General features: G+C 31.0%; 6 protein-coding genes across 9 annotated transcripts; 4 read left to right on the forward strand and 2 right to left on the reverse strand.

The window, feature by feature from the left end:
- The first annotated feature begins 3,206 nt into the window (after positions 1-3,206).
- Positions 3,207-24,245, forward strand: LOC125075940 (leucine-rich repeat-containing G-protein coupled receptor 4). Its single transcript, XM_047687809.1, has 8 exons — positions 3,207-3,586; positions 20,715-20,883; positions 21,003-21,209; positions 21,280-21,468; positions 21,736-21,966; positions 22,092-22,313; positions 22,457-22,655; positions 23,075-24,245. Exons 1-8 carry the CDS (start codon positions 3,261-3,263, stop codon positions 23,494-23,496), a joined length of 1,965 nt encoding a protein of 654 aa, XP_047543765.1. The 5' UTR covers positions 3,207-3,260; the 3' UTR covers positions 23,497-24,245.
- Positions 24,246-28,468: 4,223 nt separating this feature from the next.
- On the forward strand, positions 28,469-45,703 carry LOC125075896 (protein zer-1 homolog). The gene is made up of 8 exons (XM_047687743.1): positions 28,469-29,699; positions 30,732-30,940; positions 31,020-31,191; positions 33,127-33,288; positions 38,941-39,102; positions 41,899-42,048; positions 42,239-42,491; positions 44,733-45,703. Exons 1-8 carry the CDS (start codon positions 28,695-28,697, stop codon positions 44,909-44,911), a joined length of 2,292 nt encoding a protein of 763 aa, XP_047543699.1. The 5' UTR covers positions 28,469-28,694; the 3' UTR covers positions 44,912-45,703.
- A 4,023-nt stretch (positions 45,704-49,726) lies between these two features.
- Positions 49,727-76,062, reverse strand: LOC125075781 (glutamine synthetase 2 cytoplasmic-like). 2 transcript variants are annotated; one of them, XM_047687535.1, is made up of 8 exons: positions 75,930-76,062; positions 56,385-56,438; positions 55,679-55,876; positions 52,663-52,824; positions 52,269-52,482; positions 51,689-51,946; positions 51,439-51,578; positions 49,727-51,147 (listed from the first exon to the last, which is right to left on the reverse strand). In XM_047687535.1, exons 2-8 carry the CDS (start codon positions 56,413-56,415, stop codon positions 50,999-51,001), a joined length of 1,152 nt encoding a protein of 383 aa, XP_047543491.1. In that variant the 5' UTR covers positions 56,416-56,438; positions 75,930-76,062; the 3' UTR covers positions 49,727-50,998. The 2 variants fall into 2 exon arrangements, with proteins under 2 accessions (XP_047543491.1, XP_047543492.1); XM_047687536.1 differs by lacking the exon at positions 75,930-76,062 and adding an exon at positions 57,924-57,934.
- A 42,742-nt stretch (positions 76,063-118,804) lies between these two features.
- LOC125075935 (microprocessor complex subunit DGCR8-like) lies at positions 118,805-127,233 on the forward strand. 2 transcript variants are annotated; one of them, XM_047687801.1, is made up of 10 exons: positions 118,805-118,869; positions 122,581-122,859; positions 123,259-123,386; positions 123,471-123,973; positions 124,095-124,201; positions 124,390-124,515; positions 124,952-125,142; positions 125,578-125,712; positions 125,881-126,000; positions 126,220-127,233. In XM_047687801.1, exons 2-10 carry the CDS (start codon positions 122,595-122,597, stop codon positions 126,469-126,471), a joined length of 1,827 nt encoding a protein of 608 aa, XP_047543757.1. In that variant the 5' UTR covers positions 118,805-118,869; positions 122,581-122,594; the 3' UTR covers positions 126,472-127,233. The 2 variants fall into 2 exon arrangements, with proteins under 2 accessions (XP_047543757.1, XP_047543758.1); XM_047687802.1 differs by lacking the exon at positions 118,805-118,869 and adding an exon at positions 122,108-122,191.
- A 4,357-nt stretch (positions 127,234-131,590) lies between these two features.
- On the forward strand, positions 131,591-136,062 carry LOC125075933 (proton-transporting V-type ATPase complex assembly regulator TMEM9-like). Of its 2 annotated transcripts, none has more exons than XM_047687796.1 (5): positions 131,591-131,690; positions 132,231-132,346; positions 132,515-132,629; positions 132,843-132,971; positions 134,953-136,062. In XM_047687796.1, exons 1-5 carry the CDS (start codon positions 131,658-131,660, stop codon positions 134,992-134,994), a joined length of 435 nt encoding a protein of 144 aa, XP_047543752.1. In that variant the 5' UTR covers positions 131,591-131,657; the 3' UTR covers positions 134,995-136,062. The 2 variants fall into 2 exon arrangements, with proteins under 2 accessions (XP_047543752.1, XP_047543751.1); XM_047687795.1 differs by lacking the exon at positions 131,591-131,690 and adding an exon at positions 131,894-132,152.
- LOC125075932 (uncharacterized protein CG1161-like) lies at positions 135,627-141,180 on the reverse strand. The gene is made up of 5 exons (XM_047687794.1): positions 140,973-141,180; positions 140,141-140,256; positions 139,784-139,898; positions 139,057-139,182; positions 135,627-136,346 (listed from the first exon to the last, which is right to left on the reverse strand). Exons 1-5 carry the CDS (start codon positions 141,027-141,029, stop codon positions 136,200-136,202), a joined length of 561 nt encoding a protein of 186 aa, XP_047543750.1. The 5' UTR covers positions 141,030-141,180; the 3' UTR covers positions 135,627-136,199.
- Positions 141,181-144,179: the final 2,999 nt, after the last annotated feature.

The following is a 144,179-nucleotide window of genomic DNA, read 5'->3' on the forward strand; positions in this document are numbered from 1 at the left end:
AGTTTTCAGTAATTAAGATATTTTTTTGTTTCGTGAGGGTTAAAACGGTCGAAAGCAGATGTGGGTTATAATGTTGTCATATGTGTATACGATATAGGCAATTGTTCGCGTATTTTTTTTTTATGTTAGAAGTGGCAAACGAGCAGGAGGCTCACCTGATGGTAAGTGACTACCACCGTCCATGGACATCTGCAACACCAGGGGGTTTGCAGGTGCGTTGCCGGCCTTTCAGGAAGGAGTACGCTCTTTTCTTGAAGGTTCCCAAGTCGTATCGGTCCGGAAAAACCGCCGGCGAAAGCTGGTTCTATAGAGTGGTTGTGGTTGTGTGTGAGGCAGAAAAAAATTTGTAAAATGTAATATAAAAATAATAAACCAATTGAATTATTTTCAGCCCTCCGGTGATATTTCCAGCTTTTCAAAAATATATTTTGTAAGCATGGGATTGCATAATATTTTACCATATAATATCGAGGTATCCCAATCGAAGATCGAAGCAATAAGCGATCTTAGCAATCAAAAGTGACTTTTCATATGCCTTAATTGTGTTACATAGGGAGACTATTTATCAGATGCAATTTTGTCATTGGATCACTAGAAGAAAGACCTTTGCCCAGCATTGGGAAATTCAATGGGCTGTAACATACACATAATTTTTTTTTTAATTTAATCCGCTACATGTTGTCCTGCAACTAATCATCTTCCACTATATTACTACATCAAAATGCTAAAACAATACGAACTCAAACTCGGGGAATCCCCGTTCGTCACATATATGAATACCATATTAGGAATTATATAAATTTTTGGATTTATTTGTTTCATTGTGCGAAAAAAGCTTTAAATTGACGGCGGCAGATGTAGGTGTAAAGAGAAGAACACAGACATGGAATTGGACAGGACAAATGTGGAGAACTAAAGCTGAAAAATGGACGAAAAAAGTGTAGCTTTCTCTTTACACCTACATCTGCCACCTTCAAGTTAATGCTTTTTACGTCTCTCTAGACGTAAAGGAAGTCAGATCAAAAGATGGAAGGATGCAAGGGATGGAGAAGATCAGCATTTGACAGAAACAAGTGGAGGGAATTAAAGGAGCCCTATGTCATGAGATAACTTGACCTGGATGCTGATAATACTGACATATTTCGAGTTATACAAGTAACACACGATTAGGTTTGAGAACATCAAAGTGTTTTAAATTGGTAAAAACAATTATTTGAAAAATAGTCAAATGGACTCTTTAAAGACGTACTTCAACGGGTCATCGGATCGGATTTTTTTGCCCCGTAAAGAGTCATCCGAATTCAAATATTGAAATCAGTTGCAGTAAGGTCTGATGAGTATGGTATGCTACTCACCGTTTTCGGACCCAATTTGACATAAATGAAACAGTTTACTTGATCATTTACGTTGAAGGTTGCATTTTGTTCCTACGTGGTTTGAGCTTGAATGAGCTTCTATTATGATTTCCAATACGTCGTTATTGACTTGCGTCTCGTCTCGCCATTCTTGAGATCAAATTATCCATAAAGAAAGCGAACAAACCAAATATAGACTTGTGCATTTATTTGCTGTACCTGGTCTATATATCTCGTTGATTGCTGCGTTGGTGCCACGATAGATCTCGTGTTGGTGAATTAATGACGTATAATAGGTCAACTCGAAATAACTTGAATTTCGAATTCTCAGTAGAATGAAAGTTATCGATCTTTACGATCTCACCTAATATTTTGTTGTGTTATAAATTTCGTAAAAAAGACAAAAAGAGTTTATTGAATACCCGGAAATTTTAATAACATAATGACATAACTGAAACTTGGTTTTTACCAAGTTACAGTAATTATTAAACGTACATTTACATTTTAACTGTGTATTTTTGGTTTAGATAATTTATATTTTGTGATAACTCATTAATATATTACATTATATTTAAAATGATTCATGACAGTTTTTGCATCTTCTTTTTATATGTGAGAGATATAAATTGTCAAGTTTTATACTAGATTTTATATGAGAGACTTTGGGCTTCCCCAGGCCTGCAAATAAAACATCTTTTAATAATAGTTCAATTCCTCCCAATCACATTGGTCTACTGAAATCATGAACAATTTATTTAATTGTTGTTAAATACAGACAGTGTGATGTCACTAGTGCAAATAACACTCACTATTTAAAGATTGCCTATAGTGATCAGGACGTAACCTTTAACCACAGAAATTCCATATGCTTAATTTGCGTTAATATTTCAACTTGTGTTAAGTGGTTAAGGAAAACGTTTTGAGGAAAGGAGGAGACGTGAGGAAGCCATGTTCAACAGTCAGAGATTTACTGGCTGTTGCTTTACTTTTCTATGTAGTAAAGCAAAGATTTGTTATTTAGTCTCCAGCCGAAGAAATAATGCAATTCTGTAATATCCGTGATCGATTTCACGATGTAACTTTGAACTGGCGAAGAGTTTACGATAAAATTTATAATATTTTTATGTACCCTACTAACTACTCCATAATACATATTATAATTTAGCATTGAATTTATATATGTATATATCTATGTTTATTTTTGTTGTATCGCTAGTCATGTTGAACTGACATGTGAGGACTGCATTCGCTTAGTCGGATTTTAGCGAAAGCATAACTGGTACATAAGCTGTACTTACCCGACGAAATAAACAGAATCTTAGATTTTTTACTTCTAAATATTTATACGTTAAAAAGCATCGTAAACTTTTTTTAAATTTATTTTACTATCGGCTATGAGCCTCTAATAAGAATATATTTTATAAATTAGTATGTATTCTTACGTTCAGTACGCAAATGTTATCATTTACTATTTATTGGTTATTTTCTTGGAATTGTTATGTACCCACTCACTTTTATTGATGTAATTATTCGTTATCTGTATCCTATGTCAGTGCTTGCTTGCTTTGCTTTAAAAAACTGATATTAATATTAAAAAATATATATCATCTTTATTTGTTACTAATATGAATTATAAAAATGTAAGAATGTTGACACATTTTTTCCATTACCGATAAAAAAGATAGTGTTTTTTTTTTAAAGGAATATACATAGTGTAAATTATAGTTTTGAAAAAAAAAAATGCAGATTGCGTATAGGCAGTATTGGTGCGTGACGAAGGCGGTGCGTAGCGTGATGAGCATCGCAGCGACGGTGGCGGCGCGCGGTGGCCAGAGTGCGCGGGTGCGGCAGCGTGCGCGCAGCGGCACTCGGCAGTAGCGCGACCAGCCCCGACCGGCTCACACGATGATCGCGCTCGCGCTTGCTGCCGCCTTCCTGAGCGCGCTGGCCGGCCAGCTCGGCGCCGGTGCTAGCCTGCATTGTGCCATGAGGCGCGAGATTTCCCCTTGTACTTGCCGACGCGAAGACGTTGGCACCGGTGCTATCCTCGTTATATGTCAACGCATCAACACCTACGAAGACATCGCACGCGCCCTTACCAACAAGTTCAGCCCCGAAACAAAAATCGGTCTCGACATCTCCTACTCTCAGCTCCCAGATTTCGCCGATCACAGCTTCCGCGAGCTGGGTCTCTCCATTACGAGGCTCAAACTCAACTTCGACAACTTAAGGCAAGTCGATTTAAACTCAGATAGGATCCTGTGCTAGTCCGTAAACAAAAATGTGTAAGCTCTTTGTTGTGTAAAACGGTCGGACGAATAACCTATTGAAACGTGATAATGAAACATCAAAACAGTGCGTGAGTTGAAAGAGAAACAACAGGTCTGTGATAAGAGACACGCCAGCGATGGGAATCGGTTTGTTATCAGGAGTGTGGGCGGCGCCCTCTCCAGGGTTGATTGCAAATCCACAATTCTGAGGCCGCAGGAAGAAGCTAGTGAACGTACATGCGATCGCTTCTCAGTAAATTTCCTTTCGAAATAGCGTTATTATTGAAAGCGAAGCTTATCAGCACAATAACGTCGATTATCAATATAAAAGCAAACACGAAGAATATAAACTAATCATCGACGGTCGGTATTTAGACGTATCGTTTTCGACATCTATAAACGTCATTTAAGACGCCTGTGACCCGTCAACTCGAAACTTATTGACCGCAATTGATCTTAAAATTTTATAGTCACAATCGAGCTATATAAAAATGTACACGAAATATAATAATTTCTCTGTACCTCAATCGCTCCTAATTTCTGTGGAATAATGAGTCAACAGAAAGTAGGTACTGAGTGCACTTGTTCACGAGGCGACATTATTTCAAATTATAATCTTCTGTTTATTTCGTAGGTGTTATTTACAATGCGATAGACAACAGTTTAGTCGCGAAGTGATAATGGAAGAGAGTAGAAAATGAACAATACGATTTATAACACAGTCAGAGGGTAGGAAATACGTAATACTGTTTTTAATTATTAAAACTATCTACATGAATTCCAATTACGTATGGGGATCACATCTAGGAGACTCAGTGCGATAGTTCGCCGGGTTATCGCAGGTCGCCTCTAAAGCAGTAAAATTGAATGATATCATATTGGTCGTGTCATATTCACTATATTTACTAATGGTGTACTAACAAATTACTGTAGACGGTTGTTTGTAAATTGTTATTGTTTGACAAATCCAGTTAAACAAATAGCAAGTAAACAACTTGCTTTGAAAATCTCCTGTATCCGGTATGATTTCAATATCTATTGCAAAGTTATTAATAAAATAAAAGTCATTTGTAATATGAATACAAATATATTATGTATATAATACAGTTATTAATGATTACATAATGTCACGTTTGATAATAATATACTGAAATGGCCGGGGACTTTTGGTAATATCGTGGATATATATTTTATTTCATTAAGAATGGTATAATGGATAGGTATATCGTATCATGTCATGCCTAGACTTGCTTAGAATTAAAAACGCCTAAACGAGGATTTTTTGTAAGCACACTAAATGTTCAAGCAAGCTAAATAGCGATCTATGTTAATAAGGCATGTCAATGAAAACGATTAAGATTTTTAACTTTACTATTGTTTATTTCCAGTCATTGATTCCTTTTCAATAATTCTTCGTACAGTATATAATACGAGAAAGTGCTCTCCAACAGTAGATGTATAAGTTTTAGTTGAAACATTTGTGTAAATACATTGATATAAATCATAATTTTAATTATAGTTAAAATAAACTGGGCAAAGGCCCTCGTAAAGGATCAATATTTGGAGAATATTCGAATTGCATTGGCATATAAAATGTACGCTGTAAATATATATATATATTTTTATAAAACACAAATATTCTCGCGATAGTGCAGTGTACGAAATGAATTAAGTAATATATTGAGCACATGTTGAATAAGTGTTGCTAGCCCTTTTTATTGAGTGTGGAAAAACCCGAGCAAATTGTTGTTTTACAATTACCATCGTTTTGTCTAGATTTGTATTGATCAATCGACAATTTGATGCATTTGAAATTTTTTTTTCTGATATTTATATGCTATTATAATGTCGCTAAATTAATCAATGTATTTATGAATGAGCTAATTATTTGCTAAATTATTTCAGTACAAGTTAACTTTCTACAATATATATATATATATATATATATATATATATATATATATATATATATATATATAAATGTAACTGTATTTAATAATATAATGCCCTTCGACTGATTTACTGACAGAGTGCCCAATCTCAGAGATACTACATTGCCATAGCATGGGTACCAACACCTACTGACAGAGTATCCAATCTCAGAGATTTACCATCCGCGGAGGATAAACTCACCGCCATAGTATGGATACCAACACCTCACTTCACTTTGTATTCCCTCGCTCATATATCCTGTTAGTATGGCAGCCTGAGACGACCGATTCCAAGTCATAGTTTTGTAAATACTACGACAAGAAATATCAATTGGAAGCTTAACTAATCGCTAAGTACACGCAAAAAAAAATAAAAAAAAAAAATTGAAAATTTTGCATATATTTTCTTTTTCGTTAAATATACAGATTGCAATAAAGGAAAAGAAATAAAATTGCTGAAGAATTTTTCAAATCCAACCGATCATAATTTTAGAACAAAAAAACAAATATTTCAGCTGTACTATATTAACTATATCATTAGATTTAGTATAGATCATTCCTGTGTTCAAAATGATAAAAGAATTATGTATTATTTAACACAATTTTTAATTCATACTAATATCGTAAAGAAGTATACACTTACATTTAATTTGATTTAAAAAAATAATCTAATTTAGTTTTGTTCTTATTTCACGAAAAAACACATAATCCATTGAACTTTGTACGTAGATAACAAATCTCTAAAATTACTATAGAAAAATGAGCAACGACATAAACGTAATTTTTTTTCTGTAAGGAAAAATATAACAACAGCCGAAGTTTTGTTCAATGATCGTAATCATTATATATTAATTTTAGAAGGTTTAAATTTCTTAAGAACGAGGTATGCGCAAAAATATCTTTTCTATGCATTTCGAAAAGATCGGTTGGAGAATCAATTTTCAATCAAAATATCGGGCAAATTCGAGAAGCTAGTGTACATAATTTTATTTTCGACTGATCTAAAAACTATCATTTCGCTTTATACATATTTAGTCTTACAATTTCATATTAAATTAATTTTAGCTGAAAATGACACGTTATTTAAAACAAAGTTTGCTCCATTGCTTTGTAAAATTAATTCGCCATATTGAGGTAGATTGAAAAGGTTCATTTCGCGAATCAAGGGGGTTCGTGGTTGATCTGATTAAAGGTCTCTATCATGGTTTCATGCACAAACAAATAAATTATTTCTGCATTGCTAAAGTGCTTAGCACAATAATAGTTTTAATAAAGATGAAGCGTTGTTGCGTTTATTTGCGTAACGATATTATTTAAGAAACACTGTGTTTTTTAGACGAACAAATACAATAACGTGCTGATAATAAATTTAAAATAAATTACTAAATATGTGGTAATTGGCATCTCGTGCATATAATTATTTCAAGTTTATCAGCATATTCTAAAACATAAGCTATTTTTCTGTATAGCTTGAAATTTCTTAAAATGTTTTTATACATTACTCATCTGAGCATCTTATTTTAACTAGTCGATCTTAATAGAAATAGATCTCTTGGGGCACTAATAAATGTAGGGTCCCACAGGGATCAATTATTAATCCATTTGTCTACTTCATCTATATAAATTCTTAGCCACACTTGTAGCTAACAAATATCTTATATTTTGAGCAACTATTTTACTCTCTAAAAGATTTTTTAATGATTATAATTACAGTCTGTATCCATCCACTGCTGGGCGGATAAACCATTTCTCCGTCAGTCCATCTGTATCCAGCGTCGTCTTAACATTGTCGTCTAAACATAAGGATTTTGGTTTGTCTCCAAATGTCGTCCTATTCTAAAACAACATTCTGTGATCAATTTAAAGACTATCCAACATCGTACTTTACATACATCATTTACATCATTTCCACTTGAACGTTGAAGTAGAGGGTACAGACACTATTAAAAAAGATATAAAATATGTCGCATAATAGTGGATGTGTGTTATGGTTTTTAATGAGTCTTGGAAGATTTATTTTAAAGGTTGATATTAATTTTAGAATTTAGATATGGTATTTATTTTATACAACTTTTTATTTTGACTGTATAACAGTCAAGAGGACGTTAGTCTTTTTTAAGCTCAGTTAGATTTATTTATTAAGTCGATAAGTTTGAAATGTGCAGAATATTCATGCTGATAGGTTTCAACGCATGCTCTTACAATAGATATATGCATACATTACATATACATACATTCGAATATTTTATGTTATTTTAAAAGAAATAATTAAAATAAAAACAATGTTGAAAAAAGATTAAAGTAAAAGCATCTAACTAAGCTTTCTTTCGCCTTGGGACATTCAACGTACCGAATGTCAATTATCCAAACATAATTAAATAAGTTTTGCAATGAATTGAAAAAAATATATAAAAATTAGTAAGTACCTATAATAAACACAAATATCGACTCAGAGATTGGAATTCCAAATTATTTGTTTTGTTTGTAGACAGGAAATATTTAGAAGTGCAGTTCTATTAGAACTCACTTTGTATGTTGGTTAACATACAGAATTACGTTGATTCGCTATATTGAAGCGCGTATGCTTTAAATGTTTTAATTATAATATTCAACGTCCCGTATCACTTTTTGGAATTTAACGGCAGTATTCTGCAGTCAGTTTTGAATTTATTCGTATAGAAAAGCTCTTCAGATGCTCTAGGTTTATTTGTTTATAGTTATTATTAATAACAGAGGTGGAACTAATTGTGATGGCTTCTGGCTAATCAGGATTAGGTTATTACAGTCAGATTTTTCTATATATTACCATAACTGTAGATGACTGACGAGATGGTGGAGTGAGTAAGTTTATTTCACAATTAAATATATAAATAAATACTTTAAAAATTTATAGCAGTAAAATTAATAATAACACAAAAATGCTCAATGGGAAAAAGTGTCACGTATCACGTGTACGGATTGAAATAATTATTTCTTAAGGTTTTGTCTAAGTTTAGTTGTCAGAATTTAACGATTGCAAATTTCCGAATAAAATTTCTGCGAAATTGGTTTTAGACTTCTAAGCAATTTGTTGTCATTTCATAATGTAATATAATATTACATTTAATGGATCTGAGCTGGCACCGTAAGGACTAACTTTGCATCGGAGGTTTGCAAATATTATAGTAAACATATAATCGCTTTATACCACGTATTTATTCCTTGTTGTATAGTTAATTTTGTAATTAAGTTTTAATTTCTTTATAATTTCATAATATGATAAGTATTGCTACTGTTGCCTTGGGCGGTTGTAAGTCTGAATTTCGAACAGGAAAAGGACTATTTGTACGGAAACAAAATCATTTGTTTAATATTCGATTATTTTTAGCAGTTACCACAAACAAACTTTATTTTACTAGGCTTTATTTTCTTTTGCTCACAAGATCTGTGTTTGAATCAAAATAAATAAATCAATAAATTAAACGCTCTAGTAAGGGTATTTAAATAATTACGACGATATCGACGATATCGACGATATTCGACGATATCACAATTATAAAATTCACGACTACCCTGCCAATTCCGTTCTAAAATTAATTAAAAAAATATAGTCAGTTTCACATGGGATGGTGTAAGTATTCTAACGATACCATTCAACACATCCAAATCTGTTCAGACATTTAAGAGTAATTTTGAAATAAAGAAAATGGAAATATTACACTGCTTTTATGGGTAGTTGTGTAAAAATTGTTAAACAAAAATTATTATAATGTTTCTTTGTGAACAAGTTATTACAACATCTTTAGAGTCCTCTGCAAAATATACATCTTTCAAGTTCACTAAGTATTAAGTCCCCGTGCACAAGCTTTGCGAATGTTTCTTGTATATATAAATCAGCTTACTTGCATCTGTTTGCCAATATGAATTTATTATTAGGTACGTGTTTTTTTTTAGGAAACAAACTGTTTTTATTTTCGTTATCAAAATATAAATAAATAAAGTAAATAATATCATATTATTTTTGCTCTTAATAAAAACTGTACATTAACCAAAAAAAAAAATAGTAGAACTAGATAAATACATTTGATATAGTTTCGTAGTGGTATCCGAACCAATAAGATAGGTAGACTCTTAGTAAACTACTCCGGACCAAATTATAATTGTTTTACAAACAATATTGCAAATTTAAATACATAAAACTCATTTGAAATTTACGAAGGAGCTAACGAAACTGGTTAAACTTAAAATGGATTGTAACTACGATTTAACATCAGCTTTTTTAATTCCGAAGTATTTCTTTAATTCGATTTTTTTAAAAGCAATCTAGTAGTACAATCCATTGTGAATAGAATGAAAATATTAAAATGTAAATTATGTTAGAGGTTTTCTATGAAAAGTTCTTTTGTTCGCGGTAAAAGTAACAGGATTATTTCAGCGCAATAAGAACGTTAATGTAAAAATTCAATTTATAAACGTACAAAATTGTATAAATAAAATTTCCGTTAGGTACCGTACGTCCGTTTTCCCGGCTTTATAATTTTTATCTTATTGTGCGGGTATGTTAAGAATTAATGAAAACGTAAAAAAATTTATAGTATCAGATTTACAAACTGCCGAGATGATTATAACCCGAGAACCAGATGATTAAATATTACAGCTGCGACTGGCGTCATGTGATCAATTTGAGCGCATAATTCATCTCATCAGTAAAAAAATGCTGGAATTTGTTGGATGAAAATCTGCCACATTTGTGTTTTAACCCGCATTGGAGCAGCATGGTGAAATAACCTCCAAGCGTCCTCCTCGAGAGGGAAAAATACGTTAGCGCAGTTGAGAAGCATTTACAGGCTATTTTAGTCTACTAATTTTACCAATAACGTGATATTGAAGTTAGTAATAGGATTAATTAAAATAGACGAGTGTGAATTATAAACATTTCGTTATTGTCGCATAAACTACGAATATAGATTCTAAACCTATCGTGTAAAGGTCATAGCGTCGATTCTAAGTGCTGGATAAATGTACAATAACATAAACATATCAATAAATTATAATATCTCTTCTAATATAAGTACTTATATGTAGGAAGCAATTAAGTATATTTATAGACTTTGCATAACTTTTAATTTCGGAGTTATAAAGTAGCAGGAACTCATACAATGTTTACCACTCGATTCATATATGGAGATATATATTTTTAGTCTTAGATTAGACTTTAGGGTCATATTCATTTTTTCTACTCTTAGATATTCAAGATTCTAAGAGTTATTGGAAAAACTATCGTAAGTTGTATAACAGTAATGGATTAAAAAAAAAACAAGACTTTCACGATAACATTTTAATTGACAGTTCTTTAGAATTGTTTTTTTAATTGCGATCTATATTTCAATGTTTATAAACAGAAACATTATTATGTATAGTCTAATCCAATTGCAGAAGGAGGAAGATAAACGTGCCTTAGATTCAAATATTCCATGCGATATTATTAATAGCTCAACGATATTACTACTTATCCACTTAACAACTTATGTCTACTTTAATTTTACTCACAAAGTTCCGTTACCAATATTGCCGAAAATCGAAACGCCATATTTTCACGAAAATATAATTAATACCATAGTTTATTTCAGATATCGACCAATGATGTCATGTCAATTTAATGTCGCTGCTGGAATAACTGACATCTTTTATTTCTATGGGTCAAAGGTCACATTGGATTGCAACGTTTATACGTGTAACGTTTTTGCAGGGCAGATGAAAAATATTTCACTTATAGTTACTGAGCTCCTTCCTTAGTAAAAATTCATTCAATAACGATACGAAGGTAGAAGCTACGTCTTATCAGAGCCAATTAGCGCTAATAGACTAAATATAGTTACATAAAATAACTGTCTACAAAATGTAAAACAGAATTGATAGTATGGCGTGTTTACTCTTGATTTGAAATCTATAATTCTGACTAATAACATTATTAGAAGCAACATTGTTGTAATCATAATTGTCAGTTTCAATAACTTATAGCTAGAAATGTAAATTTCCTTCCAATATTTAAATCTATATTATTAAATGAGAAATTATTTTTTATAAAAAAAAAAACTAACAATATAATATGAAACTTCTAACAACAGATGCAGTGGGCTTTAGAGAAAGTTTAAGTATAATGATACCGGGCCGTAAACGTCGTCCGAAGGTTTTGCTTGTCTTATATAAATGGAAACACCATTTTTGTTTGTTGTCCTTGATAAATTAACAACAATAATTGATATAAATTTCTTGCAACAATAATTGATAAAAGATTATAATTTCCATTCATCTTCAGTCCGTTGTTATGTGTGTGTTAAGTGGTAGACATTATGAATAAATAGAATCGATTGTTCTCATTACATCTTCTATCTTTCATAAAAGATAAAGGATTAAGTAGTTCCAATATATAAATCATTCCATGAACAATTCTCAAGCACACGTAAACGTGATTAGATCACACTTAACATTACCGATATTATTATTTCCTTTTGAAACTGAATTGACAGAAAACTATCGATATAATAAATATAATCATTAACAATAAAAAGTACGACATTTCGTTAGATAAAGACAAGACAATGATTGGGATGCTTTTAGGAATAGATCTTTCTTGAATTCTCATTTAAAACTTTAACGCCGTCGAATAAATCATAACATACTCACTTAACTTTTTCATGTTTTCAAGTATACCTTTTAATCCGAGGGACGTGAAAAGTTACGTTGGATTAGACCCGACTAAAATCGTAAGTACTGTTCGTCGTTTATTACATAAGCTAGGTCTAAATGTACATATGTCGCTTTCTTCCGCGGCCGTAGCTGTGTCAGTCATTTGTTAAGCTTACTCATTTTCATAATATTAATCCAACCTAGCCAGAGATTTTCATCATTGTCTTTTCTTCCATATTCCATGTAAATCCGTCCACAACGGTTTTTTTTAGTGAGAGAACTTCCAATAAACCATTTCTTAGTGGATGATTTCGCTAACCATATACCCATCAGTGGGCACCACATATCAGCGGGTGCTCTATAGATCAATGAATTTCCAAATTATGATGTATTCAACTTTATTAGAAATAGCGGGTTTGTTAAGATGCTAATACTAAACGAGTAACGCATTTACAAAAGAAACATAAAGAGGCCTTATCTCTGTAAAAAGTCACTTACCAAATACTTTAAGAACAATTAATAAAATTTTTAAAGCAAGCTAAAAGAATATCGCACGTAGAAGGTTCGGTGTTACGTTAATGTATTTCAAAATAAGCGCTTTCATATATTTAAACGTGACTAGAACTTGTGTCCACGTGAAAATGTATTACGATTTTTATACTTCTGAACGAATCTCAGTAAAAACAAAGAACTTAACAAGAGAGTCTTGAAAATAGAAATCACAATACGAAACGGACTCGGCTAAAACAATATTAATTCGTTATCCGGAAAGCGCGTAGGTGTTGTCACGTTAACGTATTTCGTTTTCTTGTGCTTTCATGTACTTAAACACGTGGCTGTATTTCTGTTACGAGTGTATTATCGTCATAATTCTGAACTGACCTCACTGTACAAAAATAAATTACTAAGAAGATTTTAAAACAATAAAGCAATATCAATTTAAAAAACTATTTGATCTACTTTTATTCGAAATATGACTTAAACTCTGTTGTAAAACTTGGGATATATTTATTTTTGTTAATGCGAGAAAATTTATCGTGATTATTCTGAACCTTTATATGGAGGATATCGTCGTACTCTAATGTCTAAACTTCATGATGGTCATCGATTGTGGTGACTGACGCAGTGATCTCTATTAGAAATCCATTACAGCGCCTGTTGGCGCGATTTAGCGATAGTGTTCTGTGTCTTTAGTTGTTATAATGTTGTGTATTCTCACTAAGACCATGATCAGCCCCAAGTTTTTACCATTTTATTTAAAATTAAGAAATTTTAAAGAACGTTTTTGATTTTGATTTTAGACACAGAAAATATTTATAGTATATAACTGTACTTTTAATATATTTTATTTTTCAAAACACCGTTTTATGTTTAAAATAATGCAGTCGCTGTTTAATAAATTATTTATTAAGAACATGGTCAATATAAGTTCATTTACTTCTTGAAGCTTCACCCACGTTGATTTAGATCAAGTCAACTAGTTTAGACATAATAAAACTGAAAATTTTGCGCACAGTGAAGGATAAATGGTAGTTTTGTTTGTACTTTACTATACTTTTTGACTTTGTCATTTCTTTCCATTGCAATAACCACATGATACCACTATTTATATATCAGTGTTTGGTGTCACACTTGACACTAAGTGATTTACCTATTTGGATTATGTCAATGTTGTAAACACTATTAAATTCGCGTTTGTATATATAGTAGACAAACTTATTTGTTTAATGTTTTTATTTTTAGTGTATCTATTTATATATGCCCCTATTTTTTATCATTATTTTATCAATAGATACTTATTTATATATAAAATCTTAAATAAAATAAAACCGACTTGGACAAATTCCTACATAAATATTATTTTTAAGGTTTTAGTTAACACTACACTCACTTCAGTTGTTCACTTAAATTAAAAAAAAAATACTTATTATAAACTTTACTGAGTTTTTTTTATGTAATCCGTAGGTGGACGGGCAAATGTCACCACCGACCATAAACATTGACGCTGTAAGAAATAATAACCATTCGCTACATTATGTCCCAAGTGTAACAGCTGTGTTACACTGGCTCACTTACCCTTTAAATAGGAACATAACAGTACCAAGTATTGCTGTTAGGCGGTAAAATATTTGATGAGTGGGTGGTACTTACCCAGACGGGCTTGCATAAAGCCCTGTCATAAGGAAGGAGTTTAAAAAAACATCATATAAAATTATTTTTTGTTGAAATTATCAATATTTTATTGGGTGTTATACATCTTTTTTCTTTCGATGTCTTCTTCTCTTTCGTTCTCATCGAGTCGTTTTACTTTTTTTATTAGTTTACATCATCATCCTCCTGCCCTTACATGTTCTTAATTTTGTATAATATCTTCAGAGGCTGTACGAAGAATGATACACATCACATCACAATGCCAAGTTAATGCCGCTCAAAAGGATTTCACTTTACGCGTGCAAAAACGGAATTTATCACAACATGTACGATAATCCTTTTTTCGCGTCCGTCCGTCGGTTGACTGAACGAATTAAACTAAAAACCTACCAAAGAGATTTTCATACATTTTTCAGCAGTGCACATTTTCTATATTTGCTTTAACACGTAAAAAATAGTGCTGACTGGGACTGCTCAACGTAAACCAATAAACATTTTCAATATAAAACATTTTCTCTGCCAATCCGACTAGTAACCGGAATATATGATATTTTTATATTAATTACGTTTGAATTTATTCAACGTCAACATTAAGCAAACATAATGATAAAAGTATATTTCTTATATGGAACACTACGAAATTCCAGTCTGATAATATTTAACTTTTCGCGACTCTTTATAAACATTGTCTAGCCTCGAATTAAATAAATAATAATTCGGTTCTTCTTCCTGACACAAATAGATTGTTGATTAAACATTGACCAAATAGTTTTAGAAGCTTATGTAACTAAATCCTAATCATCGAAAATTGTATCACAAACTTGTATAGCTTTGTCTGTAAGTATTCCGAGATATTTTTCTGAAATTAAACATACAGTTTTTAGGGAGTCCTCCTTCTCGTTTCATTTGCATTTCTCGGTCTGATTTTTTTTTGTAATGATTTGACTATGACGGTTTAACGGCCTCAATATTACTGTTTGTGTTAAACTTAACAATTTGCTATCACTACTTAGTATCCTATATAATATTAAAATAAGTTTCTAACTTGTTAATAAATGTTCAAATATAAGTATAGGAATATTAATATACCGTTATATTATATTTTTATAAATTAATATTCGTAAATTTATAAAACATCTAATTATTTCAGCGTTTCACTTGCAGGTCGGCAATCTATAAATTATAATGATTAAAAAATTTACCTCTTCCAGTTCCTCATTTCACATATCTTTGTTAAATCCAGATAAAATAAATAAAAGTAAAACAGCCTCCCTGCCCTATGATATATTTGATTCAAGAATCGTTTTGTCTCTTTTGTTATTTACTGATAACTCAAAAGTTATAGTATTTTTGTTATTTGTAATATCAAAAAACAGCATTAAAAATGACTAAATGATCAATCTTTTAGATATCACACTATACCTAATCTATATAATTATGCTGGTACGTGGTAGTACTAGTGTGATGGGATTTCACATCGATTGAACAATATTCAACTCACTGAAACCCACCAATGATTTCTAAGTATTAGAGGATTTTGGTGTACGCGGGTTATATTGGCCATACCATCATTTTACCTCGATCAAAATTCACAGCAAACTATCTACGTAACCTGCTTCCAAAAATATTGCCTGCAACTGCAACCTCAAATTGATTCCATATTCCATAGACAAGTACTAATTAATTTACGTAAACTGCCTCAATACTTACATCAAATTTTTATCGATAAATGACAAACATACATACTAACGTTCATATCTTAATTAACGTGAGTAATTGAAGTATTTCTTTTTATTATATATGTATTTTAATGTTAACATAACTACAACACTATTTTTCATATTTCAAACATTGAAGAAATGTGAACTTCTATACAAACTTTCATAAACTTCGTATGAATTTTACCCGTACGAAGTGTCTCGACTGAGCAACAAGTTATGTACACACAAACTTATGCATTTAATATACGATAAGAGCTAATACGTGAAAATTATAAGAAATCAAGTAATTATAAAGTTATAACATAATATGTGTCGCGTGTATAGGTCATACGTGTACCTGACAGTCGTGTTTTCTTAACATCTTTGTAAACTATCACACACAATACATATTATACAACATTAAATCATTTAACAATGTCATATATATGTTTACGGTTAAAAAATATATTATTCTACACTACTTTATTCCCTTGGCTTGTTATAGTACAATCTCAGGTTTATACAATCAAAAATTTTGTGTTTTTATATATTTTTGAATTTATTATTTGGCAGTAACTATAGTTCATTTCCATTGAGGTTGAATGGCTCGCAAGGTTAGTTTTTCTGACAACCTTGCCTCGGTTAATACATCAATGTAGGTCCCAGTACAATCACGTCCAGGCTGAGCCTAGCGCTTCGTTTAATTGGTCTCGTTTTGTAATTTAATTACCCTTTGGCCTAAGCCAGAATGACAATTATGAATCGTTCGGACCGGCCACTGCTACTCTTAATACCGGACAGTATTTTGTTCTCTCATTTTAGGCGTACGTTTTTATTAATACTTAATTCAATATTCACAAATATAATACATTAATGGTTGTATAAGTGTATTTTATTAGCTATATTTAAAATAATGAGTAAGCCATTTTTAAATAATAATAATGAATTCAAATTTTTTAGCTCTTAGAAGTTTTTATATTGCATATTTGTTATATAACGACTTATCTTTGAAGATGTCGTATGGAGAAATAGTAGAAAGAAAATACGAAACAAGAGCTATAATTTTAATACACACTGTTACTCGTAACATATTCAACATTTAAATATGTAATATATAATGAAAAAATGTGAGATTGTTTGTTTTTAAGCCAAACAAAAGTTAAAATAAAGAAGCAATTATATATATTATATCGATAAAGACTTACACGCGCCCTCTAATAACTATAATTTGCTTAATTCTTGAACTGTATGTATACATCATTGTAATTAGTAGCTGAGATGATAAACCCGGCTCATATTGAACTGTTGATCGTTCGAAGCGAGAATTATGTGTAAAATTATTATTTTAATACGGTACGCTTCTTACAAGGAACATATTTTAGGGTTTTTGTAGATATGTCTAAATTGTACTATAATATAAACTTTCTGCTTATGAAGTGTAAAGAGGGAAAAACATACAAATGGAATTCCCAACGTTATCTGACAGTTCAAATGAAACAAAATTACGCTATAAAAAGTATTTCTAATATTTAATATAAGTGGGGAAAGCATGGTTGTCGACTTTGATGTTAATTTAATATTTCTTTGTTCTGAATATTTTTAGTGCGCATTTTTGTAATACTCCAAATACGAGGAACCTTAAAGTATCAATATATATACAATGTTATTCATTTAATATCTCGTTCACTATACACATGTTGCTAATAATGTTTACATTACTAATTGCGATGATATAGCGTTTATTAAGACTATTTTTATTATTCCAATGAATTATGTAGTTCTAGTATTGTAGGATAACCATTCTAATGGTTTATAGCTGCCCTTATAGTTTAACAATGCCCATTTTATTCCACTTCTGGATAAGGCATCTTCTGTGAAGAAGAATATTTCAAATTATATATAAAACCGGTTTATGTATGTTAAAATAAAGTACAAGCTCAGGTATGATTTATAGATGACGGCTGATGAATTTAACGACGAATTCATTTCCGCAAAATTTCGCTAATTCCATGAACCAGCGGCGTGGTACAGAGCTATGCGACCGTTTGGCGCCGCCCCTGCATTGATAACCCCGGGCACGTTGACCCTTGCACATTCGTGTTTACTAAGGCATCATGCACGCTTGATGCAACGTCAATTCAGTGCACATCACCTGCTATGATGTCTTCCGCGATCGTTCACAGACGTTGCTTAACAATACTTGTCTAATACCTTAATTATAAGTAGAAGAGGTAACTATAATGATCATAATTAATAAGGGTAATTGTTTCATGGTATTCAGGTCGCCTAGTGATGTATCATATCCACTCCTTAAAAATGCTTTACGCTTGTGTTAAGAAAGATGTAGGAATATATGTGAATAACGTCATTTCAATTTTACGTATACCGTTTTTTTACCACAAGAAGTTGAATTAAAGCACCCGTGTAAATTAAAAAATGGTTAGAGATTCCTAGGTTAAAAAAGACTTGAACCGATCATATTTGTTTCTTATACCTTTTAATTTTCAATTTATCTTTTTATTATATAATAATGATACAGGTATAACAATTCAAATTTCTGTGACGTTGATATAACAGATTCATCTAGGAAGGTCCTTTTTGTTATCAAATTATCTAGTGCTATGAGCTCTCGCTCTTTTAAAAAGACGGTCGTTTTATCAAATTTATTCTGAAATTATTAAAGAATTTACGATATGAATACATATTTTTTACTTTAATGAAGAATATAATTCAATATAATTAGAACAAAGCTATAGAGTAAGTATAGGTTTGTGTATGTGCATCTGCTTATGTGTTTCTATGTGTGGGTATAATTGATTATTATATAATATATAATAAAAATATAATTGATTATTACTTGAGGAATAGGATAATTACCTATATGAGAAATATTGTAGGGACTTGGATAATGTAACTAAGTTAATAGTGCTTATTTAATTTTCGAAAGCTTTTCTTCTTTCTAATAAAAGTAGCTATCATGAAAAGGTACGTTTTAATGAAGTACCGTATATAGTTTCTTCTTTTGTAAAATATATAACGGCGTTATATTTAATAGATATTATCTAGTAATGTATAATTAATGCAATATTAATATTAACAATTAAGGGCCAGGAATTTATTATTAATTTTATGTTTATAACTCTTTCAGACTTCCGCACCTTTACCTTTAATAGTGACATTATAGGTTTTAATGTTACAGTCATAATAAAAGTTGTACGTCAAATAAATAAATACGTTCTATCTATTATTTAAAATCAAATTGAAAAGTTATTGCTTATTTGAATGTGAATGTTCACATGAAAGGAATGTTATTAATGAATACATTTTATTACATGAAGTTTCGACACAAATTATATATCATTATGTACTCAGATATTAAATATGTCCAACGTTGTGCCATACAATTGTTTTATTTTATGCATGATTAAAAAGATCTACAAAAGATAAAACAAATTCTAACAATTATATGACTATAGATTTAGTTGAGTTAAATAATTCAAAGTTTCTTAAATTTGAATTATTCTTAATATGCAACGCAGTGAAGTCGTTATACCATTCAATAATATAAATATAATATTATCAATCAATAAAATTCCGAGTAAAGAGTGACGATGTTTTCAAACTATTATTTACTATGGAAAATGCTATAAACACATTTTAAAATAATAATTTGATAGTATGTCGGCCGTTAAATAGTAAGCGATAAAAGATATATTTAAACAAGAATTTTATTTTTAACCTTTTATCAACTTCACTACGAATGCTTTTTATTTAATTCGAACTTGTATTTTTTGTTTAGAGTACAATACGCGGTCAATCGTTTTGTTTTCTACGAATTGAAATGCTATGAGCACAGTTTTTAGTATTGAGATTATTGTGTTTTATAATAAAAGTGTTAACAAGGGATATTAATATTAAATATTAGATTAAACAGTCTATTTTTCTAGGAAGCATGTAAATTTCTGTTAAAATTTGTGTTAATTCATACTTAAGTTCTGGTTCTATGTACCAAAATGATGGGTTTTATTTACACACTTCCAAAGTAAATTTTGTGAACATTTAAATAAAAGTTTAGTTTTTTTATTATTAATATTTTTTTTTAGTTTTCGCTCAACTAAGAAGCATCTTAGACTGTTAATTTCAATTAATGCATCATTGTTGTACGTAGGTCCTACAATATAGTTCTTCAATAAGGAGTCCTTCATGTGACTTGACCGTACTTAAATGAACATAGGCTTTCTCAGCATCGATGAGCTTTGAGCCGAAATAGACAACAGTATTGTCGGCAGTGTTACCATGCATTTTGCGTACCGCGCAAGCCTACTATAACATTATTTTTAAATTCTATTTATAGTATAGTACATAAACCGTGAACACCATCCTGGTTCACGGCTTTCGATCGGGCTATAATTATTGAATCCGTTTACAAAATTTCTTGTTTGGGCTGTTGAGCAGTTCTCTTGTTGGGTGGCAACCCTGAGCACACTATGTCTATTTACATTTTAATTTTCTTCGTTGAATTCTTGTTTTTGTTTAGTATATTTTTTTAGATAAATGTGTAGTATAAGTCCTATTATTATTTGAATCAAATTACGTAACAGAAATAAAAATTTAACAATTACGTTATTGTAATTTCAGTGAACTGAAGGAGAGCGTCTTCACGAAGCTGGACTTGGTAGACTACTTCAGCTTGTCGGACAACTCTCTGATGGAAATGCCGCGACACGTGCTTCGACATCTCCCACACGTCAAGACGCTCGACCTCTGCAGAAATAAAATCACCAAATTGACTGAAGAAGATTTCAAAGTAAGTACACCCATACCATCATATAAATATTTATTATATTTAAAAAAATAATGAAACTGTTATTTCAGAATGTATATTTCTTATAGAATATGAAATACTATGTATTTTAATTTTATTAGGATATCCAAGAAGTAGAGCATCTACTCGTGGCAGACAATCAAATATCTAAAATTGAAAGACACGCAGTACCGAAGGCTCTCAAACATGTTCACTTAGGAATTAATAAATTAAACACCTTGAATGGAGCACTACGAGATCTCGATGATTTAGAATGGATTTTCATAAACGCCAATCATTTAAAAACAATTGACAATGAGCTACCAGTGGTAAGGAATATTTGAAAGCTAAATATTTTTCTGAGTAATGGTACATATAATTAGTACATTTTATTTTTAGAAAGCTAAGAAGATTGCCCTTATCCACGCTGCACATAATGAATTACAAAGTCTACCGAAAGACTTAAGACAAATGCCTTCTCTAGAATCATTATACTTCTATGACAATAATATTAAAACACTGGATGGCGCGTTGCAGAAGTCTAGAAAGCTAGTGAGAATAGGTCTATCTTTTAATAAAATAGAAACGGTGAGTCAATTGTACAGATTAACTTTATTTAAAAAAAATAATGTATATACCTATGACAAATTATACTTGAAATCATGCTTGTCTGTAGCTCTGTACAATTAACGATCATTTGGTTGTTCATCAAATAAACCTCACACCCAACGTAAATGGTTTATTTGTGTAAGTCAAATTAATACCCATATCTCACATCAATAACGAAGAAAATAGTTGCTCGAATAAAATATATCCGAAAAACAAATAATACTATCAATGCAATTTGTTTCACAGTTGGCCGAAGATGAGTTTTCGGAAACAGAAATTTTAGCTGATTTAGATATTGCTTATAATCAATTAAGATCTCTGAACGGTTCTTTAAGAAGTCTTAAATCACTGCGCTACTTAAACTTAACTCATAACAGCTTAACTGAATTCTCTTTACAAGAAATCAAAGGTCTGAAAAGATTATCTGTGATAGATCTTTCACACAATAAAATAAGTCGAATTACAGGCAACATGGAGGTAAAACTTTTACATTATTTCTTTGAATTGCTCACATTTTGAATTTTGATTTTACATTTTACAACATTTTTTTTAATAAAATATTTATAACAATGTTTTTCACACAAAGAAATGCATGATTACAGAATCTTGTTGATGTTGAAACACGAGTGCTAGAGTTACGATTAGACCACAACTATATCCTTAATTTGGGTGGGGCGTTAATGGGTCTACATGGTCTTCTGCGTCTTAATTTAAGCCACAACCAGATACAACAAATATCACCGGATGATTTGATCGGCTTAGAGGACTTGAGGTTACTTGACGTATCTCACAATCATATAACATCATTGGAAGAAACTTCAAAGGTTTGTTAAGTACTGGGTAATCGCTAAAACTATCAAATCTAGCTATGCGAGCCTTTGCGAATTACACGTTTCCTCTGCAAATTAAAATATGGTAATGCGATAAAAAATAAATTTTACCTCATGTCAAATTTACTTGTTTTCAGACATTTTTACCTTCTCTGGAGGAACTTATTGCTCATCATAATAATATAACTATTCTGGATAAAGATTTTCATGGACTGCCGTCACTTTGTATCGCTGACCTGTCCTATAATAAGATTCAATCTGTGAATTACGAAGTTGTTTCGAAGTCAAGATGTACTATCAATGGAGTACCCAGTATTTTGAAGATTTATCTTCAAGGTTGGTTCATCTTGCATTAATTTCATATTTTTTTTCAGGATTTCAACTTGATTATATATAAAATGTTACATGTACCTGAATATTTTTATTGATGTAGCTTGACTATTTTATTGATGTAGCCCTAAGATTAATCTCATAAGCGCGGTAATTTGCTGCTGTGGCGATATTGCGAATGTTATAACCGTTTTGGAACATGCATGTGCGATTTTTTAGAAAATTCTATGTCATTATGTCTATGAAATGTTATATTTAAAATATTTTTCGATTATTTATTTACAATAAGACTTAACTAAACATAAATCACAATTAAATATACTTGCTGTACAAAACATTATATTAAAAATATATCTGGTCTTTATTAACTTCGATTGAAAACTTAATTACAATTAATATCTGCTTATTTTCATATTCTTTTACAGATAACCCCGTGTTATGCGAAGAGCGCTTATATGAGCTCGTAGCGATACTGGAGAGCTTGAACACGCGCGTCAGTGGCGTGTCCACGTGTGTGGCCACTCAAACGTCGGCGCCTGTTCTTATGAGGGCGCTCAATGACATCGTACCCGACACACCTGTCATAGTTGTTACGCATACGGGTGTGGGAATGCTAGAAGGACGTGAAATTCAACCATCTCAGTTGGCATATCAACGCGTCGGTGCCTTGATTGGGCACGTTTTACCAGAACGTGAGGGTGGTCTGCCAGTACTGGTGGAGCCGCCAGTTACGTTGCCTCCGGCCAGCACCAACGTAGTAGTGAAGTGGCCGGACGAACGAAGAGAGAAATCTCATCCCCTTGCAGATCATCTCCGCCTACGTGATCTTAACTCCTCACCGCAGTGAATGTGTTACAGCACCGGCGCCGCCGCTAAACGACGCCATCGAACTGAGTGCTTCGCCTTAGAAAATATGCTGCCTTTGACTTACGATAGGTCAGAGTGTGTTCTGATTTGGTTGGATGCTTGGAATATTCTCATTGTAAACCTTCGTGATGTATATAGGAGTTATAGTTACCGATGCATCCATATTTCTTTATATTATTCGATATCTTCTAACACGCCAAGCGATGCACGTGCCATACGAAACTACATTTATAAGCATAGAGTAGAAACTGTTGTATGTGTTTTGATTACCGTCATAGTATGACGGTTTGAGTGATTGTGTATTCGGCGTAGACGCTGCGTATTAGGACAATTGTTTTTAATGAAACATTGGCATATCGAAGTTCAATTAACACGTAGAAGTGTCGCACTCTTGGACTATACTAATAACACAAGTGTATAAACCCTGAATTTGTACCTAAAATAATTTATGTAACGTAATATTATTAATTATAAATATTATAGGTGTTAGTGTAATTTATATTGGCGATTAACCTAACATAGGAGCAATATGTTTACACCAGGGAGTAACAAATAAAATCTTTGTTAACCACGAAACATATTCAATAAATGTGCTTTAAAAACCTTCCCTTATTATTGTATACAAATATTTCGATTAGGTCTTTTCATAACGATCGCTCAGTTAGCTCAGAGAGGTCGATGTACTTGTAGTTTTATTCGCCATTATACGGAAATAAAATAATGATTGTAGTTGTTGTTTGGAATAAATAATACACTATGAAATATTTTATTATCCTTATAAAATTTCCCAACAAAACAAACAATAATTACTTTAGACATCTTAATTCTTATTATATTTAGTTTCTATACTATATGAAATAATATTCTGAGTTTAATTTAAAATAAAAAAATAAAAAATCAAAATAAGAAGAATTTAGTCAAAAATAAAACTTGAAATATCAATAGATTTTCAGCACCGTATTATTCCTTACATTTTTAATTAAGTGATTGCGTAACTTTTAATTTAATTTAACTTACAACCTTTTTATACCTAAATGTTGAAAATTCACCCAGTCCTTTGTCTTGGAACTCTTTTTTTTCTAAGTTCGTTTATCGATGGCCAGTTTTATTTGGTTTATGATTTTTTTTCAACTTTAGACAATACCGTTAAAATTTATTCCGAATATAAAAAAAGAACGTCTCTGATTTTCATTCATACATAATTACTACTAAAAATTAGTCTTAACTTATATCAATACTTTGTAAAGGAAATTTATTAGTAAGTGTAAAGTAACCGTATTTGTTTTAAAAATTAAATATTATAAAATATACTTCTATTTATTAATACAGTCAGATACTAGCATGAGTAATAGGTTGGTTGAAGTGTAGACGGATTATTGAGCGCATTTTCATTTATACATTTACCGTCATTATTTGTTTCGTATGCAATTATGTACCACTCATGCGTTTAACTCGAAACTTTGTACAGCTGTTGTTGACACTAGCATCAAAGTTTCAGGCATACCTTTGAACAAGCGTCGAACATTAATAGCACCATCGATGTAGCGCGCCTGTCATGGGTCGAAGCAATAATTAAAATTTCATGTTAGCCTTGTCTGTGTTTTGTGTCTGGATGTGTGTGAGATTGCGTGCTGTGTTATGGATAGTCATTAGTGAGGGTATGATATATAAATGAATATCAAACAACGCCTCGATATCGACATAATTAAAGTTCTCAAGCCATCCTTTTATTTTGAGCTTGATTGTAATGAATTTAGATAGGTTTTTAATTTTGTATTAAACATTATATTTATGGTAAAATGGTAAAATTGTAATGGCGTTGTGCAAAATTATTATCAACTTTAGGATTGAGATAGTCATATTTTCTCTTATAGGTAATTCAGCTTTTTCATAATTGTGTAGGATATCTAATCGGTAAGTACAAAGCAAGTTCAAAATAGCTATATACGTTCTCTCCGACTCTGAGGTAAAATTTAAGAACAGATCCTCTTGCACAGATAAAGTAGGTAACAGTACATTCAGCCAAGTCCTTATACGTTTGAATATGAGGCTTAGTCTAAGTCCTTATAAGTTTGTCAATTATTATGTAGATATGGGTAATCAGCGGAATTAATGATCAAATTTTAAATATGTTTTTACTACATAGTAGAAAGTTACATTATTCTTAAATGTTATTTATGTTTGAGTATTAATTATATTTTTATGCTATTAGTTTCTTAATTACCTAATTCCAACCGTGCGAAGCCAGGCAAGGCAGTCAAGTCATTTATATGATAATTCGTTAAGTAATTTATAAATAAAATGGATTGAGTGCTCTTTTAATAAAGATAAGACTAATAAACAAATACTTAATCCAATTATTGTAACTACTATCTATTGGTAGAAGTAGATATGTTTTGTACTCATCGTTTAGATATTCCTATATCGAGTCAAACCCAGTGTCTCGAAGAAAACTTTCAATGTTTTGATGAACAGTTTCGGGAATGTAACATCTCCCTTCATCCCTCTGCTCAGTTGGATCGCCGATCTTAATCGAAAGTAGAGGCGTTAGGCAAACATCTTAACACCTTGCTATATCTGGAGTCCGTCGAGGTTTCAGGTTTCGATAGTATCGAAGGCTTTAACGTAATCTAAAAAAGCCATACACAGCGGTTGCTTCTGCACAATCTGTCTTCTGCAAAACAGTGTAGGTGTGTTCCATGGTACCTACAGTAGATTGATTGAATGTCAGCTTGCTCTTAGTACTTGAGCTCTGGACAAATAAATCTTGGTGACAATACTTGATAATACTTTATATATGTGACTCAGGTCATTTGCAACATATAATATACTAAAATTTAAAATTAGTGTTTTAAAGTAAGAACGACTTACAACCCACTACAATGCTTGATAGTGCGTGTGAATAATTTTTTTTTTAAATCAGAGGTTCCGTTCCTGAAACCGGTGGTGATTAAGATTTACTTAATCTTATTAGTATTCAACTCTACATATAAATCACCAAGCTTATACTCTACAGCAGCAGTACAATAAAATTTTGTGTACAAATATTAATTTACGAAAATGTTTTATAATAATTACAGTACATAATCGATTATTCCAATGATTGACACGCACTAAACTAGTAGAGCTTTTTAATTATAAAAACAGTATTCAGCAGCATATAGGTCGTTCTGAAAATGTGGCAGACTATTTAACTGTTCGATTTTGTTAAACTTGTCTATATTTTTTTTTGATAGACGATTTTTTGAAATTTTTTAATAGGGTGCGAGTTTTAAAGAGCCACTTAAATTCAGTTAAACGCTTCATTTCAGCTGGAAAATATGTTTAAATTTACGGAACCCGAAAATGGAACTAGTACACTAATTTTATAATTTCCAAATTTTACTTTTCGTAGGTCTGAGATAGGCAAACCTCTAAATCCTTCCTAAAAGTTCAAGTTTGCTTTACTCAAATCCGTTTCAGTGGTTTAGCCGTAAAAGCGTATCAGACAGACAGTCAGACGGAGTTATTTTCGTATTTATAATATAAGTATATATATATTTATAGAGTCAATACAATAACATAACACATATTTATTATTACTACAAACAAACCAAAACGTTTTCAGATTTTATGAATATGTATATTTTTGAAATTGAAGGATTTCTGAGGTAACTATTAAGGTGGCTACAAAAAATTTTGATTTATAAATTAATATAAATATTATTTACGCGTTATTTTAACTTACCTATCCTACTAATTAAAGTTTAACAAAGTTAATAATTATTTTTGTAATAATTATTGAATCGCATAAGTATGTACTCGTCTTCCGAAAAATGTAACGATACAACAGCGTAATCGCACTTAATTTAATGAAAGCCTAATTAAAAGATAAAAGCATCTTATAACTTAGGGACGCAAAGAAACATTTACACAATTGCTATTCGTTTTCAAAGGTCAATTCAAAATTCGTTTTCAAAAAGCGACATAAAAGTCAGGAAAAAACTCTTATAATATAATAATCATTATTTTACTTATTTACACGTGCCGGTGTATTATAATTCCATTAATGCAAGCATTAAGTCACTTTTTCAAAAGGGAAGCTTTGTCAATGTAGATATCTTTATCGTTATATATTACAACTACGAGCATTCGAGCGAGACCACATGATGAAAAAGGGCGTGAAAGCGCTAGAAGGCGTGGTATGCTGCTGGACAATTATTCTAAAATTAGTGCATCAAAGGGTGGTTATGGAGGTAAAGGTGGACATGGAGGAAAAGGGGAAAGGGTTGATGTTGCACTGGAAGGAAAGTATTAATGTGAAAACATAAATATTGTCTATGGTTGGCATGGAAGGCTAGTTTCAAAGGAGAGAACATTTGACAAGAATCACAAATGATTTTTTTTATACAAAATATTCTAATGTACATGTACTAACGAGTAATTAATGAATGCAAGTATGCGTTTTACACTTTTAATCAAATAATCAAACTTTTGATTCAATAGAATTTTGAACTAGACTTAAATGTAATGCAACTTGCTTCAGAAGTAACCACTTCCCAATCCGTTGATTGTTCATCTCTAAGTACAGTAAAATTTTTGTAACAATAATTGTGTAACAACGTGTAACGGTGTTTGCGTTTCATTTTTTGAACAACTATCTTTTATTTAATTTGGATTGTATTTATTAATTATGATATACATTTTATTAACCACGTACAAATGTTTCATTTTGAATATAATATTATGTTAGTCAAAAAACGACTAAACATTGATATGATGGGCAATACAATAAAATATAAAATGATTTAATTTTATTTAAAATACATATTTAATTTTTGCACTTGATGAATCTTTAAAATTATAATTTCTAAAAAAGTAAACAAATATAATATGTGAAATTAAATTAGTTTCATTTTTGGCCAAAATGTAAGAATCCAGTTTGACATTTAAAAGTGAAAAATGTCTGCCTTTGTCGTTGCGTTGTGCGAAATATTATTTCTCCCGTGTCTGGAGCAGAATTTATCATTTTAATATCAGTCCTGGTAGCGGAAGGACATCATAATAAACAGTATACAATGGAGTCTACTTCAGTGATAAATACTTAAGATAATTACATCCAATAACGATTAATTGTGTCATTGCGAATGTTACGTTTTATATTATGTCTTAAAAAATAAAATCAGTGCTGTATTCAGAATGTCGTCGGAAGTATTTTCGTTGTACGACAGTACCCCGGATTCTCTTTTAAATATTTGTATGGACTACATCGTAGCCAATTTGAATATTATCACGAAGTTGGATCCTACAAGCCGCTGGCGTAAGCTGAAAGATGATATCATATTACCAGCTGAACTCTGTGAGAAATTTCTTCAAACCTATCAAAAAAAGAATCGTGTCAATGATAACATAGCCAACTTGTTTCGCGATCGTTCCCGAACTCGACTGGATCGCGTAAAACTACGCAACTCACGAATTACTGACGAAGGTCTTCGTTGCTTTGTGGAACACAAGCCATATCAGGTGGAACTCGTTCAATGCGAGTATCTCTCGCAAGCCTCGCTGGACCTGATTAATAGCAACAGTGATAATCTAGTCTGTCTTAAATTTGGGCCACTTACTTATGTGGTTTCTCAGGATGAGGCTATGTTTCGTCAAAGACGTTATATCATTGATGCGCCAAAATTACGGCGGCTAACTATTCAATGCAGAGGAATGTCTATATTCCCTCTACTACTCCTGAAACCGTTACACCATCTTACACATTTAGATCTCTCTGAATATACATCTGCGGGTTCCAGCTGGGCTCTACATGAGTTGAAGAATTTGAGGTCACTTGTGCTCCACAGTGTTTTATGGTCCAAAGAAATAATAGAGTGGATTGCTAGTATGCGCACACTACGGCACTTGGATATTTCTCAATCTAATGAGAGACATGGCAAATATTTTAGCCCAAATGATGTTTTGTCGAAGCTGGTGACAAGTTTACCCAATTTGGAATCACTGGATATATCTGGAACCAATCTGGCTGGTACTGGATGTGCAGTACCAGCACTTGCAGAAGGCACCTCTGAGGGATCTGAGAATCATGTCCGTTGCGATATACCTGGGCTTGTAAGCCGTGTTAACCGGCCACTAGAGTTTCTAGGCTTGTATGGAACTCATCATGGAGCCTGCAAGCGACATGACATCCCGGCTAAAGTGGTAAGATAATTTAATACTGATTATATTTTTTATAATTTTATGTTTTTATTTGTACTATTCCTTATATTTGTGTGTTTTAATGTATTATGATGTATCCTGTTATACTAAGCTAAAAAGATTGAATGATTTTAAAAAAAGTGTATTGTATTAGATAGCTTTTCATTAAATTTATATGAGTATATATCATCACACTATGAGCCCCTGTGGTTCAATTGAAGCAACATAACTCAATATCAACCATGAATGAAGTTGTCTGTTTAAGGTACTAGTAATATTTAAATTTTTAAAAGTTGAAAATTCATAGACATAATATTAATAATAATAAATATATAATAGAATCATAATACTTATACAATTTAAATAGCTTGCGAGACTGATACTAAAAACATCAGGCTATGGAATGATTAAACAAAAGATATTTTACCCTATCTCTTTATTCTTTAACATACATTTTTAATTTAAGATATTAACAAAATATCAACAATTAATTATTATAGAAAGTCCAGGTCAAATATAGCCAATGGCCACCATACAACCGTAAAATAAAATAATATGAAAGTTCTACTTCAATCAGATTAGTGGTTTTTTAGTGAATTAGAAAAAAAACTGACAAATGTTATCTCATTATAACATTAGTATGATTTCATACCAATCACTGTTAAATATTATATTGTTTTCAATAAATAGCTAGTCAACATTTAAAAAATTATACTTATTTTAGTGAACAGAAATAGAAAAAAAACATGAACAAGCATTTTGTTAATAAAAATCTTGACCATTACACATGCAAGATAGCTTTAATTAAAATGCATAAATGAACTTTTTTATGTCAGTTGTTAATAGAATATATTGTTACTTCCAATTAAAAGCTAGCTAGCAACATTTAACACTAAATAAGAACAAAAATATGACATTCATATAGATATATTGATATTTCCCCTTCTATTTGTAAGTCTTACTTAGTGTAAGTAGTCCATCATATGCTTATTCAGAAAAAACTTAAATTATAATTTGCTTTTTCTACTTGTTTAGATTACAGGTGATGCCAATGAGGAACAAATTCTTACAGCAGGCGTTGCTTATATGGAGCGGCCAGCAATGCTGACCCGTGTTTTGAATGATTTGTACTATATGTTCCGTAGTACTGAGAGATACAATGCATATGTTGGACGAGCGCTATGTGTTGTGCTTGAGGCTATGGAACAACATGTGTCAGAAAAACACATCCAGATTTCTGGCAGGTTGGGATGCTCTGTTGATATGATCCAACCAAATCTTAATTTGAAAGTATTGTTTTATTATTAATTTGTTTTTTTTTAGTGCCACCTTGTTCTACATTGTCAAGGGGAAGGAAAAACCTCGCATTGGTATAAAGCTAAAACGTCGTATTATCACCGCGCTGCTGGACGGCATGGACGCACATCTTGGTGATGACACCATGATGCGCAATGGCTGCCTCACACTCTGCCAGTTTAAGATTCCGACTGATGTGGTAAGTGGAGATTGTTAATTATATAAAAAAAATGAACTTTACCTAATTACAATTTTAATAAAGAAACTTATAATTGCGCTTAGCAAGCAAAAAGTAAAATGTAGTTGGTATATTTACTATATAACGTGTATTTACTTGTCTATATCTCTTAAATAAGAATATGTAATTGGTTTAAGTCGTAAATTTGTTGTTAAACAGACCAAAGACTTTTCTGTAGTTTATTTGCTATGATTTTCTAGTAATTTATTTTGATGTATATCCTAAGGTTTATCCAACTTAATCCATGCCATGCGTATGAAAACAGTTTTTTGGACAAATCATCGTCACAGATCATCCATTTGTACAAGTTATTTACAATTTATATAAAATACAAACGTTCCTCGTTTATCGTTCTTTGCATTAGTGAAAGCCGCATTAAACTCATTGGAGGGGTATAGAAGTAGTTAGCGAAGATTTAAATACAGGCAAAAATCGACTATGTTTTTAATTTTTTTTAAGTTTTATGTATAGGTAGTTACAATGGTTTTATTTTCTGTATGGCAATTAAACGAAAAGTTAAATTGCAGAATTGAAGAATGCGATAAACGTAGTATCAAATTTCTGTTAAAGCTGATTTGTAAAATTATTTTTTCCATAAAGACATCGTTTTATAACGACATTGATTTTAATTCAGATTGTTGTAAAATGTCAAATATTGGTCAAAAAGAAGTTCGTAGTTACGAACGAACAATAATTATTTGAATCGGTACTGCGTTGGACTGCCACAGCGTAATAGTTGACAGTGGCGTAGTTAGGTGGACAAGAACCCCGGTGCATAGAATAAGAATCGGGACCTAACCCACTCTTTCCATCCCCCCTTTTACTTGTACCTTGTACTTATCATTATTAGGCTAAATCCATACGTCTTCTCTATTCAAAGTTATTTTCAAAGCTAAGGTTAGAGGGCCCCCTGAGCTTCGATGCCCTGGTGCACTGCACCACCTGGCCCTATAGCTACGCCACTGTATGTGGATTTGTATTACTTATAAGTATTAGGAAGGTAGAAAAGTAAATGACTCCACATGTTGGCATTTTACATACTCTTTACATCATCTGTGCGGCGCCATAGGATCGAATGAATACCCTTACTAGTTTTCGCCCCGCGTTTTATTTGCTTCGTTGGTTCTAGGTTTATAAAATGTAAAAGCCTATGTCCTTCTTTGGGCCTCAAGCTTGCTTCATATCAAATGTCATCAAACTCTGTTCAGTGGTTTTGCTGTGGAAGTGTGACAGACAGACACATTTATTTTCCCATTAATAATATTAGTAGTAGTGAGTATATCGGTAATAACACTGGCTAATCATTTAGCTATAGGGTCAGCCCTATAAACCGGAACTCGGCTTTCATGTATTAGAGTAATTAAACAATTAGGTCTCGATCGATTTTAAAATTATAATATATTCGTTGCAATAAATACTTAATTCTTACTAATATAAATCTATATAGTTTGTGTGATTGGACATTTTTTATTTAAAAAGTATGAAAGTGATAAGCAAAATTGAGTTTAATAATTAAATTAATTATAAATATATAATTAAGATATAATTGAAAAAAGAAAAACTTATAGACGAGCGCGGTCCGAATTACTCCGTCCGAAATACAAATCATGTCTGCGTGGAATGATGGCAAGGATACCAGCAGCATTACTATAAAAGTACTTGAAAAGTCACGTTAGCAAAATTGTACGAAAAAAATATCTTAGTTAATTAATTTGCGTGAATGCATTTATTTGTCCTTGGACAAATGTTGAGCTAGACTGACTAACTGCTTTGAAGGAGTGTGCCTAGCTGAACATAATCAATATCTTTCGATTAATTTTTTATACGATACTTACCGTATGGTATGTTATATGCCCTTTTATTAAAAGTAACTTAAGTTGACATTATTTGTTGCAGTTGTTTGAATACGAACGGGTCGTGCAGATTCTCTTGACCGGCGTAGCCGATGTCAACCAGGAAGGTTTCGTACAGCGCATCGCGATATATCTTCTGAATTCTCTCGCGTGCCAGGTGGACGGCAAGCAGAAACGCTTCCTCGGAAACCATGGTGCTATAGGGGTAAGTAATCAAATAAGGATTTTGTTAATTAAACTGTATTTTAAATTAAGCGTTCGTTTTCCAGGTTATGTATTTTATCTATAAGTCTATTATAATAATAAATGAGGAGATTTTTGTAATACCTAACTTAAAAAAAACTACTTAACCAATATAACGTACATTAGAACATACAGTGCGTTTTGGAGGTTTTGATATATGTATATTTTTAGTATATGAGTAGCTGCGCTTCAGTTTCACCCCCTTTTTTATTTTTATTTTTTTTATTTAAGATTATTCATCATCATCATACTTGACAAGTTCGATTTTCATGTTCTTTTGTTATATTTAAGTGCGGAATGCGCCGCGAATATACGCTATCTATTGATTAATGTATTGGACGCTCGCGACGGAACGCTGCAAATTTGGACCTATACCTAATAATACCTTTATAATAAAGTTAACGTTCTTTAATTCAATAATGTCGCTTTGTTTGCATCTGTAGGAGATGTTTTTAAGAGACCAATTTCAAACGTATATTTATTTATTTTACTGCTTATTTATTTATTATGCTTTAGCATTATGATAACGATAACAATCAACTGAATACATATGAATATATTAAAGTGACAAAGCAAAATATATTTTTATCAATGAGTTTTAAGACAAGATGTTATAACGGGGAGAGAACACATAAGTTCGCTGATTCAATTCCGGATATGCTCCCGTTCATTTCATTGGTTTTGATGACGCAACGAAACAGTTCCATTTGCATTCGTGGATACGTCTGGGAATTATTTCTAACAAGTAACCTTAATAATGACAGCCATTATGACAGCCATTATAGTTGACTTAATGAATATTTTGTGGACAGTTTTAGGATTAGCCTGTCTTCAGTAAGCATCATAGCATCAATTCTTTTATCAATAATGGTATCTTACATTAGCAGTGTCTTATCCTAATATTAATTAATTACAAACATGATTTATAAGATACCGTTTTATTCTGTACTAGTCACCTTCTCCCGGCTTCTTAAGGGTGCAATAAGGATATGAAATTTTTAGATTGACGAGCAAACATAAAAAGAAAAATTCTAGTTTTATCCGACAAGTAACGTTGAAATTCTCGGCTTTTCTTTACTATAATATTCGTGTATTATACATATAAACCTTCTCCCTGAATAGCTCTGTTTATTAATGGTGGCCGCATAAAAATCCGTTGCGTAGTTTAAAACCTCTAAGCTTGTGGACGGCGAAAAGCGACTTTGTTCTATATTATGTAGAAATTTTACTTGACCTGCTGTCTGCCTGCCTGCTTGACCGTTAAAGGGCTTAGCGAATTGTTTATCTTATAATACTTAAGTGACAATATATTCATTCCATTTTAACTAGAACTTTCAGCTTAGCTATTAATCTTGCGTTTTTTTTAATATGTGTATAAGATATTAAGCGAATAAATAATAAGCAAAGCGAATTTATAATCAATGTGACGTGCAATTGTTCTTGATTTTGTTTCTGAATTGAAAATAAATAACAATTTATTTTGTGCTGGTAAGTTATACACCACAGACCATAGAGAATGACACTGTATGTACATTAACCATTTCAAAATCATGTCAATGCGCCGCAAAGCATGGGAACTAAGATGTTGATGTGAATACACTGGCCGCATTTCAATCTGCAATATATGGTGGTAGAATCAATGACGACTGGTGAATGGGAGGTACCTGTGACTCAGTTTATATAACAAAAGGCGGATAGAGCGCCCGGAACACTAAAGCGAAGCAATAAAAGCAAATACAAAAGCAATCTCCCGGTAGAGCGCGAAAATGACTCGTCTTTTTGTTTATACATAAATAGTCTGTCAGTATTTTAAAAGCGAAAGTAACTCTGTCTGTCTGTCTTGTATGTCTGTATCTTTGTGACGGTACGCAAACCATTGAACCGAATTTGATGAAAATATATATTAAAATGAATTGCTTGAATTCGAAGGACACGGACTACTTTTTACACTTAACACCTGCCAACCAATCATTAAAACGCGACCGAAACTGCGGGCGACAATATATTAAATGAATTTTAATGAAAATGAACTTGTGATATAACTTCTTCTGAATCTATACAACTCGTGTACAAGCCTAATACATATATGATTATGGAAATGTAATGAATATTTATGTTGCGTCCCGCTTTAGTTTCGCACATTTATTATCTGTATTATTTTCCATAAATGGTGGTTGTTTATATCAGAAAGCAATACTCCAGCCCGCCGCTAATTATTTGTTAAACACACTAATCATCACGATCGTTTACAAATGAAAAGCAATCCCAGATGTGATAATGTATTAACATATTGGGCTACGAATTTAATCGATTTTTCGTTTAACTATTTACTTACTTTTGTTCGTATTAGTTCGCGTGAATATATTGATTTTATTGGGTTGGCTTTATAACGGCAGCGGCCATCTTGTTTGCATATAATGCTTACGTACATATTGCGAAAGTTCTTATTACGATTTAATTAATTGTTTTTTTTCGATATCTATTCATTCATTCCTTATTAACAATAATTATTTAGTTTTTAATTAAATTAAATATAAATATTTTCTTTTACAAATATAATATGATTATTTTGAACCATGCTTGCAAATTGATATTATATTAGCATACAATAACAATTATTTATTTAATTTAGATTGTTTGTCTCAGATTAATTATATTGGAATGGATTGAATGAAAATTGGAATTGGATGCTACAATAACCTGGAATGGCTTAGATTTACAGCGTATAATATATTATTTATTTTGTTATTTCATAGCGTGTTATTTTTAAATCAATGGAATTGTATCATTTTTGCATTTTTCCTTGCAAAGCAAAGCTGCTGAAACCTACACTATACGTGGTGTAAAATTGCAAACAACAACTCTTATACAAATAGAGACAAATACCGCTGTGTCGCAAAAAAAATAATCTTTATTTGAAAATTGTATAAATTCAAATTGATTATAATTGTTGTTTTTTTATGTTCTATTTGCAATGCAAGTTTTGAAAATCCTTGAAATATTATTGTAATTCTTATATATTTATTAGCAATGCGATGAAAATAACTAAGCAAGGCTAAATTTACATTTCGTGCAAAAAATAGCAAAAATAAACTATCATATATTTTGTCTCAGAATAATATTATTGTCCACTCCAAAGTCTTCCTGTGCGTGTAAGCGTCAAACTTCCTCATTTATATTATATAGTCCCTGCTTGTCAGGGAGACAGCTTCGAAGCAAACGCGGTTAGAAAAGTTCGCATGCAAGTGTTATCAACAAACTAATGTTGATAATGCTTGATTATTATACTTTGATTACTTTCATATGTTTTATGGCTATTTGCTTTGGGGTAACGCTTCAGATATTGAAATTTTTTGGTCCTGCAAAACCAGCGGTCCGGTCTTTCTTTAATCTTGTCAAGGGAGTCTTGAGTTTTGGGATGTTTTTCACAAAGTTGACATACTTGCACAATATGTTTACAACAATATTATGTACATTCACAATAATATAGATTGAAAGAAACAGTGACAATCATTGTTTAGAGTTAAGAGCAGGAGAGATAAACTAGTAAGTAGTAATAACACCTAGTTTTCGACTTCGCAAAGTTAATACATCCTTCATGGGGCACGGTACTCGATTCTATAATGAGATTTCACAGTCATTATTAACTTAGCCTGTTAAACAATTTAAGGTTTATGTCAAAATAGCGTGGACTTAGTATTTCTTGATGTCTAAGTACGATATAAATGTAATTGCACTTTATTGACATACTCTGTAATTAATATGGTGGAAAAGAGAAACTACTGAGTTTCGTGCCGGTTCTTCTAGGTAGTAACTGTTTTGTAAACCGATGGTAGCTTTATATTTAATTCAACACTGTAACAAGACTATTCAAAAGTGCCTCTAAGAGCCTACTGGTACTACATAGTATAAAAAACTCGCTTCACGCTGTCGTTCTCACTTAGTGAGAAACACTGAGAATTTTAGAGGTTTCTAATATATTGTCGTAAATAAACACATTTTAGCGTTTACAATGCAAACGCTGAATGGATCAAAGTAATTTACTACAAGTATTAATATTATACACCATAGAAAAGTCTACAAAAATCTCCGTCTCTTAGGGATAACCCACAAGAGACATGTTTTATCCTTTACTTTTTACGAGAAATAATGGCTTATTAACGAAGCGATTATAAACAATATAGCATTAATCCTTATCCAATTAAGTACAGACGTAAATACATTATTCATTTAATATAGATCAATATTATGGTCCTTTAAAGCATTAAATTTAAATGAATATTTTCGAATATTTACAGATTTTTAATATGAGCTGTTTGTTTAAGTGTAACTGTTTAAGGACAAAAAAGCTGAGCGTTGTATATAAAGACATTCTATAGTATATTTAGTATCAAAATTGTCTCCGTGTAAAGCCAGGGCGGCCGCTAGTACATAATATATTAATTATGATAATAATTTAATTTGACTTAGTCACTAATGATATTCGCTGATTCGATCTAGCAGAAGCGTATCGTAGTTGAGAAACAAATATACACAAATATGAATGGCTTAGGGCAATGGACATTACAATAGTTTTTGAGCTCATACAAATACATGATTTTATGACGACGTAACTTTGTCCTAGCGCCAAGCTTACATCGCACACAAAGAAATACGTGCAATACAATACAAAACAAGGTCACATGAACTTGTAAGCTCATTTAGGTATGTTGTTAAATAAGAAATGTAAAATCGATGGATTATGAGCTATTATGTGTTCACTGACTCAATAGTCAGTCACATTGCAATCAATGTCAACCTGAATTACCTTCACAAATGTTCCATCATAAATAGGAACTCTTTCGAAGTTTTTCTTTTCGTACTACTTATAATGCACCAAAATAATAACCCTTCATTTAACAATTAACCAACTATATTAATAATACGACGCAAGATAATTATTTAGGACATAATTTAAAACGTTAATTTTTTACTCAAAATGTTATCCTACGTAATATAATATCATTTATCGTCAATATGATCTCGATCTTTGTAAATAAATTAAAAGTACAAAACCTTTTTATTTAAACGCCCTAAAAAGAAAATAAAATATTTTCACTAAAACTTTTACCGCTAACTCATTTCACATTTGACACAATTTATATGATATAAAAACTTGTCGCGAGATTTAAGTACTCGTATTTACTTGAATATTTTAGTATATAAAATTAATCACATCAAATTATTTAATTTGCTTATGTATGTACTCAAGTAAATCATCCAAACTTTGAACTTGTATAATTTCAGCTCAATCGATTAAAGATATCTGATTCTAAACTGTGTTCCAAGATTTCACCCGTATGTACTTACAATGCAAGTTAAATAAAAAAATGTATAAAATACTCCACAACAGACATGGGACCCATTATTTGACGATTGTTATTGTCGTTGAAAATAACATTGTCGTTATTATATAAATATATAATGTATTACGTTATTGTTATTATATAAATATATAATATAAAAGCTGTGCTTATATATTAAACTGCGCTGATATGTATTATTATGTATTACTTTCTCTGTACTTGTTTTTTGGATAAGGTACTATAATAAGTGCCTATCATTGTTGTTACAGAAAATGCTAAACCTGATCGCGGACCGCCTGGAGAGACACGTCTGTGATGACGTGCTAGAGGTAGCTTGGTCAACCATGTGGAACGTGACCGACGAAACACCGCAGAACTGCCAGCGATTCCTTGAAAATCGGGGCATGGAGTTCTTTCTTGCTTGTCTAAAGGTATGTTCAACTAAATTATGCCGTTAATTTTGCCGTTTGAATAACGTACAATAGGGAAATACACGAATTTGATTTACCTGATAGTTCTTATCACCTAACAGTAACAGTCTATAAATTAGGCTAAGGCGTCCTTTTCATTTGAGGAGAAGGTTTAGAGCTTATTCCATAAGGCTGCTCCGATGCGAGTTGGTTGATTTAAATGTGGTTGAATTTCGGTGAAATTACACACACGCAGGTTTCCACGCGATGTTTTCCTTCACCGCCGAGCATGAATACATAAACAAATTAATAACATAAAAACTAAGTGGTGTTAGCCGTAATGATCGGTTAAGATCAATCAAATCAATCAATCTCGATTCACCTACCACCTACCTTTAATTAAGTTAGAATCAACGTAAAAACTACTCGTACACGTGGAGGGGAGACTGTATGGTGTTATCGCACAACCTCCTAGTCATTGTCGTTGGGCTACTTGAAGTTGCTTTGGCGATATACACATACAACATTTGCGAAACTTACACGCCTTTATCAAAAGTCCAGAAGACTCCAGATTTTCTCGTCTCGATACAAAGGCATTGTCCAAAAGCGCACGGTAAATTTTACTTTTTATAATAATTATATAACATTTTAATACCAAGAATGAGTTCTTCGATCCCGTATCCCGTAGTGACAAGCAAATGAAATGCAAAATGCGTTATATTAGCGATTACCAACATTTTATTAACTATTAAAAAGGTCTTGGTATTTTATGTATCATCCAAGGAAATCTGGGCCTTCGTGTAGCCATGGTAACGTTGCTGCCGCAGTTGTAGAGCTCTTGCTATGCAGAATCTTCAGAAACGCCTTGCTCATAAATGCAAAGAATTGTCAAACTCAAACTCAAATTCCTTTATTCAATATAGAAGTATTACACTTTCTTATTGATGGTCAAATTAAACACTACCACCGGTTCGGAAAAAGAAAACACCCTGACCTGAGAAGAACCGGCGAAAGAAACTCAGCGGGACTTTTTTTTACGTCAAATTTATTATATACTTAATTGTATATGAGTAGAAACAGCCAGGAGGCGATCGTTTCATTCCCAAGGTGTGCTATCAAACATAAACTCACTAATTGTATAGTAACCTTTCGCACACAAGCGTTTCTTAACAATTTTTTTAATTTTCGCATTTTGAACGCTTTTTGGGATCCTGTTTTAGAAGCGTATACATTGCCCCACAAAAGAGTTACTGACTCTATGCAGTCGAGTAACAGGAGTAACAAGATTGTGTTTGTTCCTTGTACCAACGTTATGAGAATCACATTTTCTCATAAAAACATTAATATTTTTCCGTACATACAAAACATTACAGAATATATATTGAGAAGCATCAGTCAATATCTTAATTTCTTTAAATTTATACCTCAAAGATTATAAGAAGTTATAGATTGCGCGAATAGCCCTCTTCTGCAGCACAAATATAGTATGGATAGCGGCTGCGTTACCCCAAAGCATAATACCGTAGGACATAATACCGTGAAAGTAACTGAAATAAACTAGGCGAGCCGTATCAACATCGGTAAATAATCTAATTTTTTTGACCGCAAATACCGCAGAACTCAGTCTACCCGCCAATCCGTTTATATGGGGGAGCCACCATCATTTGGCATCAAGAGTAAGGCCAAGAAATTCAGTTGTTTCAACTGGATCCATCGATTACCCATTGATAAGTACATCGGGTTTTACATTTTGCACGTTTGGTGTGCTAAATTTTACAATTTTAGTTTTTTTATTATTCAGCCTAAGATTATTTACGCTAAACCAGTGTACTATATCAGACATAGCATTGTTTACATCTTCATACTGTACCTGTTTCCTATTAATTTTTAGAAACCAAAGAGGTATCATCAGCAAACAATACTATATCATGTTTGTTCCCAACAAGAAAGGGCAAGTCTTTTATATATATGAGGAATAGAAAAGGTCCAAGAATTGATCCTTGTGGGACCCCCATACCATACCCAGGAGACCTTGTCCCTTTAACGTCAACCCTCTGAATTCTATTGTTAAGATAATAAGTCAGAAGGTCGAGTGCACATTTTTTAATTCCATTTGCTTAACTTTTTGCTACTTGCTAACTTGCTTGGGACAGCAATTTCGCAAGTAGCAACCTCATCAAAAAGAACGTCACCACAAAGGTCTCAGCCAGCTCTCACCAAGGGAGCGAAAAAAAATAACTGTCAGTTCTAACGAATGGAGCTGTGACATAAGCCTAAAATAGGTGATGACTGCAGGAATCATTATCTGCGGGTACCGAATGTCATAACGGAGCTGATCATCTCGAAACGCGGATGCGAAAGTCATCAAGGACATCAGTGTGACTATAGCTCGTACAATTATTAATGAGCTGCGAAAGCTCTTGGACCACGACAAGTTACTGTACTGCCACGTCGATCAAAGTTGCCTAAGCAATTTCAATCGGAGTTGTAGTTGGTGTAAGTACTCAGTGTTAGGAAAGGCTTCTTCCAGTCGTCTATTCCCTTCGCAAACTATTTCATTGCAAAAGGCGGCGTCGCACTTGTGGAACAGAATGCGCATAAGATAAGGCAAAAGCGTGTCGCCTTCGGACTTATGTTAGGAGGATTCAGTTGCAAACCATCTCTCCAACCTCGAATAAAGACGAGACCGTAATCCAGCAGTGGGACAATTACAGGCTGTTACTGTACTAGTTGTGAAAATTCCTTTCGAATTTCCACAAAGAAGCATTACAAAATTATATCAACTATAGTGGTGTAATCAACCTGTACTATTTTCAGAGTTTTCCCGACAAAGAAGAACTTCTTCGAAACATGATGGGCTTGTTGGGCAATGTAGCCGAAGTGGCAGAGCTGCGTCCAAAACTCATGGACAAGCTATTCCTATCAGTATTCTACGACCTACTTGATTCATCAAGTGATGGGATTGAGGTAAATATTTGCATAATTACTATAATACTGAAAATTAAGTGTCCTTAACACTTGAGATGAAAATTATTTTCCATGAACCTTATACAATGAATGACAACGTATTTAAAGCCACGCTTCCCGTTTCTATATCTATTTGCTGCTAACGCTTCCTCATTCACTCCCTTCTAACATGTAATATATGTTTTTATAGGTGAGCTACAACGCAGCAGGCGTCCTTGCTCACATGGCCTCTGATGGTCCAGATGTTTGGACTGTAGACGAACCAGCTCGAGATGCTGTACTCCAGCGCATCGCCTCCGCTGTCGAGAGATGGGATCGACGTGCTGAGAGGAATATAAACTATCGCTCGTTTGAGCCGATACTGAGCTTACTGCATGCTCACCACACGCCACAGTGCCAGCACTGGGCTGTTTGGGCCTTGGCCAATCTTACCACGGTATACCGTGAGTACAGTACTTTGAATTCACGACACCACCTCGTCATCGTCATTCGCTGGCCATAAGGCTATGTTTCCAACAGATATATGAAGGAAAGTGCGCGAGGAAAAAGTCAATCAATACTAATACTTCATATTTTTAGCCTCGCTCTTGGCAGCTATTGGCTTAGTGGAGCAAGGGTTTTGAATATACAAAATGTGTGAGAAACGTGTGCGATGCCTAATGCTGCATTCAATCGGTAGACGGTGTTTATTTAAAGGATACGTGTAATGTATTGAAAATATATCTGTAAACCGTTTTACAGTTATGCTACATACATCTCTAGCGGAAACGTAGCCTTTGGTCATCCATATGGGGTCAGCATGTGTGAATTGCATGTGAATAATATTTAACAATTTATGTTTCGCCGCCTGCCTGTCTCATTAGAAATGCTTTTACTGATGAGATTAGTAACACATAACCATCATACCGATAGTATTAGCTACAATTTCTTTAGCCGCCTCGAACAACAAAAAGGCGTGGGTTGAAATGGATTGGTTTTATTGTCAAAACAATAACTCAAAACTAAATGGCGTAACTTTTTTTTCGGTTAATCATCGTCAGCCGTTAAAACTCAAATACTTTAATACTTATCAATAAACGAGGAGACGTTTTGTAATGTCTAACTAAATAAATTACCTAATCCATATCAATAAAGGTAAAAGAATCGATCACATCCGAACTAATTTCGCCTACAAAATCATAAATCTTTATTTTCTTCTTCAAAATGTTAAAATGATCTTTAAGCAAACTTAAATAACTTGTAAAGTCGTATAAGAAAATGGAGTCATCAAATTGACGCGTAAATTTACATGACATTGCAAGCAAAATAAATGAGCATGTAATTAAAGTCTATTATTTGTTTTTATCAGACTTAAAAAAAAGTTAAGTTATTTAGATTCGTTTTGATGGATAGACCATGTCAATATGTTTGATTGGCTTTTACGAAGTTAAATACCAGATATTTTAAAAACAGTTTATTCTTATTCGTTAACAGTTTATAATATCCTCAGTCTCAACATCTCCATCAAAATCGACGCAAGACACATCGCTGTATAATGATGAGTCATTTAAGTTTATGATACATCTATCCTCTCCTCGTGTCGCATTATAGTCTTGTACAAATTTTATCGCGTGATCGACTACTTTTTCTCATTTGGATACGTCAATAGATTCGAGTTTCTCCTTTAATATTCTTTGACTTACGTTAAAATCATTGAGACATTTTGAGAACTAGCGTTAAATTTTACTTGCCCGAATGTTTTCGATGGCGTTAAACTGTCAAAGTTAAACGTCATTCTGTTTTACCGTTACCGAGGAGGTAACGGTAAAACAGAATGACGATGTTCCGCCATTATTTGATTCATTGATTATTTGTATTCTTTGTGGCGACTGACATCATACAATTCTGGTTCTAGTAGATTGCAAGCGAAGAGTATGTTTTCAGATGTGATTGCTTGGTTGCTTTTAGAGAGTTGAAATTCGATGTATTGTCTATTCTTGTACTATGTATTTATCTTTGTGTATACCTACGACCAGGACCGCATTAGGTCGTTAATTCGGAATGAGATGTAGTTTTAACCATTTTTCGTAATTTTCTGTATTCATTTTGTGCTGATAATGCCTAGTACTTTGGGAATATTTATGAACTAAGAGAGCGCTAGTACAAAGCCAGTTGGCTGGCAATAATTAATGTATTGTTTTGAGATTGATTTTTAAAACTTTTCTTAGACCTATCTGTCTAACTACTCTCCTCTGTTATGTTTGACGTGTATATGAGATTTATCAGTATGTACTTATGGTGACCTTCACCTCTAAATTTCTGTAGTTGTCCAAGATACTTAATCCGCTGAAGTATAACTAACAGTAAAGATATATTCTGATAGCAAATTAACCTGGTGGACCGCGTCTTCGTGAGCTAATAGCTCTTATAGTTGCGAAGCTATCAACATGGCAAGCGTAAATTTCATTTGTTTTTTTTTTTTTTTTGACACGCGTATTGCCTTATGGGCCTCGTGATCATAAGTGATAACCGACACTCGGGAACTAAAATGTTACACTGGCACAAGCTTCGAGCCAGAACACGACGGTACTAAATATTGCTGATTGGCGGTAGATTGTGTGATGAGTGGGTGCTCTAAGTGCTCTTGTAATAAATAAAACTTATAATAATCTCGTATTAAGTTTACCTTCTCTTAAATATTTCAGCTGACAAATACTGCGGCTTGGTAGAATCTGAGGGTGGATTAAAACTGCTCCGCTGCCTGCTTCGTCACCCTGGACCCTACGCGATGATTAAGGATCTGGCCTGGGTTGTTATCAACAATTGCGCTAAATACGCTTCCCGCGATCTGAGCACCCCGCCGCCGGGCTCTCCGGACAATTAACTAACGGAGTACTTTGAGGACATCGATCCTCATATACGAGAATAGCAAATACTGCTAATCGAGCTATTCATATTCTGGATAACGATTATGACAACATTCACGTTCGGTACAGTGCTGCTGATAATATTCTCGTAAACAGACTGCTAAGGACAGCTTTTTACCCAGTCGGGCGTAGTGTTAAGATTGGCGGTCGGTTGCAAGTGTCAGGAACAATTGGAATCGTAAATCCTAATGATCGGTATCAATAATCAGTGTTTTTTGTGCAAATTAAAGGAAAAATACAAAAAAAAAATGTTTAGATATGTTTTACCATATATATGTAATGTTACTACTTCACATGTGCTAGTGAAATTAATATTTTCCTATCTGTGGATTAGTATAGCATCTTATATTGTATTTATAGTTTTAAAAAAGAGTTAATATATTTTTATGTCTCATTGAAATTTACTTTATAAACTTTATCTACAAAGTAATTTATTAGTAATAAACAACATATTTGGTCCATAAAAAACGATGTGATTTTAAAGAAATATGACATAATGCTCTCTTATACAATTTAATGTTCAGATTAATCTGACTTCTGAAAGTCTAAAATGTAAAATTTTGTATAGATTTTTTGTTCTTTTTTTTTTTAATAACTAATCTGTTTTCTACTTTGACCGGCCTATGTTATTTCATAAAGTGGAAGTTTGTTTATAGATATTTTTATATAGTCCATAAATCAGTTTTCAAACTTTTAAAAAAGTAGACATTAACTATTTAAATAAAATGTTTCATTGTTTATATTTAAGATAGTATGTATATTCTTACATTATTTACTCTAAATGTTATAAATGGTATAGGATTACAATAAAAAAACAGTTGTAGTATAAATAACTTCAATACAAAAATTTCATATACCTCTTCCTAAGGTTATAAGGTAATTTATCTCTTTCCAACATGAATTTATAAAAACATACATGTTTGATCAGAGATATATATGTTTAATAATTTTGTTTGATTGAATACATTTATGATAAAATTAAATAAAAGATGACTTCTAAAATTATGAGAGGTATGCAATACTTCAAATGTAAATAGGTAGCTATATGTTCTAATGATATATTAACATATTGTTTTTTTTAAATATCATTTGATACTTTGTATCCTTAATAATCAATAATTATTTTTTCAAATTATTTTTCTTTATAACGCACTTTTAATCCATCATTGAACTGCTTAAGGCCACTAATTAGCCTTTTATACGGATATTTGACACACAACGGTATCTATAAAACTTTATTGCCACATTCTAGTAGTTCTAATTTATTTGTATTATGTATTCGTTCAAGATCTCTTTATATAATTGAGGTTGCCTGTAACACGTGGGATCTCTTACAAAAACAATAATATTAAGATCACTACTAATTGTTTAAAAACTTTTTAATTCATAAGGAAATAAAACCCTTGAAGTTGACCATTAAAATGTTTTTCGATAAGTGTTTCTAATTACAAATAAAATATAACGTAGACAAATACTAACTAATATAATATAAGAATATTTAAAATATAGTAAATATATCCCTAATATAAGCACATGTGTTTACATAAAAACTAAATTAAATCTTGGCCAAATATGTAATCACATTGTGCGTGGCTAAATGTCTTATTTAATCTGTGTATTAGATTCAATGTTATTTATGTATTATCTATGTGTGTAATTAAGAATACATTAAACTATTTATTAAATATCAATAAGATGAACCATGTTCATATATGAACAATATATTTCATCCTTTATTTAGTTATGCACAAAATTTTAAACTATTTTTCAAGTATCTCTAGTTGTAACAGGTAATTTGAATTTGATTAATAAGTAATTATAGGATTAATAAATGTCTACATATAAAATATATATTATTTAGAGTAGTGAAAAAAAAAAATGAGGACAGTTATTTAACATTAATTTATTTTAATTGCTTATTATATTGGAACATGACAATTTGGCTAACACCATAACGAAAACAAGATATTTCTCATAATAAGTTCAACTGAACTGATCCACTGATCAAACCTCTAATAATGTCAGATTTACAAGACTTCAGTTGATTATTTGTAATAATAATAATATATCACATCTCTTTATGACTCTGTCCTACTAGTTGAGCTGTAACTCTAACTTAAATATTAACAAGTTTTTTTAAGCTTTCTCTAGTTAAATAATCACACAGTTTACTTTTCTGTATATTTTTTAAAATATGTTTTATTTTTCTACTAACAATGCACATAATCCTAGTTATCTCTATTGGTAGATTATAACTGGTTAATCATTCCATTTGCTACTGATGCACCATCATACATGGAAGTTTAGTTTTATAAGCCTTACGCTTCATCTGATCCAAAATTAAAAACATTCCTGTTTTGAATTACAATGGGTGAGACAACACTGATTTCTACTCAGAAGTCCTGCACTAACTTTAATGACCGAATAAAGTTATAAGCAAAAAGTTCATGGCTTATAATTTATCTTTATTCATCATATATATGACTATTAAATGTATCTGGTATATTGTTAAAACATGAATCTACAATTACTACTTCCTAGTAACGACTCCATTGATCACATACCCTAATTATGTTTCTTGTTACAGTTACAGCTTGCTATAGGTTTATTTTAAATATATTTACTTACCTGAGTACAGTAAGGGAGTATAATTTGAAGTGTTATACATAGTTGTAACTCATAGGTGATTTTTGTTATAAATATATATATATTTTTATTTACAAAGTATGTTAATATTTTAATTTTAGGAAATTTACCTCTTTTAAAGAAATGTTTTAGATTAGCGTTAATTGAATAAATTATACTTATCCTTGAAATTGTTTTATTTTAACCCTACTGCAATTTGAATGTTTCGACGTCAAAGTATAACTAGTTTAGAAACAATAGTAACCATTTAGATAGGCGATCTACCGACTCCTTAGTCCTTTTTATTAAAGGATTTTATGTTAGAAAATATAAAACGAATCATATTCGTAATATAATCGTAATTGATAAAGTAATGAGAATGAAAATGTTCCTATTCATATTTCATCGTAGTGACAGTTGACAGACGTCAGTTGACACTTCTCCACCGATTGTTATGTAAATGTTAATCCTATCTGCCCTGACACTGGCAGAATTGTCAACCTATTGACAGAAGCCATAAACATAATAAATAATAATAATCCTATCTGTCACATGAATCAAAGTGTATATAGACATCATATAATAAATGAATACATAACATGGGGTTCAATTTTTTCCATTTAAAATAAATTAGCTGTATTGTCAAACAATAAAAGGTAGCGATACATTTTTAAATTGTTTTTAACGTCGTAACAAATTTTCGAACTCAAAATAATAAATATACAATAAGTACTATGTATCTGAAAAAACTATTAATATATGAATTGGTTATAATGATTACTTAAAGTAAAAAGTATAAAATGAAGTTATAAAGTACTTCCGATTTCGTAAAATGTCAAAATTGAGATCACAGAGTCCTTTAAATCTATATGTCAATTGTTAACGACTACGTTTGTGTGTGACAGCGTTAGTCAGCGTTCATAAAAATGACATATCGAATTATCGATTGACAGCGTGATTACTGTGCGGCCATTACTGTGTAACAAAAAGACAAATAAAAAAAAGAAAACAACCATTAATCTTACTTTAGTTATAGACAAAATGGACAAAATTTCCAGCAGAAATACATACACATACATAATTACGCCAATTCCGCCAATCAGTTAAATAATATTTATGATAGGTAATAATTGAAGTGGCCAATAGATTAATTGCTATCCTCTTCTATACAAGTCATAAGTCTCTGATATCAAACAATAATAATATTTTGTAATTTAAACAAAAAATTCTCTATGTTCTCACTGAAGAATTATTAACATGAAGTCCTAAAATATATACAAATATGGATTAAAAATAGTTACTTGAACTTAAATGCTAGCTACCTTCCTAGCTAGCATGCTACCTTATCTATTATCAGAATTATGTTCAAATGCGACTCCACCTTTATTTTAATTTGCAGCTATGTGGCACTGTAATAAGGTTGCCAACCGCGGCAGTAAAGTAAAACGGCAATAAAGTAAATTATGCGTTTAGTATATATGTACCTAATTAGCGACCCATATATGTGTACTATATATACAACGTTCACAGTTTTTTTATCATTAGTCAATACAAACCTTTATATCCCTGCATTTTAAATCTGTAATATCTTCGAAAATATTCATTTCAATTGCATGCTGTAAAGGGCCATATGTATTAAATGCACAATGTCAATGTCACAATGTACTTAATTGGATTAAGATTTATTTAAAATCGTTTCGTAAATAAGCAATTATTTCTAGTAAAAAGTAAATGATAAAAATTGCTAATTTTTTATTATCCCTAAGAAATACCATCGCAGACTTTTTGAAGACCTTTTTAAGGTGTACAATGCTGCAGTACATAGATTATCTTGATCTATCTCGTAGGGTTCAGCCAGCGTTTGCAATGCACTGACGTTTTATACTATGTAGTTAAGAGTCGATGTAGAATTTTGTCTATACAAACACATACATACGTTATACATATGTCTTACATACGCGCATAACGCATACTTTAAACAAATTACAAAAAATGTAGATGGTTTTTTTATTACTATAGGTACATACTAAAAATAAATTATTTATTAAATATATATATATTTTAACAATATTGCTGTAGGTGATTATTTATTACGAAATAATCTTTCAAATATCAAACGTTGGGTGTTTATAAAAAAAAAGATAATATAACAACGAAGTATCATTTATTTTGATAACGTTTTGTGATAACATATTCATATACAACTTTAAATAAAATTTGTCAAATCCAGACATCGGATACATGCAATTAAAAAAGATTACCTATAATTCATTACTTCATACGATTCTATTTGTGCTTATATGTACTCTGGTGTTTAGGTTTTCTTCATAAGTTTTATTAAAAGGCATCGTTATTAATTCTAATATATTTATATATTGTTTAGGCATGACATAATTACACCCTATATTCTTAGCTACGATATATTTATTTTCATATAATTGGATTAAACAATAAGTTATCTATGTATTTTAGAATTAAAAAATTAATAATGTTAGTATAAAATGTCGAAATGACAGATTTACTCATCATATATTATCGATTCGCCTATCTAGCTATGCAATAAAATGAACTTGTTAGAAATAATGATATGTGGTTATTTTGTATACAATAAACTATTTAACATGAAAGTAACAATTAATGTTTAAATATCACATAATAGTCGTAAAAATATTCTCTAAATATTTTATAATATCTTGTGGTCCATCGTAACGCACTACTTCTATCACGTGTCGGCCTAAAGCGGGAGTGCTAGCGAATTATTATCGATTAATTACTATTTCGTATTGCGATAATGGTTAAAAATCAATTCCTAAATATTATTCTCAATTCAAGACACGCGTACAAAATGGCAGAAAAACATATCGTTCGAATAGAAGTAGAGTCGCATAGTAAGATTCAAACAGTCCTTAAGTTTTAAATTGTGGTTAATATGATAAAATTTTCCATTTTTGCACAAAATTAGCCTTCGTCCGTGTCACAGCTTAATACAGTGATTTTGCTGTGATTACTAATTTTAATCGTAGCTTATAGCTAAGACAAAAAAAAAAAATGGAACATTAATTTCGTTAAAATTTATCTCTAATCTGCTATTAGAAAAAATTACAAGCGATATTCCTACTCCTATTCATACTACCTAAACGTTATTTCAATTATTCAAGCCCTCACACAAACACGTACCACAAGAAGTAAAATGTAACTTTACACCAATCAATGCGCATTATTAAAACCGTAAAAACATTTAAAAAAACTATTTCATAGATTACAAAATTTGATCAACATTTCTTATAAGGCCTTGTGTATAAAAATGTAAAATGTGCTATAGACAATTTATATACTTTTTTTATTTATTTATCGTCGTGCTGCATTTGTCGGTGCTAGCTGACACGTGTGGAAGCGGCGTGATTCCTTCGACTCCGATGTTATTCGTTCAATATGCAGGTGCGCATGAGAGCGTCCACGACAGCGTAAGGGTCGCAGTTTGAAGCCGGTCTGCGGTCTTCCAAGTATCCTTTCTTCTCCTCGGCGACCGCACGCGGTATTCTGATGCTGCTCGCGCGACTTGCGACTCCTGCAATTATATATACATCTTGAAATCCATTTACACCATTTAAAAGGGTCTTGTATATATTTTACAGTAGATTGTAAGCTTTGTAGTTGGTAATTAATTAAGATAAAACAAGTGGTGTTGTGGAACGTCCGATTGGAACGAAGTTGCTTTCGCTTAATATTACATACTAAATAATAGACACGATGAAATAAATTAAAAACTGTGAAAAAGAAAATCAATTCTGAGTTAAAACAACAAAAATAAGTTCCAATAAAATGGAATGGGAAAGATCCATGTAAAAGTAGTACCAACCTGCGCTAAAGTCGTTAATACTGGCGGTCTCGTGCAGGCCGGTGAGTCGCCGCTCGTTGTCCTTACCGCCGCGCGGGTCGTAAACCTTGATGTGCTTCATGTGCACCTTCGACAACTTGTCAATAGCCTTCTCGATCTCACTGCGAAACATTATCAACACGTTGTAAATTAAGGCCGACAGTGAACTTATTTAAAGTTGATAGAGAGCAAGTTATTTATTTTGTATTTATGAAATTATCAGGTTACTTACATGATACCGTTCTCTTCACGCATCTTCTTAGTCGAGAAGTTGGTGTGCGCGCCTGAGCCATTCCAGTCTTGTACCGGCTTGGGGTCAAAGGATACGATGACACCGTACTCTTCAGCGAGCCTGTGCAAGATATAACGAGCGACCCAGAGGTCGTCCCCAGCTGTTACTCCCACAGAGGGCCCGACTTGGAATTCCCATTGAGATGGCATCACCTCCGCATTGGTACCGGAAATCGGAACACCGGCGTATAAGCAGCACCTAGTAAAAATAATTGGTACAAAATGTTAAAATTTGTCTGCTTGGGCCATTTTATTCGCTTCTGTTAATCATTCGTTAAACACAATTCAGTATTTACTAAAAAAAGCCATACGATTCTTATTAACCGAGTGATTCACGTTAACTGTTACTCAATAAATCATCGACCGACCTTCGTTCCGATTACTTACTAAGTAGTTCAAGCAATAAAGATACTATAAAATTGTGTTAATTTTAAATTAATAAGGTATATTACAATGTTCTGTATCAAAACTTAAAATAAATTGTATATACATTTGTACCTACATTACAATTATATATGTACCTGTAGTGTGCTTCGACGAGATCCCTAGCGAAGACTTTATTCGCACCCACTCCGCAGTAGTAGGGGCCTTGTGGTGGGGGGCAGCCGCCTGGTGGCCATCCGAAGGGCCTCAGATCCGAATCCAAGAGAATGTACTCTTGCTCAATACCGAACCATGGCTCGTCGTCCTTACATATGTCATACGCTTCCTGACATTTCACGCGGTGATTGCTTTCTGTAATCACATAATGCAAATGTTAGTAAATTTTCCGTCGGTCGTATATTTGCGGTCAAATGGCTATCATTTCGAAGGAAACTATTATGACCCTTCAAACTGTTCGTTTTAAAAAAAAATTCAACTTTAGGTTATAGTCACTTTAATTCATATTCGATGGTTGATGAAATGTTATATAACCTGTAGGCTCCATGTTATACTTGAAAGTGTCACACATCACGAGGACGTGGTTGCCACGACGGAAGGGATCCTTGTACATGGCGCGTGGAACGAGGAACGTATCTGAGTTGTGGCCATCAGCCTGTCCTGTTGAACTGCCATCGAAGTTCCATACCGGCAAATCTATATTATGCATAAGAAAATTTATTATATTATTTATCAATAATAAGTATCAGAAGCACAATAGATATTAAGTACCTATTCCCTGTTTAAAGAATCGTAATGCGTTAATTTATATTAAATAAAAATATTTATTTGTAATAACATTTCAGAATCGCTCAGCAATTTAACACATGATTACCATACAAATTATTTACAGAATTCTAATTCTAGCGTAAATCTATATAGGTACCTAAGTAGCTAAGATTCGCTACAGTTGCCAAAGTGAATATCTACATAAATCTGTGTTCATAAATTTTTATGTTTGTTTAGTTCCACCTTTAAGCCGATTAAACATGGAACTAAACGTTTCGATATTTACTATTGTCCATAATAAAAAGTTAAGCTATGTGGTTTCACTACTAGCGTAACCTTCGTTTTCGCCTAACATTACTGCGTCCTCCGAAAACTGACTTAGTACAAAATAGTGCATTGTATAATTTGAAAACACACTGTTAGAATTAAATATATATGTATATTTATATATGTGCCAATTAATAAATAAACAGTTCGTAAATAATGAACTGCTGTACAAAGGCCTTGCGGAGAAGGTTTTTCAACTTATTACACGACGCTGTATCAATGCGGGTTGGTGGATGAACGTGTCGCAAAATGTCATCCGTTACATGCAAAATTTTTCAAATCGTTTTCATATCAAATAAAGAAGCCTAAAATATTAAATCCATCCTAAATTCAGGAAATGTTATTATTAATTTCTGCTATTGTATAGGATAGTTGATTACCAAGAGTCGTTTTTGGTTCGTTTAAGTCAAAAACAATAGCTTTTCAATCACTTTCAAATCTATTCGAGGGCATAATCTCGATTCTACACTAAATTTATTAAAACTACTTAAACTACTTTTTTTCAATGATTACGTAAGAACCGAAGCTAACTACAGACAATATGAATGAATCGTCGGTAAAACAACATTTCTACGTCTGCTGAAGTCTATATTAGTATGAAACCTTTTAAATTCTCATCAAAGCTATCCCGGTTCGAGTGCTCTCTCCGCTTGCATTGAACATCGAACAACTGTTCTAGATCCTTCGGGAAAAAATATGGCGGTAAATAGAATTTTTCATACGTGTTTTCAAAAGTTTTCCATAGGTTACATCTGTATTTCTCATTCATATCTTCGGCTATTCGTATGAGCTTAGCTACAATTATTTATATCAATTGTAAAATCACACACTTGCCCCAATAAAGATCTTTTCACTAAATTATGGATAAACAAATATAATCTGTGTTTTAATTTAGAGTGGAGGGGCGCGTCTTCGGGGCGAATGAATAGGTCTATTATACTAATCAACATTTAATAGCGTTTACTGTTACACTATCCATTGTCCTCGAAATGTCAAATTCCCGATGACAGAAAGATACAAGCCGTGTTACAAACATCGTTATCATATGCAACACTATTCAACATATTAAATATGGCTCTTACATCATTTAGATGTTAATAAACATGACTATATATTTTCAAAATCTTCTAAGAAGAACCATATAATTCAATTATAGAAAAACTACATCATAAAATAGTTTTCAAATTAATTCATACCCTCTATCGACCAGAAAGTCTTACATAATACTATCATAGATATTTACGGCAATTTCCAACGAAACTGTTTTATTTATAATTAGTTGTTTACAAATATTACTGTATAAGTGTTGAAGGCCGAGAAATTACGCGAACTGCGCTAATTACAATAGTTAATGCGGACGTATTAAAACTCGCTTGTTTAACAGGAGTGTTATATTTCATGTAGATAGTGGACTATTATAACGCATGTTAATAGCGATACGTTAATGGCAGAGTTATTAACTGCTGTTTATTTTTGCGCGACAATATATATGTTACACAAATAGTGTATAGAATTAAATCAGGAATTAAAAACATGTTTCTTTTACACATCTTATGAACAATTGATGGCTTATTTACATCGATAAACGATCTATATTTAGCAATATTGTATAGGGGTTAAAATAGCGTAAGGAACCGCTGAGATAATAATATGTATTTATCACTTTTAATTATTAAGAATTATATTATAATTATTTTGATGGACACGTTTCGAATAGCGTGACATAAAAAACAGACGCAATTGAAGAGCCTCATTTTCATAATATATTTTTAACTAATAGAGGAAATTCTCTATTGGATAACTTATCTTAAAACAAATAGCTACCGTATTAAAATATAGTTTATTCATAGTTAATGAGATGTAACCGAGCAATAACAACTGCCATGAATGGTGTTCGTAAATCTAACTGATTCACGAACGACAATAGCTTATCTATATTTTGCAAATAACTTATCTACGCAGTTACATGTCAATAGACAATTGTTTAACACGTCGTAATATTTATGAATGGAAACATTTCTGTGAGTAATAATGATAATTTATTTAAATATCAACCATTCACATCGTTGTAAATGTTCGAATTTTAAAAAGTTACGTATCTATTCTAAAGTCCATTTGAATGGCAGGCGTAAACATAGATACACCACATAGACCTTGAATTAACGTAACATCATAGGTCGAGATCCAAAATAACCTATGGTATTCATAATGGGTGAAAAAATGCGTTTTCAATGCCGGCGTAGTTATTTTCATAACTTTGGAAATTTATTTAAATTGGAGATACGTAGTAAAGTGGAACATTATTGTACTCTAAATAAGGATATATTAATCAAAATTTGTTTGTATTGCATAATACATATACAGCTACAAATAGAGCTATTAGCAAATCGCATGGAATATGCGGCGGTACGAATCTATGGTTTGTTTATCAGTATAATAAATAGGCGATACTCACCCTTTGGCACTTTAGGAATAAAGTTCAAAGTCCGGTCTTTGCATCTCATGTGCTCCCCGGTGCCATCAATCCAAACGTATGTAGCTAAGATCCTATCAGCTGGGATTGTAAGGTCGTTGTAGCGACCCAGTAGTGTCTTGGATAATACTGCGTTCGGAGAGTTGGTCAGGACAGGGCCCGAAAGAATCTTTGGATTATCTGTGGATTAAATTGTATTTAGAGTGTTATTTTAGAAACTAGTGCACATAGCACTAAAGCGACGCGGCATAAATACAAGTCTTATTATTCATTAGGGCCTTTAAATAGATCAATTGTATTTTATTCTCAGCTCATTATTGCTATTTGAAATATTTATTTTTATATTTTTAAAACAAATTATAATACATACACAATATCACATTTTTGTAGTGTATTGTCATTCAAAAACAACTAACCTTTTCTGTGGTCCTCAATGAAATCGGTCATTGTGACAAATCACTATTTTCCTTTGAATTAAATTACAAAAGTTATTTCAACTCGTTAAGAAGATTTAAAACTGATTATTAAAAAAAAATCTGTATCTCTTTCTGCAATGGCATGATTCATTATATCGTTGTTATGTGTGAAACAAAGGATTTTATTTTAAATACGAAATAAATGTTTCATGACTTTTAGATTTGACGTTTATACCTACACACCAAAAGCTTGTATTGTAAATTCGACTCACCTTCTATTTTGACGTGGCCTGAATCAGCCATCTTGTGTGTTTTTTTTAATTAACCTGAAACAAAGGAAAAACAAAATATAGTTTTGTACATATTTTTTTAAATCTTAATATTTACTTAAGATTAAAATTATGAACGAAATCTTGTCATCATTTATATATATTATATTCAGAAAATATAAATATGTAATTTTATAACGTCGACATAAACCTTATTTGATATCTAATTCATATAAATACGTATTAAATATATTTTCCTTGACATTTATGAGTGAATTATAAAATGTCTAAAACAGTCGGGCGCCTTAACAATACGGATATAAAGAGAACATTAATATACTTAAATCTATTGTTTGTTCGTTTGTATTTTTTTTAAATACGTATTCTTGTTCTCACGAGAAGAAAAATCATAGTATACTATCAGTTAAAATAGTGTAAATGGTATTTGAACAGAAATATAAAAAACTTTTAAAAAAATATGGTGTGAATTATCAATATAGGCATGTAGGTAAGTATTAATTTTATTAATTACTGTCTAATACACTTATATTTTATTTATTTTATTAAATATATTTTAATGCGCATCAAAAAACGAAATTATTGGAGGATAAGAATTTACGATCAATAAAACGAAATCATGTTTCAATGTTAATTTGAATAATTTTAAATTTCATATATACATATATATATGTACAAGGTTAAAGACAAATCAATGTAAAAATAAGGAAGAATATATTCATAAAGGTTTATTTATGTTATACAAAGACGAATAGTATTATGCCTATATCAGATTTCGCCTTCATTCATATTGGTTTCATTTAATAATTATGATATTTAATTAGTATCAATAAAGGTTAAATAATATTTGCATTTCTCATGCATAGTAATCAACGAGAATAGGGGAACGGTTCGCTATTGCTTTTTTTAAATTTCTGGAATTTAAATATAACAGTTTTTATAATAGTATCCAAGTATAGCCGTGCTAAGTCAAGGTGGCTCAATAGCTGAAACACTTGATTTTCTTAGCCACGTATTGTGACTTCTAACCCGGCTAAGTACCGTTGAGTTTTCATGTGCACAATTTATGTTTATAATCGTGCTAATCAGTGAAACATATCAGTGTAACATATTATTCAAAAATCAATACAGTACACATAGGTACTCCTTATTGTAGATAAACGGAACATACGTATTCGTAGAATAAAGACAATGCACAAGAGGCGGCCGGGTTACTAAGACGACTAAGCGGGCTGGGAGGGAGAGCTGGGTTAGAGGTGTACAGGACAAATATCAAATACAAGTAATAGCTTGTAAATGTCACTGTTGGGCGAAGGCCTCCTCTCCCTTTGAGAAGAATGTCTAGAGCTTATTCTGCCACACTACTCTACTGCCTATTGGTAGACACACATATGGCAGAATTTCATTGAAATTACACCATCTTGTGATATTAATGATTATTGTAATACTTTTAATGTATAAAAAATAATTATTATTTTCGTTCGTATTCTATTCATCCACATCATTCATCTGATTGAGTCGAACCTGTATAAAGTTCACGTTAGCAGTGTTAACGTTTCCGTCATAGAAGATGTGTTAGATACGATTCTATAACAATCGCAGGATGCGTAAAGACAAATAAACATCTTCGACATTTAATTGACATCTGGAATAATCTATGTTGCTTATTATGAATTTGTGAAAAAGTTTTATAAAATTGGTATCGAAATTTTGGGCGTAAAATTAAATTGGATATAAGTTCGTAAAGGGTTGTGTTATAAATAAAAATATATTAATCATGAACTGTTTGTAATGTATAATATAGCTATAAGAGGATCGTATGAAGTATATAAATCTAAGGTTTGCTAATCTCTACTCTTTGTTTCTTTGGATCTTTAGTAGCGCGAAAGTCGTATAGTATAGGTATACTATTTAGGTTTTAAAAATACATTTCAACGTCGGTTTAACGTATTTACTTAAAAAGTCAATACATTATTTGATATAAGGTCACATCACACAAGTATCGATATCATACAATCAAAGTTTTTTAGTTCAATAACTAAAATCAATTCTGTAACTACATTACTAGCAATCAACCAATATGAAATTGCAATTTGCAATTATTAATGTATATCAAGTCTGTTTAATGTTATACGAATCGTGATTGAAATAAATATTTTTAAAGTGAATGTAAAAATAAATTCATTCAGTGACATTGGACAATAAAGAGGCTCTAATTATAAATTGTGTTTCGTAATTGTGTATGTATGTATGCTATATTTGTAAAAATATGCATTTCATAATATTCAATGCGCTTAAAGAAGTTTAAAAGTCAAACAAAATTAATATTAAATATATATATTTAATATTAAATTGTGTAAAAATCTCCTTTTAAAATCTTTTTTTACTCTCTAATGAATTATAACAATGATGACAGCAACAAAAGTTTGTAATAAATCATTAGAAACAGTAACGCTTAAAATTAAAACTAAAAATGATACATCACTACAGTCTGGAACGCGTCATTATCTAAAAAAATACTATTTCATAGTAACCAGGTAAATGAACGATGTCTAGACGTCTCATAGACAAAGATGTGTGGCAAAAAATGTAAACAATCTCGCGATCATTTTGTACATTCGCCAATGTTTTGATCTTGTGTAAACGTTACTTACTGCTTAAGGCGCCGCTAACTGTACCTGACCATACTTTAAATATTCTAATACCTACACTACGCAACTGTCATTTATGATACAATTATTACCGGTTCTAGCAAGCTGGCTATCTAACCGACACTTTGACGCCAATAAAATGGAATGAAATAATTTCTTAATCTAAAATTAGATTTTTTATTTTAGTTTTTTTTCATGAAGTCTTAAAAAAACATGATATTATAAATATATCACATGCGATTTGTATTAACCAGTATTTTCAATAATAAGATACAGGGAAGTTTGGGGAAGTTTACTTATAATAGATAATAAAAAACTATACTATTAAGAATCAAACATTTATCGTAGCTCTCAATACAATGTCTAGGTGTAAAAATGTCTTAATATGATATACCTACTATTTTTTTGTAAATTCGCAGTAAAATTGTTTGTAAAATTTCCGCTTAGACGCGCATTTGGAAAGGTTTTTGGCTGAAACTTAGTATTGTAATATAGCACTTTAGACGTTTGTAAATAAACTGGACCCTGACACGAGACACTGAATGTGACGGATTGGCACCATGCCCAACGTCGTAGTGACGTCACAGAATGTTAAAATTTACCATTTTTTAAACAAAGAACACAAAGATGATGACTAATACGAAATTCCACTAATAATATCACTACTTGGACTACTATTTATCAACATTTTATTGTTGTCTTTTTATTTTAGAAATATTTGAAATAAGAATAGAAATTACATATTCAAAATCAATTAACTACACACTAAAAAACATATATAAACTTTTGCCAACGATACGAACTAAATATATTATGACATTATCAATTAGATAATCTTTTGTACAATTGCCAAGCGCATCTATAACGTTAAAAATTGGCTAAAGGTGTTTTATACGTAAAATATTATCTAACATAGGAATCTAGGTAATACGCGACGAACGTAATTAGCCTTTATTAATAAAATAACGTCCCTAGATTAAGAAATCGACAAATAAACACGTTATATCATTCACAAATTATATATATAATCTGTAAAAAATCCCACTGAAGGTGGGAAAGGCCTACTCCATTCTTGAGGGGCACGTTGTTACAATTCCCAAATAGATAATTATGTAGAAGAAATTCGGCCAATATCTGGAATCTGGATAGGTACCTGATTATTTCCTCAGGCTGTTTTTTGCACCATCGAACACGAGGCGAATTATAAATATATACGAAGCATTTGACAGCTCAGCGTTCCTTGCTGGGATTTAAAACCGCAAACTTCGTTTAAGATTTACGTATTCTAACCTCGGGACGATTCCAGCTGTTAGAATAAATGCAATTTTAGATTGTGACATGTCTATCTTTTGACCTACTGTATTTTTGGAAATAGCACATCTATAAATGGTATTAAACAAAATCGCTTCCTGCCTCTATCTGTATCTCCGCTTACTGCTTCTAAACTACACATAATCTAAGACTGTGTTTATTGAAAGAAAGAGCAAAAACCAGAAAGGTACATACATATATAATTGATTATTATTTTGTACAAAACGGCAGTGTCATGCATGTGTTTTTTCAAAAAAATTGTCGTAAGCTTAAATCCTTAGGAGGGACAAAATAATGTACTAGGGATCTTGTAGGTCTTAAAAAAAGCCTACAGAAAATTCCACGACAGCATATTTTAAGGCAGACTAATAATAACTATTTTTATCTATTACTGTATTTTTTATTTAAATAAGTAAGCTATATATTTATATATATCGCCAAATAATTATTGTTCTATGTCTTACAATAAAATTATTACTGAAATCATTTTTAATTATTTATTTTTCTCATTGAAGACATAATGATAAACAAATGTAATAAATACATCTTATTAATATTCTCTTGCTAAGCACACTTCTCATTTAGTTTATAAATAAATTGCACCAGAGCATTTCGGTTATATTTAATAATTAATACCCATAGTATCCGCATTCAGAAAATGTATTCATAGATTCAGAAATTTAGTATTACTTTGAGCGAAGCAGCAGAAGCATCCTTTATTATGGATTTATTGATGTTAAAGCACATCATACAATTTGTTTATATGCTTTAACATAAATTGTTTTGTTGTTTTTAACGTGGAAACCTATTGCGACACACGATCACTACGAGTACTCACAACATTAATTATGCCATACGTATTTGATCATATCGATTGAGTTAATAACAATAATGGTTTCCCACTAATGTCTATTTCAATATCAAGAATATATTTGGTTGAATTTACTTCGGTGGCTATTTTTGTGTTGAAGTCCGATTTACAATTTCATAAAAGAATAAGGATTTCATAAATTTCTAGTCTAGCTGTCGTATAATTTGTTTTAATAAATTATTAAATTTCAGCTTTTTAAATCTGTTATAATATTAAGTAAATTGTACAAAAGTTGTTGAATGTATTCGCTTATATACCTAATGATTTCATCAAGATAGCACTCGCCTAACATGTGGTTTTCAACCAGATACTATGGTTTAATTGGTATGGCTTTATGACCACAGATCGTTCAGATTACAGTCATTGCAGTAAATGAGAAACCCACGTTCCTCCGATATCATCTGACTGAACCATATTTAGTTCAATGAACATGAATATTGATAACTGATAATTTATATTATAGTGCATAAACAATGTTGATACTAACATAAATGGACCGATATGCAAATATCAATACTTCAAAACTAATTATATTTTCAAGGATAGAATTAAAACAGTAGAAGAGTGAAATGTAATAAAAAATCTTAATAAAAGTTTAATATAAGTTAATTTATATGAAATAGGTATGCCGGTTAAGCTCGATATCAACAAGGATTCCTTATGAATATTCTGTATAAGCCGAGCGGTCATTAAATATTCAAAGCCATTCCATCACAGCGACTGGGCATGTATCTCGTTTACTTTGTTATTGCTCAATTACACGATGGTCCATTATGGACACAATACAAATGCAACACCATTGCACTGTAATAGCCCATCACGTAGACGGCACATTTGAACGCCGAGGTTGAAGTGATAGTATACCTACGACGAAGACAAAAGATTTAGAAAAAATACTTATCGGTAAACTTTGGGCATATAGTTTACGGTATAGAATTGTTAAGACAAAATCCAAAATATACAAATAGTATACAAATACATATAGATAAATAAAAAATGTAGATGACTTTTAAACTATTACTACTTCTTAATACGATTGTTTTTTGTCGACTGTACGTTAAATATTGTGACAAGCGCAACACACAATTACTGAGCGCGGCATGCAGATTGATAACAGCAATCATCTGCTATTGCGTGCGTCCGTCTAATGAGATCACGAATATAAAATTACATGATTCTCTTCATTTTCATATCTTCCGTTTCATTAACACAATACTATCATAAGTCACTCCTTGTTTTGTATTATTTTATTGTGATCTTCTTAAAACTTCCTTAATAAATTATAATGAGATGCTTTTTTTTCAATAATAATCTTAGTTATGTATTTTGACAGGTATACATATGTAAATATACAAATGTCACTTTTGATAGTTTAAAATTTGCGTTAATAATCGAGTGGAGAAATTAATAGTAATTAATATTATTTTGACTTCTCACAGGAGAAGTAGTGACCGGTAATTGAAATATGAAATAATATTTTCACAAAAGTATTTTACTGAACGTCAAAAATTCGGCAACAATCCGCTTATCACTTAAGCCGCAGTTTCCGCTAGCGAAATGAGTGCTTCCTAACTTCTTAAATCTTCTCGCTCTTTATGCATTTTAAAAATGATACTCGAAAATTTTAAGTCCTAAAATATTCATTCTTAATATATAAATGAATTACTTGAAAAAATTTATACCTAAAATTTATACCATTTTAAGAATGCTAATATCGGTTCTGTGCAAAGGATTATAATAAGTGAGTTCAAAGATTTCTTCTTTGACTTCAGATTATTTCTAATGTTGAAGCATATAAAAATATGTCAGATAAGATCCGCTGAGTTTCTATCAGATATTTGTAGTTCATTTTCCGAACAGGTAATCTTTACGTTGTCTTTCAATAAGCAAGTGCTATAAATTATCAATATAAAATTAAAAAAAAAACACATTAATTGTTATTATTAATACCCAACCGGAGTATTAAAGAGTTTTATTTATAGCAATAAAAATGATTTAATATCAATGTAAACGAAATCCATAGCAGCGGTTAGATAACAAAATATTAATAAACCAAATAGTTGTTCTACAAAAATAAATACTGATATTAAGAAATACTATCATAAATCATATTTGTAATCAATACATAAAGGAACCGCTTATACTATTGTCATCCTTTACTAATCTCAACATTACTTTTTATCTTTTTGGAGTATTTAACTTTGTGATATGTTTAGTATATATCTATATTAGATAACGTGGTTGCTGCGGGACACAGGTGTAAATAATCTACGGTGTATTATTTAATAAGTAATAAATTATTGCATAAATATTATTTTATTTAAAACTTTGTATGTGTTAAATAGTACGTCTTTGATTCTATATATAAGACAAAACTAATATTGTTTTTTTTTTAATTTGTTCGGGAAGCATATGGCTAGCTTTTAGGCAATTTAAAAAAAAGAGTAGAAAAAAAATCGTAACATGCAAAATCATACATTACTTTTCCTCAAATATTAAATACTTATAGTGTTCGAATTTCGGACTGAGGCCGAACACCTGTCTACTTATTAATGTTTAAAATTTAAGAAAAAAAAATAGACAAAGGCACATGTTCAAATTTAAAAGCCTACAGCGACAACATACGTGTCAATTGCATAACATAAAATGTAAACAACCGTTCGAATTACACTATATTAATGGAAGTTGTTAACTTTGACCATACACTGGAAATTATTTAGAACAATATTTCAATATTTAAAGAAATTAAACACCAGAGCGATAAGTTTACAGAAATGTGAATCACGACGACGTGGCGGTTTTATGAGCATATGAGCTAATGGTAAATTTAAATTTATGTTTTAATGACTACCGGTGTTAATAGATAACACAATAGTCAGTCGGTCAAAGTATTGTGAAGGACCTCAGGTCAGTGGTAGGCGTTGCATTGTCAGTGTAATAAGTTGTTTATATTTAGAGTGCCATTGTGTATGGACGAACCTACTATCAGGCTACCTAATAACTATTAACTCATCAGCCTTCCTGAAATAATTAAAACGGTATTCTGCCAGCTAAGCATTGTATCTTGGGAATATAATGTAGGTACTTAGTACTTGACAAAAAGATTTTTATTACAATTTTTATTTGAATGAAGGTTTTTTGTAAAATAAAAATTGTAACAACGTCGACATTAAAAACGTAAAATACTTATTTAACATTTGTATTTATAAAACAAAGCAAACGGCCTTCAACGTCCAGTCCTAGACAGGTCATAAAATCGGAACTAAATTAGGCAAAAATTCAAGTAACCTTCGTTCGACTAAAATTAAATTTACATAAAAATATTTATGAACCGCGCTTACTACAAAAACAACACGAATCAGTATGCGTGACAGCTGATTGATTAGCATTATAGGTGTTCAGCGTGACCGGCTTTAAACCATTCATGCATTCGTATGGAACGAGCACTTTAAAGGATCTTCGTGCATCGCCTTATACATTATGTATCTCATAATTACTTGCAGTAATAAATTGTTATGCGTTAGGTAGCTTTATTAAACCTTATCCTTTTTTAAATACATTCTTTGTTTCATCGTTTTCGATTGTTTGAAATATTCCAGGGAATGCGAATGAACGGCTTGACCTAGTATAGATCTCAGGCAATGGTGATGGCTTGATTAGGGATAGCTTGGTATGAGCGTGAAGACAGACTAACACGAGTATCAAAAACTGTAATCCAATTAGATTTATAAATTAATATTTCTTTGTGTATATTTGTATATTGTCTATCTATATCAACATGATTCACTTGTTTTTGGCTTTAACGCATATAGTAAAACTATTATAATTGTTATTATTACATTTAAGTATTATTGTATAATTTATAATTGAATATTACATAACTAAATATACGGACTTTGTCAAAGCACAGGTGAGACATACAAGCGAATCCTTTGTTTCGGAATGTACGCGGTAAGAAAAAAAAGGTACGGAAATTTGGGTTTAAGGCCCTTTTGTTTATTAACATCATAACTAGGTCATTCTTTAAAGCACACCAGCACAAACAATTCTGGTAATATATGTAAAGATTATGGAACTACAGAAACGAGTTGCGATGAAATACCACATTTTTTAACGTACCACGAGTGTGGGTTGTAATCACACAGTAATCCAATTTTAGAACATGTTTGATAACAAAATAACGAAGACGTAAGTAAACAAAGAAGCAAATCTGCTCGTTATCACTTTAACACGGTAACAACCTTAACCTAACAATGTTCTTTTTAAGAGCAATAAATGTAAAAATGGTTCGCATTTATATAAATATTATGTGATTAAATTCTACTCGAAATTTTCATCATCTCTTGTAGAGATATTATTGTATTGTACTTTAAATACGGTTGTATACGGTGATAGGAAAGAGATATTTCAGGCACTACACATTTTAATCAATTATTTTACTTTGTACTTAAAAAAATAAATAACAATTAGAAATTAGAATAATACATCGGTGTTAGACAAAATTAGTGTATTTTCTTGAATTTTTTTAGCGTTCTAACGTTTGAACAGTAAATATTTTTCGAACAATGAATTATAAATTCTTACTAAATATAATGATAATTAGGTATATATTATAGTAGAGGATTCAATTGAGAACAATTTACAAAGAGTGACTGTATTATTTCTAGCCCTAATTAAATGCGACCTTGGGGTCAAAGCATCCTTTAACACACTCCTAGTTCTGTTATTACAATAACTATATTCACTCGCCTTATCTCTACTAACTATTAATGACCTAATGTGAGAACACATTATTCAAAATGATAATACGAAATAAATACCTATTTTATTATGAGACGCATATATATGCTGAAATAAAATATTTTAGCGGGACAAGCACAACGCCTTAAATTACAAAATAAATACACGAATATAAAATAAAACATCATATAATTCAACTCCTTTATGAAGGGAAATTTCCAAACTCATTTTGTTCTTGTGAGAAAATCGTGAACGAAACGATGATAAACAAGATTATTCTTACGTTTTTTTACAAATACATCAAGATGCGGTCGCGGACAAAGGAAAATCTGTTGGTTTCAAGATCTCCCGTCAATTATATTTATAAATATTCCGTAAAAAGCAAAATTACTCACCGATACGAAGGTTCTATACAATTAGCTATTCATATTTTATGCAAAACCAGTCAAGCGCAAATAGCATTTAAAAGCATTATATAGATATTATCCTCATAATTTATTGATGATATTGTTTATTTATCAAATACTGTAATTCTTTTAGAATACGCTTCTATAGTGACTCTGTTAGAATGAACTCGAAACTCACCGCGGAACAGGATCGTGAAATGTCAGAAAGTTATACGATTGCTAATTTTAGTATAATAATAATTTTAAAATTTATCGCAAAAACAGCGTTTCTCCATAGGTCGCTTTGAACATTTAATGAGGATTTCCTCATAATATCCGTTTATACGAAGAGAGTGATTCATCATTTCATTGTATATTATAGAAATTTATATTTATACTTTAAATTCATAAATTCGTCCGTCGATTCCTTAGAAATAATCATATTGGTTCATACCACAACACGCTTGGTTAAGGCGATTTACTTGTTCGATTGCGAGATGCGCTTACTATAATTCCCTTATTCATATTCTATTCTGCCGGAACACGCCGAATAAACTCCCAAGTCTTCATGAAGTATAAATATCACGTGAATACGTAACAAAGACGGCGTGATACGAAAAAATATACAAAATGAATCTCCCGCACTGTAAGCTATGACGTGAAAGATGCATGAACTCTGACGCATGCCAACGACTCTAATTTGTACATGCATTGTGAACTCAGTCGAAACAGTGTTAAAAAACACATCACTCAAAACATTATCATAATTTTATATTTAAAAACGACAAACGTTAGAAGGTTAAACTCACCTTACAATATACCTTAAATGTATGTGAGTAAAGATTTAGAACTCGGTAGGGTTTTGTGCAAGCCCGTCTGGTAAAAAGTATTCACTTAACTTATATTATACTTAGTGTTGCTGGGTTCTGGTTTGAAGGGTGAGTGACCAGTGTAAATACATACAGACATAAGACATAACAAGTTGGTTACCAAGGTTGGTCTCGCATTGGTGATGTAAGGAATGGTTGAAAATTCTTACATATATATACCATATTTATATACATGTTTAAGAAAATAATAGATATTGCACTTATTTAAGTAACATTCAAGTAAAAGTACAGTAATGTTCGTGAAATATGCTCTTGCGTCACACGATGCTATCTGAGACGAGTCGGTCTTGACCTAATGAGAAGCAACAGTACGTTCACTGAGCTTACTTTGTAAAACAATTTAATTTACTTACACATGTCAAAAAGTAATTAGCAGCCAAAATACAAGTCGAACAGATAATTGCTATCGAAATTAAGGTTACAAATCTGATAAGACTATACAGACATTTTATTTATATCTTATCAATAAAATATAATTAATATAACACATATCTAATAGTGTGTATTGTAAGTAGTAGCTCAAATGAAATAAAATATTAATAATTGATAAAATTCATTGCACGTGCACTACTATCTAACTGCATACTTTATAATCACAGTAATACTGTGTTATTGTTGTAATGAGTAGGAGGAAATACAAGACCATTAAACACGGAATGCAAAAGAAACGGCATGGAAAAAAAGCTTATTATAGATAGTCATGTTAATTTAAGAGTTAACGGATTGGAATAAATTGCGTCACTCGCATTATTGGGTCATGGAACATTTTGACGACCTAACAGATAAGTGAGTTAGTTAAATGACTACTTTATATACAATTATTACGTTTTCAAAACATCGAAGTGATGAAAGTAGCCGTGTTATTTTATTATTTATTATAATTAATTTTTATTATATTTGTATTTTGTTCATATTTTATAAATAATATTCGTGAATCGTGATATATTCATTTGCTTTTTAATTAATTTATTTTTTAATAAAATCGAAAATTAAATATAGTTGCTTTAAAAATGATAAATAAATAATTTATTTCATGTCTGTTCCAAATACCTGTCTCAATCGTATCTAATGCTAATGCGTATGAATTTGTAGGACACGATTTTGTAACGCAGGTCATGGTCACCGTATAATATCAAAATATTAAATGACGCTCTGCGAAATTGACCTAAGAGCGGGCGCTTACTTAGTTCAAAAACTAAGCCTAGCAATTATAATAAGTAATAGCGCCACCTGGGTACAATGCCCCCGGACTCCTTTCGACGCCGTGTACGTTTCATAATTATGGAATTATTTATTTTTAATTTAATTAATAAATAATTCATTCAGTGAATACAGTACAGTGTCCAAAAGATTGGTCCCTGACATTGTAAGGTAGACTCAGTCAAGGGCAAAATAAGCGATCAGATTGTGTTCTTTTGTTCGATATGTCGTCTTTCCTTAATATAATTAACTAACTGTAAAATGTAGAAAAACGATTTATCTAAAAAAACATGTTTGTTGTATTTGTACAGTTGAAACTTTGAACAGTTGCTATTGACGACGAAATATTCTTAACTCTCCTCTTACTTGAGGATTCTGGGATAATAGCATCAACGTAGGTTTTTTGATTACGTGCGTTTTTAATCGATATAACAATAATGCGAAATTAAAACACTAATAATGTCACTTAATTTTTTTAGACATTTGACAGAAAATATTACGAATTATTACAATGCGAATAAACCTTGTTGACAAAATGTAATTGTTTATAAGTGGCACCGGCCATTGATCGATGTTATCATTGTAATTAAAAAAAAATCATTACATTGAAGGACATATGTGATAACCTACTTTTGTATTTCGAAGCGTTTAACGTACAAGGATTATTCTTTGTTTACATATGATAAAAAGTCACGGTCAATTGTAACAATATTCTTCAATAATATGATACAGGATTATTACGGGCCAAGGTTTGATATCAAAATTAATATAGTTTTTAAAAAACAACGTTCAGAAACTTCAGTTGGATATTAATGAAAATAACAACAGTGATTCTATTTATAGTGTATTTTTTATATAAAGAAACAAGACAAGATTTTTTTAAAACGAATTTTACTAGTTTAAACTGTACGAGAATCGTCAATCATTCAACAAGATTTTCACCATCTTAAGGACATCTGATAAACTTGAATATTATCACACCTACAAAGTAATTAACAAAATAAAAATTATAAAAACAGCTTTTATAAGTTGTCTACGGTCCTTCCAGTGTCCGTAAATGTTATTTATTTGAGTGTTTATTATAGTTTTTTTTTTTTACTATTGTAATACTGTTCTTACCGATGAAGAGATTTAGTAATTAATAAAAAAAAAGATTAAATTGGAATAGAGCAAATAATACTCGAAGCGTGCTAATTCATTTATGTTTTCCTAAAGTTATCAATAACGATTATCGACGAATATCGACCGCGGGCGAACTCAAGTTTTCTTAAATATTTATATGAAATTCTTCTCTACAGAGGAAATATTTACATTCTTACAAACTTTGATTTAAAACAACCTTTTAGTATGTGGGACCAATTCTTGCTACTGAATTTAATACCAGTTTCACGTAAACGATTGACCTGAAAATTTGCATATAATTTCGGTGTTGGATTTTATTCGCTTTGCTTCAAGGATAAATAAAGGCACGTTGTTTAATATTTTCATTTATTCGTTGATATTTTATTTTTATGATAAATTTGAAGACAGTGTAGTAGGATTATATTTTACTCATTACAATAATCTAGACTAGAACACGTGTATTTATATCGAGATTTGTGAGGCAAACAACGCTTTCTATTAAATTATGTTTAATTTGTATGTGTGTATTCATCTCAACTCGGCGGTAAAGGATATTATTATTATCGTAAGGAAAAAAGGTCGGAATGTATGACTGATTAATGTAATAAGATCAACCTTTCATCAGAAGAATAGGACCCCTTACCCAAGCGGTGGGATACATACAGGCTGCTAATAAAGATTCTCTTTCATAAACATTGTAATTTAAAAATTATTATGAATACGAATATTACTAAAACTATTTATATATACAGAACGTGTTTACAAAATACAAAAATATTTTTCCGAATGAATGACTAGTTCGATTTTACTGCGTATATACATAAATACCTACATACTTCTTAGTGGTTCTTAGTTATATAACCGATAAAATCTTAAGAGTATTCGAATCAACTAAAAAATGTAGCACGTGACGAAATACTCGACACGTGTAGCCGTTGTAGTTGGTTTTGTGAAACAAAAACGTACGATCTTTAACTATAATTAAAGTGATTAAGAAAACAATATTTCCAACGTTATAGACAGTTTATATAATCACGTGTGTTGATCTAATTAGAAAAGTTTTATTCTATAATTAGTTAACTAACCTAATTAATTATAATAAAGACGAAGCCGAAATTATCTATTTGTAAGAAAACGTGGATTTTGAGTTTTTATGTAATTACTATGAGTTTATTAATTATCCGCTTCATTAAGGCTATGAAAGCAATCATTATGAGAATAAAATTTAGTCTGTTTATCCGTCCTTTAAGCTGCAGTCCAGAGTGCAGAATAAAATCCAAATGTTTATCTAAGAGGGTTTTAGTCCAGCTTTGGGCTATTAAAGGATGCTACTTTGTGTAAATTCCATAAAAGGATTAAGATTTATAAAGTTCCGACAAATGAGTTTCACCTTCGGTTTTAAGCTCATGTGTGAAGGATTTATCACATTTGCGGGACGCGTACGAACTGTTAGGTATATATAAATTTTTTAAATGTCTGATTATTATATTAGTGAGCTCATTATATTTATATGAAATTTGTTATTTTTTCAGTATTAGAGTTTAAACTAAAAACGAAATGTTTTTTTTTTCCTTTTTAGATACATTAGATTTAAGTAAATCATTTATAGTAATAAACCATTGTAATTTTATTGTTAATTTATTTTATTGTATATTAAATACAAATTTCATGTAAATGAACCGAAATGTTCAGTGTTAAACCGTGAGCTAAAATGAATGCGATGGTATGACAGCTTTATTTGCAAGTATAAATAGCATTCGTATGGAAAGTTTGAACCAGATATAAGCCAAGGGTGTGAAGGTGCGTGACCGAACACCGATGATTCACGACTGTTTTTATTTTTACGGTTTCCGATCCCGAGTAATTGAAGTTTACTCGTTCGACCACACGCGTCCGTAACGTGATTGTAAATTATTGTTAAAAGGAAAATGTTATATTTAATTAATTATCTTTTGTGAAATTTTCAAACATACCGATACTTTTTTTACAAGAATTATTTTAAATAATATGCAAATATTGAATCGTAGGTGTATTTATTGAATATAATCATATTAATGTTCAATATATAGTGCGAAATAATAACATTGATAATTTACGTAATATATCCAAGTTAAAATTATATACTCATATGATGAATACTACAAGCATTTCCCAGTTGAATCTCAATTTCGATCACGAGCAAATAATTGTCCAACCCTCCTCTGACCCGTGGAGGCAATACGACGACTATATTACCTATATAGCTATATTACCTATATAGCTATATTACCTATATAGCTATATTACCTATATAGGTTATATAAGAACTGCCCTAATACTGAAATTATTAAGGAGCTCTGGGCCAGACGTATTTGTGTATCGAAACTAAATCATGAATCAGGTCTCTTATCATGCCCTTTCATTGTCTTTATTCAAAACTTTTGTAATTTCAATTGAATTAGAATGAATTACTCATTTACTGGTTGCAAATCGCGATGACTAATATAATTAATTATCGACGTAATTATAAATTTGTCCAATTTTAATAAAGATTTTTTCGCGTGAATATTGAATATACTATGTTTTCTTAATTATTTGATAAATGTATATTTTATTCATAATGTATCATATTGTTGGATAAATGATTTAATTACAACGGTTCGAAGAAATCTTTTTTTTTTTTAAATTACGACACCTATTTTCAACAAAAAATTAAAATAATACCTTTAAAACACTTTCTTGCAAGGTCATTTACAAATAAAGTATTAAATACTTTTTTGAAATATAATTAACAAAAAACACAATATTTCATTCAACTCGCTATGATCTTGAATTTAAAAATAAACATTACATATGACCTTTAAGTACCATGGTGGTCACAGATATACATATTGTATAGAAATATTAGTATGTATGGATGGTGGTCACGCTGTTGAAGCGTGGCGCAAATCTTCAGCTGCGGAGCTCAATGAATTTTCACACGAAATCGTGATAAATTGCCAAATATCTAATACAGTGTTAATAATAACTACAGCATTTTGGTAGCGTTAATTTCATTCATATATTATTATAAATATTACAGTTTTATATATAACGTTATAAACTTTGACAAATTTTGTATGTTTTGTGTAATTTATGTCTATTATTATTAGAGAATTACTAATGGCACGGAAAATTTGTTTGTTTAGATTCAGTACGAATTTAGTCTATAGATTGTTTTTAAAGAGTCTGGATTGAACCTCTGACTTTAAGATCCATATAAAAAAATCAAATAGTTGTAGCATATGAATTTTTATTATTATTGTAGATTTTTGTACGTACATGTACGTCTGTATTATGTATAATTATATAAACACACCTAATTGTAAGGATTAAGTGACTTTACTAACAGCTGATAGAGATCACAAGTAACAGTTATCCGCAGCATCGGCAGTGTTATTGATTTTTCTTATAAAGTTTGGCCCCATTTTTACCTTTTCCAGGTCGAATTACCAAATTCGACTTAATGCTAGCTAACGTTATAGCCCCGTATAGTGTGTATATGCGTTGAGGGTTCAATCAATCAAACCAATGCCACTCACAACTACACTTAAATCGTTTTTTGTACTTAATGACACTGGGAACGATAAATACTACATGGAGCTAAGTGCTATTTAGTATAATACAACGTGGATTAAATGTTTTTATAAAAGTAAGGATTTTAAGATGTCCCATTGTTGGGCTTAGGCCTCAACTTGTTTGAGGAGAGGGCTAGGAGCATATACCAACAGCCCCAATTCATGATAGTGGATGGATTAATATATTCTCTAGAGATCGAAACCAAATTAATTTTATCCAACACAAATCCGCCTAGAATGATATTTTTGTCCTCCAGACAGACTGAGAAGAAAACAGCGCAGGTCCCTTTACATAGTTATGTGTGCATTATATAACACACACACACATACACTTTAAAATATCTTAAAACATACAAAATCGAACTCTATGGAGATCAAAACTAGAAATTATTTTTATAATCCGACTGTTTTCCAGCAAGGAGGATTTAATGTAGATGTTCTGAACAGCTATTCCTTAAATATGGATCCATAAGTATAAGTGGCGACGAATAATAACAATAAATTATTACATAATAACAGCTGATGATAGTGACAGAAATGGTCGAGAAACATTACTTATGTTCGCATGCATAACCACGTATAATATATGTATACTACACACCGACAAAATTTTACCTTATGAAAATATTACGTTTATATAACACAATGTATTTTGTCGTTTTTACTAAAAAATGATTGCAGTTATTCTTTTTGATTAATAATGAACCAAAAAAAAGTTATACCAAAATATCGACTCCGGTAAAAAATATATCGCAAATACTAAATGTAGCCGACATTTATTTTTCCATTTTCACAGCTCGTTATAGATAATTTGTAATAGTAATAGTATTAGTATTATATAAAAAACCACCGATACAGAACCCAAAAACATTGTTCGGAACTTTTTTGACTACAGTTACACAATAATCTATATAATATAAATGTATGTACAGTTTGACGTCGGAGAAAGCGTGACCCTTTTAACTTTATCTTAATGCACTTTAGTAGTTTACGCGTGAACGATACACGTTGAAATTGAAATAATTTAAGCCATTTGTTCTTTTAATACTCAATAAAGATAATCGCGTTTTAAATTATAGAATAAAGCACTTTGAATAGTGACATCGGATAGATTTCTTTAATTATGAAACATATAATAACAATATTAGACTGTGATATTTAAAGAATGATAAATAGATTTTGAAGTAGGTACACGATTAAACATAATTAAATTGACATAGTTTAATATCGTTAGTTGCTTATAAGATAAATTTTACGTACATAGGAGGTTTAATTCAATCAATTGTGAAATTTAAATACGGACTTAATTTGATTTAAATGATCAGTTAAATATATATTGAAATTATAGAAATGACTTCATTTACGTTCTGTGATTCTATCAAATGTTTTATCATGGTATATTAATACTTGTATCTTATCGTTAATATCGAAAAAAATAATAATTTCATAAGCGAATCTGCTCATCTGCTTTGACTGATTTTGTTTTATTTTTTACATTTTTTTTAATAATGGATGATTCCTTATAATTATTATTAAGTTACTTACTTAAATAGGGATAAAGCTACAAGTATGAGCTCGTTATAAAAATAAATAAACGTATCTGCCCTCCTTTGTAGAAGATAATTTTATCAGAATAGCATTCATTAGACTGAACATTGTGGTTAACTACATGTAATAATATCGATGTTGTTAATTTTATTTGTTGCAAACATATTATCTTAACGATTTAAATAATCTATATTTAATTATTGAATTCTTAGAAGAAACTTATGTTTAATGCTTTAGAATCTATCTGACTAAACTAACGAATAGTATTATAAAAATGTATAAAAAAAAGAATATGTCAAAAAAGCCAGAATTAAATCACCAGTTCACAAAAAATAGTTTTCACTTATTTAACGATTGTCTCCATGACAACAAAATTCGGTGCCAGCTGTAGGACCGGAATATTATTGTTGGTTTTGTTTTATTACATCACTGGATGACCTTATGAATATAAAAGAAGAATTATTAATATAACAATGTTCTTATATTCAGAAACTCTGGTTAAGTCGCCGCTTATCTCAAGAGTCAACAAACGACCGAAGTAGGTTAAAGGTACATGATAACTATTTCCATTGATTGAAAACAAAAATCGTGATTACGTAGCGTTTAACAATTTTCCTTTATTACCACTTTGGTAGTGCGTGTTCATGTGACCCGGAATAGTAATCAGTAAATGCTTAAGGGAAAAATGAGGTTGTTTACATAGTTAACATAATGAAAACTATGTACGACTTTGATTTGAATTCAGGTAATTATTAATAAAAGAACAATCATAACATATTTGAATTAATATCGAATGAATTTGTAATGTACGAATGATTTTCCAATTTATCACGAATATTCGTTCAAACTATGCATCTCGTTTCTCGTTTGCATAGTTAATGTCAAAACAATATTTCAAACTTCAAACTAACTTTTTGACCCGATAACTTCAGTTTTACTTTAGTTGATATTGTCTTCGATCAAAATTTAAACGTTCTCCAAATAATACGACACCAAAAATAATGTTTTAGATTTTGAATAAAGTTCGCATAGCAGTTATATCTTGATGGAATCGCGAGCGTTTTAATGGTAACCCCGCGTATTTTGGCGGAGCATGATGCAATTCGCAATGCAACGGACTGTTCTAGCCATGCACCGCTTGCATTTCCTAAGATAATATTCCACGAACTATTCTCACACATACACCTTCCAAAATAAATAGTTTATTAACAGTACCTTTATAAAGTCCCGCGAAGTAGCGCGCGAATCTTGCGTATGTAGTGCGGTGCGTATTTGAAGTAATTTACAACCGTGCGCTTCAAGCGCCGCTCAGAAATTGACTGGTACTTGAACAGCGTGCTGGGGAATATATGCGCGCGCATCTCTTTGCGCTTGCGTGGAGGGAGAACTGTTTACAGTGATCCACTCATTGCTAGTCAACCACTCATTGACAATCACTTACGAATTGCAACATCCTTGTTACCTACCCTACGTCCATCGGCGACATCGGATGTCCCATACCATTAAACTGTTCTGCTAAATTGGAACAGGTAATAGTTGATGGTACCCACTTTAGAACCATTAAAGGTTATTGTTTGTGAACCTGATAGTCTGACGGATCCGAAGCTTCAATTGTTTTTAGGTGTTTAATTCAAATATTGCTACTTTACCGAAGGCGTTTCCGCGGAGAGGTTAAATACGTTTGCGTGGGAAATTTCAAATTTATCTGCATTGCCAGAAGTAACATCCGCAGTGTCACCTGTGAAATACTTTATGTGGTGTAGTTGGTAGCGTCGTTTTCGTTCAAAAATGAATTTAATAAAAAATATTTAAAAAAAAATGCGTTCGAAAACAAAAATGTAATTTCTTACCGCTTTGTGAACTACTTTATTTGCTTTAACTCTCTTAATATCTAGTAAACAGTAAGTTCAATTTAAACAGTCAGGTCTTCAAATATACAGTCGTATAATTATTACAAATTGAATCATGTTGACAAAAAACTAAAGTGAAGATTGTGAAAGATTGTAATCAATATCGATAGATTTTTATCTTCAATATGGAGTTCTTATGATATCTCGTCTAAAAATTACAGATAGTAAAAAAATATACAGATCCCAATGTTGTTGTTGAATTTGAATATTATTTCACTTTCAACAAATAGTTGAATGTTATCGGAAAGATTAATAAAAATAAAAATATCTTAAATGAAAATACGGTTACATAATGTTCTAAATATGTTATCGTACATAATAAATAAATCTAATATAAAAAATAAGAGGTCAGTTGAGGTCATCTAATTGATGGTGAAAACCACATCAAAAATAATTGTGCAGCTTAAAAGAAGTAACAAATAGGTCCCTTACACATACAATAAGCGACTTTTTTACGCTATTTGAACTGACATATAACGTTTTTTTACTAAACCAAACCTACTCACCCTTGCCCTTACATTAATAAATTATTTATCGTGAAAGGCGACGACAAAATATAGAAAGTTTTGGTACGTTTCGAGTGTGGAGTGAGTATATATTGAATAACTAAAATAAACTAGCTAACACAGAAAAACGAGAATATTAATAACTGAGTAATATATTGATACAGGGACTTTGAAAGATAACAAGGTTTGCATCAATTAATTAAAATTATATATTAAGAATGAGGGTAAGGATCATTTAAGTATTTCGGGTGTGGCATAAAGGAGTACTAACGTCTATCAAAGCGTTAAATTATATTAGATTTTCAACCGCCATCCATTGTCAATCAACTGTAAGCGTTATAATTTTTATTATTTAATATTTTCCACGTTCCATATGGTTCAATGGATATACTTTTAAAGAATCATATACATGCATGCTTACACTAAATGATTAGATAAGAAATAACACAACATTTGTATTGTCAACATAATTACGTGAGTAAATAATTCGAAAAAGTTTGTAAAATAATGCGTGTTATTTATCAGCACAATCCTCTTTATAAATATTAATGAAAAGCAAATAGATTGTTGTTTATTGTGCTGCGAATAGCTGCTAGCTAATATATCAAAACATTATGGTCGGCGACTATGCCAGAGGTATTTGTATAAAATATAAATTATTTTACGTTTCAGAGTCGAATTATACATTCAACGTGAAATCGATTAGCTATTCGGAATAATGACTTCATACTTTAAAAATATAGCAGTACATATACCAATGCTGCTCGATCTCTGCCAGTAACTTGTCAGCCAAGTCACATAGAAAATGCATACTATGCACTATGCAAACAAAGATGGCGGTTTGACATCATTGCCCACTATCTACGGCTAAACATAAGGGCATGGTAATGAAATGTACCTTATATTTGTATAGCCTTTGTTCATATTTGTAATAACGTTAAAAATACACCATTACCGTATACGAATTAAATTGTTCTGATATATCTCAATAAATAATATCGGTACAAAGTCATTAGGTTCTAGTACTTTATATATAATTTCATTAATTGCTGAATAAATCAAACAAGAAATTTTTTAAAGGTCGTATCAAAGTGAATGTAGTGTTACGCAAACCATTTCGGAATGTTCATTACACGTGAAATACAAAACAGTTGAAGAAAATTTGTTTGTTTACATATTTTGCATTTCCTATGTGAACAGAGTAGAAGTACTTACTAGCAGCGTATGCATTCTTTGCATTAAAATTTAATTAAAAAAAAAAAACCATAAGAATCGAATTAAAATATCACAAATGTAATTTTCAGTCAGATAAAATTCCTTATGTATAACTAAAGCAGTTTTGGGATAAAAATATCGATTATTATAATAATACCCAGAATTTAGAGTTAACAACGCATTCCGAATAAAATATGAATATATTGACATTCATCTTTTTGTATATATTTATTAAATTATCGTAGAACTATTCTGTAGTAACAAATTCGAAACTCATCGCAGGTAACGATCGTGAATCAGGACGTGATATACAACATTGGCGATAATAACACATATTAAGCTAGAGGCATAAAAATAGAAAATAACCGAAGTCGGTTTTCATAATTTCATCAAAGAAGTGAAGTAAGTTTTTAAAGAATAAATTCAATTCGTATTTTTTATGTATTAATGTTTTATACTCTGTAGTCTGATATTTATATTGCATTGTATTTATAAATGTATGACGATTGTATGAAATTCGCTGTTTTATGTGAATTAAGTAATTTTAATTTATTTAATTAGGTAAGTACTGAGAACGTTAAGAAATTCGCTAAGTTCAATCAAATATGTAAACCTAAAATATACCCATATTACATATTTAGTTTGTATAGCGAATATCATACCTAGTTATTATATAATTACAACGATTTCAGACGGTTAAATTATAATCGACCAATATTAGTTGTTCAGTAAAAAAAAATTGAAACAAATATAAATAGAAATTTAAAACGGAATCTACAATATAAAGATGATTGGCAAATTTTTATTGAATTGGTATTTTGGCGTTATCATGTAACCGAAAGTCTATTCCGACGGTTAATACATATAAAAATCTTATTCAGAAACTAATTAAAGAAAATTTAAAAAAAGGAAACGATCTATATAGCATCGCTTATATTTATTTGTTTATTAAAGGGATCCGTGCAAAAGTGCCTCCTGGCTGTATAGGGTAGGCACTTGCACAACGAGTATAAATCAATTTTGACACCTTCATTACACTGTCAAACTTATGATTTCAGAGATATGCACCTTGTGGTTGTAATGAAACTGATTCAGCACTCACCCTTCAGACTGGGGTGTGGCATTCGTAGCAATATAGAATATTAACGATTAATGGTAGAATAATTGATAGTGATCGGAACTAGACCTGCAGCAGCGCTTCGCAGTTTCACATGTGAAAGAATGTGAAGGGATTCACATTTAGATACGACAAGCGTAAATTTAGAATATTTTTTTACCCATAATGGAAAAGCAATAATAACGTAAATATTTCTTAAATTTAGTAGGTAGATTTTAATTTTGGTAGAATTCTGATTCTTTTGATAGCCCTGTTTAATGATTTCCCTGGGATATTCAAAAATGCTTTCATAAAAGTAGTTGACTATTGTTCGGAGTATATATCAACAAACGACGTTGTTAGAAGAGTGAGTTAGTCAGTCTTAATTTTTACGAGCCCTTATTTTACTTCGCATACTAGAATGTGTGTGTCAATCAACAAGTAGAATAGTGTTGTGTAATAAAAATAAATAACTGTTTGCAGTGCACAATATAAAAAACCTCTTAGCAAATCGCCTGGAGATGTAAATCTTGGGGTCATTTATCGCTATAAGGTTTATTAATTGATATAGTAAATTTAGTTCGAAATAAATAATTGTGTCAACAGTACATGGATAGAATAAAGGCTAGTTATTCTTTTTTAAAACCTTCTTTAACACTTTAATTCGTATTTTAAACAAATGTTAAAAATTCACATTTTAATAAAGCGTATTTTTAGTAAAAATGTGATTTATTAAATTGAAGTATGAGGGGCAAGCCACGCGTTTGGCTTCATTAGGGAAAGTGGTATCGCAAACAAAAGCATGTTGTGAATCGTGCTGGCTTGTTCTTTGTTATATGGCCCTAGCTATGATAACGATTCATCGTGGTTTTTCTCGTTTTGTCCTATATTGTAACCTATCGTATACTTCGCCTTTGTTACAATCAACATCCTTGAAGCTATTTAAATTATAGTACCTCAAACAAGTGTTACTTATTATATGTGAGATAAAAAAATTGTAATATTTTTTTTGGTGGTAATAAAATTACTGTTTTTTTTTTATATCGGCTTCAAAGGTTGTCCAGCTGCTGATTTAGAGGTCAGGGGTGGTCGAATGTCGGTTAGGAACAATAATATTTTATTTATTTGGACCTTTGTAAAAAAATTATCAAAAGCAGACGTCATATTAAGAATTTAGAAGCGTTATTATGTTTTGGAAATCACGCAAATCAGTCGGTTCAATCGACCCTGTTGTTCCTGTGGTTCAATTAATAAATTTATATAAAACCTTATATTGTGTGTATCTGTCGTCACTTATGAACGAGCAATTAATTACCTTTTAAAATTAACTTTTGTTTTGTTTTTTATTTCTAATATTATCTATATTTTTTATTTTTTATAAATGTGTCGATTACCTCATTCAGTTCAATCAAAACCGAGAAAAATAGCGTAATTGCTGATTATTTATTATTAGGTTAAAAAAAATCTAGCTCACGTATTTTTTATCTATATAGGAAATAGTTACATCACTAATAACAGTTTCAAACGTATAAAACAGATCATATTTCACATTTTTAATTATCTTACTTTCAATAACATTTTCACGGAAATATAGATACTCTAGTTCCAATAAAACACCACGGGCTCCTCGATATAATAATTTATTAAGCACATAATTCCACCATAGTTCACCCTACCTGCCTTATGTTTTTTTTTATATGGCTATTATTATAATATTGGGAAAACACATACATCGAATTATTTCTTCCTTTTATTAGGAATTTGACATTTAAATGAAGACAAAGTCTTGTTATGGACACGTTATACAATCTTTACTAGTGAGATGAGTGAGAGAAATTTTGTCGTGTTCTTTCGGATATCACTCCCCTAATGAACGAAGGAAAGATCGATATCTTGTAATCAGATGTAACTAAAAACCGCTCATTAAGCTTATAAAAGTTTTATTTAATAAATAATCACTTTAATTGTTGAACAAAAATATACCTTATATGAAATATAGGTAACTAGTTATCGCACGCGGGTTCGTCAGTTAGACATAAAAAGTAGCTTATTAGTATGGTTGAAACTTGCTTCATGCCAAAATATCAAATTCGATGTAGTGGTTTATTTCGATAGAGCAATATACAGACAGTCAGGCAGAGTTACTTTCGTATTTATGATATTTTACCTATAAAAACTTAATTCTACTTACTACGTCCATACTCGACCGAACTTTATCTAGATTTAATGTCAAATCGAAACTACTGAACTCAAAACGCCCATCAATCTCTATCGTACATAGGATAGATAGATCGGTGTTACTTGGTAGAATAATAAAATGGGTATAATTATTTTAGTAAAATCGGATCGGGGGGATCGGAGGTGATATCCGTTTTCGCCGATCGATATCAACAGAGTCATTATGTACCGTGGAATGTTCTTTACGTAAAGCTAATTTTATAATAATACTAATAACAAATTAATTTCACATAAGGTTTTATACATGTAGTTAGTCTATAAGATATAAGTCATGCAGTAAATAAAGTAAACTAAGGCATTTTAGAGTACAGACAGGTCATGCCAGCTTGATGATAAGGAAAACCTGTGTTAACAGGTGAATATATTTGCTTGATTGGGCGGTATCGGTAAATGTTCTCCGAGCCGATTTTTCACAGGTCTATCTAGACAACGTCTCGTCTTGCACTGATTAGATGACAGAATCTATCGCGATTTAAGTGCAACGATTACGTACATTTAAAAATATCATGAAAAAAATATTGCAAAATAAGCTGAAGGTTCCCTTTGTGTTGTATTATTCAATATACTAATGTAAATAAAAAATCTTTAGACATATGGCGTGGGACCAAAAATACCAATAATTAGATACAAACCTATTCATTTCTATTACCTCTTATTGTTTTTTTTTTTAATTTAATAAGGCGAAGAGGAAATGTTATGAATGTTATAAAGGCATAAGGCCTTAAGGCATTACGTATACGTACGCCTTAAGGATGGCTTCTCTAAATCTTACACTGAAACATTGTCAGGACAATTACCTACGTTTCTAAAAAGACATTACGAATTTAGTATTTTTTTTTAATTTTTTCCTGAATATAAGGCATTGGAACCCTGAAAAATGCTTTTTAATTTTTGTTAATTAGGAGTTTCGTTAATAAAAAAATAAAACTTAAAATAGCCCTTGAATTAAATGAAAAATTACGAAAATTAGTAATGTAGGTCGCCGGTTCCTGCGTATACAATGACATAAATAAACATTACAATATAACTAACCTCAGAAATGTAGTACAATAACACTTATCGTTATAATAAATACTTTATCTGTCACATTGTACACTCAGTAATGAACACTTAAAAATGATTAACTCATTAAGGTTTAATGATTACGTTTTACATTCTGACTTCATTGTACGCTTTATGTATTCTAGAAGTTCATAATGACTGGTGGACAACTTGTGTTTCTTATATCTTATATTACTTTGTATGTTACCTTCGATATGTTTTATTATTGCATTTGTAACTCCAAACGTGAATTAAATCTAACTTATCGAATTTAGAAGCTATAGTGACTTCTCTAGAGAGGAATGTTTGAGTAAGATGGCAGAAGGGAAGTGTTTGACGTCAAGCAACAATGGGTCGATGACATTGTCAAATCATAATATCGAAGCTCGAATATGGACCAGATTGACACAGAAACTAGCCAGACTAGATAGACCTATACTTAAAAATGAAATGAAAAATGGCTGTTTAATGTATTCATTATGAAAGTTTACATTGAAGTACCCTAATGATATTTATTCTATGTAGTTCAATAAGAATTATTCGAATACCCATTATTTGTTCTGAGGATGATAATGTACAGACATTAATTAATCGTTTTTAATTTAAATTCTGTGTAAATTCAACGAGTTGAAATAGAATTATCACCATTTAAGTAAATATAATGTACCCATATTGAATAATTTTACCATCATAGTGCAGATATTTTGCCTTGTAGATAACAATACATCTGCAATAAAGTTTCTTTCCACTGTTTCTATGTTTTGATATTTTAAACTATACAACGGATTTTGATGCGGTTTACATCAGTAACCAGAGATAATCAACTTTTCTTGTCGGAATAAAATAAAAAAAAACTCTTTTTATGTTGATTCTTCTATCTAAAAGTTTTATACTCATGTTAAATATAAAACTTTTAGATATAAGCTATTCGCTCTTGCTACTCTCGAACTCGCTACCCATGTAGCGAGTTTACTGTAACTTGAGTTGCTGGCGTCTAACTTTAAGACATCTTTTCCCATATCTATGAACGGTACATTCTGAATGATAGTTTTATTCAATTGCATGCAAAGGTGAGTTTGCTACGCTTTCACGTCCTAACTATTAGACTGGTCAAAATAACATTTTGTATACACGTTATTATGGTTACAGAACAGGAATTTTGGGTGTCCAACCTAACGAAGAGTTTAGAGGGCTAAATATATAGAAAACGCTGATCTCAAACAAAATAAAACATGAAATATCCTACGTAGCATTGGAAATAAATTGTTATCATGTATGATTACAGTCATTCGGAAATGAAATGTATGCTTTAATAATGCTCCTAGATAAAGTTCGAACAAAATACCGTACTGTCTTTAACTTTCAATCGAGTACGTACCTACTGTTATGACAAAATCAAAAATCGCATTACAAAATATATTTATATTTATTATATCTTATATAATTTGTTATATTACGACGAAAACAAAAATAATAGATATCAAAGGTAAAAAATACATGCTAAAGTTTAGTTTTATTTGATCCATATAGGTACCATTTATTACCTGACTGTACGAATATATACATATATATATATATATTACATTTCCACCTGAATCTTTAGCACTTCTACTTAGTAACATATGTATGTTTTTAATTCAATTAAACAACAATTACATATTTGTTAAAGAACACGCGACAAGGATAAATGTTTGCGCGGAGTTTTATTTCAAATTCAAAGATAAAAAAGTCAGAAATATAAAACATCAAAAATAGTTTTTTAGATAATTAAAATATCAATGTATATTTTTATCATGTTTTATTATTACCTAAATGAATTTATGACATCGATAAATTCATACAACTTTATGTCAGCTCAGGCGTGCGCTTTGATACCCGATAGTTTTAATAACAAAATATTACTTAATCCGATGGTTCGCCATTAAGATAATGAAGATTAAAATCAATATAATACTCTTTGTAGTCGTGGTAAATGACAATTGTCATGTCATGATACATACCTATATTTGTTTTATACGATAATATCGCTTCTATCGAATGAACAGTACTATACTTCGATTTGACTGCCTCGTTTATCTACTTTCTTGTATGTAAGAGTGTAATTCCTGAGGCCCTGGGTCAAATTCTGGTAATAAAATATTGGGTTTTTCTTTCTAGAAATTCTGTGTGTGCCCGTAATCTAGAAGATTGTGTTTATACTGCTGTTCCTTAGGGAGCACTTGAAGCCGTTAGTTCTGTGGTTGTTACCAGAACTCTTGACAGTCATGTAAGATTAAGAAGTCAGTCATGACAGATTATAAGGGTATGGAAATAGGGAGCGCATTAGTGTTTGCGCACAAATTGTCGCACTATAATATGTCCTGCGCAGTTGGCTGTTCTTGGAAGGGGCTGCGTTGACCAAAATCGATTAGGAGGATATCATGCTTCAACTTCCATTATAAAAGCTAAATTAAATACATTTCGTTCGTATTTCGTTGTTGAAATGTTGAAAACCGATTTATGATGGTACGCTATTTTGATACTTAAATTCTTCAAATATTATTAAGGCCAATGTCACATAACTATCTGTCTTTTTATGATAGTGCGGTTAATAACAAATGATATATTTATGTAGATAATGACTCATGTTCACAATGTTAGCTTAGTGAAACAATAGTAAATCATAAAATCTTGACCCGCTAGGCAGCGCTGTGGTTGAGTTACATTTTATTATTCTCATTTCTCACGGGCAAAGCTGCGACGTGGTTTGCTTGTAGTTGTATGAAATCAGTCACAGATCGTTCATTAAAAACCTTAACCGAAAAGATCACGCATCTGAACAATTCCAAAGTATATGTTGCATAATATTAATTACATAAAAGGACGAGTAATTAAAGTTATTTCATTAATAATACTTGTCTCTTTCATTTACTTTCTTTGCACTAATCTTGAGACTAAATTAACAAAAACAATACTATAGTCGATAATATTTTTATATTCATATCCGATTCCAGTTTCTCATTTCTGAGTTCTTTTTACCTAACAATCCTAATTCGTCTAATTTGTTTAACAGCGGGTATAATACAATTTATATGAAACTAAATTTGAATGCTGAAACTATGTTTATCACTATTACGCTAACTGTTTGTTGACATATTTACAATTTATTATGTAACACAAATTAATCGTCCCCATACAATGTAGGTATCGAAAAGCACGAACATCGAGCGTGATCTACAGTAATCTATGCTAATAGGCGGCTAGCAGGCTTTGTGATAAACAATGTTTGCACGCTCATCCGGTTTCAGCCGGTCACGTCGAAGTCTCCAATTAGAGCCCAGGTACGTTCAATGTACCTGAAATTTAGATGTCGATAGGACGCGATAAGTATAAGGAAAAATATAACTAGATTCTTTATTGTGTAAATTATGCTTTTGATTTGATTTCAAGTTAACATTTGCTAATGAAAAATAAAATAAACATCAAATAATGGTATCGGAATCGTGATTTTTTACTCAGCTGAATAGTTAAGGTATATTCACGATGTTTACATTCTCGTATGATACGATAACACAAAACAATGTAATGAGATAAGATTCAGAGTAATGTCAAACACGCAGTTTTAATTATAAGATTATAGGCATTATAAAATAATTAAAACGATTTTCATTGTGATATGAGCAGTCTCGGTGATAGTTTGGTAGGTTTTTGAGTTAGCCCGTCACGTCATTTATCACTCAATCATTTATCATAATATATTCTACCGTCAAACATAAATATTTAATATTGTTGTGGTCTGGTTGGTTTGGATCAGTGAATCTACTTACCCACCCTACAAACCGGAAAACAGGCACAAGAGCAATAATATCTTATATTCATAGTATCTTAATTCCCAAAATTTATGAAATATTAATGATGCGAGGAGAGATTGATATTTCTTACAGTACATTTCTAATAGGTCTTTCAGTGTATACGGGCCTTGGAGAGCACTTATCGTGTGGTGGTCACTTATTTAAAATTAAACAAAAGAACAAAGATTTGCTACCTTTTGTAACGTATGTTATATGTAACGTAAAATATATTAATCAATCAATTGAGCCCAATCAATACCACAGCCGATTATTAAGGGGCGTTGTATAAGGTCATGAGTAAATTTAATTTGATGTTTGCCATGCTTAATACACCTCTTTGAACCATGACTGTATATACACAACATGGTTTTTCTGAGAGCTGTTAAAAATATATTAGTGTGTGTAGAACGACATATAGATATAATCTCAAAAACATATAACCACTAGCTTATGATTTCCATCAATTACCATTTATCTGTCGAAAATGTTGGATTTCCATACAGACTTTCATTGAGGCTCACCTACGTTCCATAAAGAATTCTAATGCAAAATTACATCTTGGTAGATCGACCGGCTTAAGATTCTCATTTTAAAATTTTATGAAGTAGGTTTATATTCAAATCACATTTAATAGTCTTGATATGTTTAAATGACACTTTGAAAAGGGTCGTTAAAGGGAGCTGAGGATTTTTACAGCGGATAAAATTGATCAAATCTCTTCTTAATGCATTTCTATTTTTATTACAAATGATTATTGTTTACGGTATTAAGGATCACAGCATTAATAAGACTGTATCTAACAAGAAATAGCTATCAAATGAATATACTATTTATCTTGTAACTTAAAAAAATATATGATCAGTGTGAATGTGTCCTAATATAACGAAAAAGTATATTAGTTTGAAAAATCACTTACCAAAAAAGGAAAAATACCAAATTTTATTTTGTCAACACTTATTCGTGACAAAAGTTTATATATTGAAATTAAGTATTCAACAAAAAATGACCGCAGTGATGAGTAATTCTCCGTGTCTCTGTATTTCACAGGCAGTTGTTAGCGCAGAATTTTCCAACTACTTCTGCGACCTTATAGACTTAAAATATGGCTTCCTTGCCCTTAGGATTAAGCCATCAGCTAAGAATGACTTTCACGTAGAAATTAAAAACAATCAATTCTAAAAACTTTAGAGTTTATCCTTGATTAAAAATGAGTTTTAAAGATATTTAAAGCTAAGCTGCTTAAAGTAACAATGCCTTTTTAATTATTAAAATAGAACCGAGTGAAAATACTTCAAATGTTGTAGAAATATTTGCTTTACTGCGTATAGTGTATCTAATTAAATATAGTCTTTCGCTATCGACGCTGTTTACGTTATAATACTAATACTGCTTAATTGATCAGGGCGGTCCGAGGTGGGGTGTCATAGGGGTCATGACCCCACCAAAATCGTTAACGTCAAAATGACAAACATTCTAAAAATAGACAATATATGAAAATTTAATACTTATTTCACTTCCTGCTTAAAACTTCTAAGTAATAAAAGACGTATTTACTTATTTATTTCTGAAAAAAATATTTATTACACAATAAATTCTAATATACTAAATATGACACTAACAACAAAGGGCTGGGATGGTGCCTACTACTGATACTTTAACATGAATACCTTAAATTATGACAACCGTCATAATAAGATATATAATTCGACCCATAACCATATATTACCTATGGATATTTACCATTACTTATAGATTCGATTTTAAGATATTTTTCCTTAATAATCATATTCATAATCTTAATTTCGAGTTAGTCTTTTGAGTCTTTAGGTAGCACATACCAACTATCTATAATAACTCTAAAACAGTAAGGGATTTGGAAGTTGACACTGGACAGTTACACTCCCCACACACACTTAAAAGCACATAAAGGCGTTGGCCGGACACTTGTAATCAGCTTGAACCAATGTTTGTTAACGAACTTACCCAATATACGATAGAATTTTTAACCCTTATAAACTTGCATTTACGAATATTTGTCAATATTATTTAGTATTTATAGTTTGAAATCTAAAGGTTGTACAAGTGTTATTTAAAAATACAATTAGCAATAATTATACAATAGCATTGTAATGATATTTTAAACACAAGATTAAATCTATAAATTTGTTTTATCATGATTTTGCAACTATAAATCGTTGAATATATAAAAATAATAAAGAGTTACTTTGCAAAAACTGAGACATTTGCACTCTCTAGTTTATATTAATAATAATAATAAAAGGTTTAAACTAACGTAAATTATACAATAAATTTTTATTAGTAAGTTTTGACACTGAATTTTTTGTAGTTATATTAAACAACTAGCGACCCGCCCCGGCTTCGCACGGGTGCAATGCTGATACTAAATATGTGTACTACAGAATTTCTTACAACATTCGCAGTTTTTCAGACATTAGACAATACAAACTGCTATGTCTCTGCGTTTTAAATCTGTAAATCATTTAAATTACATGCTACAAAGGGCCACATTGATCTATATTAAAAGTACAATGTATTTTAGGCACTTAATTCGATAAGGAATATTGCTTTATTGATTAAAATTGCTTCGAAAATAAGTCATTATTTCTCGTAAAATGTAAAGGATAATTTTTTTTTATTGTAGGTTATCCCTAAGAGATAGACATATATCATCCCTGACTGTTTTCATGACCTTTTTAAAGCGTACAATACTGTAGTACATTATTTTGGTCTATCTCGTAGAATTCAGCCAGTAGTTACGTTTGCAATGTAAGCGCAAAACAATTTGTTTATTTACGACATAACTTTAGAAACCTCTAAAATAATCAGTGTTTCTCTACTATACTGTGCCTGTATTGTACATATAAATCTTCCAAACAAACCGCATCAAAATCCGTTGTGTAATTATAAAGATCTAAGCATACACTGGGACAGACAACGGTAAGCGACTTTGTTTTATACTATGTAGTGATATAATTTATAAATATCCTATGACGATCTTTAAAATAGATTGAACAGTTATAATCTCCTACAAATATCAAAGATATACTTGAATAAATTGTTACAACTTAAGTAATATTTACTTACATATGTATCACTTATACATTACGTAAGTACTTGTATAAGAACAGTGCCGGTATTAGTATGAATATAATTGTAATATATTATTTAAAATTTACAATCTTTATAAAATAATTACTTACAAATTAAATCATATCGAGTAAGTAAAAAATCCGCATGACTTTGGACCGGTAGCCTTAAAGATACCTTGCCAATTTAAATTAACGTAAGGGAATTGACATGAGATAACGATAATTATCGGTGATCAGCACAATTGATACGGATAGATCACTTGATCACTGATTGTAAAATATTTATTTCTATATTATTATTTAATGATATCATTCTATAAAATATTAGCTTATTATAAATGTGTTATTCTTTATAATATAGTCGGGTTTCACGATACAGCTCAGACAACGTGTTTATTATTAGTGTAGGAAGATAGCTTGAATCGATCCAGTATCACCTACATCCTGGCATGGGGCTGACAATTGGGAGCAATGTCAATGTGTCGGCGAGGTCTCGACGTAAACTGCAACTGGTTTTTTATTTTATACAAGGCAATACATATCTGGTGGACTCGTTGTACAGTTATCTGTCACGCATTTTTAACTTGGAATTAATTAACGATGAAATTATTAAATGGAACAAGAAAATTATTCGTGTAATTATACATCATACCTGTTGTGTGGTACAACTACGTGCGTAGGAAACGATACTGTTGCTTAGTAGGCAGTGGGCACACTAGATAATTAATTATGTTGCTTATTATATTAATTGCCTTCAAATTTAATATGAAATATGATATGAAATAGTCGTATTAAAAATTTATGATAGAATATAGTTCCCTAATTTTACGAATTTTTAAGCGGTTTTAGTCAAAAATATTGTGATTCAAGGATTAGGTTTATATGTGTAACACATGCAGAGAGAATTTCAACTTTCCTAAAAGAGGTCATAGATATCAGCGCATTCCGAATGATAGTTATCGTTGCACTCATCCTAACAATGTATGTAAGTATATGTCACCGTATAATTATAAATACCGTTAGATTATAATCTATCTCGTAAAATTATAAGCTTTCGAAAGATTGTGAACCTAAACTTATAACGTTGATATATATTTATATATATACGGTAGAACTTAGGCCTAATTACGTCATGACTGTCACGGAGCGGATTTTTGACACGAGTGTTATCTTTAGGCACAGATATAAATCAGTAAGGTACTGAGTGCGTACAATTGAGTGGGAGCCGTGAGCTCGGGTAGGAACAGAGCGGTACTTCAAAGCTTGTAATAATTTTATTAGTCAATTACACGCGTGAGTAACGGACAGTTGAACAAAAACTGGTTATTTTGAGTGGCAGTGTTAAAAAAGGCAGTGGCTTCTTGTAAGAACCATGAATAGTGGAACTGTCAATGATTATATAACCTTTCGCAATTGAACTCTTTATGGTTGTTTCGACGTCTACTATAAATTACTTGATTAATTACTATAAATTACTTAAATAAATTACTTGAGACTTATATTACAGACTAAGACGTGATTGTATTATTAATTTGATAGTAAATTGCCAAAGACAATGTACACGTTTTCAATACATACATGTAGGTATAATTGTCTCTGGCTGTTTGCCATTTGTTACAATGTACCTACTTAATTTGTATTAAACTGAGCACACATTTATTATTCCAAAAATTATATGAGTACTTCCAAATATTAATACCAATATGTTGAAATTGATAATCTGTTATCGACATAAAACAGAAAGTATTTTTTCTTTTCAATCTTCATCTCCGTCGTGAAAAAGAAGTTCTTTCTTCTGAGGGGCTCAAAAGTTGTAGAGACCTGAATGTGGAGACTGTGGAGAACAACGTAGTCTAAAAATATCCTTTTCTGTGAGAATGATGACAATGATGTCCTTTTGACCGATTTAGGACGTCCGTTCTTAACGGAGAATTGAACTATTCAGAAAATATTTTTTAAGTAAATACGAAAACAAAGGTGCACTCTTTATTCTCTCACACTCATATTCCTACGAGATTGCAATCCGACACGACCGGAAAGAGTCAATAGTAACATCGTCAAAGAAAGGCAGTAATAAAGACCGTGTGAACAAATAATGGCAGGAATACTGAAATCGAAAACAGTACAGTGAAAATATAGTGTATCGAGAATTTATTAAGAAGCAGATACACTAACAGAAAAAGAACAGCCCTGATATACAGTATATTTATCATACAATACGAGTATATAAAATAATCTTTATCTTATTTCAAAGTGAAACACGTTACGACGTCAAATTGTAAGTAGGTTACATTTTGTCGATAACAATCACGATTTATTTATTTAATGACGCCAGCTGGTAACACAATAGTGATATTTCAAGATATACGAGTATCTTTATTTTTTGTCTGCGTAAAAGTCGCGATGAAAAAAATAACGAAGTGATTTGTATGTGAATCGGATTAATAACAATATAAACATATCGGTGAATAATCGTAATGATAAATACGATAGTAACATCCTTAATTTGTATTTAGATAAGCAACGAATTCTTTAAACAATTGTTCTTAAACATCTATATATTTTAGTAAATATCAATAGCATTCCGGAGTTAGGGGGTTAGCAGTGATAGGTGCCTTAGAATGCGCGTAAATGCCTTCGCTTGATCTTTCTCCGGCTTTTCTGTCCGTTGTATTACGATAGTAAGAGAATATAAAGTGCACCTGGATTTTATAAACACCCTTGTATAATATATCTTGTGTGAGATGGTTCGGTTGATTGGGAAAACTTAGTTGACCTTATTCTCAATAAGTGTAAGGTTCAACTGAATTGATTTATGTTGTACATGTTTTCCGAAGACTTGAAATAATAAAAGCAAATAATTAAAAAAAAAAAGTAAAATAACAGTGTATTCTTTTTAACAATGTATATATTGTATTGTATTGTATTTGTATTTTAAATACTTATATCTACATTAAATCCAATGAAGACAAATTATGCGCTATAGCGACAAGATAATATGATAAAAAAACGCTTTTAATTTATTTGTAAATAATTGTTTTCAAGACGTAAATAAAAATCTTAGATAATATTACTTAAATGATCAAATATTTCTGGAAGTTACTAAAACGACAGAACAATATAAATTAAACATCAAAAAGAGGAACATATTCTTTTAAAATACTCTTAAAAATGTTAAAAACCAATTACATCATTTCCCTAAATTGGCCAAATGTATTTTTTTTATTTTATTAGTCTCATATTTATAAAAGAGTTTGAACAATTTTATAATACTTATGTATGTACGAAGACTTATGCAAAATTAATTGTAATCACAGCTTACTTTAAATAATGCAGGGCTGGATTTGAACCCGTAATCCACATAAGACTTTATGCTCTCTTAACTGGCCCGTTTTAAAAGCTCGCCACGGATGGGCAGACACCTTCTCAAATTTAGATGAACGTTAGACTGCTTCAACTGTTTAGTGTCTATATTTATACTAATATTATTAATGCGAAAGTCTGTCTGTGTATCTGTTGCTCTTTCATTCATCATTGAATTGATGAAATTTCGAATGAAAGCTCGTACTCCAGACAAGGGCATGTGCTTCCTTCTTATGACTAACAGCTGACGACCAACCCCCAAAAACAAAGTTGAAAACTAGTTTAATATATAAGATACACTGGCAAGCTAGTAAGGTGCTCGTCAAATTATAGAATTTAATTTGACGAGCACCTTGCTCGCTTATTAAAGATGTGTATCTTCCAGATGTCTTGTAAACCACAATCTTCGGGTTAAATCTACCTTTAACCCGAAGATAATGGTTTCATCAACGTTCGATAAACGTGATCATCTCATTCATAGCCGCAGAATATTTTTAATTGGACAGCTGATGGTAAGTGGTTGGCGCTCTAAGATATATTAACCATTCTTTATTGAGAACTGTTAATTATTGCTAAAGCGATAGAAATACCATTATTGGATTTGTAATTATATCTAAAGAACCTTGCAATTTCACATAAACAATGACGAGCTTCTGGCAGTGTTGGACAAATCACAAAACACCTCATCGTCCCCTGGATGATGATATCCGCCCCTCGAGGACGTTACAACGTGGGCCGTTGAATAGGAGAATGGTCTTCATTTTGTGACAGTTACGATGGCTGCTGTAAGTCGTAGCGATTTGTTGAGGTTTTAAAGGAATACATCGTTAGACTTTATTTATTGTTTACAGTTTAAATATGCCTAAACAGTATTTGTTTATCGTAGACCTATAGTGTTTAGGTTATCTGCATTCTTTAGACATGAATCCTAAGATATACTATGTACGTATATGTTGTATAATACTACATAAATTAGTGAACTAAATTACATAGTTATAAAATCTTGACAGTATAGAAATACTAGCAGATATTGGGGTAAGACTAGATTGGAGATGCAAGAAACAAAATCAATTATTAAAAGAATATAATTTTAAATTTTAACAAAATGTGTTAAGTGTTCCCTATTCTTACATTTACTATAATTTGGTTACACGAAGGGAAAATTTAAAAAATAAACAATGTTGATAATGTCTATTAAAATGATAATACCTATAAAAACAATTTATCAGACACGCCAGTGGCGCGTGCGTTTAGTTGATCTTTTATAATCGATGAAAAAAAGGCTATTATAATGATAAGAGATCCATTACTTGATATTATTCAATGAGTTATTGACCTCTACCATACTTGAAGAAGATCTTAAGACAAGTTTATAAAATGACGCAAGTCAATACGAATCACGTGATCGAAACGTTCCGTAATTTTCCATACCTACATATTATTATTTTTTTGTCTTTACTTATCACCTGAATACTGAATGCGCTTTATTTGTGTGACTATATTGCTATTTAATGTATTATACCCATGATGTTTCTACCTGACATGAAAAAGTTAATATATAAAATAATTTAGTCAATTTTTATTTCAAATAATTCATAAATCAAATCTTATCTTTTATGCATGCATAAATTTTATCGGCAACTGCTGCAAAAAATTTAAAATTTCTTTGTAACTGTTGTAAAATCGCCTTTTAGTTACCTAAGTTAACTTATTTCGCCCCGATATCGTTTTTTAAATGAATAACATTATATAATTCTATTCTAAATTCTTACTATAATTCTTCCTGCTTTTTCAGAAAGAAGACGCGTAGCGCACCCATATGTATATGCAAGCATTTGGCTAACTTTTACCTGCGTGCCGCTTAGTTATTTATATAATTACTTACTAGTTTGTTTTGATCGAAAACGTTTATGACAATCAGTTGTTGAGGTTGGGATCGATACAACTCTATTGTAAAAACGCTATAATAAACTATACCGATACAATCTACACCAGGCTATTACTGAGATTTATAAAATATAGTGGTTTAAAAAGTCCTGGGTTAAGAAGCCGATGTCCATTATAAAAATATTGAGTTTTTCGGTAGCAGTACAGAGTCTGGAAAACATTCCAAACTATCAGAGCAGCCGGCCCCAAAAGTCAGTTAAATATTTTCATTTTATAAAATATAAATCACTTGTTCCATTCCAACCAAAAATCCACAACGACGCGATTTTTAAGACATTTTCTGCCTTGCACAACCACTTTGTGTAACCAGCTTTCGCCGGCGGTTTTTCCGAACCGATACGACTTGGAGGTTCTTGAAGGTTCTTCAAGAAAAGAGCGTACTTCTTTCTTAAAGACCGGCAACGCACCTCCAAGCCTCCCAGTGTTGCAGATGTCCATGGGCAGTAGTAGTCACTTTCCATCAGGTGAGCCTACTGTTCGTTTGCCACCTATCACATGAAAAAAATGATGATGGAGTGAGTGTGAGTGTATTTCGATTAATATTTTCAAAATCCTAGTCAAAATGTTTCATAATTAAAAATACAATGAAAAAATCCCATACTTTGACAAAAAAATTATCAATAGCACAACAACCATAAAAATGATTTAAAAATAAAATAAAAAAGGAAACAATTTAAATTCCGACTTAATAATTTTAAGCGTAAAATAATCCAACCAAATAAATTTTATACCAAATATAAATATGGTAAAATATGCAGAAAAATTAAACACGTGTGATTGTCCTGTGTAGCGAACAATCACTTCAACAGGTGTTATATCGACCAACCTTTGTATATTATAAAGGTCACGTAAAATTAATTTATTAAAAATATCTTGAATGAATTGGTCTGACTCACGACGACATGAAATATGTCAGTTGCATATGTATACTTAAATTATGTTATTTGACATTTTCTTCTTCTCATCTTATTTTAATTGTGGTATAATCAAAATATTTGATTTATAATAATATCTTTTATCTTTATATTATAGAACTTCTGTACGATTGCATGTAACTGAACCCTCAACTCAATTTTTTTTTTGTGTGTATTTGGGTATATCGAGAAGTAAATAAAATTTCACCCGAACGAAGTAGGCGGGTAGGTAGTATAAATATTAATAAAACTAAATAAGGAGTCGTTTTTTTGTAATGTTTAATTGAAGAATCTATTTATATAAAATTAAAATTATACCAAAATATGTAAAAAATGTATAAAACATAAAGCGACTTGCGCTTCCCGCTGTCAGTCAGTCAGTCCCTGTGTATACTTAGATCGTTTAATATAGATCAATAGGACCTTTACAACATGCAATTTAAATTAATATTTTCGAAGATAATACAGATTTAAAACGCAGGGACATAGCCAATTGTATTGTCTAATGACAAAAAGCTGTAAACGTTGTAAAACATTCTGTAGAATATTTAGTACCAGCATTGTACCCGTGCGAAGCCGGTGCGGGTCTCTAGTATATTTATATAAGTAGCCGCGCTTCGCAATGTCACGCGCTTTAAATGTTGGCTATTGACGTGACAAGCGTGAGTTCTTGTGTTAATATTTATATATAAAAAACTATTTCACTAAGGTCCAGTTTCACCATACCCTGTTAAATATTTAACGTATTGTTAAGTCAGTTAACGGACTGTTAAAGTTATCGAGTGTCCCACCACGAGTTAACGCGTGTTTATTTGTTATAACAAGCCGTTAAATTTAATCACCGCTGTAGACGTCCGTTAGACCGTAACAGACAATTAAACTCAAGATGGACGCTGCGTACAATTTTATTTTCGAAAATAATGTTTTAGAAAATTTAGATTACTATTAATATTTTCGGAAATTTTGTTTTTCTCAGCCTTTAAGCTGGTGTAAACTACATTCACGGATATAAATCAAGTGAACCCTATAAATCAAGTGAATGGGGGCTCGTCCTATTATTATTATTATTATTATTATTTTGTAACTAAATGAACAAGGATTTCCTTTTCATTTGACGAAAAATTCGGTCCGCGTGTTTTCTTTGACATAGTTATTTATATTCAATAAGAAGCACACCACAAACACAATCAAAGAGCACAAAATAATGCTGCATAACCTCAGCTCAAAAATAAATATTACCATGTTATAATTATTTGACGTTTCAATCGGTTTAAATCAAAAGTAGTTAACATTTCATTGAAATCACTCGGAGCTAACGATTTTTGAAATTGGTCGCGCAGCACAACAAATGACGTATTATACGACTAGATAAAATATTACCGAACTTCGTCTAAATGACATGTCACAAATAAGCATTTCAATTTGGTTGCTTAAAATAAGAGTGAGTAACTTACAAGCCATTCAGTTAAATGTTCTGTTTAATAACGGCTTGTTAAATTTTGTTCCTGGGACATTTAATGATATAACAGCCCGTTAATTATTAACAACTCATTAGTAAATTACTGATTAAGATTTAACAAACATAGTTTGGTGAAATTAGACCTAAGACTACATTTTATAATGGAAGTGTTTTAGTAAGAGAGATTAATATAGTGTTCATTTTCTGAAGCTAGAAACACGGCAGGCATAATTGGCTAGGGGTTTAATCATTTTGGAATGCATTTTTATTTTCCTATTAGTGTAAAACATGCAATCCGTATATTTTATCATAAAAACTTTTATAAGAAACGTTAAAGCTTAAAAAACCAAATATAAACAAATATTTATTATATTACTATAAGTAACTTATCATTCAATTGAATCGTGTAACATGACGCTACAAAAATACTTTGTCAGTCTTGAACAAATAATATTTTGATTTAATAATTTTGTTAAGTTTCCTTGTTACTAATTAAACAATCATAGAGCAAATTTACGCTGACGTAATAATGTTCTTAAAAGTATCTGTGTCAAATATATAAAATAACAATAACGTGTATATAAGTCGAAAACATTTAGTATATATATAAAGGCAAAGTTCACGACATGATTCCAGAGGGGTCGATACGATAATACACGCGTGCGTCATTCACCGAAATCTCTAACATCACCTCTAGATGATTCCACTGTTATCACTATGTTAATTTTTGCGTCCTAACAATTGTTTTTAGGTAATATTCGTTATTTTTCATTATATATCGTAATATAGAAGATTATTAGAACGATAATACATAGCCCAGGCGTGGAAATAAATAAAGATTAGATTATTGTTGCAATTATATCTATTTTTAGATTTTCGAGTGTGTGCCTGAATAAAGAGTTATTATATTTTTTTATTGAGAGAATGTAATATTTCGACATATACGTGTAATATTTACAATATTTTATTCAAATATTTTATTTCAAACAGTGAAAACCTTCACAATGGCTACCGGCCCGCCAGGTGGCAAACAGGTTATTTAGTATTCTTACCCACTAACACCACTGCGATGGCCATCTTCAATATATGTCATCTGCGACCCTTCCAGTGCTTTGCTTCGATCTTGGCTAGGTGGAGTCCTCAGGGGGCGAAGTTTATCTCACTAACTTCGCGCTCCACACTGGTTTATACAGAAGCGCGAAGCTGTCGTCCTCCTCGGAGATATCAGAAACGGGATACGCGAAAGCCCTACACAGGGGTCACACCCGATCTTTTAAACCTCGAGCGTGGGTGGGCCGAGACGAGGGTCTTCGTCGTCTGCGCCACAGGGTACGACACACACATACTTCGGGATCACGAGAATCTCACAAAGACACCGATACCCTGTGATGCCTGGCATTCATGCTCGCAGGGTGATATCTCGCAGACTACAATCTGCCTCTCCACATTCCATATGGAGCATAACTCCAACGTATGCTAAACGGTGCGCCGGTCTGCGCCACGATGGTGAAACATCGTCATCGCTTCGCATCCGATCTTACACTGCTCTTATTACCTTGCTGTTAGAGTTTTGGCACGTTGCTGTTAGAGATTCGTGTCTATATCCACCTGAATGGTCAAAGACACGAGGACTATTATCGCCTCGAAGAAAATAATGAGATATCACCGTTCTATACGGTTCACTCTACGCTGTGAACTCTGAATCTTAGTCCTCCAGCGTCTAACACCTGACAAACCAAACGGGTACCCGTAGATTTGAACTGACTGAGGGAGGACCCTCAGTCCTGTCTATAGCAGAAGCAGCAGCATTAGTTGAATGGCACCCGCTAACCTTTCAATTACGTCAAATGGGCACTCGAACTGCTCTTCGATCGTCCGGGGTGAGGTCCAAGTATTTCATCTACCTGCCCTCGAAAACGTTTGAGACCTTCTTGCTTCATGAATGAATGTATGTGCTGTATCCTCCAAGAATACCTCCACCTTTTAGAAGCTGGAGTGCGTGGCAATACGGCGTTGCCACGCACTGCACTGACATAGCGAGGAGGAATAAGAAAGACCTAATGACCAAACCAGAAGACCAGATATGGAACATAAACGGGCTTTTATATTATGGTTAGTTGATATGAACGATAACTATGGAACACAGCCGCATATATTGAAAAAAAAAATCTGACTATCATATTCGACACTCAATTAAAATAGTAAATATGATATTAGTTGGAAACCCTTGGTCAAAACTCATATTTTGACAACAATCTCCTGTCATCAAAGTTTGTAAGTGTCTTTTTCTCGTGTCATGAATATGGTACCGACCAAATCCCAGCTATTGTATTTAAGAAGACGATAGACCCATTTTATAATTACCTGACTCTATAAAGTTATGGAGCCTCCCACTGTAGAGACCTACAGTGTGCGTCACGGGATCGCTTTTACATGCTAGCGTAACGTTGAAATACTCTTGTCTAGCATTGCGACATTTTCTCTCATCCACTTTATATCTTCAGTTTAGATTAATTATCTTTGTAGCAAATACCTATTATACAGTTGAAGTCTTCCTGACTAATTTCGGCCATGGCCGGCACTGACAAAGTCTAGTCACCAATGCGGCAAATATTACACTGCACAGGTAATATGCGCAATCTCAAGTGCACTCTCTATTTCAAAAAAAGAGTTCAGGCACAGGACCAACTGTTACTGATGTGCTTTCCAAAGCACGGAAATGTTGACATTTCCAACTCCCAAACTCCGGGCTGAGAATTGTTCGACAAAAACCCCATATTACTCTTTTTAATGGCCTTACCCACCCGGGGTGTTACACAGGCACAGGCAGTCTCAGGCAATAAGAATACATTAAAAAGAATTCTGCTCTGAAGCTCGTAATTAATTTATCTAAAAATCAAGCTAATATAACTTCTTTTGCGTAATCCTTGCAAGTGAGGATTTAACGAGAGGAAAACGCTACACTGAAATAAAATAACTTCCTCGTCATTAATATTATTACGGTCGTGGTCTTATTTATCTTTCTCACAAGGCCTCAGAGCCTCATGGCCTCTAGGCATGGTTGAGGATACAGTTTAATAAAGACATTTTTTAAGGCTAAGCAACTGTAGTTTTACAACTAGCAAACTTTAGAAACCTCCTTCAATTCTTCATCCTTCATACAATTTTCATCCTCAATTTAAATCTCTTTAGGGGTTTAACGTCAAAAAACTTTTTTATAAAACCAAGTTCAAAAATGATTGACTTTCATACGAACTTGCAAAGATATTAAATTCTCTTAGGAGATTAATTTATAAAATTCCGTTGTAATGCTCATTTTTTATGTTTTGTAAGAAATTCATGAACAAAATTTCATGCTTCTAGATCCAATGATGGCGGCTGCTCGTAGTGTTCTGTCAGCCAATTATAAAATTTTATTAACTAGATAGAAAACAAAGAATTCTCGGAAGTAGCAAAGATAAAAATAAATTAGACTAAACCGGAAAATACTACTACCAGTATTAATAAATACACCAGTACACGAAATAAACTTTTATTTTATGTTCAATTTTATCAACCTCATAATTCTGAGGTTGGAATAAAATCAACGTTGTCAAAAATCATTCAGTTACATTAAATCAATCGTTTTATTTCTAATTTTACGCGGGAAAAAAGTTGTGACAATTCCAAAGTAATATGAATAACGTTCTGAAATCGATTATACTTATTTATTTAATCGGAAACAGTAACAAAATTGCCAAGTTTATTAAATATAGAATATTTTTATTAATGTAACCGCATAAATAAGTATTTCAAATACTATATTCACAATATCATTCGACCTCTTAATTTTATTTTGATCCATTTCCTAATGTGTAAATTGTCTTCAGTAAAATGTTATTATATAATAAAAAACCTGATAATGATTTTACACAGTAGGTACATGTGCGTATGATATATACAACACAATATAATTGATATTGTTAATAAAAACAATTGCTGAGACATAACTTGATTATTAAAAAATATAAACAAACTTCAAGTCACGCTCTTCACACGTGCTACTTAATAAATAAAGTTGATATGTACTAGCTAGGATATAGCTTGTTTTCTTTTACTTGCCTTTTTTTTATCTCATAAGTATCATTATTCCGTAAAATTTACAGGCAATATTAGAAAAACGAAATTTTTTATCTTATTTTGTACATTGATAAGTTGAAGTTTTTCGTGGCGGTAGGGCTTTGTGCAGGCCCGTTTTTGTAGGTACCAACCGCTCATCAGATATTCTATCGCCAAACAACAATGCTCAGTATTATTGTGTTCCAGTATGAAGGGTGAGTGAGCCACTGTAACTACAGGCACAAGAGACAGTTCATCTTAGTTCCCAAGGTGGGGGTACATTGGCGATGTAAGTAATGATTATTTTTTTCTTACAGCGCCATTGTCTATGGGCGGTGGTGAACTTACCATCAAATTACCATCAGATGGCCCATATGCTCGTCAGCAAAACTATACCATAAAGAAAAAAAAAAGTTCAAATCGAACAATTTTTAAATTAAAAAGGGAATTCGCTGGTCTTTATAACGTCAGAAAGAAATGTTTCGAACATGATTACATTGTCCATACCTTCACATCTAAATATAATTTAAACTAAATATCCATATTAATGAATTGCAGTGAAAACGACATACTCCAATTTATAATGTAGTTATATATCCATTTATTAAACATATATTTATATTAACTGATATTAACACAATGAAAATTATTTCGATATTAATTGAAACCAAATGTCAACAACCTTGTGTCACTTGTTGTTTTAATTATTCCCAATGTTTTTATGACGACCAAAGTTTTTTTATATGAATTTGATAACACTTTGCATCGAGGTCTTTATCCTTTTATATTGTATTGCATCTCAGTGTTCGCCATCAACCTTATTATTACATTATTTAATTTTTGTAAAATATTCTTTTGACAAGTAGGCTCATAAAGGCACTTTTGAATCCTCATGTTACACTGTTCAATTAAATTTAAAGATACCACCGATTCGAAAAGTTGACTCTACCGAGAATAACCAGCAAGAACAGAGTATGTCAGTAAACATCAGTTTTTTTTTATATATCTCGCCTAGAAGTCAATAAATATTAATAATATAAGTTCATGCTTTTTTCTCCTTAATATAACCTTGTATTGAGTAAAAGTTCTGAGAAAATCAGCTCTCTAGTTTAGAATAAATCCATTCGGAATGGTTACCTGTTATCGCTGAATTTTGAAGCTATAACATAGTATTTAGAATAGCATCCACTTACATAATGAAAATATTTTCCGTGAGTGCCGCTTTAATAAATTGATTTCGGAGTGGAAACTGAAGAGTGGCCGTGATCGCTACTGAAAACCACTTTCACAAACCCTAATAAATATAAATAAGTAAGGTATAATACAATCATATTTATTTTAACTTTGACCATTCATAGCGGAAAACTTCTTCAAAATGATTATTATTATTGCTACTCTTTTTTTAATATAGTTCTTAATATATTGTTCAGATATAGAATGCACTCAACGTTTTGAAACTATTATTAATTTTTAGCCCGACATAGTACACGGGTATTCCCCTTTTTTTTTGCAAGGCCATTTTCGATGAGATAGCTATTATTTTATAAAGCAAAATAAAAAATGATAAAATTAACAGTTTTTATTTTCCTTATTAACTTCTAGAGAATAACATCAATGTTTATAATTGTTTTTATAAACTAGGAAAAGTCCCTGATTCTCGTATCCTCTGAACTCTCAATGTAAACAACTCAAACAACTACGAATGAATACAATAAAGTTAACACAAACTAGACATTAGTACCGACTACGTACATCCGATAAACTTTTCTCATACTATAGGAGTACCTACTAGTAGCATAATAGCTTGCAGTTGTGGAACAAATCTAAATTAGAGCTTATTATTTACACGCACGCCTAACCACATATTGTCCCTTGCACGCAAGCGACTCGATGCATCTAGAGCAATTGACCTATTACAGTATGTACCTTATGTACAAATAGGTCTTCAGTACCTTTGTTTATATCAATAGGTTTAGATTTGAATTAATACGGGAATTTGTTTTATATTACATTCATAGTATAATTTTATTACTTCCATAATTTTTATAAAAATATCTGTTTTATTAATTTTCTTCTCAATATATCAAAAGAAAACTGGTAGAGAAATCTTATTCGGGTACTTTCGTTTGTTTCGTTTTCTTATATACTTAGTGAAGTTAACATCTTGTAATATTTACAACAAATACAACGACTAATTTATTCATAGACACCTATTTCAATAAATTATTTTTAAAATTGATTATAATTAAAGACTGTCATATATGCATATAACGGGATGGGAGGATTGTTGAAGACCGCATGTGATGTTTAATGTTTAGGAACAATAGAATAGAATAGTCTATAATAACAAGTGAGTGTCAATAGCGCAATGGTTTACGGGTCGCCTGGCGATGTAAAAAGTCGCAGGATTGATCCTGACCGCTTGGGCTACTGTCGTCCCCACTCCTATCATAAATGAAAAGCTTAAAAGGAGGGGTATATAGGAATATTAATAATTCCATAATTAATTTGGGACATTGTTAATATTCTGCGAATAGTACTCATATTATGAAGATATTTAGTAATCCAATGGACCATAGAGTAAAAACAAAATATAAGAGACATAAACTTACTTTTTGACGCACGGCAGTTAAAGTATTTTGGAGTGGAATAGTTTATGGCATAATTGTATCTATAAGACCCGGCAAATGTTTTATTTATATTAAATAAATGTACCAATATTCATATATATAATACTTACCAATTGTCACGGCGCGGGCGATCGGTTGAACGCCGCTATAGACGCTCTAATCTCTCTCTTGATCTACGAGTCAGTTTTGAAAAATATAGCTTTACATAGATATTTGTTGAGAACGGTTATAGTACGTACATCATACTAGGACGCGGACGGGGCGGAGCGGAAACGTTTAACGCGGATAAAACCGCACGGACAGCTAGTACTTATTAATAGGGTTTAGGTATGTGTTCAAACTATTGAATTGAATTCAAATCACAATGTTTCTTCTTATCCAACGCATGTGCTTCGAATAATAACAATAATTAGTTATTTATACTTTACAAATATAAAATAATATACTGTTATATAGTTTGTACGATAATAATTTACAAAGATAAGTGATTAATTAGATTGTCAATTAAATTATTTATTTGGATCCCCAACATTCGTACATAATATAAATCCAAAACAGACTTTACATTAAATTAAAACTAACTATGTAGAACCGATTAGAGGAGAACCCACCATTCTCAGATACAATTACAAAATGTAGTATAAAAAAAATATTTAGTTTATATATATATATAAAATTAAACATATTTAATAACAAAAATAAAAAATAAAAAACTAAAAAAAACAATTATTTAAAGAAAAAGAACACAAAAAAGGAAGTAACCAATTCAAATTTAAAACATAATTTAAATAAAAAACAAAAGAAGTAACCGAATATTTTTTTAGATAAATTAATATTCGCACTATAAAATAATTTATCCATGAATTATGAGAACCTATTACAACCAATGTACTGGACATAGATGCTGTATTTTTACACAATGATTAACAATGCGACATTCGTGATATCGGTTCATTTTGTCCAAGTTTCGTTCGAGATTATGAAATATTCTCTTTTAATTCTTTTAAAACACGCACTTTCACATCATACATTCACATTGAAACATTAATCCAATCTTTATTTATTATTTTTTAATAATCATATTTATTAATTATATTAATTTAGCCTAACCATTACATACTTACGCTGCATGTACACGCATTGTGAAATGTTATTAGTATAATAATATATTGCTTTTACTGACTATAATTAGTTTATGTGTGCCAAATAAATAAATATTCTATATTTTAACTTCATTTACTATACTCATTTGTAAGAGAATGTTTTTAATTACCTCAACTTGCCGCTATAATCTAATTTGTAGGTAATAATAGTTGAAATTGGTGCGAAGGAAGTTAAACGCACCCGTAATAATAGGTAGCCCAGTATGAATGTCCTGAATATTTTAATGATGATAGATATTACCGATGATATCATTAAAAGTAAATTGTCTGTATATGATATGATGATGATATGATACGTATTAAAAAATATAACTAGTGATTAAGGAAATAAAATTATGACGACGCTTATTGTTAAAACATATTCTATAAACAAATATATCTTCTTCTTCTGACTTCTTATCTTAACAATAGAATTTACAGGGTTGAATTAAAAAAAAAGGTCTCCTGGGTTCTCAGTTGGTATGAGGGTCCCTCAAGGACCAAGATTTTCTATTCCTCATATACATAAACGACTTAGCGTTTCTTGTTGAGAACAAACATGATATAGTTTTGTTTGCTTATGATACCTCCTTAGTTTTTAAAATTACTAGAAAGCAGGTAAAGTATGACAATGTAAACAATGCTATCTCTGATAAAGTACGCTAAACCAGTGTTAAGCGTAAATAATCTTAGGCTAAATAATAAAACAAAACAAAAATTGTAAAATTTAGTACACCAAATGTGCCAAATGTAAAATATTACCAATGGGGAATCGATGGATCTACTTCTAGAAATTCATCGCCTTACTTTTAATGCCATGTTGCAATGGGTCCCCATATTAACGGATTGGCGAGTAGATTGAGTTCTGCGGGATTTTCGGTTAAAAATATTAGATTATTTACTGATTTTTATACGGCTGCATTTGTGCTATTGTGCAGAAAAGGGCTATTAGTGCAGCTATCCTAGGAGCTAAAGAATCATTGAGGTATAAATTTAAATAAATCATGACTATCCCTTCTCAATATATATTCTGTAAAGTTATGTACGTATGGAAAAATATGAAAGATCTTATGAGAAAATGTGTAACTCTTTTGTGAGGCAATGTATACGGTTCTACGACAGGATCTCAGAAAGCGTTCAAATTGCCCCTGTTGCCAAATTAAAAAAAAAATGCTTAAGAACGCTTGTGAGCGAATAATACAATTAGTGAGATTGTATCATAACCTTTCTTATAATTGTTAGCACACCATGGGAATGAAACGATGGCCTCCAAGCTATTCCTTTTCATATGGAATATTTGTAAATAATAGAATTGACAATAAAAAGACCAGGTCAGGGTATTTATTATCTTTTCGGAACCGGTGGTAGTGTTTAATTTGACAATCAATAACTAAATGTAATGCTTCTATATTGAATAAAGAAATTTGAGTTTGAATGATTTTATATGCACACCATGTAAAAAATATTTGGGTTATTTGATACATAAAAATAATTAATTCATAAAAACAAATCTAGTTTACGAGATCTGCAGTGTTATGTTTGTGATATATTGAATTACAAATAACCACATCTCGCTTTAGAATATTATACACCGTGAGGAAAACCAACAAAGTGTGTCAAAGTCACCGAGCGATACAACAGGCTCAAATCTGAGTAGATTTGAGCCTACCTATTAATCTGTTTATTTACATTGATAGTGACAAAGTCTTTTTTACTTAGTGCACCAAGACAATACTACCTATTATTTATTATTTAATATGTTAAGCGGTTAATTTAATTTGTGTATAAAATAGGGGGAAAAAAACAAAAGACTAAAAAGTGTTTTATATTTGGTTACTAACTGTTTGATATAGGATAAAGAGGGGTAGACATCCGGCTAGTCAGCTGGCTAGTAAGACGGGTAGTCAGCCTGATTATCTATTAGGCGGAAAAATCAACTGCCTAAGTAGGCCAAGAATATAATATTCACATTTATTTTATTTTATTGTTGTATTATAGTAAAAAAGTCTATCAGGATTACGAATAAAATTGCGTTGTATTAGGGGGCTTCGATAAGTGTGGGCCCCGACGTGGATAATCAGGCGCTGAGGGCAGCATGATGTCCAATATTTCAACAACAATACACTATACAATAAATTTACGTCATTCGCCTCGCATGTATTTAGAATATGTAATATCTTTCAACTCTAACGTAATTTTATCCGAAATAAGTGCACTAGTCATGTATCAGAATAGGTGGTAAATAATTAGAACCATTGATATACCATAATATCTGAAGTTAGAAATAGAAGTTACAGTTGTAACTTCTATTTCTAATTTCAGATATTTTGTTTGAAAAATAAGTTTATTTCACACGAATTTCCGTCTTACTTGCTTAGATTGGATTACTTGCAAAAATATTTTGATTTGATATTAATAACGAATTTGACAATATCCCACATTACTCGTTACGCGTTTCCCCCACGTGAAATATACCCTCGCCGGTGCCCATTACGCCGAGAGTGCACAGGTACACCGAAATACCCACTAAAAACCAGCGGTACCGTCTCCGTCTCTTTGGCGTTTATTTTATATGATATACTTAAAATCTACGTTTTGCCTAATATCATAAATGCGAAAGTGTACATGATTTGAGTTTAATTATTCAGTTACGATAATACTGCATAACGTATTCGAAGGAGCGAACAAAACTTGGTACTTAATACGGTTATATATCTACATTAACTAAGTGCTAAGATTGTTCCTGTACCTTATTTGTTCGCTATATACTGTTGAAAGCCATAAGATACTTTTTTACTAATTTTAATTGATTACATAAATCTATCCTTATAGAATCATTTGTCCTGACTAACTGTGTAACAAAACTGTGAAAATGATTTAAAAAATTAAAACAAATTTATAACGTCAGTGTCTGTTAAGAAAGGATTTTTGGTATTTTAACTTTAGGAACAGGAAATTGGAAGGCGTTACCTTTTTATGAATTATAACCGTACGAAGTTCGAACAGGTTACAAGTAAAGGATAAATATTAGATTTATTTAATTAACGCTTTATCTTTATTTATAGCTAGTGACTTTTATCCTAACGCCGTTTAGAAGAAATTGGTCCCTTTGCTATAAGATCGACATTATTTTTTTATCAATTTATAGCTATTATCTTGTAAATTTCTCTCAAACTCTTTAAATATATTCAAATAAAATACATGCCTACTAAGATAATTTAAATTAGAAACTGCTATCTAACGGAGTTTAATTAAACTTAAAGTACTTTGTATAAAATCAGTCTTCTGTCTCTTTGCGAGTAAATAAAACTTGTTAACAGGATGTGTAGGTTAACAACGATGTTCCAGAACAATAGGCTTTTTTTAAATATAAATATAAATACGCTCCAAACAAAAAAAAGGAACTCCCCAAACCAGTTCATAAATAACAGAGTTCTAAGATAACAATTATAAAAAAACACATACAACCGAATATTATAATTAATGGAAAAAAAGTTGTCTGTTTATCTATATATATATACACATATAGGTAATTATAAAAACATTTAAATAAATATGTGTTAATAATATAAGAATACGTTTGTTTAATATGCTATTTGCTTAATGGTCATCATAGTAGGTGTGCGGTTGAGTTGTGTCGCTACCGACCTTGTAGTAAATTACCAAGACGCATGCGCAATACTGATCAGGATTGTTTTGTTTTCACTCTTTTGTTTCTTATTTATAAGTACATAAGAAATGAAATGATGATTGTATTAGATATTATAGATTATAATAGTATGTATGTGTTTGATAAATTTTCTTAAAATATTTTGTAATCTATTCGAGTGATGGGATGGATCTGAGAAGTTTAAGGTAGAATGTATACACCAATCTCCATGAAATATAGTTTTTAAACATTTATGTATCAAGGCTGACTTTTTCGAAGATTTTTATGTAAGTACTTACTTTCATTGTATTTTGTTCATCAGCAGAGGTCATACTTACGCGGCTATGGTTTCAAAAAGCGACACAATGAACATAATCATACTACAACCATTTACTAATTGAATGCATCACGGAACGAATAATTTAATTGGCGTGGTAAGTAATATAAAATATATTCCACAGCTACAATATAATGATACATGAAAAATAACGACAGGAACTTACAATTATTAATGTAGTACAATGTTTCGTATTTAAATCACACGTTATTATTTTACACAATTGCTAGTAAAATCCATTATTCATCGGTGATTCAAGACCATCGTTTCATTCAAAGGAATCATAAATTACCAACATTTTTCTCATGGAAATAAATTATATAACTTGCTTTTATATTCTTACATGCTAATATTTTTCTTATATAAGATAGGTACGTACTGATTTAAATTAGAGGACACATACAATTGATTTAAAATTATCGATACAGGCGTAAATCTAAAAAAAAAACAAGATCTTGGTATTCAAAACATTAGCCAAACGCCCCAAACCGAATTAGAATTTAAAAAAAATATATAAATTAAAAAGAGCCTTTGAGGTTTAATCCAAACCCTCGGGATCTAATATGGAGGTGTAAATGCTGCATAAGTATCCCTTCTGTCTAACTAAAAGTAGCTCAAGATGACTACTGGATTCATGGATTGACAGTCTACTTTCATATGTTGAAAAGAGATGTCCTACTTTTATTATAATGTATTCCATTACATAATTTACTTTTAATTAAAGTCTTTTTTTAATGTGGGCTATATAAATCACGTGGCACAAATAAATCATCAATTTCTATATAACATAGATATATTCTAAATTAAACGTAATAATATTAAGCAGAAAAGAAAAAAATCTAGAAAGCATACCTACTCCTGGATATGCCTATGATATTAAATATGAGTATATATTCTTATTATGATTGACAATTGATAACTATTAAAACAAAAACTGTACTTACATATAATTCTCATAGCTCGTTTTAATTCCATATCTATGGCTATTTATCGACTGTAGAATTGGAGTGTGGGAACCAACACATTTATTTAATAGAAACCTGTACTCGGGACTTCATAATTATGTCTAAGGTAGTTTCTATATATTATCTTCATCCACCTATAATACTATACAAAGATAAAGAGTTTGTTTGATTATACACACTAATCTATGATCAACCATTCTTAATAGATTTTTTTTTGCGTTGTCATCTAATTTATAAAGATACGTTAGACTTTTTTTTTATTTTAATAATCAAAATAAAACGACGACAAATAATAATTTGAACAAAACTCGAAATCATACTTTTATATCCTCCTATTATTTTTGTCTCCCTCTCAAGATGTCATTCGATTTTATTTCGATAACTGCTGTCAAGTGACCCGCCGTTCCGATGCTACTTGTTTCGCTCTTGCTCCGTCCACATTACATAAGACTACTAGTAGAGTACTACTAGAGGTGATAATTTTAAATCTTTTATATTAATAGTGTAAGCCGATTTTTGTCTCAATAATTATGGGACGATACACATAAAAAACTGCTGATGCTTCTGCGGACGAGCTGCACATAAAAAAATATGGTCTCATTTTCAAGAGCTCCAACCCTACATGTGCAGAAAAATTTCTTGATTGTAATTTGATTATATAATTATATGATATGATTATATGATTTAACGAAGAATTAATTTTAGAGAGCGGAAAATAGTTACTGGCCACGTAGAGAGCGGCGCGGCGCTATAGCTGTATAAAAAAAAAACAAATGTAAATGGTGGGAAGAGACGTCGTCAGTTTACAATAAAACTAAATAAAAAAAACCTGTCGTAGGTTTCGAAATTTGTATGAATCTGTTTAATTAACGAGTAGTTTCGCGTGCGACCTACTAGTTGTAAATGAACTTACTATAGATCGCTCCTGCGATATATAGACCTGCGAGTTTCACTATAAGTTTTTCAATATTTTTACTAAATTGTAATGGGAAATATAACAACATTTGTTTAGTCAGAATATTTGGTTACAACGTATTTATGAACTATTTTAAATGAATTTCCATTAATTAAATAGATGGGTTCCTTGGAGCAAAATGTGGATGGATGATCTGGTGGAGCAGAAACATAATAAAGAGATAACACACACCTATACATTTTTTTATTATTGCGTTTATAAAAAGTAAGAAATTACATATATGACAATGCTTTTTTTCATTGTGAAAAATAATAAAATAATAATAATATTTATCAAGTAGGCTCATAAAAGCAAAGCTTCTAAATCGTCATGTACAGTTTCGAATTAAATGTAAAGATACCACCGATTCGGGAATTAGATTCTACCGAGAAAGCCAGGCAAAAATCTCAGAACCTAGTTACTGTTTTCCTTCATTTTTAAGTTATAATGTAATTATTTTAATATCTCATATTTATAATAATCTTACTTGTACAACGTAGGTATCTAATATTTCGATAGGTATATGATACTTGATACGGTTATTTCAAATTTATTACAAGCAATTCTTTGTCGCACCGCTTTGCCCATGATTTATCTACATTAAAAAAATAACAAGACAGTTTTAAAAAACTACAAAATAAATTATTTATTTATAATGTAATTTGTTGAGTTATTTAAGTTTATAATGAACAAAAGTAAGTACTTCCGTTCAAGAAGATTAGAGAACTCGATGTAAGTATTGAGTCTATATAAAGATTTTAAATTAGACTATATATTTTTTAAATAAAACAATCATCAAACATAGTAAGCTGACACATGGACCTTATCAACATTTATAACCGCCCCGGCATGCGGTCCAATACTAGTATTTAACTAAAAATTATATTCATAGTTTCGGAAGTACCTGCATCATCCAAAACATTTGTCATAAGTGGGCGTTGATGCTGTTAGTGAGGCGCATTGCAAACGCAACGCCAATTAAACTTATTTTTAACAACAAACAAAATCAATGACGAAATATATTTAATATTCACGGGAACATCATAACGCCGTTTTATATGTATTTATTAATGAAATATATCACGTTGTTAAAAAATACTTATTTATTTATTATTTCAAATTCTACGCCTTTAAAATCAAGAAAATAAGATTCAAAGGATCTTGAACACTTTGAGTTATCTTATTTCGTCGGTTTAAGAAAAGTTTAAATAGTAAAATATCACAATAACACATTGTCAGCATCGTATAATGCGACGAAAGTCCATTCCAGACATAACTACTATTCCATCGAGGTCACAGCCAACTCCCCTCGTGCCAATTATTTAGTTTATTCTCCCGTCCTCGCTTGCAAAAGCCCCCTCTTTAAACAAACATGTTTACTAGCGGTGAAATTATACGTTCATGTAAGAGGGTAACAACTAACAACTCTCATGATTTTAATGTTATTTAATTTCAACTCTAAACGTTGGAAACAAGACTTAGGAAACTCCGATCAATAGTGGGGCAGTAATAGGCGTTTAGAAAGATGAAATAATAACTGCTAAATAATGTCTTTTCTTATTAATTTTCCAAAACTTCATTTATATTTGCGTGTTTAATTTATATTTGCGTCTTCATTTATATTTGACTAGGTATATTGTTTTTAGTTACGGAAAACATACATCATTGGTTACAATTACTACTTTAATACCCTTTCGGCATTTCGATTTCTAGTTAAATTTCAGTTTGTTGGAGCTTGGAAGTCAACGAATTAAAATTAGACCAGTTTAATTGCAAATTAATAGGTACATACATACCTACTTTCAAAGTATCAAACCGTCTAATTTTCGTAGTTTCATGAAAATACATTAATAACAAAGTATAGTTCCTATAATAATTGTATTAAACAAAACAAAATATAATAAAAACGTAGAAATATTCTAGTTATATTTAAAGGGATGATCGCATACATTTTGTTATATTGATAAAATATTTATTGCTATAGCCTATTACAAAGGAAGTAGGAAAAAAGATAAACAAACCTTAGATTTATGTATTTCGTGAGAATTACTAATATCTGAGCTATATTGTGCACTACTAAGAGTTTATGATTAATATTTGTTTATTTATAATACGATGCTATTACACTTAACAACTTATTTCCACTTTAATTTTACTTCTAAAAATTCGATAACAGTTTCGTCGACGTACAAAACGCCGTTTTTTCGCAAATTCATAGTGAATTTCATAGATTAATCAAGCACTCGACTAATGATATCAATTTACTGTCAAATGTTGTTTGTTTGGCTTTTCTCCTTTTATGGTTGGAATAGAGTATAATTAAAATTATGAATATGCTTATTCTTCATAATAACAAAAATATGACAAAGTAAGAAGCGTGAAGATATTACTTTTAATAGACAAGACATATTGACAAGGTATAGCTCCAAAAACAATTGTGGAAAATATTAGAAAAAATAGCTAAATTCTACCGTATTAACTTTATTTTTATTATGATTCAGGTTACAGTACTGAATAATTGTCGAAGGTAAAAAAATAAAATTTGACTTTTAAGCTAACCTAAATGAATTAACGTTAATTAGTACTGAGATTGAAAAATTATATTTTAATGCATTAAATTAACATTTCTTGCGCTGTTAAGTAATTAATTCTTATAATTAATATTATTTTATAGTTTACAGCTAAACCCTAATGGAAAATACTAAACCGGTAGGTAAAAAAGTAGGTTGGTACTTACATAAAAAGAATGTCTATCCCAATTAAGTAACAGTGATTACGATTCCAATAAAAGAGGAGCGACATTTATATTCGATTACCAATAATTAACGAAATTGGAAATGTTTCTTCTGATTAAAGGCATAATTTATAAGCTGAGGAAGCTGGGTTCGCTACTTAAATGTTGGTTAACTTCACTTGACTAGAGCCATCTAGTGACGGAATACTGAATAAATAAAAATGCATTATTTATAAATACATTCTTTTAAATGTATTAAAATACAGATCGTACACTTTTGAATCTCTGATAAGAGTAGAATAGTTTTGTTATTGGGAATGTAATAATATGCATTGAAATTTCAATAAACCGTGTTTATGTTGGTTAGCAATTGTATATTATTCAATACACAATTTAAAAGTTCCTTACGAGATAACGAATTATCTACATAATCATGAAATAATACTAATAAATACTATCATAATTGATACATTGATATTCTTTTTTGTACATAAATTTATTTAATAATTGATTTTTGCATTAAAGTGTTTGTTAAGCTGAATATCGCTACGAATTATTATTAGATGTTACAAGCAATAAAAAGAAACTTTTTTTTGTGAATTAAATCTGTTTAATTTCGCTTTTCTTATTAAAATGAAATTAAAATATGCTATTTAAATTAAATTAATTTATAAAAAGGGTCAAGATTAATACTTATTTGATTATCAGTATTAGTCAAATCTACAAAGAATATACAACACAATACACAAACAACACTAGGCCGATCTGGTACCTAATGGTAATTGGTTTCCTAAGATGTTTCATCCTATTAATGAGACTCACTTCTAAAAGCCCTTGTTCTGTTAATGGTATCTTTATTTAGCCCATTTAAATCATTATTTTATAATTATACTGTATTAGATTAGTCTGTAAATAAATCGATGCATTTTCTTAGTTTACAATAGTAACTATTATTTTGTAATTATCTTTTATTCCTATAGTTTCATTTTGTTGTTGTTGTAAGTAAAGGATTAACGTAAAAACCTTTTATATATTTAAAATTTTATTGATATTCTTCTCTCAAGCTGTTGCATCTTATCCAACCTACATGACATTGTCAAAATAATCTGTACCCTGTTGGCACCACTAAAAGCCATTAAACAAATAATCAAAGTGAATTGTTTCCTCTGTACTACTTAATCTGTAAAGTCAAGCTTAAGAAAAATGTGATATCGAATTCATCTCCTAATTAGCAACATAGTACACCATGTTATCAAAACAGTCAGTAATAAAAAAAAATTGATGATCTATATTAGGCAGATTTAAAATCTTAAAATAATAATTTTTACTTATTTCAATAAATAAACTCTTCATGTTCTTTTAGGAACATTATTTAAGGAAATATTCCTTTTGAGGAGCAATATATATAAAAAATAAAAAATATGAAGATGTCATAACTCACATTATCTTGAACTCAAATGTATAACAAAGTGTTAATTAATAATAAAATAAAATTAGTAACTTTATCTGTGAAGTTACACAGATATACTACATTGATAAACAGAATGAAAAGGGTATTTAATATCCTGCCAATCATAGTACTATTGGATAGTATTGGAATATATTATTCAATAAAGATTAATAACTGTCATACAATATAGGAAAACAAAGAAGTCCTTGGTTTGAATTCCAAAATACAACTATGCATATTAAAAATTTGTAGTGTTAGGATGTCTATGTGGCTTTTAATAATAAAAAAAATACTCCATTTGTTTCATACTTTAATAGAATCTTCTAACAATGCATTTCTTAGCAACCTTCCATAGTTTCAGTGTATGTAGCCTGGCTAAAAATATAAACTGAAAAACAACCAAAACAATGTTACTCTTGACCTTTAGAGATTCGACAAGCAATGTGGTGGAATGAGCTACTAACGTTCTCCTCGAAAGGAAAAATGGCCTTAACCCAACAGTAGTTCGATTAAAGGTTAACCCATAATCGGGCACAGGGAAATATTTATGTTTTCCCACCCTCCTAAGCTAGCTAAATTCCCAAATATTTTTGAAATGGCAACTTTTAGGCTGTATTTTTTAGACAAAAATAATCTTATTAATAATCTTATCCATGAAAAACAGATTTTTAGTTCGGCTAGAACTTAGATTAAGGGTTTAACAGGCTTTAACTTGACTTTGTATGAATTTTCCCTAACCAAATTTAATATTGGCGATTAGTATATATTATTACTAAGAGGCTTTGTTAGAGGCAGTCAGATACTGCCCATTCACAGCAACAAGTAGCTGTAACAATAAAATGTTGATCTCTCTTTGTTAATAAATTACACCCATGTAAGTTATGGAAGTAGTACTTGTTTACGTTCAGGCAGGATATTGTATATCACAACCCCGGTGCGAGACCGTCGCATTTGCGAAATTGCAATTTTTCAGTAGTGAGGAGAACTTTTTAAAACTTTGACATTCTCCAAGCGTCTCCGTGATTCGCGCCAAAACCATAATGACACTCACACCATCTTACGGAAACTATGTGTAACTACGAAAGTGATGTTATTGCACCAAGTAAAGGTTGCTTCAAGACACTTATTACGCAATTTAACTCATTTTTTGCGAAAGTGATGATCTCGCTCCGGGGGTGCTATATAGTATATACTAATATTATAAATGTGAAAGTAACTTTCAGTCTGTTACACTTTCCCGGTAAAATCACAGAGGCACATATGATGAAATTTGGAATGCACCAAGCTTGAACCTTAAGATAGAACATAATATACTTTTTAATACCAAAAACCTGCGACCGACACACCTAAATTAAATTTAATTGTATTTAACATCACTTTGTATTTAAAATGTGGGAAAAGTGTAATTACTAATAGAATTCTGTAAATAATACTAATAACTACTTGAATAAAGTATATTAGGATTTCAATAGAACATAAAAACAATTAATTAAAAAAAAAGTATGAATAGCAAAAACAAAACTAAAAATTAACATTACTTTGTGATATAATAGAAAATGCAAATTAAAAAGTAAGCAGAATTGAATTAAAATTAATAATTAACTGAAATTTAGATTAAAGCATCAAATGCACTAAACATGTAAAAATCAAATGTTTCCAGCATAATATAATGTTTTATATATTATGTATAATAATAGTCTGCACGTGTAGTCCAAATTTCAGAATTTGGAAAATACTTCACATTGCATAGATTTATTACAATTTCAAGGAATGACTGAGGCGCACGGTTTCCATATGCTCGTTGACTGACTTTTGTAAACCTAATTTATAATTAATATTTTGGTCCCAATTCCATTTTCAGTTTCAGATTTTAAATTGTAGTTATGAGGTAATTATTTTTTATACAAAATTAAAGCCGCTGCGCTACTAACGACATTGATTGACTGATGCAGGCTATTTCTTGACACAATAAAATAAATATTTGACTTAATATCAAAAGAACTATTTTCAGAAAATTCTCGTCACTAGTTGCAGTAAAAAATAAGAGCTCAATAAAAAAACTATGGATTTATGTTAAAATATGGATAAAAGTAGATTGTAAATAGGTATAAATATTCAATTTGATTTAGTCAGCGATACCACTAACGGCCGTCGGCCGTTTTCAATAACCTATCAAGTTTACGGATAGATCGCTATCTACGATTATCAGTAAGAACTTATCTATCTTTAATTTGCTTTTCCCAATCAAGGATATGTGTTATCTATCATTAACCAATGACAGATTATTTTTGCCCTCTCACCTACCTAAACTCTTCGAACGTTTCGTTTTACTATAACTACAAACCCAATTTTATGCTCAAAACATATTTTATTTTTATTGTTTTTAAACTTGCTTGTTATATATAATGCTGAAATAAATTATTTTAAATACAAATAAAGTATTAATACATAAATAGATTTGTTTCGTTTGATTTTCTTTGCTTTTTAAGGAAGTCAATAATGAAACAAAACGTTTTGATAGTTCCAACTTTGCTTTTCGGGAGTTTGTTTTGTTAAAGTATCTGATGAAGATATGGGTATACCATGACTTCTGAAAAAAATTGAAATATTATTGAATTCTGATATAATTTATCTACATAAATTAGTATGACAAAATCTTTAATTCTTTACATTCAAATAGGGTTGTATTAAATTTTTAAATTCATTTAGAACGAAAGTCGTTCAGTCTAGTTCGATTGATTTAATTTAGTCATAAAATTCACAAGATGCTTATACTTTGTAACGATACGATACGACGTGTACGATATCGGTATCACTATCAATGTCTCCATCATAAGCTAGTATTCGAAATAATTCCACATCACTATTTAATATTCCATAATTAATAGAAATAACACAAAATTATTTTCGAAAAATTAAAAGTTATCGGCCGATTTTTACAGATAAGCCAATGACGTTACTAGAGATAGCTTCGTTTATCCGAGAGTAACTTGAAATTGTTTTTGAAATGCTAGTATGCACGATTTGTATGAGCGTTTTTATCTCTAGTAAGCTATCCGTCCTCCGGATGACAGATTACTAGTTTCGCAAGGAAATGCAAAAGAACAGATTTGGTTATCTTTAATTAGGTACTGAAATTAGGGATAGATAAGTTGTTGAAAATGGCCGTTAATCGTTTTTGACGGAGTACTACCCTTTGAAACTGATCAAATGGGCTTTAAACAATTTTGATGTCATTGTCTTAATAAAAGGCTATATATTAAATACTTAACCTTATTCGCTTTATAAAAAAATATCAGGCTTACACTAAGGTTTTAATCAAATGCATCATAATAGGGCTTGCCAGCTAAGAGTTTATTTCATTATAATCTACCTAAATTAGCAACATCGAACACCACCGCCCAAAAAACATTACTGGCAACACTGAAAATGTATTGATTAGTTGATTATATATATATACAAATGATTTATTGATTTTACATTATTGTATTTGCCCTTGACTTAGCTCTTTTTCATGTGGCATTGATGCAGAGTGGACCGTATATATTCAGACTTTAGAAGATCAGGTAAGAAAATAAATGTTAGGCGATATTTCTATGTGGTCTTTAGCCCGAGCGAAATGTAATATAATAAATATAGTAATTTTTACTACATTGAAATATAGTAAACTTAAAATTTTTACTATTTCGAAAGCTGGCAGCCACTATTGAAAAACATGTGAGGTACCATTTTAAAATGGCCTATGCTTGATTTAAACATAGTTAAATAAGAAAATCTTACTCCGGCAGGAATAACGTAGTTAAAAAAATACTTTCTTTTATTTGAATTTAAATTATTTAACATGGCGGTCGTTATAGGTCTAAACTTAAATATTTATGAATATTAAATAAAAATACTGCATATTTCTCTTCTCTAAAATACCTCACTATTTTAGATTAGATTATTTACATTACATTATTAGAGATTGATTTAGAGTTGTTAGCAAGGGTTAATTTTTTATGCTTTGGGAATGTATATTCACAACAATTTTCAATAAGAAAGTAGGAATATATGGAACAACCAAAGTTGGCTGAGGGCTAAACTTTCTTAAGGTATCATTGAATATTATTTTTTATTGGCATTGTAAAACTACATCATTACCTTTTTAATAAATTAGGCTTAAATGATGGGATAGAGAATCATCTAACAATATAAGTTAATATATTAAATATTCAAATACCAGTCTTCTCTGAGTAAGTAAATCAAGTTCTGCATTCTTGTCAAGGCATGAATCAGAGTATGATTTTCTTATGAGTATTAAATTAAGATTTCGCAAAAAAACATTTTAACCATTTCAAAACAACATTGCTTGGAAGTGTCCGTCGGTTCTTCTACTATGATATTTGACTTTTATACATTCATGAATGCCAATTACCATAACAACATTGCTTGGAAGTGTCCGTTGGTTCTTCTACTATGGTATTTGACTTTTATACATTCATGAATGCCAATTACCATATTGTATATATTTCTGTACTGTGATATTTTCAGGATTTACCTTTATAGAGTAATAAATAATCTTCAGGAGTAATGATGCTGTTATTTCTTTTTTTTTTTGTGGCGGTTTTGCTAAAGATTGTACTTTGTAATATATTGAAGACAATTTCTCGTAAATCCGCTGTGTTTCTTCATTATAATTTACTACAGACCCTTCTGGTAGTTTGCTGAAAGCAACATAGGAATGTCGGCATCTAGCGATGGGAAAGATCCAATTGTTTAACTTCATTGGATATTTATGCTGTTGGTAGTTGTTGATATTTCTTTGTCTCTTTGTATTGAACGCTAGACTATTATTGAATTATAGGCATCATATAAATAATAAATAGCATATATGATATATATACAATAGCATTTCTTAAACAATAAATATTTTTAACACTTCTTATAAGGAAATTATTTAGCAAAATGTCAAATTAATATAATTTACATAATCTGATAGGTTAACTTTTATTTGATACAATGCTTAAAAATAATGAAGAAAAAATTGTAGAAGTCAATACTGATGGTAGAGGATGATTTGTCCTCTGCGAGTTAATGTTTTATCATCAATATGTTAAATAACAATTAACATTGCTTTGTGAAATTAAGTATTATTGATCTGAGCCGATGCAAAAATTGTTTTGGTAGCTTATTGGCAATGTTGAGATTGTCCACTTCTTCCACTAATAATGTCTTTTCGCAGGAGTGAAAAAAATATCTTAATAAGCAACCATTATATTATTACATTTTTTTTTTGTTTTAAATTAATATAAAGTAAATATTATTATATATCAATTGTATTTTAAATTAATTGTTTATGTATATCTTAATTATTAATTAAGTTACCTATATTTTAAAAATTATCATAATTATAATTTAGCTGTTACAATCTTTGTTAAATGCATGTTTTTGGTTTTTATTTAATATTATAAAGTTTTATTTTGTGATAAATTTCAATAAAAATATTTAAACAGTTTTTTTTTTCTTCTTTTACTTTTTATATATTAAATTGCTGCTGATTAATATGCTATGGCGAAAGTGATCTGAATATTATTAAAAATGCTCAAATAAATCAAAGAAAGTATAGTTTTTGGTATTGTTTCAAAAAAGAAAGTGTTAAAGTAAAATAAGATAAATCTCTTTTTCCCTTACAATCTAAGAAAAGAATCACCTCAAACTTAACCAATATAATATATTTGAACAAATAAAAATTGCTTTTGCTCCTTTTGATGTATGCAATATTTCTAAATCTTTATAATCTATTAAGATTTAAACTGCCAATCTGCCCAAAGTTATTTCGAAATATCAAATATTTTATTAAATAATTGTTTAAAAATAATTATTTGTAATTATTTTTTTGAAAAAAAAAGTCTGTAATTCAAATACAAAATATTAAAAACAAAAGAAAAGGAGTGCACCTTAATTTACCAAAACTTATCAATCGGAGGTATGTGCTAAACGAAAATGTATCCAAATGAAGGAACAAGAGGTGATTCTTTGTAAAATATCAACACTCATAGTATTTTGCTATCATGATTAATAATCAAGTTGAAAGATGGGTTCAATTATCAAAGTAGTAGTGTAAATTCAAAAAGTATAAACCTCTTTCTAATCTAAATAATCTGGTTATTAAAATCCTTTATTAATACAGAATTCGGAAAACCAAATCTAAGTATGAACCGGGACCTAAATAACGATTCAGTAATCAAGTAAGTAAATTTACTTTTAGTTAAATGCCTATTTAATACACCATATAATACCACAATAGAACACAACAAAGAAAAAATAAAATTAAAGGCAACGCCCTGACTCCACAATCTGTCAAATCTGAGGGATGACATATTGTTACACTACGTTCTTCGATCAACAATACAATGATTCAATCTATCTACTGAGATAATGCGTCGCAGTATCAAAAACGGTAGCAGCAAATATCGTATCACATCAAAGTGTGGTCTTATTACAATTTTGTTTACTTTCGAAGCGCAAAAGTATTGATTTTCTCGGAGCTTACGACGTTCGGTCGCGAGAAAACTATACTCGAGAAGCAGTTCGATTATAATCTATCTCGCGAGATTGTGAACTGTCGAAGATTGTGAACCGTAACATACGGTTTACAATTTAACTCATTATTAAATTATATATATTAGAAATATCATAAACTATCGAAATTTTTTATGTTTTTTTCTGAGTTAAATCACCGTTTATAATATTTCGGCAGTTTACAATCTCGTTAGATAGATTATAATTAAAACTCACTAATTCATTACCTACCGTCTGGTTTTAATCATTGATAAACTTTGTCCCTTGCCGTTAAACCTACCGCTTGGAGGCCTAATTGAACGGCAACGTCCTACAATTTGCACAGAGGTTTGGATTCTCACATGATTGGAAATAAAAAGGATTTCATTTTCAGTTTAATGTTGCCTTATTATAATGATAAAATATACTTTTACTATAATGATTAGACTTTAAATTAGACTTGTAACTACTGGTAATTAATTATAATCTAGTATTAAGTCAATAGTTTATATTTTTCACAGCCTTTATTTCATAAAATAGGTTTATAATAAAAAAATACTAAAGAAATAATCAAATATAAGAAAATATCAATTTCACGAACAAGAATTTAGTTATGAAAAATCGGTTTGAAAGAATCAATTTGTTCTTTTCATTTTTAAAATCGAGTTATGTCACAATATACACACTCTTAATCATGACATACTCATGTTAGAATTATTTAACTAATTATGTTTTAGGGAAATACTTGAAAATGAGTGAAGGGCGAGAAAAGGGTTCTCCGCCTGAAAATAAACGAAACAAAGAAAATAGTAATGATAATGGCGTGAACGACAACGCTAATGAAGACCTTAAAACGTCACAAGAGAAAATGGATGTTGACTGTAAAATAGATAATACGGCTGATCCCGTGGAGTTGGAAAAAGAAGATGGGTTAAAAACAAAGAAAGGGAAACCTAAGAAGAAATCCAAAAAATCCAAAAAGTCTGGACAATCGTCGTCGGCTCAAGCTGCTGATGGTACTTCAAATAATTATTAAATGTTGTAATTCTCGTCTAATTAATTGATAATATAAAACTGTCGTTATCAGCTTTTAAAACATTTGTTGGATCTTAACTCGAAATACTTCCTTATATTATATTCGCAAATAATCGTAATCCGTCAAATAACAGTACTCTGTATTGTTGTGTTGTAATCACAGGCACAAGGGACATTACATCTTAGTTCCCAAGGTTGGTGGCGCATAAGTGATGTAAAAAATGATTAATATTTCTTACAGTGCCTTTGTTTATGGGCTGTTGTGACCACTTACCATCAGGTGGCCCATATGCTCGTCCGCCAACCAATGCCATAAAAAAAAATATTTATTATTTTATGTAGTTATTATTGTAAGCTGCATAAAGTAAGTTTTATTTCAGAAAAAGATACTGAATGTGACTTTCTTCCGCCGGATTGGAAAGTAATTTGGCACGACATTGGCGTGCCGATATACATGTATAAGCCCACCCGTGTATGTACTCTCTCCAAACCATATATCCCTGAAGCGGTAAGCACAGATAACAATATAGGTCATATAATAATTGTTACTTTTCACATATAAACAGAATTTCATTGCAAACTTTACTTTTAGGGAAAGGGAATTTCAAAGAGCACTATACCTAATGTGGCTCAAAGACGCGAATTAGAAAACTTAGTTGAAATGATTAAACGTGGTCGTCTAGCCCAAGAACAGAAACAAAGTGTAAAATCCACTGAAACTCAAAAATACCAGGATTTGGAACGTGATGAGAACCAAATGGACGTTAGTAATCCGCCTGTATCTCCAGACACTGCTGCTGAAAAAGAATCATCAAATGAAGACAAAAAAATGGACATAGTAGATGAGGAAGAAGAAGGGAGACAGGATGTAGCTGCTTGCATTGGTTACTCTGATAATAAGGGATTTAGACCCCTCAGTTCTAGTAGTAGTAGCAGTAGCATCATACCATTGAGTCAGGAGAGCACTGCGCCTGCGTCACAGCAAAGCGAATCTCCAAACACTAATAGTGAATTTATATACCACGTTCGCGCGCAAATAAATAAGAGCTGCAAAAATACTATTAAATTGGAGCCTATTAATCACAGGCAATCTAAGTAAGTGAATTTTCATAATTTCTTTCACTAAAATAATAAGTCTATTAAAATTACAGTTATTAAATAAATAAATATATTAAAATTATTTAGACAGTGGCTTATTTTCTGTTTTTATCTGCAGTCACGTTGGGCGAGCCAACCGACCTCCAAAGCCGATTTTCTATCCTTATCGAGATCCAAATTTGCCTTCGACATCCACGGGCTACAGAACACGGCCACGGCGTCATGGTACTGTTAAATTCATTATTACTGTACAAACTTTTAGTACTTCGATATTGGTATTATCATCCACTCAGAATCATCCAATATCAATTTTTTCACAGTAGTTAGATAGTCAATAGATTGCATCTGAACATTTTTATATCGATTTAATTTTTTGTTTCAATGTTTACTAAACAATTATATTATACAAACAGGATATCGAGCTATGCCAGCTATCCAGCCGGATGTAAAAACTAACGAGGATCATTACCTGTCCATTTTCCACGAATACGTGTGCAATATACTACAGAAACAGCCTACCTTCGTGTATAAACAGAGCGGTGAGACTATCACTTATATCTTAATTAATGATAACGAAATAGGCTGATGTATAAATGGAATATAGGTACATAGCTAGATAGCTCGAATTTCTAAATAAGAGCAACTAAAGCGATAGGTGTTTCATTTTCGGTTCCTTTTTTAATATTATATGTACCAAAAACTATATAACATGTTAATGTTTCATAATTATGTGGTAGTCGTTTAGTTGATGAGGTTAAAGCGATAAAGTAGATAGGCTTTTAATAAATAAAAAGAAGGGTTTATATCTTTCACCCGAAGCAATAATATGGTATCTGCTTCTCCAGGTTGTTTTTTTAATATGGTTCCTTGTGTCTAAATTGTTTCGTATTTACATAATAACAGTAACATTATTTTGTCCACTTTGTTTTCGTTAACTAATAACATATTCTGCTTATTATCATTTTGGGATCAAAGCTAACTCATCAATGATAAAAGCCACCGTGCTGATCGGCAACGATAACTATGGAGAGGGATTCGGCTACAGCAAGCGGGAGGCTAAGCTTAACGCCATCCGCTTGTCTATGCAAAGACTTATACCAGAGGTGCACCGGTTTATTCTACATCCTCCAATATCACAACGACAAATCTATTCGAATGCTAACATTGTGAGTTGTTACTACATGTATTATTGTCACTATGAAATATTTAGGGTTGTTTAACTACTTTTTAACTTTATACATTTTAAATATTATAGCGATGTCTGACATAGACGCAACTACATAATAATACACAGCCTTCTGACGTACTGTCCAAATGTAATTCAACCACTATGTTTAATTCTTTCAAAATATATAATTACTAATCAATGGTATTAAGATTTTCCCATTGACAATTTACTAATTTTACTGGGTTGACATGTTCCTAATAAAGCAGTATTGTTTAGGCTCTTACAAACATAATTGAATAGTCTATTTCAATATTTTTCGTCCATTAGCTGAGTAGAAACGTTGCAACTTAGAATATTTTCTGCGAAGACAAATGATTATTGACATTATTAGTTAAAGCCATTCTAGAGTGAGTCACGAGGAATATGATTCCAGGGCTTTGACGATCTTGAGATCACAGACCCGAAGGTCTTAAATTGTGATGACGCCACGCCCGAGACGGCTCCGCATGATGTTCTGCTCGTTTCTATTCGCGAAATGGGAGATGAGGAGTCCTCTATACAAATTCAGGTATTCGAAATTCGAATCATATATTTTTAGCAATATATTGACATTATTTGATCAATTTGAACAATTAAAAAAATTATAAAGACTTTTTATTACGTTTTGTTATAGAAAAACCAGACAATAAATAACAAACATTTGTATTGAAATAAATTGTTTTTATTATCTTTTTAGACCAGGAGGCTAAAATATAACTGCATCGAGCTGACAATGCAAGTGAACCAACACAGCGCAACCGTGCTTGACAACAACAGGAGGTCCGCTAAGCAGCGTGCCGCTCAGGCTATTCTAAAGGTAGGTAACTGCAAATAATTCGCTCTTAAATATAAAATATCTCAATCTGTCCACTTAACTACTCATTGACTAGAAATTTGCACAAAAGGGGAAAAAGGAGTTAAATTCACAATTCATGTATGAACTACAGAAATAATTATATTATGATGCTTGATTTTTATATTCTTGTTTATGTTATTTCTAATAAAAAATAATAATAATGGTATATTGACTTACTAGGCGCTACACCCAGCTTTATTGTCATATGGATCGCTACTACGTAAGTACGGAATAAGATTTGACACAAGAAGTTTTACAAGGCGTCCAAGGAGGCGCAGGATTCGTGGAAGATCCCACAACGAGTCCCATCGCTATATTTTAAGTACGCTCCGCGATGAAATGATCATAGTGCGTGAACGAGATGAGATCTATGCCAGGGCAGCTGCCGGTAACTGCTTCTTTCAGTCCTCACCAGAATATGAAACTGATTAAATGAAACACGGAAGGAAAACCCCAATCAAATTCATCAATCAATCAAAAAAATCCTATTCAATACATTCTTAACGTTCTCTCCTGTTCGACATGCTGAATAGCCGCATAACACTGTTTCAACCCAAAGATTGTTCGGTTGTATCCAACACATCAAATCCCTTTTATATGAATAATCAAAGTAGTGGAAACTGAGTAAATACAAAAAAATAACGATCTCCGATATATATAACGAATAAAGGATATATCCTTTATTAAAGCTACTAACAGCTTAATTATCATGTTACGAGGATTTATAAAAAAAAAACATCTTGATATATTTCCCGTATTTATCTGGTTTTAAACCAAGAAATACTTAAGGGTGCAATTATTACGGCTTTACTACGAATATTTCGTACGCTTAATCAAAAACAGTTTTAACTTAAAAATTGAGTTTAATTAAGGAGATTTAATTATTGTTAAATGTGTATGACATAACTATTATTACACAAGGTCAATCATAAATATCCGACAAGACTAAGAATTGGTACGCAGTAGTCACTACGAACCGACTACTGCTCGACTGCAATTAATAATACGAATGAATGACCGTTTCTCTTACTCGCCAACACCAACGAATCGCAAACAAAAAGTAAAGGATTTTGATGTTCAAACATAAATTATCTTCATATTAGAAAAGCACAAATCTTTAAAGATGCTATTTCCAACAAAAGCAATTTTTTAAAATATTCCTTTTTTTGATTAAGCGTGCGCTATATGGATCATTATTACTCTTATTATATTATACTCAATATATTATACTCTTACATGTAGTAATTAAGTGTTTTTCGAGATTAAATGGATGTTAAATATAAGACTTCTTCTTACGATGATAAGTAAGTATACGACTTCTTACAATTTTAAAGTTTTATTGTATTGTTATGAAAAATATTTTCACCGAAACATTGCGGTCTTTTATGGTGTGTTTTTTCGTGTTTTGTACTTTCTGATATATTTTATATTTCATTGAGTATTTTAATTTCGTAATGTGTTCATTGTTGAATTATGCTTTAAGAAATATAAAGCGATTCTACATACAATCAGTGGCGTAGTGTGGATAGGAAACAGCAGTCGTCAAGATTTAAAAAGTAAACTAAGCTGAGTAACGTAAAGCCGAATCTTTACAGGGTATTGGTTAAGTGAGCCACATTACGCCGAAATCATACATTTTTATTATTCTATATTTATTTCGTATACTTACACATCAGTACCATATACGTACGCACAATTTTAAAAGGTTAGGTTAGATATATAGATAAGAATATCTTTACTCGTTTTTATGTATCTATTTGATGTTAGGATGTAATATGGAACTTATATAGAAGCGGATTTAAGTTAGTTTGACATCTAAGGCGTATTTCAAATGCAATTGTTACCCCTTTGTTTTTAAAATTCATACAATTCCATCGTAGAATTTCCATTACGTTAGCCTTTGATTTATTTAAAAATAATATGAGTCCACAAAAATGTAACTACGTTGTACCAGAAAAGTAAGTTTTCAAATATTATTAGTCGGTTATATCGAATAGCTGAATGGAAGGAAAAGACATGCTGCGCTGACCCCAACTAGTTTGGGACAAGGGCAGGGAAAAGAACATTAAATCGAATAGCTATTTAAAAACTTGGCGCTCTTCAACGTCATTGCCATTGACTTAAATCCGCTACAATTTTAAAAGTTTAGGAAATATAAAGATAAGAATATATTTACTCGTTTGTATGTATTATCTATTTGATGTTAGGATGTAATATGGAACTTATATAGAAGCGGATTTAAGTTAGTTTGACCTCTAAGGCGTATTTCAAATGCAATAGTTTCCCCTTTGTTTTTAAAATTCTTTTCTTTTATTTATTTTAAAATAATTGGAGTCCACAAAAATATAACTACGTTGTACCAGAAAAGTAAGAGTTTTAAAATATTATTAGTCGGTTAAAACTTGGCGTTCTTCAACGTCGTTGCCATTGACTTAAATCCGCTACAGCATTATATTAGAAATAAAAATATGTGTACCTAATTTTAAGGGTAGTTGAAAATAACCCCATAGTTGATAATTGTTCTCAATCCTTCCCCGAAATGAGCTTTTTGGGTATTTTTGAAAAAAAAAATGGCAGGTCTACGTCTTATAAAGATATTATTATTTTTGTAACAAATACAAGATATATATAATTATATATAAATAAAGAGTTTCGATGTTATAACATCTATAAAGGACCATTTGTGGTATCGCTTTTTTGTGGTATCGCATATTATTTAATGGTTAAATTATGTTTGTATATTTTATATTTAACTCTATGGTGCCAAACTTTAAATACTCTGGAGATAACTTTATTCTTTTTAAAGGTGTTATATTATTTACTTCTTAATCAAAATTATCGTCTATTTGTTTACATTTAATACGTACGCGCGTACGGGTACGCACATTGTAGCATGCTACTAAATCTATGATTAGCGCTCTTGGTTCAGGGATCAAACTCACATCGGTTAGATCTTCTCATTTTGTTAAATGAATATTTCTCAATGACATTATTAGTAGCCGCGGCATAATCGCCTATTTCTGGAGATAAAGACGTATGCTTCGGTTGCGGCATATATATTTTCTTCAAAATCGTAGTCATCTTGTACAATTAAATTGTTCAGAGATGACATTCTAATAGATATCTCCTCGTTTGGTAGATTGATTTCATTGTGGCACCAAAATAATAATAAGAGTAAGTCGTGGCATGGGCATCGGTCTTTGCTCCATTCCGTCCTGCCAAATTGGTGTTGTGACGATATAAATCCGCCTTTTTTGCATTATATATTAAATTTTTAAGAACTATTTTTAAGTGAAAAAGTATTTATTCAGCACTATAACCTATTCGAACAACCTCTTTTATTTTTGTGAACTACCTTCCGTAGTTGTCAAAAATAAAATATTGCAATAACGAATTGGAATCTTGGGAAAATTCCATTTTCCAAACATTTTGACTATTTTTATATTTTTTATTTTATTCTATCATAAAATACTTATTTAATAAAAAATTTTAACCTTAATTAAGTTACCAGATTTAAATTTTAAGATCCTATACTTACGATTTAATAAAAATGATAAAATGTATGCCAAAGAAGTAGTCTTTTTTTTTCTTTTAAACTAATGGCTAAAACTGTATCATATAAGCGATTTATGAGCAAGTTAAAAGCGAAGTGAGAGCTCAGGGTGCTCGCCACGATTTGCAGTAAATATGCAGGAATTAACCTCGAATAGCTCTAATTAGGGCGTCAATTTGTACACTTTCGTACAACAGTCCACCCCATCCCACATTAGTGGCATCAAAAATACCAGCGGCGCTTCACTTTAAGCTCGCTTGCAAATTTCCAGTGTCATAATAACTTAAAATATTTACGAACATTATGTATATATTTTTATTTTATAAATGTAAGGCTGCCGATACCGAGATCCTGGGTATAAAACCCAAGTCGGGCTGATAATGTTATGTTATGTCCTGCGTAGATTATATCCGCCATGACCGAAATCGGACTATTAACCGATTCCGGCCCTACTACCCCATCATCATTTCATATTTGAATCTCAATTAAAATAGCCATACTATTAAATTAATTCAATATATTGTTATATTAATAAAATATTACCGTCAATGTTTAATGTTAACTAAATAAAGTATTTCGATGTGGATTATTAGTTTTATTTTGCCTCGTACGTAATGTAAGCACTCTACTAATTCACCCTACAACTGTTGAACTTATCGATGTATAATTAACATTGTTCAGATCTTGATTTTGTGTAGCTACTATTTACACTATATACCTATTGATTATTATTACTACAGAGTCTCCTAGTATATATTTGTATATTGTTACATAGCCTTCTGGCGTAGGTAATGTTAAATGTTATATAATCAAAGATAATGCAATTTAGACACAGAAAATTTTACTACTTTTAACCAATATGATAAATATCTAACAAGCGACAGCAACTTTTTATTCTGAACAAATTCTACATTCGCCTCCTACATGCAACGCAAACGTTAGTTAGAATTTAGATACCTATATGTATTTACATTTTTTTATTTTTTTTTCATTTTATGTTTAGATAAACTGTATTATTATTCTTTTTGGTTAGAGTTAGACTTGCCACTATTACATTCAAACAGAGAACTTATTTTGCTATATTAAATTAAAGTACCTATCCATTTTTTATATTTTGTCTTTTCTCCTTCGATGAGCTTTATGAGTCGTGTACTTTAAGACTTGCCATGTATCTTTTGCATTGAATGCTCAAGGTTACTAACATATTTATCTGAATTGGTCGATTAAATGAAATGATTTACAATGAATTGTATAATGCAGCTACCAACAACCTATAGTTTTTTAACTTTTTTAATTATTTGTTTTGTAGTTTGCCATTTTGTAATATTTTTTTTTAATTAGGTATGTCTTCAAACCATGGTTTATCGCTCCTTTTATTAGTGAAAATAGTTTCTTTACGAACTTTTCTTTAGTTACGAACAGTTGTATTAGAAAAGATATAAAAAGTTGTTCTTCCCGCCGACTAAAAAAAAGAAAAGTAAATATTAAAATAAAAGTTAACGCAGTTTTTTTTTAATAGAACAATGACAACTAATCAAAGTATGAAATAAAAAAAAGTATAGTTGGTGCTAACTTAGGTATAATTTATTATGTTTTAAGTGTTAAAGAACAGTAATAAAACAAAAAAAAATAATCGAACTTTTAAGATCATTAAACGAACTTAAAAAAAAAATATATAAAGAAATCGGCAGTGAAAAATAAATAATGAAGTTTGATAAAAATTAAAATATATGTAGCAATATACTTAAATATTTTGGTTTTGAGCCATAAAAGCACATTATTAAATTAAAAGACGTCATTTTTACTCTGTATATCATGTAAAACGACCCGCCATGGTGTGGCGTCAGATAGGCAAAATCTGTCAATATCATCTGACTTTGATTGTTTATCAACTTTTCTGGAGTTATAATGCTAGTATTTACTATTTGTACATTACACTCCAGCGATAGCGATTGTAATTCATTATTTTCCTACAAAACACCAAATATAGCTGTTTGTGTTTACGTTGAATGAGTACCGGTCGTATATATACGACTGTTACTTTTAACAATCTGACGTCATCAAAATGACTGACAGCGTTTTTGCGGAAATAAAAAAGGTTTAAAACTTAATTTTATGTGAAGAAATCGTGTTTATTTTGCCGAAATATAATTTTCTGTGTATGTAAAATCATAGTAGTATTCAAACATAGTAGAATACCCTATTGCTCTCCTCAGCCAACCGTAAATCTAAATAAAAAAATAAAACAAAATCTATGCTCTATGAATTTGTTTTAAAGAAATTTAGCGATGACACTTGGTGACTTGACATCAAAATATTGATAATGTCATTAAGATATTTACATTTTGAAGACTGCAATTCTGGACATAAATTGTATTGATTTTGTACTTACGGGAATAAGATTATTATTATAATAAGTAGGTAGCTAAGAAAACGATCGTTTTAGAACATTTTAAGAAAACTTAATTGAACAACAAGTGAAGTCTGTTAGTGAAAGGTGAATAAAATAAACAAAATGTTTTGGAAATTAATAATTGTATTTTCTGTATTTTTTGTGGAGGTACCAGTCAGTTCATATCTAAACGATTTATATTTATTCCGTATTTTTTTTAATAATTATATTAATAAACATTTTTAGACTCAGTTATATGAAGATAAAAGATGTCGTTGCATTTGTCCTACTCCAACTTCAATACTGAATAGTACAAAATCGGAAAGAACTCTTTATATTGCCTATGTACCACCAAACAAATGGTAATTCTTTATTTGTTTAAGACTGAAAATATGAATATAAAATCAACTTGATATGGTTATAATTTCATTTAAAATTCACCCCTGTCTATCAAATGATGAAAATAAATTTCATATTACAGAAATAAATTATCAGTTTTATGTGTAATAAAATTATAATAAAATTAACAGTAACTGTGATGGAGTAATTCTGCCAAAGGCAGCTGATGAAATACGAGAAAATGCCCAGATGTTTTGTCCACGATGCGATTGTAGGTATGAGACTAGAAATTCAACCATAATTATGGTGAGTATACTAATTTCTTATTGAAGTATAATGATTAATAAGTCATTGATCAATAAACTACTATATTCATTTGATATCTTTAGTTTGAAGAGCAACTTGGTGTTATTTTGATTTTGTAAATAAGTATGGCTTAAAACTTACTACTTTGGTTTTAAAAAGGAACCCATAAAATTAAAATTAGTATACAGCTATGTTAATTAGATTATTTTACAGGTTGTAGTGATACTTGTTGTGTGGATGGTGATGTTGCTACTAGGGTACTACATATTTTTAATGCTGCTTGAAATGCTTGTATCAAAAAAATCCCCTAACTCATATCAAATACAAAGTACATCTGATGAAGTAAGATTATTTTTTCTCATTATGATAGTTATTTTTACGTTTATTTTTTATTTATAAATATCTTCATTATTCTAAATTGGTGATAAGTGTAGCCTTCGAGCTGGCACATAGGTATGTGTTGATGAATTTCCACAATTTAAAACCAGTTTCATCAAAATCCAATAATTATACTGGAATTTTGTATATGCTTGGTCCTGGTAAATAAAATTCAGTGTATATTGTAATTTTTTCAGTGTTGTTGCTGTAAGATAGCGCCTTGCCTTTTTATTACAAGCTTTTGTTTGAATTTTAAACACCTGAAATGGTTTCAGTACTTGGTTTAAATAAGAACTTGAAGTTTTTTTAAAATACACTTATAACAACAATTATTGAAGGCTTACTATTAGTGTCAACTATTGACACCATTACAAAGAGAAACTATGAATTCTTTACATTGCTAATACTGTGCTAATCTTTAGATACAACTTGTTGGTTTTCTATACTTGCATTGTTTGTTTTAGAAAGTTAGGTAAAATTGTAATGATTCTATTTTAAAAACTTCGTAGTATTAAATAGAATTAATACCGATGACTTATCATCTAGCATGTACAGAGTACAAACTTAACTCCAGCCTGTAGGCGCATAGCTATATATTTAGCATGCCTTGTTAATCTTAACTCACATGATGAGGGTGTTTTAGTTCTCGAATACCATTTTTGACCACTTGAATGTCTATTAACTCAAAATAATTTATATGTAGCATGCCATGGTTACAACTATGTTTGTACTTTTTTTTTTTGGCTTTTATTTGTGCCAAGAGGGACAGATTATTTCGCCAATGTCACGTGCACAACTATGTTTTTATAGTTGTAAACAGCTCAATGACATTGTTGCTGATTTTAACTTTTCTAAATAGCAATACTTTCTTATTTTTTATATATTTCTGTGATCCCGAATACTTTAATAGATTCTAATTTTCTGCACCTGTTAGATAATTGCTACTGAATTTAGCTACTGATGCAGTGACCTAGATTATACAGTTGCCAGTGCCTTGACAATGCAAGAAACATTTTCACAGTTAATGTGTCGATTTCCACAGAAAAACTCATAAATACCATCTATGTACATATGACTATAAGTGGCGCATTTGCCTTCCATTTAGAAAATGTTTGTTATACCCTGTACAAGATAGCTTGATCTTTTTGACAGATGTAATTTTTTCTGATCGACACAACTTTGCAATGACAACATATTATTTACTTAATTTCATGATTTTAAAAATTGTAAATATTTATAAAAAAAAAATACATATAATACAAAATTTCCTAAAGATCCGTTATCCGAAAATTTTAAGACTTTTTCTATTAGATATTATTGCTTCAAAATAAAATTTAAATAGAAACACTGAAACACAAATAATAGACGCTTGTACAATGTTACATCGGTCGGACGGTAGGGACGCGAATAACAGGCAGTAACAGCTACAAATATCGATTACAAAAATCCTTATTAAAGATCATTGTTAAGTTATTGTTACGAACAGGGGACCTTTTGGTTGGGGTCTCTTTGGCTAATGGATGGGTCTCTTTAGCTGGTTTAACTCTTTTTAGAAAAATAAGTTAAAAAAATTGAATTCTAATTTGAATTACGCATTCCATAGTTCCATCGTCTGTTATATTTTCTGTTTCTCAACACTAGCCCGTCTGTCAAAAAGATCAAGCTAACTTGAACAGGGATAATATTGTTTAGTGTTCTTTCCTATGAATAGAATACATATCTATACATGTTCAGGTTTATTTGAAGTTAAGATTTATGATAACTTCTAAATTCATGAATTATAATAATGTATCATACATTATTATAATTTTCAGTATTCTGTGTTTAACATAACAATTATAACATCTGAAAAAATAAAAATAGTGACCTAATTTGACCTTTTCGTGTAATTTTAAAACATTATATATTCTAATTTTAATTATTCTAATATAAATATTTGTTACAGTTTGAAAATTTACTGATGCAGAGTGAGGAAACAGAAGACTAAGGTGCAAAATAACAACAAACTTATTTTCATGAACAGTGTATAATCGAAAAACATTTATACAGTAAATTATTTATGAATGTGCATATATTGTTATATTTTGTTGGATAATAATCAAATAAATTCATATACTAAGTTAGTTTTAATAATATATTTAAAAGATTACATTTAAACCTATTGGAACTGGAAAATGAAAATTAAGAGTCTTTCTGAAAGTGTCAGAGACAACCAAGAAACTACTATAAGTTCAAAATGGAATTAAAAAAAATATATATCTAATTATATTCGTTAGTAGCCTGTTGGTCATGAGTACTACTGCTACTACTCTATTGACTGGGTGCAACCCAATGTATATGTATATAAACTTACTCTTACTTACTCCCTATCTAAATTACACGTGAGTAGATCATACAGAAGTGTTTGGAGGATCTAAATTATACGTGAGTAGATCATACAGTAGTGTTTGGAGGATCCCTAAGCATAACTACAATGTTTTACTTTTACTAATATTATATATATTTTTTTGGTATTTTACTTTTTCTTTTACTCTTGAAGCATATTTATTGTTTATAAGTAAACATTTTCCTACAATATTATATTTAAGATAAAAGTTCATTTTGATGATTTATTTTATTGCTTTTGAATTTATATATTTAACTAATTTGTTAAATGATTGCATGCTATGATCTAAAACACCCATATTCACAAACAATAATTATTTCAGTGTAGAAACAATGCAATTATTAACTAAGGAAATTCTCATTGCATTGTTTTGTCATTTACAATCAATACTCAAGTACTTTGCCATGCAACGCACTGCTGAATACCATTCTGTCTATATTTGTTTGACAGTTGCATGTATTCAGCAAATCTTATATATTAATAACATACAACATTTTTGTATAACCTAATTTGTATTGTGTCTTTTTACATTTTAAACAATGTCTCATTATTATAATTTTCGTGAATTCATTGTAAAACGCTTTGCTGCTGTGTTTGTGACCTTAAATGTACAGTCCTAATAGTATTGTTTGTGAATATAGGCCTTAAATACAATTTAAATTGTGTGTATTTTTTAATAAAAGTTGCACACAAGAATAGTTAACTTGACTTAGCAGCTTTTGATAGCCAGAGACATTGAATTAATATCAGGAGCTTGTTTGACCATTTGTATCAGGACTGTTCAAACAATCCATATGTATTCCATGCTAGTTGAGCATGGTGTGTCTATCATAAATGTTGCGTCGCTGTTCCCTGACTTGACGCTTCCACTTATCTTGTTGATGAGTGACACGGTTCAGTACATTTCCGCGTGTTCCCATTTGTTGTGATGATCCACTGATAGTACTTTCGTCCTGAAACAACATTGCTAATATTTTATATACATGCTAAAATTCATTACATTATCTTTTTCTTTTTATATTAAATTAAAGTTTAAAAATGTTTATTTATTATAATTTAATTATAACAATGAGCAAATTTAATTTAACACATATAATGCCTCGTCAGCCACATATGGTTGACATTTTCCTAACCAACTAAGCCTTGTCAGTCATATGTGGCTGACAGAACAGACCGGTTTTCAAAGTAAAATTTAGGCGTCGTCGTCCACGTTTTTCGTATAAAACTGTATGTCGTATGGCTGACGAGGCCTGATAATTTATAACTTAACTGATGGCATAACAACTTTTACTAACATTTTGAAAAATATTAAGCTTTGAAGTGGGAATGTCAAGAAGGAATTAGTGATGAGAAAGAAAAGAGGTTTTTACATAATAAAGCGAACATATAAAATATTTTAATTGTTTTTAATGGTATTCAAATGAACATACAACATCAAAATATATAATATATATTCAAATTATACATATCTGTGGTCTAAATTGAAACAGTTGATACAATAATGCGGCTGATTTGGGCAATCTTCACAGTATGTCACTACCCTTTTGGTTTTGTTTCTCGCATGCGTTCTTCCAAATTGGGCACAATTTTCTTTGTAACATCTGAAACAATATTTACGACAGGCAGAAGCCAGCCCTTTCTTCTTTTTTAATTCGTGCTTCAATCGTCTAGGCCTAACGGGGGCACCAATTTCTGAGATTCCTGAGCTCACCAAGTACTCAACCAATGCTGTTCTAAACTGAACAACTGTAATCTTTTTTTTAGTTGTTAATTTATACAGTATATACGAATTTACAATAGATGTATTCAATAATAGCTCCATCGCTAATCTTTTGGGCCATTTAATTGTCTTGCGAAGAGGGGTCGTGTACGATGACATTTGATCCGATAGATCAACCGCTGATTTTGCACGATTATAATCAACCACAATTTTTGGCTTTATTTTTTCTTTTCCTTTCTTACTGATCCTTCTAAAGCTCACGGAGTGCTTGGTAGACAGAAGCAGCACATCTCGTTTGTCCTTCCATTTCATGACTGTAATTCCTTCACCATTTTCTTGAGCTGAGAATTCGCCTGCTTTGAGCTTGGCTTGAACGACCGTTTGAGGTAGACCTCGCCTGTTTTTTCTGAGTGTACCTATGAGATGTGTGTGCCCTGCCAGCAATTTCCGTGCTAGATCCAAGCTGGTGTACCAGTTGTCTGTACAAACTGTATGTCCTTTGTTCAGATAATCGTGACACAAAGAAAGGACGACATTAGTTGGGGTAGTGTTCACATTATCATAGTTTTTTCCGGCATAAACTTGCACTTTTACAGTGTATCCTAGGTCTGAGCACAGTTTAAAAAATTTTATTCCATATTTGTGTCGCTTATTTTTGTTGTACTGCCTAAATATAACACGCCCACGAAATGGAATTAGGCTTTCGTCGACACAGACTTCTTCATTTGGTGTGTAATGAAATTTAAAATTATCATTCAGCATATCTAACAAATGCCTAACTTTGAACAATCGGTCTTTTTTACTGTCATTCATTTCATTATTAGCAAAATGTAACATTCTCAAAATGACCTCAAAGCGATTTCGGCTTATAATGGACTTAACAAATGGTTGCTCAAAACATTTATTAGTGCTCCAATACATAGACAGTTGAGGTAGTTTTACTAATCCCATCCAAATCAAAACGCCAAAGAATCGCTTTATTTCATGGCAATCTGTAGGCACCCATTTTCGCATTCTGTATGACTGTGTTCCACTCTTGTTCAAGATTTGTGAAGCAAAACGAATTGTTTCTTCAGCTATATATTCAAATATTTCATTAGGTACTAGTAATGAATAAAAATCTTCTGGCTTAGCTGCACTCATGCTAGATCGCAACCGAAATGGCTTGAGCCCAGGACATTCAGTATATGGAATAACACTTGTTTGCTTACCCAGTGGATTAAACCATACATGTGTAGATCCTGAATCAGCCGATACTGGAATCGATTCTTCTTCGCTGTCGGATAATATCTGCCATCGACGACTGTTTCTATTCCGTGGTATTGATTCAGTTTCATCGATATCAATGTCAAGTATAGGTGGAGCCGGTGGTGCAACACTATTCGATAATGAGTTCAATTCTTTATCAAACACTGATAAATCTAACTGTGAAAGTTCATAGTCAAAGTCGTCGTCCATTTTCACGGAGAAATAACTACCTAATCAGTGACAAAACTTAAAATTTGAACTATCGAATAATCATATAATGCAGTCTAATTCGTTGTACGTCGCGTCGGAGCGACGCTCACACACAATACGCTACCAGTGACACTATCAAAATGGCGCCAGCGCTGTTGCGGCGGCAAAAAGCTAGAGCGAGATTTCGCGCGCTTTTTAATTTTAAGATTGGCCAATGTGATTGACGCGGCCCCAATGGATATTTTATTTCTGTAGCGCCGCGTCAGCCACATGTGGTTGACACCGTTATTTATTTATTTATTTTACCATAAAATGTATATAAATAATTAAAAATATTGTTATTAGACTTCGTATCAATCCCGAGAATAAATTTTGAAAAACAAAAAAATAACAGTTAGGTCATATGTTAGTACTGCATTATATGTGTTAAATAATGTAACAAAACTTTTTCTCGAAATACTTTAATTAATCTGAGTATAACTTACGTCTTCATTAGTGTGTTCTTGGTAGGAAGCCTTAGCTCTTTTGTTGATAAGTGGATCAAGGCAGATTAGGAAGCCCATGTAGGCTACCAGAAGCATGATGACCCATATCACAATGATAACGACAACCTGAACAATTCAAAAGATTAACTTTATTATCTTTAATATATAGAAAAAAAGATTGGAATAAACTGTGAACCAATGATCCAATAACATATATATAACCCCAGTAATTTTAATTGAATTCTGTGTTGAAAAAAGTGATACTGAATCTATATGTTATCAGACAAGAAAAAAATAAAATCGAGGCACTCATTTCTGATTGAATATTCTTTAGATAAAAGACACATTGATTAAGCAATGAAGAGGTTCAACTGGAAAGGTGGTTTTTACTTCACATAATGTTATATAAAAAATATATAAATGACTTTTTACAAAACACAGAATTCAATAAAAGTTACCAGGGTTATATACAAGTTATTGGTTCATTTGGTTCAGAAAAGAAGAATGTAGTCAACCCATCTTAATTAGTGGGTTTCATAAGCATGAAAATTGTGTCAATTGTTTGTGCAGTTAAAACCTTATTTATCTCCTATGGTGGTGGGAACAATAGCATTTTTATCATAACTGGCATTTCAAATACATGAGGTTTGTTTACATCTTTAGCAAGCAAGCAATAAATAAAAAAATCTTATATTTTTTAATGTAACACAAATCTAGATTTGTCTACTTTGATTATTGTAGTATTCCTGTTTTCATATTTGCATTCACAACGTGGACAAAATTCTTGTTCTCGTCCTTTGATCAATTCACCAACACGTGGCAGGATCACTCCATCACAGTTGCTGTAATTATTAATTTGAATTTTTAAGTATAGAATCACACTCAGAATCTTAAGTATAATTAAAATAAATTTATTATTTTAGTTTTTGTAATATAAAATTACATAATAATCATTGTCAAACATTGTTTTTCTATTACATTCAGAAACAAAAGTTATATGCAAAAATATACAACATTCAAAATGTCAGTGACACAATTAATCTATTGATTTGAATTGAGACATGATAGGGTCTTTTATACTAACCACTTATTTGGTGGTACATTGCCAATATACAGTTTCCGGTCTGAGCCCACTGTGTTATTCAGGACAGCAGCTGGACTTGGACAAACACATTTACATCTTTTATCTTCATACGAACCCTGTAATTTTTACACAGAAAGTATAAATTTCAGGCTTTTGGCACAAATTGCACAAGACATTTTAGTTAAAAAATAAATTTGATATTTAAAAAAAAACAGTATGTTTAAAAGTGATGCAAATGATATCAATTTATTATTATTTTTGTAAAACATATTTTCTGAATGAGGTTTTAATGTTTTCAAAAAAAGAATATTTAGGTCGAGGCTTTAAAATAAGACTATTACATGTTTTCAATTAAGCTTTGTAAATGAAAGATGCATTGCTTAACGCTATAATAAAAAAACTATTTACAAAATAACTAATTATAGAACTAGATTTTTAGCATTATACATTTCCCGTTTAAGTAATAAAAATAAAATCTTTCACCAATAAGTTTACTCCATCATTAAGAGACAATATTTAGTCAATATCAAATATATTTCAAGATGGTATCTGTTGGTCTTACAAACCTATTTATTAAGAAATATCCCTTCTCAACTATTATTAATTAAAACACCGTTTATTTTATCAATAGGTAATTGTATATTACTAAGATTTTCCGTTCTTTGTTAATGTGATATGGATTGTTGCGACTATGAATTAGTACGATATCTATCATTATATTTTCTTTCCATAATTTATATCAAAAAGTGAATATAAATGTATTTCATAAAATCATATTCTTAGAAATACACATCCTCCTTTTTTGCAATGTATTATTTTGAACAACACTTACCGATACCAAGGAGAAACAAGTAATTATAAATACAGCTGATATCAATTTAAATGACATTTTGATATTAATTAATATGAAAAAGAGAAACTAACATGGACCGCGCATTAAAGCAAGAGACAAATATAGAATTTATATATGGACGAACATTGTACACTCCCAAACTACTACGATTTGTACCACAGCCCACTACTACTATACATTACTATACAATATACAATCACTACGTTTTATCGTACAGATACAATTTGTACAACTACGACCACAGAGTATATATCCACTTCTATTGACTTCAGTCTTTAGTCTATGAGTAATGATTATTACTCTATGAGACTGGGACAGCATTGCCAAGGTTATATTTTCAATTAGATACACTATTTTTGGTGACCTAAATTATGATTTATGCTTATTATAATGAGTATAGGTATTTTGATTACCGTCATAGTAAAAGAATACTAGCAGTATTTTTCAAAACCTATTATAATTTTAGTTTTTACAACTATTAAATACTTATTATTAATAAACTGTATTTTTTTTTTATTTTATTTTAATTTAAAATTAATTTACTGTTAAGTAATAATAATGGAAACGGAAACAAAATGCGTGTTTTTCGCACATCAATTAGCAAAGTATTTATAAACTTTTAAAATCTTCATAATATATTTTCTGCCGCCAGTCAATCGCAGTAGTTTCCTAATTTTCTTTAAAATCTCTGACGACTTTACTTCTGACAAATTAAAAGAAAAAAACCATTTTAAAAACAGGTTTATTTAAATGCGCTAAAAAATATCTTATACACAAACTTTTATTGTTAACTTATAATGTTATTTCACATTTGACAGAATATTTTATTATCATTACATAGTATAAAACAACGTCGCTTACCGCTGTCTGTCCCTATGTATGCTTAGATCTTTAAAATTACACAACGGATTTTGATGCGGGTTTTTTTAATAGATAGATTGATTCAAGACGAAGGTTTATATGTTTAATACATGCTCAATATAGTAGAGAAACATTGATAATTTTAGAGGTTTCTGAAATAATGTCGTAAATAAACACATATTTTCCGCTTACATTGCAAACGCTCTAGTTGGGTTCAGCCGAGATAGATCAAAATAATGTACTGCAGTATTATACATATACACCTTAAAGAGGTCTTCAAAAATTCCGCAATGTTATATGTCTGTCACCGCAAGATTACAAACATCGTTAGATTACAATCTATCTCGTCAGATTGTAAACTGTCGAAATATTGTGAACCGTGAAATATGATTGCAATTTAATGTGTTATTTTTCGCTAAATACTTTAAAGAATATTAATTGACTAAGTTAAAAACGAATAAAGTAACACAATAGTGACGTCACGTGAATCTAGCTTAGTATTTTTATTTGAAAAATTATGTTATCAGATGACATGTTGTTTCTTACAACTCATTAGTCCGACTGTACAGAACGTTGTTTATATACAATTTGAGTCCGACGTCTTGCATAATGACCGCGCTTGACTTCTTTAAGAAGGTTTCAGCAACTACTTGCTACTTATCGTTGTCATTATTATGTTTACTTTGTAGTAATTGCGAAGACATATTAATCATCGAAATCCTTCTGTTATAATGAACCTAGTTTTTAGTGTATCCTTATCGTATTATCGTTAAATGAAGTCTGGCTTACATATAAGTCTCGCTAAATCATATTATACACACAAGTGACTAAATTTTATCAAAACAGCCCGAAGAAAGCGCTGTATATCGAACAGTAATAAAACTTTTCTGTAAGTCCGTTTACAGGTTCCACTTATTTACTATTTATGTATTGTAAACACTATACAAAGGAAGTGGTCACATAGGAACGGAGCGCTGCTATTCAAACTTGGGTTCGTGCTCGGAAATATGACAATGTTTCGGTCTACACCAATGTGAACATACCTTTAGGAAAATGTCGGACCATTAAAATGTAGCATATATTTATTAGTGTTCAAATCGTATAAACATTGTAGTATTTTTAAATGATTAAAACATTTGTTTATTGATAGTAATGATTTTTACTGGCGTTAAAATATTTAATTTAAACCAAATTTTTTTATTGTTGTAAAATTGTGTTAATATTTTATTTTGTGTTGTAGGGTAACGAAAGTGACGTGAGAAAAACATCATGTGCTTAAAGAAATCTTGTGACATTTAGCTACACTGCACATGCGTAAGTATATCCACATTTCTAGCGCTGTGTGACGTAGTGTAACTATACAACTCTACAAGGCTCTTCCGCGTAGCAGTCCAAGTGCGGTCTATTGTACAAATTATTTTGCCGCAACAACAATATCCTATGACCGTGTTTAAAAGACATGCTTAAAAATATATTATCGTAATCATCCAAAGCTTAGTCAGTTGGTCATTGGATAGTCATGCAATCTATTTGCAAACTCTAATATTTTCAATATGTCATTGTTAATTAAGACTTTTTTCTTATTGTTTTACAATAAAACATAATATAACAATATAAACATAAAACATAGTTATATATCATTCAAAGTTAATAATTGTAATCCTTCAAGACGTGAAATGACATTTGTAATACATAATGAAGTTTTACTATTTCTTTCGTAATGCGCCATTTTAGTGCTTTCACAACCGTTATTGTTCCCAGCGGGGCGGGCGCGCGAAATTCAGCGCAAAGACTACCTACCTACATCTCCAAAGTTTATTGCGCACAAATTGTATGCATTATTTATTTAATTTAAAAGCGAAGAAACCCGAGCGCGATCATACGGCTCCACACCGAAATGAGAACGCGAAAGAGTGCAAAGTATAAATAAGTCCAGAGCATAAAAGTAATATTACGAAAGCATGTATCTTTTCAGTAAAAAATCTACGTTTTTCATTTAAAGGTAATAATGTTATAATAGGTATCGTTAAATTATATATAGAAAGATTTTTTTATTAATTTAACCTAACCTTTAGTTCATAATGCATAATAACCACCACAAAATTTATTTTAAGAAGACTTGTTATCTCTTGTTTATCGTTTCACGTATTAAAACTGAATACTAGAAAACATTAATGATATGTTCTTTAAATATATTGTACAGCAAAATTGCTTTAGTTGAATTTGTGTTTTTTGGTACTTCACATTAATTTGTACTTGAGTCGTAAAAACGTACATATCTAACGCCAGTGAAAAGAAACTTTCAGACGTATTTATACGCTTTAA

Source organism: Vanessa atalanta, chromosome Z (genome assembly GCF_905147765.1).
Source record: "Vanessa atalanta chromosome Z, ilVanAtal1.2, whole genome shotgun sequence".
NCBI classification, from domain to species: Eukaryota; Metazoa; Arthropoda; class Insecta; order Lepidoptera; family Nymphalidae; genus Vanessa; species Vanessa atalanta.

What these genes read in the sequence shown, in the direction of transcription:
- LOC125075935 (XM_047687801.1), top strand. Translation starts at nt 122,595, where the DNA reads ATGAGTGAAGGGCGAGAAAAGGGTTCTCCGCCTGAAAATAAACGAAAC. An exon ending in GTCGGCTCAAGCTGCTGATG is followed by an intron (nt 122,860 to 123,258) that starts GTACTTCAAATA and finishes GTTTTATTTCAG; the next exon opens with AAAAAGATACTGAATGTGAC. An exon ending in ATTAATCACAGGCAATCTAA is followed by an intron (nt 123,974 to 124,094) that starts GTAAGTGAATTT and finishes TTTTATCTGCAG; the next exon opens with TCACGTTGGGCGAGCCAACC.
- LOC125075781 (XM_047687535.1), bottom strand. Translation starts at nt 56,415, where the DNA reads ATGGCTGATTCAGGCCACGTCAAAATAGAAG. An exon ending in AGGCCACGTCAAAATAGAAG is followed by an intron (nt 55,877 to 56,384) that starts GTGAGTCGAATT and finishes TTTAATCCACAG; the next exon opens with ATAATCCAAAGATTCTTTCG. An exon ending in TATTCCTAAAGTGCCAAAGG is followed by an intron (nt 52,825 to 55,678) that starts GTGAGTATCGCC and finishes TGCATAATATAG; the next exon opens with ATTTGCCGGTATGGAACTTC.
- LOC125075932 (XM_047687794.1), bottom strand. Translation starts at nt 141,029, where the DNA reads ATGTCATTTAAATTGATATCAGCTGTATTTATAATTACTTGTTTCTCC. An exon ending in CTTGTTTCTCCTTGGTATCG is followed by an intron (nt 140,257 to 140,972) that starts GTAAGTGTTGTT and finishes TAAAAATTACAG; the next exon opens with GGTTCGTATGAAGATAAAAG. An exon ending in AAGAACACACTAATGAAGAC is followed by an intron (nt 136,347 to 139,056) that starts GTAAGTTATACT and finishes ATGTTGTTTCAG; the next exon opens with GACGAAAGTACTATCAGTGG.
- LOC125075933 (XM_047687795.1), top strand. Translation starts at nt 132,108, where the DNA reads ATGTTTTGGAAATTAATAATTGTATTTTCTGTATTTTTTGTGGAG. An exon ending in TATGTACCACCAAACAAATG is followed by an intron (nt 132,347 to 132,514) that starts GTAATTCTTTAT and finishes TAAAATTAACAG; the next exon opens with TAACTGTGATGGAGTAATTC. An exon ending in TACAAAGTACATCTGATGAA is followed by an intron (nt 132,972 to 134,952) that starts GTAAGATTATTT and finishes TATTTGTTACAG; the next exon opens with TTTGAAAATTTACTGATGCA.
- LOC125075940 (XM_047687809.1), top strand. Translation starts at nt 3,261, where the DNA reads ATGATCGCGCTCGCGCTTGCTGCCGCCTTCCTGAGCGCGCTGGCCGGC. An exon ending in CTTTTAATAAAATAGAAACG is followed by an intron (nt 21,469 to 21,735) that starts GTGAGTCAATTG and finishes TTTGTTTCACAG; the next exon opens with TTGGCCGAAGATGAGTTTTC. An exon ending in TTTGAAGATTTATCTTCAAG is followed by an intron (nt 22,656 to 23,074) that starts GTTGGTTCATCT and finishes ATTCTTTTACAG; the next exon opens with ATAACCCCGTGTTATGCGAA.
- LOC125075896 (XM_047687743.1), top strand. Translation starts at nt 28,695, where the DNA reads ATGTCGTCGGAAGTATTTTCGTTGTACGACAGTACCCCGGATTCTCTT. An exon ending in TTAAGATTCCGACTGATGTG is followed by an intron (nt 31,192 to 33,126) that starts GTAAGTGGAGAT and finishes TATTTGTTGCAG; the next exon opens with TTGTTTGAATACGAACGGGT. An exon ending in GAAACCATGGTGCTATAGGG is followed by an intron (nt 33,289 to 38,940) that starts GTAAGTAATCAA and finishes TTGTTGTTACAG; the next exon opens with AAAATGCTAAACCTGATCGC.